The sequence below is a fragment of the Cuculus canorus genome, chromosome 32, assembly GCF_017976375.1.
Source record: "Cuculus canorus isolate bCucCan1 chromosome 32, bCucCan1.pri, whole genome shotgun sequence".
Taxonomy (NCBI): domain Eukaryota; kingdom Metazoa; phylum Chordata; class Aves; order Cuculiformes; family Cuculidae; genus Cuculus; species Cuculus canorus.
The window spans coordinates 1,022,039-1,141,484 of NC_071432.1; the positions used below are offsets into that span (position 1 = coordinate 1,022,039).

A 119,446-nucleotide genomic window follows, 5' to 3' on the forward strand; every position below is an offset into this window, starting at 1 on the left:
ACAAACCCATAGAAACCCATTGGTGCCAATAGGAGCCAATAGAAGCCAATAGGAACCAATAGGAACCAACAGGAACCAATAGGAACCAATAGAAGCCAATAGGAGACAATGGGAGCCAATAAGAGCCCATAGGAGCCCATAGGAACCCATAGGAGCCAATATAAACCAATAGGAGCCAATAGGAGCCAATAGAAACCAATAGGAACCCATAGGAACCAATAGGAACCCATAGGAACCAATAGGAACCCATAGGAACCAGTAGAACCCAATAGAATCCCATAGAACCCAGTGCCTCCCAATCCATCCCAGTAGAACCCAGTATAAACCATTAGAACCCAGTGTATCCCAGTCTAACCCAGCAGAACCCAGTCTAACCCAGGAGAAACCAGTCTAAACCAGTAGAACCCAGTACAGCCCAGTAGAAACCAATCCAGCCCAGTATAAACCAGTAGAACCCAGTGCATCCCAGCAGAACCCAGTGTGTCCCAGTAGATCCCAGTAGAACCCAGTAGAGCCCAGTCCACCCCAGTATAAACCAGTAGAACCCAGTCCACCCCAGTATAAACCAGTAGAGCCCAGTCCCTCCCAGTATAACCCCTTCCAGCTGATCGGGGCGCTGCTGTCCCTCTCCCAGTGCATCCCAGTCTCTCCCAGTCCCTCCCAGTATAACCCCCCCCTCATCTTTACCGCTCCGCGCGCTCCACCGCCATCGCCGCTTCCCGCGCTCCCGTCAGGCCACGCCCACCACCCGAATCAGCCAATCACAGGCCGTTCCCGCCGCTTAGGCCACGCCCCTCGAACGCATCACCCTCAGGCCACGCCCACAAACCCAACTGCCTCAGCCAATCAGCGGCCGTTCCCGCCGCTTAGGCCACGCCCCTCGAGTGCCTCACCCTAAAGCCACGCCCACCAACCAACCTCAGCCAATCAGAGGCCGCGCTTCACCCTCAGGCCACGCCCACAACTCCACCGCCTCACCATCAGGCCACGCCCGCAACCCGCCTCAGCCAATCACAGGGCGTTCCCGCTCCTTAAGCCACGCCCACTCGCCCCCCCCTTTTCCCGTGAGGGATTGGGGCGAGGGAGCACCGTTACTTGGTTAAACTGGGATAGACTGGGAAGGACTGGGTTATACTGGGAGCCCTCCAGGACGACTCTACAGCCTCCTGGGATCCCTCTGGACCCCTTTAGAGCCTCCGGGAAGCCTTTATATGGGGAAAGGCGGGAAGAGGCGTCCGCCATGTTGGGAAGGGCGGGAAAGTATATCCGCCATGTTGGGAAGGGCAGGAAGAGGCGTTCGCCATTTGAAAAGGGCGGGAAAAGGTGTCCGCCATGTTGAGAAGGGCGAGAAGACGTCCGCCATGTTGGGAAGGGAAGAGCCTGAGGACTATAGAAGAGGCGCTATGGGTCAGGGGGTTCTCTATGGGGCAGAGGGGGTCTCTGTGGGGCAGAGGGGTTCTCTATGGGGCAGAGGGGTTCCCTATGGGGCGGGAGAGGGTCTCTATGCACCCCCCAAGCAGACGACACCCCATTTTCCCATCGCCCCACACATTGGGGGAGGCCTTTATTACTGCCCCCCCCCCAGTCTGTGGGGCAGAAGAGGGAGTTGTGGGGCAGAGGGGCCACTTGTGGGTCCCCATGGGGGAATTTTATGTCCCCACCCCCCAGTCTGTGGGGCAGAAGAGGGCAGTTGTGGGGCAGAAGAGGAACTTGTGGGGCAGAGGAGCCACTTGTGGGGCTGAAGGGGCACTTGTGGGTCATGTGGGGCCACTTGTGGGTCCCAATGGGGGAGTTTTGTGTCCCCCCCCCCAGTCTGTGGGGCAGAAGAGGGCAGTTGTGGGGCAGAAGAGGGACTTGTGGGGCAGAAGAATGCGGTTGTGGGGCAGAGGGGCCACTTGTGGGGCTGGAGGAGCACTTGTGGGTCGTGTGGAGCCACTTGTGGGTCCCAATGGTGGAGTTTTGTGTCCCCCCCCTCAGTCTGTGGGGCAGAAGAGGGCAGTTGTGGGGCAGAGGGGCCACTTGTGGGGCAGAGGGGCCACTTGTGGGGCAGAGGGAGCACTTGTGGGGCAGAGGGGCCACTTGTGGGTCACCGTCGCCGCCGCACGAGGGTCCAACCGTCGCTGGGGGGCGGTGGGGGGTCCCCACACTCCATGGCCTGGGGGGGGGGACACACAATAATGACGTCATCACCCATTCGATGACGTCATCACCCCCTCGATGATGTCATCACCCCCTCGATGATGTCACCGCCCCCCGATGATGTCATTACCTCCTCCTCTTGCTCCGCCCCCTCCTGCGATGGCGGCAAAGAGGGGGTGACGGTGGGGGGGCTTTGGATTGGGGACCCCCAGAGTGACACCAGCGCCCGGCTGACCTGGAAAGGGTTAAACTGGGATGAACTGGGATGAACTGGGAGGGGTCAACAGGGAGAGTGGGTCCCGGCTGAGGTGGAAAGGGTTAAACTGGGATAAACTGGGATGAACTGGGAGAAACTGGGGGGGGCCAACAGGGAGAGAGGGTCCCGGCTGAGCTGGAAAGGGCTAAACTGGTTAAACTGGGATGAACTGGGAGAAACTGGGAGGGGCCAACAGGGATAGAGGGTCCTGGTTGAGCTGGAATGGGTTAAACTGGGATGAACTGGGATGAACTGGGAGGGGACAACAGGGAGAGTGGGTCCCAGCTGAGCTGGAATGGGATAAACTGGGATGAACTGGGAGGGGCCAACAGGGATAGAGGGTCCCGACTGAGCTGGAAAGGGTTAAACTGGGCCAAACTGGGATAAACTGGTTTATAGTCCATACTGGTTTATACTGGGAGGCGTTGGGAAGGGATCGGGGGGGTACTGGGAGGGGATAGGGATCACCAGAGGATGCTGAGAGCAGCCTGGGGGGCAACTGGTTATACTGGGAATGACTGGGGGGGGCACTGGGAGCATACTGGTCCATACTGGTTTATACTGGGAAGTGGTAGGAGAGGATCAGGGACTACTGGGAGGGGATAGGGATCACCAGAGGATGCTGAGAGCAGCCTGGGAGGCAACTGGTTATACTGGGAGTGCCTGTGGGGGCACTGGGAGGCTACTGGGAGCATACTGGTTTATACTGGTTTATACTGGTTTATACTGGGAAGTGTTAGGAGAGGATCAGGGAGTACTGGGAGGGGATAGGGATCACCAGAGGATGCTGAGAGCAGCCTGGGGGGCAACTGGGCTGTACTGGGAGTGCCTGGGGGGGGGGCAATGGGAGGCTACTGGTCCATACTGGTCCATACTGGTTTATACTGGTTTATACTGGGCGCACCTGCTGCAGGCTCCCATCCTCCACGGCCGTATCGAACTCGTTGTCCATCACTTCGGCCAAGAAGTCCTCCACCTCCTCCTCCTCCAGGTCAGCTGTGGGGGGGGGCACCCATGGGTGCTGATAAGGCGGTTTGGGGGTGCTATGGGTGCTGATAGGGGGGGTTTGGGGGTGCTGTGGGTGCTGATAGAGGGGGTTTGGGGGTGCTATGGGTGCTGATGGGGGGGGTTGGGGGTGCTAATGGGGGGTTTGGGGGTGCTATGGGTGCTGATAAGGCGGTTTGGGGGTGCTATGGGTGCCGATAGGGGGGGTTTGGGGGTGCTATGGGTGCTGATGGGGGGGTTTGGGGGTGCTATGAGTGCTGATAAGGCGGTTTGGGGGTGCTATGGGTGCTGACAGAGGGGTTTGGGGGTGCTGTGGGTGCTGATAGGGGGGTTTGGGGGTGCTATGGGTGCTGATAGAGGGGGTTTGAGGGTGCTATGGGTGCCGATAGAGGGGTTTGGGGGTGCTTTGGGTGCTGACAGAGGGGTTTGGGGGTGCTATGGGTGCTGACAGAGGGGTTTGGGGGTGCTGTGGGTGCTGATAGGGGGGTTTGGGGGTGCTATGGGTGCTGATAGAGGGGGTTTGAGGGTGCTATGGGTGCCGATAGAGGAGTTTGGGGGTGCTATGGGTGCTGATAGGGGGGGTTTGGGGGTGCTATGGGTGCCGATAGGGGGGTTTGAGGGTGCTATGGGTGCCGATAGAGGGGTTTTGGGGTGCTATGGGTGCCGATAGAGGGGGTTTGGGGGTGCTATGGGTGCCGATAAAGGGGGTTTGGGGGTGCTATGGGTGCTGATAAGGCGGTTTGGGGGTGCTATGGGTGCCGATAGAGGGGGTTTGGGGTGCTATGGGTGCTGACAGAGGGGTTTGGGGGTGCTATGGGTGCTGACAGAGGGGTTTGGGGTGCTATGGGTGCCAATAGGGGGGTTTGAGGGTGCTATGGGTGCTGATAGAGGGGTTTGGGGGTGCTATGGGTGCTGATGGGGGGGGTTTGGGGGTGCTATGGGTGCCGATAGAGGGGGTTTTGGGGTGCCGGGGGGGTCTCTGGGCGGTTTGGGGGTGCTATGGGTGCCGATAGGGGGGTTTTGGGGTGCCGGAGGGGTCTCTGGGCGGTTTGGGGGTGCTATGGGTGCTGATGGGGGGGGTTTTGGGGTGCTATGGGTGCTGATAGAGGGGATTTTGGGGTGCTTTGGGGGTGTCGGCGCTCCCCCTACCGTTCTGGCGGAAGAACTGCAGGATGGCTCGGGGCAGCCACGCCGCTTTCTCGGGGCTCTCGGGGCCCCCAAAGCCCTGCGCGACCGCCAACTGGGGGGGACCCCGTCACCCCCATATCCACCCCTGTACCCCCATATCCCCCCCTGTACCCCCATATCCCCCTCCTACACCCCCTGTACCCCCATATCCCCCCGTGTCCCCCCATATCCCCCTTATCCCCCCATGTCCCGCCCCGTGTGTCCCCCCCTCAGTGTCCCGACAGGTACAATGTCCCCATGTCCCCCAGTTCCGCCCCCCCCAGCAGGTCCCTCACACCCCTGGTGTCCCCTGTCCCTCCCTGTCGCCCCCTCCCCATGTCCACCCATGTACCCCCCTTTTCCCCATATTCCCCCATATGTCCCCCATATTCCTCATATCCCCCCCCTGTACCCCCATATCCTCCCAATATCCCCATATCCCCCCAATATCCCCCCCTGTACCCCCATTTCTCCCCATATCCCCCCATTTCTCCCCATATCCCCCACTGTATCCCTCCATGTCCCCCATATCCCCCCCTGTACCCCCATATCCCCCCATGTCCCCCATATCCCCCCATATCTCCCCATATCCCCCCTGTACCCCAGTATCTCCCATATCCCCCATATCCCCCTCCTGTACCCCCATATCCCCCTCCTGTACCTCCATATCCCCCCTGTACCCCCCCGTACCCCCTTATCCTCCTCTGTACCCCCATATCCCCCCTATAACCCATATCCCCCTATATCCCCCCTGTATCCCTATATCCCCCATATCCCCCCATATCCCTCCCTGTACCCCCATATCCCCCCGTGTTCCCCCCCGTACCCCCATATCCCCCCTTGTAACCCCATATCCCCCCATATCTCCCCATATCCCCCCCGTACCCCCATATCCCCCCATATTCCCCCCCTGTACCCCCATATCCCCCCCATATCCCCCCATATCTCCCCATATTCCCCCCTGTCCCCCCATATCCCCCCTGTACCCCCATATCACCCCCTGTAACCCCATATCTCCCCGTATCCCCCTCTGTACCCCCATATCCCCCCCATATCCCCCCATGTCCCCCATATCACCCCATATCCCCCCCCGTACCCCCATATCACCCCATATCCCCCCCCTGTACCGCCATATCCCCCCATATCCTCCCCCATATCCCCCCCGTACCCCCATATCCCCCTCCTGTACCCCCATATCCCCCCATATCCCCCTGTACCCCCATATCCCCCCATGTCCCCCTGTACCCCCATATCCCCCTGTACCCCCATATCCCCCCATACCCCCCTCTGTACCCCCATATCCCCCCATATCCCCCCGTACCCCGATATCCCCCCTGTACCTCCATATCTCCCCGTACCCCCATTTCCCCCCGATATCCCCCCCTGTACCCCGATATCCCCCCTCTGTACCCCGATATCCCCCCCCGTACCCCGATATCCCCCCGTGTCCCCCCACCTGCAGCGCTTCCCACCCCGCGAGGAGCTCCGTAACGCCGCGCGCGAACCGCTCCTCCTCCTCCTCAGGCGCCGCCATTGAAGGCCGCGCAGCCGCGCGCCGAGACGGAACCCCGAGAGCGAGCGCCGAGCGATCGATATATGCCCTCTCCGATAGGGCGGGAAAAAGAAACCCCCCCATCAAGGACTACAAATCCCGGCAGCCCCCGCGGCGGACATTGGTAATAGGGCGGAGCGGGAGGAAAAAGGACTACAACTCCCGGCAGCCCCCGCGGCGGACGTTGGTAACAGGGCGGAGCGGGAGGAAAAAGGACTACAACTCCCGGCAGCCCCCGCGGGGAGCACGTGACGCAGAGGGGGCGGAAGGGGGGGTCTCCGCCCCTCTTTTTGGTGTCTTTAAGCCTCCCCCAAAGCCTCAGGGGACCCCAAAAGCCCCACTTCAGCCCCCCCCAAACCCTCAGGGGACCCCAAAAGCCCCACTTCAGCCCCCCCAAAGCCTCAGGGGACCCCAAAAGCCCCACTTCAGACCCCCTAAAGCCTCAGGGGACCCCAAAAGCCCCACTTCAGCCCCCCCAAAACCCTCAGGGGACCCCAAAAGCTCCACTTCAGCCCCTCCCAAACCCTCAGGGGACCCCAAAAGCCCCACCTCAGCCCCCTCAAAGCCCCCCTCAAACCCTCAGGGGACCCCAAAAGCCCCACTTCAGCCCCCCCCAAACCCTCAGGGGACCCCAAAAGCTCCACTTCAGCCCCAACAAAGCCTCAGGGGACCCCAAAACCCACCTCAGCCCCCCCAAAGCCCCCCCCAAACCCTCAGGGGACCCCAAAAGCCCCGCCTCAGCCCCCCCCAAACTCTCAGGGGACCCCAAAAGCTCCACCTCAGCCCCCCCCAAACCCTCAGGGGACCCCAAAAACCCCACTTCAGCCCCCTCAAAACCCTCAGGGGACCCCAAAAGTCCCACTTCAGCCCCCGCAAAGCCCCCCTCAAACCCTCAAGGGACCCCAAAAGCCCCACTTCAGCCCCCCCAAACCCTCAGGGGACCCCAAAAACCCCACTTCAGCCCCCTCAAAACCCTCAGGGGACCCCAAAAGCCCCACCTCAGCCCCCTCAAAGCCCCCCTCAAACTCTCAGGGGACCCCAAAAGCCCCACTTCAGCCCCCCTCAAAACCCTCAGGGGACCCCAAAAGCCCCACCTCAGCCCCCCCAAAGCCCCCCTCAAACTCTCAGGGGACCCCAAAAGCCCCACTTCAGCCCCCCTCAAAACCCTCAGGGGACCCCAAAAGCCCCACCTCAGCCCCCTCAAAGCCCCCCTCAAACCCTCAGGGGACCCCAAAAGCTCCACTCCAGCCCCCCCTAAAGCTCCCAGGGACCCCCAAAACCACTCAAACCCTCAGGGGACCCCAAAAGCCCCACTTCAGCCCCCCCCAAACCCTCAGGGGACCCCAAAAGCTCCACTTCAGCCCCCCCAAAACCCTCAGGGGACCCCAAAAGCTCCACTTCAGCCCCCCAAAACCCTCAGAGGACCCCAAAAGTCCCACTTCAGCCCCCTCAAAGCCCCCCTCAAACTCTCAGGGGACCCCAAAAGCCCCACTTCAGCCCCCCTCAAAACCCTCAGGGGACCCCAAAAGCCCCACTTCAGCCCCCCCTAACCCTCAGGGGACCCCAAAAGGCCCACCTCAGCCCCCTCAAAGCCCCCCTCAAACCCTCAGGGGACCCCAAAAGCTCCACTCCAGCCCCCCCTAAAGCTCCCAGGGACCCCCAAAACCACTCAAACCCTCAGGGGACCCCAAAAGCCCCACTTCAGCCCCCCCCAAACCCTCAGGGGACCCCAAAAGCTCCACTTCAGCCCCCCCAAAACCCTCAGGGGACCCCAAAAGCTCCACTTCAGCCCCCCAAACCCCTCAGAGGACCCCAAAAGTCCCACTTCAGCCCCCCCTAACCCTCAGGGGACCCCAAAAGGCCCACCTCAGCCCCCTCAAAGCCCCCCTCAAACCCACAGGGGACCCCAAAAGCTCCACTTCAGCCCCCGCCAAAGCTTCCAGGGATCCCCAAAACCACTCAAACCCTCATGGGACCCCAAAACCCACCCCAGCACCCCCCAAAACCCTCAGGGGACCCCAAAAGCCCCACTTCAGCCCCCCCAAAGCCTCAGGGGACCCCAAAAGCTCCACTTCAGCCCCCCCAAAACCCTCAGGGGACCCCAAAAGCTCCACTTAAGCCCCACCAAACCCTCAGGGGACCCCAAAAGCTCCACCTCAGCCCCCCTCAAACCCTCAGGGGACCCCAAAAGCTCCACTTCAGCCCCCCAAAACCCTCAGAGGACCCCAAAAGTCCCACTTCAGCCCCCCGCAAACTCTCAGGGGACCCCAAAACCCACCTCAGCCCCCCCAAAGCCCCCCCTAAACCCACAGGGGACCCCAAAAGCTCCACTTAAGCCCCCCCCAAAGCTCCCAGGGACCCCCAAAACCACTCAAACCCTCAGGGGACCCCAAAAGCCCCACTTCAGCCCCCCCAAAGCCTCAGGGGACCCCAAAAGCTCCACTTCAGCCCCCCCAAAACCCTCAGGGGACCCCAAAAGCTCCACTTCAGCCCCCCCCAAACCCTCAGGGGACCCCAAAACCCACCTCAGTCCCCCCAAAGCCCCCCTCAAACCCTCAGGGGACCCCAAAAGCTCCACTTCAGCCTCCCCAAACCCTCAGGGGACCCCAAAAGCCCCACCTCAGCCCCCCCAAACCCTCAGGGGACCCCAAAAGCTCCACCTCAGCCCCCCTAAAACCCTCAGGGGACCCCAAAAGCTCCACTTCAGCCTCCCCAAACCCTCAGGGGACCCCAAAAGCCCCACCTCAGCCCCCCCAAACCCTCAGGGGACCCCAAAAGCTCCACTTCAGACCCCCCTAACCCTCAGGGGACCCCAAAAGCCCCACCTCAGCCCCCCCAAAGCCCCCCCCAAACCCACAGGGGACCCCAAAAGCTCCACTCCAGCCCCCCCTAAAGCTCCCAGGGACCCCCAAAACCACTCAAACCCTCATGGGACCCCAAAACCCAACCCCCCCGGTGTCCATAGAGTCACCAGGTTTCGGGGCTCCCCAAGATTTGTGGGGGGGGTACCCCCCAGGTGGGTTGAGAGGACCCCAAAACTTTGAATGGGGACTCACAATGGGAGAAACTCGATGGGAGTTCAAAGGATTTAATGGGGGTCCCCAGGGATTTTTTTTTTGGGGGGTGGGCGGGGGGGTCCTCAGGGGTTTTGGGGTCCCCCTTAGGGTTTTTGGGGGTGTCTCAGAAGTCGTCGTCGTCGCAGATGTCAAGGAAGACATGGAAGGCCTTGAGGTTGTAGTTCCCGTCGGGGCTGAACACGTACTTGTGGAAGGAGCCATCGCCGCACACGGCTGCGGGGCAAGATTTGGGGGTGCAGGGTCAGGTTTTGGGGTACAGGAGAGGAGTTTGGGGTGCAGGAGGATTTGGGGGTTCGGGAGGGGTGGAATTAGAAGTGCTGGACTGGGGTTTGGGGTGGGGTTTGGGGCGCAGGGGGTGGATTTGGGGGTCTGGGAGGTGGATTTTTAGGTCCAGGGTTGGGATTTGGGGGTTCCCGGGTGGATGCTGGGGCGCAGGGGGTGGATTTTGGGGGTTCAGGGGTGGATTTTGGGGTTCAGGGGTAGATTTGGGGGTTCCGGAGTGGATTTTGGGGCACAGGGAGTGGATTTTTGGGGTTCAGGGGATGGATTTTGGGGTTCAGGAGGTGGATTTTAGGGTTCTGGGGTGGATTTTGGGGCGCAGGAGGTGGATTTTGGGGGTTCCGGGTGGATTTTGGGGTTCAGGGGTGGATTTTGGGGTCTGGGAGGTGGATTTTCAGGTCCAGGGATGGGATTTTGGGGTGCAGAAAGGGGATTTTGGGGGTTCGGGGGAAGCTTTGGGGGTGCAGGGGAGGAGTTTGGGGTGCAGGAGGATTTGGGGGTTCGGGAGGGGTGGAATTAGAAGTGCTGGACTGGGGTTTGGGGTGGGTTTTGGGGCGCAGGGGGTGGATTTGGGGGTCTGGGGGTGGATTTTCAGGTCCAGGGATGGGATTTTGGGGTGCAGAGAGTGGATTTTGGGGTGCAGAGAGTGGATTTTGGGGCTTCAGGGTGGGTTTTGGGGTTCAGGGGGTGGATTTTGGGGTTCAGGGGATGGATTTTGGGGTCCAGGGTTGGGATTTTGGGGTTCAGAGAGTGGATTTTGGGGTTCAGGGGTGGATTTTCAGGTCCAGGGTTGGGATTTGGGGGTTCCCGGGTGGATTTGGGGGTTCAGAGGGTGGATTTTGGGGTCCAGGGTTGGGATTTGGGGGTTCCCGGGTGGGTTTTTGGGGTTCAGGGGGTGGATTTTGGGGTTCCCGGGTGGATTTGGGGGTTCAGGGGTGGATTTTGGGGTTCAGAGGTGGATTTGGGGGCTCGGGGGTGGTTTTTGTGGTTCAGGGGGTGGATTTGGGGGTTCAGGGTTGGGATTTTGGTGTTCAGGGGGTGGTTTTTGGGGCACAGGGGGTGGATTTTTGGGGCTCCTGGGTGGATTTTTGGGGTTCAGGGGGTGGTTTTGGGGGTTCCGGGGGTGGATTTTGGGGTTCAGGGGGTGGTTTTTGAGGCTCCCGGGTGGATTTTGGGGGTTCAGGGGGTGGTTTTTGGGGTTCAGGGGTGGATTTTGGGGTTCAGGGGGTGGTTTTGGTGTTCAGGGGTGGATTTTGGGGTCCAGGGTTGGATTTTGGGGTTCCGGGGTTGGATTTTGGGGTCCAGGGTTGGATTTTGGTGTTCAGGGGGTGGATTTTGGGGTTCAGGGGTGGATTTTGGGGTTCAGGGGTTGGATTTTTGGGGTTCAGGGGGTGGTTTTTGGGGGTTCAGGGAGTGGATTTTGGGGCTCAGGGGTGGATTTTGGGGTTCTGGGGTTGGATTTGGGGTCCAGGGTTGGATTTTGGGGTTCAGGGGTGGATTTTGGTGTTCAGGGGGTGGATTTTGGGGGTTCCGGGGGTGGTTTTTGGGGTCCAGGGTTGGATTTTGGTGTTCAGGGGTTGGATTTGGGGTTCAGGGGTTGGATTTTGGGGTTCAGGGGTTGGATTTTGGGGGTTCAGGGGGTGGATTTTGTGGTTCAGGGGGTGGATTTGGGGGTTCAGGGGGTGGTTTTGGGGGTTCAGGGGTGGTTTTTGGTGTTCAGGGGTGGATTTTGGGGTTCAGGGGGTGGGTTTTGGTGTTCAGGGGGTGGTTTTTGGGGTTCCCGGGTGGATTTTGGGGTTCAGGGGGTGGTTTTTGGGGTTCAGGGTTGGATTTTGGGGTTCAGGGGGTGGTTTTTGGGGTTCAGGGTTGGATTTTGGGGTTCAGGGGGTGGTTTTTGGGGTGTCCCTGACCCACGACGGCGCGGGGGCTGCGTCCGGCGGTGCCGAAGGCGCACGGCGCGGGGGACTCTCCGGGGAGGGCGAAGGTGGCGAGAGACCACTGCGACTCCACGTAGGGTTCCAGCACCGGTCCCACCGGGCCCACGCACACCAGCCTGAGGGACCAGTACGGACCAGTATGGACCAGTACGGACCAGTACGAACCAGTACGGAACAGTACGAACCAGTACGGACCAATACGGACCAGTACAGAGCGGCTACAGACCAGTACTGAGCAGTACAGACCAGTACGGATCACCATAGAGACCATTAGAGACCACTACAGACCACTATATAGAGTGGTACAGACCAGTATGGACCAGTATGGGCCAGTACGGACCAGTACAGACCAGTATGGACCAGTACGGACCAGTATGGACAAACAAAGAGCAGTTACAAACCAGTAAGGACCAGTAGGAACCAGTACAGACCAGTACAGATGACCATATAGACCATTAGAGACCACTACAGACCACCATATAGACCAGTATGGACCAGTACAGACCAGTACGGACCAGTATGAACCAGTATGGACCAGTACGGACCAGTATGGACCAGTACAGAGCGGCTACAGACCAGTACTGAGCAGTACAGACCAGTACGGATCACCACATAAACCATTAGAGACCACTACAGACCACTATATAGACCAGTATGGACCAGTATGGACCAGTACAGACCAGTACGGACCAGTATGGACCAGTACAGACCAGTACAGACCAGTACAGAGCGGCTACAGACCAGTACTGAGCAGTACTGACCAGTACGGATCACCATAGAGACCATTAGAGACCACTACGGACCACTATATAGAGTGGTACGGACCAGTACGGACCAGTATGGACCAGTATGGACCAGTACAGACCAGTATGGACCAGTACAGAGCGGCTACAGACCAGTACTGAGCAGTACAGACCAGTACGGATCACCATAGAAACCATTAGAGACCACTACAGACCACTATATAGAGTGGTACGGACCAGTACGGACCAGTACAGACCAGTAGAGACCAGTATGGACAAGCACAGAGCAGCTACAGACCAGTATGGACCAGTACTGAGCAGTACACACCAGTACAGACCAGTGCCCCTCCCAGTTTCCCTCCAGTCCCTCCCAGTCCCTCCCAGTTCCCCTCCAGTCTCTCCCAGTTCCCCTCCAGTCCCTCCCAGTTCCTCCCAGTCTCCCTCCAGTCCCTCCCAGTGCCCTTCCAGTCCTTCCCAGTTCCCCTCCAGTCCCTCCCAGTTCCCTCCCAGTCCCTCCCAGTCCCCCTCCAGCCCCTCCCAGTCCTTCCCAGTCCCCCTCCAGGCACTCCCAGTTCCTCCCAGTGCCCCTCCAGGCACTCCCAGTTCCTCCCAGTGCCCCTCCAGTCCCTCCCAGTTCCCCTCCAGTTCCTCCCAGTTCCCCTCCAGTCCCTCCCAGTTCCTCCCAGTCCCCCTCCAGTCCCCCCCAGTTCCCCTCCAGTCCCTCCCAGTCCCCCTCCAGTCCCCCCCAGTTCCCCTCCAGTCCCTCCCAGTCCCCCTCAGTCCCTCCCAGTGCCCCTCCAGTCCCCCTCCAGTCCCTCCCAGTCCCTCCCAGTGCCTTCCAGTCCCTCCCAGTGCCCCTCCAGTCCCTCCCAGTCTGTCCCAGTGCTCCCAGTTCTCACGCCGAGCGCCGGTTGAGGCGAGTGTCGCGCAGAGCGAAGATGTGCCCGGTGCCTTTGTCACTGGTGGCGCACAGAAAGGCCGAGTCCGGGCTGAACGCCAGGCTGGGGACCAGTATGGACCAGTATGGACCAGTACGGACCAGCATGGACCAGTATGGACCAGGATGGGCCAGGAGTCCACACCGCTCCATCCCAGTCCATCCCAGTCCCTTCCCAGTAACTCCCAATGCCCCTCACTCCATCCCACTTCATCCCAGTGCCCTCCCAGTCCATCCCAGTGCCCTCTCAGTCCATCCCAGTGCCTCCCAGTCCACCCCAGTCCCTTCCCAGTGCCTCCCAATGCCCCTCAGTCCCTCCCAGTCCCCTCCCAGTCCATCCCAGTCCCCTCCAGACCATCCCACTCCCCTCCCAGTGCCTCCCAGTCCACTCCATTCCCCTCCCAGTGCTTTCCAGTCCCCTCCCAGTCCATCCCAGTGCCTCCCAGACCATTCCACTCCCCTCCCAGTCCACTCCAGTCCTCTCCCAGTCCATCCCAGTCCACCCCAGTCCCTTCCCAGTGCCTCCCAATGCCCCTCAATCCACCCCATTTCCCTCCCAGTCCATCCCAGTGCCTCCCAGACCATCCCAGTCCCCTCCCAGTGCCTTCCAGTCCCCTCCCAGTCCACCCCATTTCCCTCCCAGTCCACCCCAGTCCCTTCCCAGTGCCTCCCAATGCCCCTCAGTCCCTCCCAGTCTCCTCCCATTCCCTCCCATTCCCCTCCCAGTGCCTTCCAGTCCCCTCCCAGTCCCTTCCCAGTGCCACCCAGTCCACCCCACTTCCCTCCCAGTCTATCACAGTGCCCTCCCAGTCCTTTCCCAGTGCCTCCCAATGCCCCTCAGTCCCCTCCCAGTCCCCTCCCGGTCCATCCCAGTGCCTCCCAGACCATCCCAATCCCCTCCCAGTCCACCCCATTTCCCTCCCAGTCCACCCCAGTCCCTTCCCAGTGCCTTCCAATCCCCTCCCAGTCCATCCCAGTCCACCCCACTCCCCTCCCAGTGCTTTCTGGTCCCCTCCCAGTGCTTTCCAGTCCCCTCCCAGTCCACCCCATTCCCCTCCCAGTCCACCCCATTTCCCTCCCAGTCCATCCCAGTCCATCCCATTTCCCTCCCAGCCCATCCCAGTCCCTTCCCAGTGCCTCCCAGTCCACTCCACTCCCCTCCCGGTGCCTTCCAGTCCCCTCCCAGTCCATCCCAGTGCACTGCAGTCCTCTCCCAGTGCTGTTCAATCCCTCCCAGTCCACCCCAGTTCCTTCCCAGTGCCTTCCAATCCCCTCCCAGTCCATCCCAGTCCACCCCACTCCCCTCCCAGTGCTTTCTGGTCCCCTCCCAGTGCTTTCCAGTCCCCTCCCAGTCCACCCCATTCCCCTCCCAGTCCACCCCATTCCCCTCCCAGTCCATCCCAGTCCATCCCATTTCCCTCCCAGCCCACCCCAGTCCATCCCAGTGCCTCCCAGTCCACTCCACTCCCCTCCCGGTGCCTTCCAGTCCCCTCCCAGTCCATCCCAGTGCACTGCAGTCCTCTCCCAGTGCTGTTCAATCCCTCCCAGTCCACCCCAGTCCCTTCCCAGTGCCTTCCAATCCCCTCCCAGTCCATCCCAGTCCACCCCACTCCCCTCCCAGTGCTTTCTGGTCCCCTCCCAGTGCCTTCCAGTCCCCTCCCAGTCCACCCCAGTCCCTTCCCAGTCCATCCCAGCGCACTGCAGTCCTCTCCCAGTGCTGTTCTATCCCTCCCAGTCCATCCCAGTCCATCCCATTTCCCTCCCAGCCCACCCCAGTCCATCCCAGTGCCTCCCAGTCCACTCCACTCCCCTCCCGGTGCCTTCCAGTCCCCTCCCAGTCCATCCCAGTCCCCTCCCAGTGCCTTCCAATCCCCTGCCAGTCCATCCCAGTGCACTGCAGTCCTCTCCCAGTGCTGTTCAATCCCTCCCAGTCCACCCCAGTCCCTTCCCAGTGCCTTCCAATCCCCTCCCAGTCCATCCCAGTCCACCCCACTCCCCTCCCAGTGCTTTCTGGTCCCCTCCCAGTGCCTTCCAGTCCCCTCCCAGTCCACCCCAGTCCATCCCAGTGCACTGCAGTCCTCTCCCAGTGCTGTTCTATCCCTCCCAGTCCATCCCAGTCCATCCCATTTCCCTCCCAGCCCACCCCAGTCCATCCCAGTGCCTGCCAGTCCACTCCACTCCCCTCCCGGTGCCTTCCAGTCCCCTCCCAGTCCACCCCAGTCCCTTCCCAGTCCATCCCAGTGCACTGCAGTCCTCTCCCAGTGCTGTTCAATCCCTCCCAGTCCACCCCAGTCCCTTCCCAGTGCCTTCCAATCCCCTCCCAGTCCATCCCAGTCCACCCCACTCCCCTCCCAGTGCTTTCTGGTCCCCTCCCAGTGCTTTCTGGTCCCCTCCCAGTGCTTTCCAGTCCCCTCCCAGTCCACCCTAGTCCCTTCCCAGTCCATCCCAGCGCACTGCAGTCCTCTCCCAGTGCTGTTCTATCCCTCCCAGCTCCCTCCCAGTTCCCTCCCAGTCCCCTCCCAGTGCCTCCCAGTGCCCCCCAGTGCGGGGTTACCAGTAGAGGGTGGCGGGGTCGGTGCCGCGGCGCAGCTCGAGCACCCGCGCGCGGCTGTGGGTGCAGAAGAGGCGGATGAGGGTCCCGCGGCGCGAAGCCGACGCCACGAGAGCGCCCGAGGGCGACAGCGCCACACAGCCGACCTCGCTCTGGTGAGCGGCCACCGTCACCGGGGCCACCGAGGAGCCCTCCCGGGCCGCACCCACGTCCTAAACCAGTAACCACCAGTAACCACCAGTAACACCAGTAACAGCCACCCAGGAGCCCAACTGCGCCGCACCCACGTCCTAAACCAGTAACCACCAGTGACCACCAGTAACACCAGTAACAGCCACCCAGGAGCCCTCCCGGGCCACACCCACGTCCTAAACCAGTAACCACCAGTGACCACCAGTAACCACCAGTAACAGCCACCCAGGAGCCCTCCCGGGCCGCACCCACGTCCTAAACCAGTAACCACCAGTGACCACCAGTAACCACCAGTAACACCAGTAACAGCCACCCAGGAGCCCTCCCGGGCCGCACCCACGTCCTAAACCAGTAACCACCAGTAACCACCAGTAACCACCAGTAACACCAGTAACAGCCACCCAGGAGCCCTCCCGGGCCGCACCCACGTCCTAAACCAGTAACCACCAGTAACCACCAGTAACACCAGTAACACCAGTAACAGCCACCCAGGAGCCCTCCCGGGCCGCACCCACGTCCTAAACCAGTAACCACCAGTGACCACCAGTAACACCAGTAACAGCCACCCAGGAGCCCACCCGGGCCGCACCCACGTCCTAAACCAGTAACCACCAGTGACCACCAGTAACACCAGTAACAGCCACCCAGGAGCCCTCCCGGGCCGCACCCACGTCCTAAACCAGTAACCACCAGTGACCACCAGTAACACCAGTAACAGCCACCCAGGAGCCCTCCCGGGCCGCACCCACGTCCTAAACCAGTAACCACCAGTAACCACCAGTAACACCAGTAACAGCCACCGAGGAGCCCTCCCGGGCCGCACCCACGTCCTAAACCAGTAACCACCAGTAACCACCAGTAACACCAGTAACAGCCACCCAGGAGCCCACCTGGGCCACACCCACGTCCTAAACCAGTAACCACCAGTGACCACCAGTAACACCAGTAACAGCCACCCAGGAGCCCTCCCGGGCCGCACCCACGTCCTAAACCAGTAACCACCAGTAACCACCAGTAACACCAGTAACAGCCACCCAGGAGCCCACCCGGGCCGCACCCACGTCCTAAACCAGTAACCACCAGTGACCACCAGTAACACCAGTAACAGCCACCCAGGAGTCCCCTCCCAGTCCCTCCCAGTCTGCCCCAATCCCCTCCCAGTCCCCTCCCAGTGCCTCCCAGTATGCCCCAGTCCCCTCCCAGTCCCTCCCAGTGCCTCCCAGTATGCCCCAATCCCCTCCCAGTCCCTCCCAGTATGCCCCAATCCCCTCCCAGTGCCTCCCACTGCCTCCCAGTATGTCCCAATCCCCTCTCAGCCCTCTCCCAGTCCCTCCCAGTGCCTCCCAGTATGCCCCCGTCCCCTCCCAGTGCCTCCCAGTGCCTCCCAGTATGCCCCAGTCCCCTCCCAGTCCCTCCCAGTGCCTCCCAGTATGCCCCAGTCCCCTCCCAGTATGCCCCAGTCCCCTCCCAGTGCCTCCCAGTATGTCCCAATCCCCTCCCAGTCCCCTCCCAGTCCCTCCCAGTGCCTCCCAGTATGCCCCAGTCCCCCTCACCACCAGCTGAAGGCTCCCACACTTGTGCCCCGGGAACACCAGTAAGGCCTTCTCCAAACTGGGACAGAGATCGCAGATCCCTGCGAACGGGGGAGGGAACAACTGGGACCCCGCCCACAGCCCCCCAGTTCATCCCAGTTCATCCCAGTTCATCCCAGTTCATCCCAGTTCCCCTTACGCCCCTCCCAGTTCCCCCCAGTTAGTCCAAATCCCCCCCAGTGCCACTTAACCCTCTCCCAGTCCCTCCCAGTCCCTCCCAGTGACACTCAACCCCCTCCCAGTCCCCCCCAGTTCCTCCCAGTCCCTCCCAGTGCCACTCAACCCCCTCCCAGTGCCTCCCAGTCCCTCCCAGTGCCACTCAACCCTCTCCCAGTCCCTCCCAGTCCCTCCCAGTACCACTTAACCCCCTCCCAGTTCCTCCCAGTCCCTCCCAGTGCCACTTAACCCCCTCCCAGTCCCTCCCAGTCCCTCCCAGTACCACTTAACCCCCTCCCAGTCCCTCCCAGTGCCTCCCAGTGCCACTCAACGCCCTCCCAGTCCCTCCCAGTCCTTCCCAGTGCCACTTAACCCCCTCCCAGTCCCTCCCAGTCCCTCCCAGTCCCTCCCAGTGCCACTTAACCCTCTCCCAGTCCCTCCCAGTCCTTCCCAGTCCCTCCCAGTGCCACTCAACCCCCTCCCAGCCCCTCCCAGTCCCTCCCAGTGCCACTTAACCCCCTCCCAGTCCCCCCTTAGTGCCACTCAACCCTCTCCCAGTCCCTCCCAGTGCCACTTAACCCTCTCCCAGTCCCTCCCAGTGCCACTTAACCCTCTCCCAGTCCCTCCCAGTCCTTCCCAGTCCCTCCCAGTGCCACTCAACCCTCTCCCAGTCCCTCCCAGTCCCTCCCAGTGCCACTTAACCCCCTCCCAGTCTCTCCCAGTTCCTCCCAGTCCCTCCCAGTGCCACTTAACCCCCTCCCAGTGCCTCCCAGTGCCCCCTTAGTGCCACTCAACGCCCTCCCAGTCCCTCCCAGTCCCTCCCAGTGCCACTCAACCCTTTCCCAGTCCCTCCCAGTGCCACTTAACCCCCTCCCAGCCCCTCCCAGTGCCACTCAATGCCCTCCCAGTCCCTCCCAGTGCCTCCCAGTACCACTTAACCCCCTCCCAGTCCCTCCCAGTCCCTCCTTAGTGCCACTCAACCCCCTCCCAGTCCCTCCCAGTCCATCCCAGTCCCTCCCAGTCCCTCCCAGTCCATCCCAGTCCCTCCCAGTGCCACTCAACCCTTTCCCAGTCCCTCCCAGTCCCTCCCAGTGCAACTCAACCCCCTCCCAGTCTCTCCCAGTCCCTCCCAGTGCCACTTAACCCCCTCCCAGTCCCCCCTCAGTGCAACTCAACCCTCTCCCAGCCCCTCCCAGTCCCTCCCAGTGCCACTCAACGCCCTCCCAGTCCCTCCCAGTGCCACTCAACGCCCTCCCAGTCCCTCCCAGTCCCTCCCAGTGCCACTTAACCCCCTCCCAGTCCCTCCCAGTCCTTCCCAGTCCCCCCTTAGTGCCACTCAACCCTCTCCCAGTCCCTCCCAGTCCCTCCCAGTGCCACTTAACCCCCTCCCAGTCTCTCCCAGTTCCTCCCAGTCCCTCCCAGTGCCACTTAACCCCCTCCCAGTGCCTCCCAGTCCCCCCTTAGTGCCACTCAACGCCCTCCCAGTCCCTCCCAGTCCCTCCCAGTGCCACTCAACCCTTTCCCAGTCCCTCCCAGTGCCACTTAACCCCCTCCCAGTCCCTCCCAGTGCCTCCCAGTGCCACTCAACCCCCTCCCAGTGCCCCCTCAGTGCCACTCAACCCCCTCCCAGTGCCTCCCAGTCCCTCCCAGTGCCACTCAACCCCCTCCCAGTGCCACTCAATCCCCTCCCAGTGCCTCCCAGTGCCTCCCAGTCCCTCCCAGTGCCTCCCAGTGCCCACCTTTGGGGTTGTCCCGGGTGTCGAACTCAAAGAGTTTGGTGGGGTTTTGGGGGAAGGAGAAGACGTAGAGGCGGCTCTGCAGCACCACCACCAACCTGGGGGGGAGAGGGGGGGGGACCCCAGCTGGGTTTTGGGGCGCCCCCTTCCCCATGACACCCCCACTTCTGGGGTGATTCCAGACCCTTTTGGGGGTGTCCCCACCCCTCACTTATCGGGGCGCATCCGGACCGCCAGGACGGGTTTGGGGAAGGTGAATTCCAGCACCAGTTTGTCTTTCCCTTCCCGTGCGTCGTCCCAAATCAACACTGGGGATGGAAAAAGGGGAAGAGGCTCAGAAGGAGCACCCCAAGATTTTTGGGGTGTCCCCCCATCCCCCCCATTGGTTTTGAAGCAAACCTGAGACGTCGGGGAATTTGGGGTGACTCCCACCGCCCACGATGGCCAAAAGGTTGGAGCAGTTCAGCATCTCCGCCAGCCCCACGCTGCCCACCTGCTCCGCGTCTAGGGGGGACCCCAATATTTCAAGGTGTCCCCCCAAAAAGTTTAGGGCCCCCTCAAGGTTTAGGGTGCTCCCCCCCAAGGTTTAGGGCCCCCCCAAACCTCTTAGGGTCCCCCCCAAACTCTAACCCCCCTCCAAATCCCTATTGCCCCATTAAGAAGGGTTTGGGGGGTCCTAAAGCTCCCACCCCAAAGCAGGGCCCCCCCCCAAAATCTTGGGGTCCCCCCAAAATTTAGCCCATCCCCCCAAGGTTTAGGGTCCCCCCAAACCTCTTAGGATCCCCCCAAACCTCTTAGGGTCCCCCCCAAACTCTAACCCCCCTCCAAATCCCTATTGCCCCATTAAGAGGGGTTTGGGGGGTCCTAAAGCTCCCACCCCCTCCCCAAAAGCAGGGCATCCCCCCAAATTCTTGGGGTCCCCCCAAAAGTTTAGACCACTCCCCCCAAGGTTTAGGGCCCCCCCAAAACTCTAGGGGCCCCACAAAATTCTAGGGAACACCCCAAACACCCCCCAGCCCCCCCAAACTGACCCCCCAGCCCAAGGGATCCCCCCTAAAACACCCCCAGACCCCCAAAACACCCCCCAGCCCCCCCAAACTGACCCCCCAGGCCAAGGGATCCCCCCTAAAACACCCTCAGCCCCCCCAAACTGACCCCCCACACCAAGGGATCCCCCCCTAAAACACCCCCAGACCCCCAAAACACCCCCCAGCCCCCCCAAACTGACCCCCCAGACCAAGGGATCCCCCCCCAAAACACCCTCAGCCCCCCCAAACTGACCCCCCACACCAAGGGATCCCCCTAAAAACACCCCCAGACCCCCAAAACACCCCCCCAGACCCCCCAAACTGACCCCCCAGACCAAGGGATCCCCCCCTAAAACACCCCCAGACCCCCAAAACACCCCCCAGCCCCCCCAAACTGACCCCCCAGACCAAGGGATCCCCCCCCAAAACACCCTCAGCCCCCCCAAACTGACCCCCCACACCAAGGGATCCCCCCAAAAACACCCCCAGACCCCCAAAACACCCCCCCAGACCCCCCAAACTGACCCCCCAGACCAAGGGATCCCCCCTAAAACACCCCCAGACCCCCCAAACACCCCCCAGCCCCCCCAAACTGACCCCCCAGGCCAAGGGATCCCCCCCAAAACACCCGCAGACCCCCAAAACAGCCCCCAGACCCCCCAAACTGACCCCCCAGACCAAGGGATCCCCCCCCAAAACACCCTCAGCCCCCCCAAACTGACCCCCCAGACCAAGGGATCCCCCCTAAAACACCCCCAGACCCCAAAACTGACCCCCCAGACCCCCCAAACTGACCCCCCCAGCCCAAGGGATCCCCCCTAAAACACCCCCAGACCCCCAAAACACCCCCCAGCCCCCCCAAACTGACCCCCCCAGACCAAGGGATCCCCCCTAAAACACCCTCAGCCCCCCCAAACTGACCCCCCAGCCCAAGGGATCCCCCCCAAAACACCCCCAGACCCCCAAAACACCCCCCAGCCCCCCCAAACTGACCCCCAAAACACCCCCCAGCCCCCCCAAACTGACCCCCCAGACCAAGGGATCCCCCCCAAAACACCCCCAGACCCCCAGAACACCCCCCAGACCCCCCAACTGACCCCCAAAACACCCCCCAGCCCCCCCAAACTGATCCCCCAGTCCAAGGCCCCCCCCCAAAACACCCCCAGACCCCCCCATAACAGCCCCCACTCCTCCCCAAATGCCCCCCCCCAGCGCAAGGGACCCCCAAAACTGCCCCCTCCCAAACCAAGGGACCCCCAAAACACCCCCCGACCCTCTTCCCCAGCATAGGGGGAAGACCCCCAAACCCCCTGAGCACCTCCCCAAATCGATGAGTTACACCCCAAAATACCCCCCCCCCAAAAGAGAAAAGGGGGTGAAACTGCCCCCCACCCCCTCACCCAAATGCCCTTTCTCCATCAGGGGTTCCACGTTGAAGATCCGCACCCCGGAATCCATCGCCACGCAGAAACAGCCTGGAAAGTTTTGGGGTGAACGAGAGGGATTTTGGGGTCCCCTTTGAGGCTCTTGGGGGGGATTAGAGGGATTTTGGGAGTCATTATGGGGGTTCTGGGGGGTCATTATGGGGGTTTTGGGGGTCATTATGAGGAATTTGGGAGCAATTGGGGTTCTGAGGTCAATTCTGAGGATTTCGGGGACCGCTATGGGGTTTCTGGGTCCCCTTTTTAGGGCTCTGCGATCAATTCTGAGCGTTTTGGGGTTCATTATGAGGCCTCTGGAGACGATTATGGGGGTTTTAGAGTGATTTATGGGGGTGCCGGGGGTTCCTTTGAGGATTTTGGGGTCCATTAGGAGGGCATTAAGATCCGTTATGGGCGATTTGGGAGTCACGATGAGGATTTCGGGGTGAATTAAGGGGATTCGGGGGTCCCCTTTGAGAGTTTTGGGGTCATTACGGGGTTTCGGGGGTTCCTTTGAGGATTGTGGGGTCCACGATGAGAGTGATGAGGGGATCTGGGAGGGGTTTGGGGTCCCCCCGGTGGGGTTTGAAGCCCCTTTTGGGGCTTGGGGACAATTATGGGGATTTTGGGGTCCCCCGAGAGGTTTTCAGGTCAATTATGAGGGTTTTAGAGTGCTTTAAAGGCAATTTGGGGGTCCCCTTTTGTGGGTTTTTGGGTCAATTCCGGTGCTTTTGGGGTCCCTTTTGAGGGTTTGAGGTCCATTCGGGGGGGTTTGGGGTCCCCTTTTGAGGGTTTGGGGTCAATTCTGGGGGTTTGGGGTCCCCTTTTGTGGGTTTTTGGGTCAATGCCGGGGCTTTTGGGGTCCCATTTGAGGGTTTGAGGTCAATTCTGGGGCTTTTGGGGCCCCTTTTGAGGGTTTGAGGTCCATTCGGGGGGTTTTGGGGTCCCCTTTTGTGGGTTTTTGGGTCAATTCCGGGGCTTTTGGGTCCCCTTTTGAAGGTTTTGGGTCAATTCTGGGGCTTTTGGGGTCCCCTTTTGAGGGTTTGAGGTCCATTCTGGGGCTTTTGGGGTCCCCTTTTGAAGGTTTGGGGTCAATTCTGGGGTTTTGGGGTCCCCTTTTGTGAGTTTTTGGGTCAATTCCGGTGCTTTTGGGGCCCCTTTTGAGGATTTGGGGTCAATTCGGGGGCTTTTGGGGTCCCCTTTTGAAGGTTTGGGGTCAATTCCAGCGCTTTTGGGGCCCCTTTTGAGGGTTTGGGGTCCATTCGGGGGGTTTTGGGTCCCCTTTTGGGGGTTTTTGGGTCAATTCCAGGGCTTTTGGGGTCCCATTTGAGGGTTTGAGGTCCATTCTGGGGGTTTGGGGTCCCCTTTTGAGTGTTTGGGGTCAATTCTGGGGCTTTTGGGGCCCCTTTTGAGGGTTTTTGGGTCAATTCCGGGGGTTTTGGGGTCCCCTTTGATTGTTTGGGGTCAATTCTGGGGATTTGGGGTCCCCTTTTTGTGGGTTTTTGGGTCAATTCCGGTGCTTTTGGGGCCCCTTTTGAGGGTTTGGGGTCCATTTGGGGGGTTTGGGGTCCCCTTTTGAGGGTTTGGGGTCAATTCTGGGGGTTTTGGGGTCCCCTTTTGTGAGGTTTTGGGTCAATTCCGGTGCTTTTGGGGCCCCTTTTGAGGGTTTGAGGTCCATTCTGGGGTTTTGGGGTCCCCTTTTAAAGGTTTTGGGTCAATTCCCGGGCTTTTGGGGCCCCTTTTGAGGGTTTCGGGTCCATTTGGGGGTTTTGAGATCCCCTTTTGTGGGTTTTTGGGTCAATTCCGGGGCTTTTGGGGTCCCATTTGTGGGTTTGGGGTCAATTCCGGGGCTTTGGGGTCCCCTTTGAGGGTTTGAGGTCCATTCTGGGGTTTTGGGGTCCCCTTTTGTGGGTTTTTGGGTCAATTCCGGGGCTTTTGGGGCCCCTTTTGAGAGTTTGAGGTCCATTCTGGGGGTTTTGGGGTCCCCTTTTGTGGGTTTTTGGGTCAATTCCAGTGCTTTTGAGGTTCCTTTTGAAGGTTTGGGGTCCATTCGGGGGGTTTGGGGTCCCCTTTTGGGGGTTTTTGGGTCAATTCTGGGGGTTTGGGGTCCCCTTTTGAGGGTTTTTGGGTCAATTCTGGGGGTTTTGTGGTCCCTTTGATGGCTTTTGGGTCAATTCTGGGGGTATTGGGGGGGATTTTGGGGTCCATTTGGGGCGGTTTTGGGGTTCCCCCCCCTCTCCCCCGCTCACTCTGGTCCTGGTTGAACCGGATGCTGTTGACACCCCGGGCCTGCGCCATGGTTCACCGGAGCCCCTGCGGGTGGAAAAGGGGGTGAAGGGGGAGTCCCCACAACCCCTAAAACCGCCGTTTTCTCCCCAAAACCCCTCCCCGGTACCGGTTCCAAACACCGCTCGGCGTTCAAAACCATGGAGTCCCGTGAGGAGCGGATGGATAGAGCGACGCTTCCTGTCACGTGACGGCATAAGGGGGGCGTGGGTGCCGCTCATGACGCCATCTTCGAAGCGGGCAGATAGACCGCCCACCCCATGCGCCGCCATTTTGGAAGTGGGCAATGAGAGGGAATTTGGCGCCCCCACACCCCCCCCGGCTTTTTACCTCACAGAAAAGGGGATTTTTACCTCGATTTTAACACACGGAAAAGGCCTTTTCCCTCAGGAAAAGGGTTTTTTTCACACCAGGGAGGTGATTTTACCTCAAATAAGGAGATTTTACTCCAAGAATGATCAATTTTGCCTCCCAGAAGAGATTTTTCCCCTAAGGAAAAGGGCTTTTCCACATCACAGAGATGATTTTACACCGCAGAGAGTTGATTTTATCTCAAAAAAAGGAGGTTTTACCTCAAGAACGGTCAATTTTATCTCAAGAACGATCAATTTTACCTCACAGAAAATATTTTTTACCTCATGAAAAGCGTTTTCCACATCACAGAAGTGGTTTTTCACCCCAGGGAGATGATTTTTCCTCAAAAAAAGGAGGATTTACCTCAATAACAAAAGATTTTACCTCACAGAAAAGATTTTTTTTCCCTCAGGAAAAGGTTTTTTTTCACACGGAGATGAGTTTTTACCTCAGGAAAGGGATTTTTCCTCAAAAAAAGGAGATTTTTACCTCAACGAGGACTTTTTTTTCCCTCAGGGACTGCGTTTTTCACATCATGGAACTGATTTTTCACCTTAGGGAGAGGATTTTACCTCAAAAAAAAAGATTTCACCTCAAGAATGGTCTATTTTACCTCAATAACGGTCAATTTTACCTCACAGAAAATATTTTTTCTCTCAGGAAAAGGGTTTTTGTCACATCACAGAGGTCATTTTTCACCTCAAGAAGGGGATTTTATCCCAAAAAAGGGAGATTTTACCTCATTAACAATTGATTTTATCTCCCAGAAATTATATTTTCTCTCAGGAAAAGAGTTTTTTTCACGTCAGGGAGGGGTTTTTTTTCACTCCAGGGAGCAGATTTTTAAGCCACAGAGATTTTTCCTCAGGAAAAGTAACTTTTTCCCTCAGGAAGGAGAAATTTTCTTCCCAGGAAAAGAGGTTTTACCTCCAGAAAGATCAATTTTACCTCACGGAAAAGATATTTTACTCTCAGGAAAAGGCACTTTTACCTCAAGAAAGAAAACCTTTAACCTCAGGGAGGAGATTTGACTTCAGAGAAGGGCGAATTCACCTCAGGAAAGACAAAATGTACCTCAAAAAAAGAGGGTTTTACCTGAAGAAAGTTGGATTTACCTCAAAAAAAGAGCGGTTTTACCTGAAGAAAGTTGGATTTACCTTAAAAAAAGAGGGTTTTACCTGAAGAAAGTTGGATTTACCTCAAAAAAAGAGGGTTTTACCTGAAGAACGTTGGATTTACCTCAAAAAAAGAGCGGTTTTACCTGAAGAAAGTTGGATTTCCCTCAAAAAAAGAGCGGTTTTACCTGAAGAAAGTTGGATTTACCTTGAAGAAAGTTGGATTTACCTCAAAAAAAGAGGGTTTTACCTGAAGAAAGTTGGATTTACCTCAAAAAAAGAGCGGTTTTACCTGAAGAACGTTGGATTTACCTCAAAAAAGAGCGGTTTTACCTGAAGAACGTTGGATTTACCTCAAGAAAAGAGCGGTTTTACCTGAAGAAAGTTGGATTTACCTCAAAAAAAGAGGGTTTTACCTGAAGAAAGTTGGATTTACCTCAAAAAAGAGCGGTTTTACCTGAAGAAAGTTGGATTTACCTCAGAAAAAGAGCGGTTTTACCTGAAGAAAGTTGGATTTACCTCAGAAAAAGAGCGGTTTTACCTGAAGAAAGTTGGATTTACCTCAAAAAAAGAGGGTTTCACCTGAAGAAAGTTGGATTTACCTCAAAAAAGAGCGGTTTTACCTGAAGAACGTTGGATTTACCTCAAAAAAAGAGGGTTTTACCTGAAGAAAGTTGGATTTACCTCAGAAAAAGAGCGGTTTTACCTGAAGAAAGTTGGATTTACCTCAAAAAAAGAGGGTTTCACCTGAAGAAAGTTGGATTTACCTCAAGAAAAGAGGGTTTTACCTGAAGAAAGTTGGATTTACCTCAAGAAAAGAGCGGTTTTACCTGAAGAAAGTTGGATTTACCTCAAAAAAAGAGTGGTTTTACCTGAAGAAAGTTGGATTTACCTCAAAAAAAGAGGGTTTTACCTGAAAAAAGTTGGATTTACCTCAAAAAAAATTAGATATTTACATCAGGGAAGGGGGTTTATCCTCCAAAAAACGACTTTTTACATGAAAAAAAGTGATTTTCACCTCACATGGAGCATTTGCTCGAGTAAAGACATTTTTTTTTACCTCAAAAAGGAGGATTTTACCTCAGAAAAGGTTTTTTTTTACGTCAAGAAATGTGGGTTTTACCCTCATGAAACATTTTTTTTACCTCAGGGAGGAGATTTTACTTCAGGAAAGAGATTTTTGCCTCAGGAAAGAGATTTTTGCCTCAGGAAAGAGTGGGTTTTTTATCTCAAGAAAGATCAATTTTACCTCATGGAACAGATTTATGTCAGGAAAGAGAATTTTTCACCTCAGAAGTGGATTTTTACCTCCGAAAAGGTAAAAATTACCTCACAGAGAAAGCATTACTTCCAAAAAAAGACGGTTCTACCCCCTAAAAAGCACCATATTGACATTCAGGAAACATTTTACCTCAGAAAAAGGGGTTTTTTACCTCAAAAAAAGGTGCATTTTATTTCCTGCTGAAAGATTTTTACCTCAAAAAAGATTTATTTTTGTTTACTTCCTGAAAAGCCATTTTTCAGCCCCACGTTTGGGCTCAATTAAGTTTCTGGGGGACATTTTGGGGTCGTTTCTTCCTTTCACCCCCAAAACCACCCCTTGAACCCCCAAAATCACCCTTTGAACCCCAAAACCACCCTCGAAACCCCCCAATTTGGGTCCATTTACGCTAATCCACTCCTCTCTAAGGAGTTTTAATGGCATAAATTCCCCCCCCATTGAATTTTGGGGGGGGGTTCCCTGAAGGCTTTGGACTCCCCCATGTTTTTGGGGACCGCTGGAGGTTCAGGGGGGGCTCCCATAAGGATTTTGGGGTGCTTCCCCCATCACTTGATGCACTCCATGACGTGGATCTGAAGGGTGTCCATATCCGGAGCCTTATATTGGCACTTGGGACAACAGAGCTCGGGTTCTTCCTCAGGGGGGGACGCGGCGCGGGGTCCCCCAAAACCTGCAAGGGGAGGAAAGGGTTAAACTCCTTTGCACCCCCCCCTAAAATCGGGGTTCGGGGGCTGATTGGGGTCCCCCCCAAACTCACTGGGTGCCGAGGCGGGGCGAGGTTCCGAGTGGCGATTGCGCATCTCGTCCAGACGGGCTCTGAGGGGGAGAATTGGGGTGAAAAGAGGGGGTTTGGGGGTGACAAGAGGGGGTTTGGGGGTGCAAAAGGGGGATTTGGGGGTGCAAAAGGGGGATTTGGGGGTGCAAAAGAGGGGGTTTGGGGGGGAAAAGAGGGGGTTTGGGGGTGAAAAGAGAGGATTTGGGGGTGAAAAGAAGGGGTTTGGGGGTAAAAAGAAGGGATTTGGGGGGGAAAGAGGGGGTTTGGGGGGGAAAAGAGGGGGTTTGGGGTGAAAAGAGGGGGTTTGGGGGGGAAAAGAGGGGATTTGGGGGGGGGAAAGAGGGGGTTTGGGGGGGAAAAGAGGGGGTTTGGGGTAAAAAGAGGGGATTTGGGGTGAAAAGAGGGGATTTGGGGGTGAAAAGAAGGGATTGGGGGTGAAAAGAAGGGATTTGGGGTGAAAAGAGGGGGTTTGGGGGTGAAAAGAGGGGAGTTGGGGGAAAAGAGGGGGTTTGGGGGTGAAAAGAGGGGGTTTGGGGTGAAAAGAGGGGATTTGGGTGTGAAAAGAGAGGATTTGGGGGTGAAAAGAAGGGGTTTGGGGGTAAAAAGAAGGGATTTGGGGGGGGGAAAGAGGGGGTTTGGGGGGGAAAAGAGGGGGTTTGGGGTGAAAAGAGGGGGTTTGGGGGTGAAGAGAGGGGGGTTGGGGGTGAAAAGAGGGGGTTTGGGGGTGAAGAGAGGGGGTTTGGGGGTGAAAAGAGTGGAGTTGGGGAGAAAAGAGGGGATTTGGGGGGAAAAGAGGGGGTTTGGGGGTGAAAAGAGGGGGTTTGGGGGTGCAAAAGGGGGATTTGGGGTGAAAAGAGGGGGTTTGGGGGTGAAAAGAGGGGGTTTGGGGGTGAAAAGAGGGGAGGTGGGGAGAAAAGAGGGGATTTGGGGGTGAAAAAAGGGGTTTGGGGGTGAAAAGAGGGGGTTTGAGGTGAAAAGAAGGGATTTGGGGGTGCAAAAGGGGGATTTGGGGTGAAAAGAGGGGATTTGGGGGTGAAAAGAAGGGATTGGGGGTGAAAAGAAGGGATTTGGGGTGAAAAGAGGGGGTTTGGGGGTGAAAAGAGGGGGTTTGGGGGCGTAAAAGAGGGGGTTTGGGGTGAAAAGAGGGGGTTTGGGGGGGAAAAGAGGGGGTTTGGGGGGGAAAAGAGGGGGTTTGGGGTGAAAAGAGGGGAGTTGGGGGGAAAAGAGGGGGTTTGGGAAACAGAAATGGATTTTGGGTTCTAAAGGTAAATTTTGGGTTAAAAAAGAGGGATTTGGGGTTAAAAATGGATTTTGGATTAAAAAAGATGGGTTTTGGGGTTGAAAAAGACAAATTTGAGGTTAAAAAAGACGGACTTTGGGTTAAAAAAGATGGATTTGGGGTTAAAAAAAGACAGATTTGGGGTTAAAAAAGATGGATTTGGGGTTAAAAATGGATTTTGGGTTAAAAAAGATAGATTTGGGGTTAAAAAAGACGGATTTGGGGTTAAAAGATGGATTTGGGGTTAAAAGATGGATTTGGGGTTAAAAAAGACGGATTTGGGGTTAAAAAAGACGGATTTGGGGTTAAAAAGGAGGGATTTTGGGTTAAAAATGGATTTTGGGTTAAAAAATATGGATTTTTGGGTTAAAAAAGACGGATTTGGGGTTAAAAAAGACGGACTTTGGGTTAAAAAAGATGGATTTGGGGTTAAAAAGGAGGAATTTGGGGTTAAAAAAGAGGGATTTTGGGTTAAAAAGACGGACTTTGGGTTAAAAAAGACGGATTTGGGGTTATAAAAGACAGATTTGGGAGTAAAAATGGATTTTGGGTTAGAAAAGACGGATTTGGGGTTAAAAAAGACGGATTTGGGGTTGAAAAAGACGGATTTGGGGTTAAAAAAGACGGATTTGGGGTTAAAAAAGACGGATTTGGGGTTAAAAAAGACAGATTTGGGGTTAAAAAAAGGATTTTGGGTTAAAAGAGACGGATTTTGGGTTAAAAGAGATGGATTTGGGGTTAAAAAAGATGGATTTTGGGAAACTAAAATGGATTTTGGGTTAAAAAAAGATGGTTTTGGGGAAACAGAAATGGATTTTGGGTTCTAAAGATAGATTTGGGGTTAAAAAAAGATGGGTTTTGGGAAACAAAGATGGATTTTGGGTTCTAAAGATGGATTTTGGGTTAAAAAAGATGGATTTTGGGTTCTAAAGATGGATTTTGGGTTAAAAAGAGAGGGATTTGGGGTTCACTGACCGTGCTGCGCCCTCGCTCTGCAGCCGCAGCCGCAGCTGCTCCAGCGCTGCCTGCAGTGCCTCTCTCTGCGCGTGCAGCTGCTCCCGCGCCGCCCGCTCCGCTGCAAAATCCGCCCGGAAGATCTCGGCCTGCGCGGTGAGAGTCCCCAAAGGTCCCCAAGGGGTCACCCAGGGCCACCAAAGGCCACCCCAGAGTCCCCAATGTGTCCCCAAGGAGTCATTCCAGTAGTGTTCCAGAGGGTCATTCCAGGGAAGCGGAGGGATCAGGAGACATCGCTGTCGCCATGTCCTGGTGGCCTTGGGGGCCGTGTCCCCGTGTCCCCACCTGTCCCCACAGCACGGGGACACTCTGGGGGTGTCCCCACAGCACAGGGACACTCTTGGGGTGTCCCCATCCCTGTCCCCACAGCACGGGGACACTTCTCGGGGGGTCCCCACAGCACAGGGACACTCTGGGGGTGTCCCCATCCCTGTCCCCACAGCACAGGGACACTCTTGGGGTGTCCCCATCCCTGTCCCCACAGCACAGGGACACTCTGGGGGTGTCCCCACAGCACGGGGACACTCTTGGGGTGTCCCCATCCCTGTCCCCACAGCACGGGGACACTCTCGGGGTGTCCCCACAGCACAGGGACACTCTGGGGGTGTCCCCACAGCACAGGGACACTCTTGGGGTGTCCCCATCCCTGTACCCACAGCACAGGGACACTTCTCGGGGGGTCCCCACAGCACAGGGACACTCTGGGGGTGTCCCCATCCCTGTCCCCACAGCACAGGGACACTCTGGGGGTGTCCCCACAGCACGGGGACACTCTGGGGGTGTCCCCATCCCTGTCCCCACAGCACAGGGACACTCTGGGGGTGTCCCCATCCCTGTCCCCACAGCACGGGGACACTCTTGGGGTGTCCCCACAGCACAGGGACACTCTGGGGGTGTCCCTGTCCCCCCCTGGGGACACTCCGGGGGTGTCCCTGTCCCCACCTGTGCCCGCAGCACGGGGACGCTCTGGGGGTGTCCCTGTCCCCCCCTGGGGACACTCTGGGGGTGTCCCTGTCCCCACCTGTGCCCGCAGCACGGGGACGCTCTGGGGGTGTCCCTGTCCCCACCTGTGCCCGCAGCACGGGGACGGTCTGGGGGTGTCCCTGTCCCCCCCTGGGGACGCTCTGGGGGTGTCCCTGTCCTCCCCTGGGGACGCTCCGGGGGTGTCCCTGTCCCCCGCTGGGGACACTCCGGGGGTGTCCCTGTCCCCACCTGTGCCCGCAGCACGGGGATGCTCTGGGGGTGTCCCTGTCCCCCCCTGGGGACACTCCGGGGGTGTCCCTGTCCCCACCTGTGCCCGCAGCACGGGGACGCTCTGGGGGTGTCCCTGTCCCCCCCTGGGGACACTCCGGGGGTGTCCCTGTCCCCACCTGTGCCCGCAGCACGGGGACACTCTGGGGGTGTCCCTGTCCCCCCCTGGGGACACTCCGGGGGTGTCCCTGTCCCCACCTGTGCCCGCAGCACGGGGACGCTCTCCAGGGCGCTGCGGTCGCGCTCCCGCTGCTCCTTGAGGCGGTCGATCAGCTCCTGTTTGGCCGCCAGCGCCTCCTCGGCCGCGCGCAGCTGCTCCCGCGCCTCCTGCAGCTCCCGCCACGCGCCCTGCGGGGACACCGCTGTCACCACGGGGGGGACACCCCCTCCTCCGGCCCCGCAGGACCCATCTGTGTCCCCCCCCGCAATGTTCCTGCCCCCCCGTTCCCTGTCCCCGTGTCCCCCTCCCCTGTGCCCCTCGTACCTATTCCTTTCTCCTCTCAATGTCCCCACCCCTGTCCTTCGCCCCATGTCACCCCGTCCTTTGTCACTCTGTCCCCACATGTCCCCATGTCCCCCCCATCCCTATCCCTGTCCCCATGTCCCCCCCCATCCCTGTCCCCATGTTCCCTCCATACCTGTCCCCTGTCCCTGTGTCCCCCCTGTCCCCATCCCTGTCTCCAGGTCCCCCCCGCCTGGTGTCCCCCCTGTCCCCTTACCTGTCCCTGTCCCCCCATCCCTGTCCCCATGTCCCCTCGTTCCCATATCTGTCCCTGTCCCCCGGACCCCATTCCTGTCCCCATGTCCCCCACGTACCTGTCCCTGTCCCCATGTCCCCCCATCCCTGTCCCTGTCCCCATGTCCCCTCGTTCCCATATCTGTCCCTGTCCCCATGTCCCCTCCTCCACCTGACCCTGTCCCCATGTCCCCCCCGTCCCTGTCCCCATGTCCCCTCGTTCCCATACCTGTCCCCATGTCCCCCCCTCCACCTGACCCTGTCCCCACGTCCCCCCATATCTCTTCCTGTCCCCATGTCCCCCCGTACTTGTCCCCAAGTCCCTCCATCCCTGTCCCTGTTCCCATGTCCCCTCCGTCCCCATCCCCATACCTGTCCCTGTCCCCATGTCCCCCATGTCCATACCTGTCCCTATGTCCCCCCCATATCCCTTCCTGTCCCCATGTCCCCCCGTCCCCATCCCTGTCCCCATGTCCCCCCCGCCCGTGTCCCCCCGTCCCCATCCCTGTCCCCATGTCCCTCCTGTCCCCATCCCTGTCCCCATTCCTGTCCCCATGTCCCCCCGCCCCGTGTCCCCCCGTCCCTGTCTCCATGTCCCCCTGTGTCCCCCCTGTCCCCGATCCTGTCCCCGTGTCCCCCCTGTCCCTGTCCCCATGTCCCCCCCGTGTCCCCACGTCCCTGTCTCCATGTCCCCCTGTGTCCCCCCTGTCCCCATCCCTGTCCCCATGTCCCCCCATCCCCGATCCTGTCCCCGTGTCCCCCCTGTCCCCATCCCTGTCCCCATGTCCCCCCGTCCCCCTTACCTGTCCCCATCCCTGTCCCCATGTCCCCCCGCCCCGTGTCCCCACGTCCCTGTCTCCATGTCCCCCTGTGTCCCCCCTGTCCCCATCCCTGTCCCCATGTCCCCCCCGTCCCCGATCCTGCCCCCGTGTCCCCCCTGTCCCCATCCCTGTCCCCATGTCCGCCCCGTGTCCCCGTCTCCATCCCCATCCCTGTCCTCTGTCCCCATGTCCCCCCCCGCCCCGTGTCCTCCCTGTCCCCCTGTCCCCATCCCTGCCCCCCCGTCCCCCCCCATCCCCATGTCCCCCCTGTCCCCGTACCTGTCCCTGTCCCCTGTCCCCATGTCCCCCCCGGATGTGTCCGTCGAACTCCTGGAAGAGGTGGTGATAGGCGACCTGCAGCTGCACCAACTTCCGCCTGCGGGGACACGGGGACACGGGGACATGGGGACACCCGCCAGGGCCCCACCCAGACACCCCCGTGTCCCCAATACGTCCCATGTCCCCCCGGTTCCCCTCCATGTCCCCTATGTCCCCCCCTGTCCCGCTCATGTCCCCCACGTCCTCCTGTGTCCCCCCCAGTGTCCCCTCATGTCCCCTCCATGTCAATCATGTTCCCCACGTCCCATGGTCCTCTTCATGTCCCCTCATGTCACACATGTCCCCTCCATGTCCCCTATGTCCCCCCCATGTCCCCCTGTCCTGCTTATACCCCCCCCATCCCCCAGTACCCCCATGTCCCTTCATGTTCCCCTGTGTCCCCTCATGTCCCTTCCATGTCCCCCATGTCCCACGGTCCTCTTCACGTCCCTTCAGAGCCTCATGTCCCCCCCCCGTGTCCCCTCCACGTGCCCCCACCCCACGTTACCCACGTCCCTTCAATGTCCCCCCCATGTCCCCTCATGTTCTCTCCATGTCCCCTCCTGTCCTCATGTTCCCCCCATGTCCTCATGTCTCCCCCCATGTCCTCATGTCCCCCCCATGTCCCCTCCTGTCCTCATGTCCCCTCCATGTCCTCATGTCCCCCCCATGTCTCCTCCTGTCCTCATGTCCCCCCATGTCCTCATGTCCCCATGTCCACTCCTGTCCTCATGTCCCCCCATGTCCCCTCATGTCCTCATGTCCCCCCATGTCCTCATGTCCCCCCCATGTCCCCCCGTCCTCATGTCCCATGTCCTCATGTCCCCCCCATGTCCTCCTGTCCCCCACATGTCCCCTCCTGTCCTCATGTCCCCCACATGTCCCCCATATCCTCCTGTCCTCATGTCCCCCACATGTCCCCTCCTGTCCTCATGTCCCCCCCATGTCCTCATGTCCCCCCATGTCCTCATGTCCCCATGTCCACTCCTGTCCTCATGTCCCCCCATGTCCTCATGTCCCCCCATGTCCCCTCATGTTCTCATGTCCCCTCATGTCCTCATGTCCCCCCATGTCCACTCCTGTCCTCATGTCCCCCCCATGTCCTCATGTCCCCCCCATGTCCCCTCCTGTCCTCATGTCCCCCCATGTCCCCTCCTGTTCTCATGTCCCCTCCTGTCCTCATGTCCCCTCCTGTCCCCTCCTGTCCTCATGTCCCCCCCATGTCCTCATGTCCCCATGTCCCCTCCTGTCCCCATGTCCCCCCATGTCTCCTCCTGTCCTCATGTTTCTCTCATGTCCCCCCATGTCCTCATGTCCCCATGACCCCATCTCCTCCTGTCCTCATGTCCCCCCATGTCCTCATGTCCCCCACATGTCCTCATGTAACCCCACGTCCCCTCCTGTCCCCATGTCCCCCCATGTCCCCTCCTGTCCTCATGTCCCCCCATGTCCTCATGTCCCCCACATGTCCTCATGTCCTCATGTCCCCCCATGTCCTCCTGTCCCCCACATGTCCCCTCCTGTCCTCATGTCCCCCCCATGTCCTCATGTCCCCCCCATGTCCTCCTGTCCCCCCCATGTCCCCTCCTGTCCTCATGTCCCCTCCTGTCCTCATATCCCCTCCTGTCCTCATGTCCCCCCATGTCCCCTCCTGTCCTCATGTCCCCCTCATGTCCCCCTCATGTCCTCATGTCCCCATGTCCCCTCCTGTCCCCATGTCCCCCCATGTCTCCTCCTGTCCTCATGTCCCCCCATGTCCTCCCATGTCCTCATGTCCCCCCCATGTCGTCATGTCCCCATGTCCCCTCCTGTCCCCATATCCCCCCATGTCTCCTCCTGTCCCCATGTCCCCCACATGTCCCCTCCTGTCCCCATGTCCCCCCATGTCTCCTCCTGTCCTCATGTCCCCCCATGTCCCCTCCTGTCCTCATGTCCCCCCATGTCCTCCTGTCCCCCACATGTCCCCTCCTGTCCTCATGTCCCCTCCTGTCCTCATGTCCCCCCCATGTCCCCTCCTGTCCTCATATCCCCTCCTGTCCTCATGTCCCCCCCATGTCCCCTCCTGTCCTCATATCCCCTCCTGTCCTCATGTCCCCCCATGTCCCCTCCTGTCCTCATGTCCCCCCATGTCCTCCTGTCCCCCACATGTCCCCTCCTGTCCTCATGTCCCCTCCTGTCCTCATGTCCCCCCCATGTCCCCTCCTGTCCTCATATCCCCTCCTGTCCTCATGTCCCCCCCATGTCCCCTCCTGTCCTCATATCCCCTCCTGTCCCCATGTCCCCCCATGTCCCCTCCTGTCCTCATGTCCCCCCATGTCCTCATGTCCCCCCATATCCTCATGTCCCCTCTATGACTCTATTGCCGCGGTGTCCCCTATGTCCCCCTCATGTCCCCCCCATGTCCTCATGTCCCCCCCATGTCCTCATGTCCCCCCCATGTCCCCTCCTGTCCTCATGTCCCCCCCATGTCCCCTCCTGTCCCCCCCATGTCCTCACGTCCCCTCTATGACTCTATTGCCGCGGTGTCCCCCCCGTGTCCCCCCCGGTCCCCACTTCTCGTCGCTGCCCGCCTGCCGCTCGGCCCTGAGGGCGCTCTCGAGGCTCTGTGTGTGCAGGCGCAGCTGATCGAGCTGCAGCCGCTGCGCCGACGCGTCCTCCTCCAGCGCCCGGCACCGCGCCTCGGCCGCCACCGCCCTGAGGGGACACCGCTGTCACCCACTGCCACCCACCGCCACCCACCGCCCCGAGGGGACAGCCCTGGCACCGCGCCTCGGCCGCCACCGCCCTAAGGGGACACCGCTGTCACCCACTGCCACCCACCGCCACCCACTGCCACCCACCGCCCCGAGGGGACAGCCCCGGCACCGCGCCTCGGCCGCCACCGCCCTAAGGGGACACCGCGGGCACCCACTGCCACCCGCTGCCACCCACCGCCCCGAGGGGACAGCCCCGGCACCGCGCCTCGGCCGCCACCGCCCTGAGGGGACACCGCGGTCACCCGCTGCCACCCACCGCCCTGAGGGGACAGCCCCAGCACCCGCTGCCACCGCCCTGAGGGGACACCGCGGGCACCCGCTGCCACCCGCTGCCACCCACTGCCACCCACTGCCACCCGCCACCACCCGCTGCCACCCACCGCCACCCGCTGCCACCCACCGCCACCCACTGCCCTGAGGGGACAGCCCCGGCACCGCGCCTCGGCCGCCACCGCCCTGAGGGGACACCGCGGTCACCCACCACCACCCACTGCCACCCGCTGCCACCCACCGCCACCCACCGCCCTGCGGGGACAGCCCCGGCACCCACCGCCACCCACCGCCCTGCGGGGACAGCCCCGGCACCCACCGCCCTGCGGGGACAGCCCCGGCACCCACCGCCACCCACCGCCCTGCGGGGACAGCCCCGGCACCCACCGCCCTGCGGGGACAGCCCCGGCACCCACCGCCACCCACCGCCCTGCGGGGACAGCCCCGGCACCCACCGCCCTGCGGGGACAGCCCCGGCACCCACTGCCACCCACCGCCCTGAGGGGACAGCCCTGGCACCCACTGCCACCCACCGCCCTGAGGGGACAGAGCTGTCACCCGCTGCCACCGCCCTGAGGGGACAGAGCTGTCACCCGCTGCCACCCACTGCCCTGAGGGGACAGCCCCGGCACCCGCTGCCACCCACTGCCCTGAGGGGACAGCCCCGGCACCCGCTGCCACCGCCCTGAGGGGACACCGCTGTCACCCGCTGCCACCCACTGCCACCCACCGCCACCCGCTGCCACCCACCGCCACCCGCTGCCACCCACCGCCCTGCGGGGACAGCCCCGGCACCCACTGCCACCCACCGCCCCCCGAGTCCCTCCCAGTGCCCCTCCAATCCCCCTCCAGTCCCTTCCAGTCCCCTCCAGTCCCCCTCTACTCCTTCCCAGTCCCTCCCAGTGCCCCTCCAGTCCCTCCCAGTGCCTCTCAATACCCCTCCAGTCCCTCCCAGTACCCCTCCATTCCTTCCCAGTTCCTCTCCAGTCCCTCCCAGTACTCCTCCAATACAGACCAGTCCCCCTCCAGTCCCCCTCCAGCCCCTCCCAATGCCTCCCAGTCCCCCCCCAGTCCCTCCCAGTCCCCCCCCACTCCCTCCCAGCTCCCCTCCAGTCCCTCCCAGACCCTTCCAGTCCCCCTCCAGTCCCTCCCAGTCCCCCTCCAGTCCCTCCCAGTCCCCCTCCAGTCCCTCCCAGTTCCCCTCCAGTCCCTCCCAGCTCCCCTCCCAGTCCCTCCCAGTCCCTCCCAGTCCCCCTCCAGTCCCTCCCAGTTCCCCTCCAGTCCCTCCCAGATCCCCTCCAGTCCCCTCCCAGTCCCCCCGAGTCCTCTCCAGTCCTCCTCCAGTCCCTCCCAGTCCCCTCCAGTCCCTCCCAGTTCCCCTCCGCTCCCTCTCAGTTCCCCTCCAGTCCCTCCCAGTCCACTCCAGTCCCTCCCAGTCCACTCCAGTCCCTCCCAGTCCCCCCCCAGTTCCCCCCCAGTGCCCCTCCAGTCCCTCCCAGTGCCCCTCCAGTCCCTCCCAGTGCCCATCCAGTCCCTCCCAGACCCTCCCAGTACCCCTCCAGTCCCTCCCAGTCCTTCCCAGTCCTCCTCCAGTCCCTCCCAGTCCCCCTCCAGTCCCTCCCAGTGCCTCCCAATACCCCTCCAGTCCCTCCCAGTGCCCCTCCACCCCCTCCCAATGCACCCCCAGTGCAACTCCAGCCCCTCCCAGTCCCCCTCCAATCCTTCCCAGTCCCCCTCCAGTCCCCTCCCAGTCCCTCCCAGTCCCTCCCAGTGCCACCTGCTCTCCAGGGCGAGGCTCTCCCTGCGGCCGCTCTCGAGCCTCTCCTGACTCTCGCGCAGCTCCGCCAACAGCGACGTCACCTGAGCCTTCACTGCAGCCTGAGCCTGCTGAGAGACCAGTGACACCAGTGACACCAGTATGGCCTCCCAGTGCCCCCCTGCTGAGAGACCAGTGACACCAGTGACACCAGTATGGCCTCCCAGTGCCCCCTGCTGAGAGACCAGTGACACCAGTGACACCAGTATGGCCTCCCAGTGCCCCCCTGCTGAGAGACCAGTGACACCAGTGACACCAGTATGGCCTCCCAGTGCCCCCCTGCTGAGAGACCAGTGACACCAGTGACACCAGTATGGCCTCCCAGTGCCCCCCTGCTGAGAGACCAGTGACACCAGTGACACCAGTATGGCCTCCCAGTGCCCCCTGCTGAGAGACCAGTGACACCAGTGATACCAGTATGGCCTCCCAGTGCCCCCCAGAGCCTGCTGAGAGACCAGTGACACCAGTGACACCAGTATGGCCTCCCAGTGCCCCCCTGCTGAGAGACCAGTGACACCAGTGACACCAGTATGGCCTCCCAGTGCCCCCTGCTGAGAGACCAGTGACACCAGTGACACCAGTATGGCCTCCCAGTGCCCCCCTGCTGAGAGACCAGTGACACCAGTGACACCAGTATGGCCTCCCAGTGCCCCCTGCTGAGAGACCAGTGACACCAGTGACACCAGTATGGCCTCCCAGTGCCCCCCTGCTGAGAGACCAGTGACACCAGTGACACCAGTATGGCCTCCCAGTGCCCCCTGCTGAGAGACCAGTGACACCAGTGACACCAGTATGGCCTCCCAGTGCCCCCCTGCTGAGAGACCAGTGACACCAGTGACACCAGTATGGCCTCCCAGTGCCCCCTGCTGAGAGACCAGTGACACCAGTGACACCAGTATGGCCTCCCAGTGCCCCCCTGCTGAGAGACCAGTGACACCAGTGACACCAGTATGGCCTCCCAGTGCCCCCTGCTGAGAGACCAGTGACACCAGTGACACCAGTATGGCCTCCCAGTGCCCCCCTGCTGAGAGACCAGTGACACCAGTGACACCAGTATGGCCTCCCAGTGCCCCCCTGCTGAGAGACCAGTGACACCAGTGACACCAGTATGGCCTCCCAGTGCCCCCCTGCTGAGAGACCAGTGACACCAGTGACACCAGTATGGCCTCCCAGTGCCCCCCTGCTGAGAGACCAGTGACACCAGTGACACCAGTATGGCCTCCCAGTGCCCCCCTGCTGAGAGACCAGTGACACCAGTGACACCAGTATGGCCTCCCAGTGCCCCCCTGCTGAGAGACCAGTGACACCAGTGACACCAGTATGGCCTCCCAGTGCCCCCTGCTGAGAGACCAGTGACACCAGTGACACCAGTATGGCCTCCCAGTGCCCCCCTGCTGAGAGACCAGTGACACCAGTGACACCAGTATGGCCTCCCAGTGCCCCCCTGCTGAGAGACCAGTGACACCAGTGACACCAGTATGGCCTCCCAGTGCCCCCCTGCTGAGAGACCAGTGACACCAGTGACACCAGTATGGCCTCCCAGTGCCCCCTGCTGAGAGACCAGTGACACCAGTGACACCAGTATGGCCTCCCAGTGCCCCCTGCTGAGAGACCAGTGACACCAGTGACACCAGTATGGCCTCCCAGTGCCCCCTGCTGAGAGACCAGTGACACCAGTGACACCAGTATGGCCTCCCAGTGCCCCCCTGCTGAGAGACCAGTGACACCAGTGACACCAGTATGGCCTCCCAGTGCCCCCTGCTGAGAGACCAGTGACACCAGTGACACCAGTATGGCCTCCCAGTGCCCCCCTGCTGAGAGACCAGTGACACCAGTGACACCAGTATGGCCTCCCAGTGCCCCCCTGCTGAGAGACCAGTGACACCAGTGACACCAGTATGGCCTCCCAGTGCCCCCTGCTGAGAGACCAGTGACACCAGTGACACCAGTATGGCCTCCCAGTGCCCCCCTGCTGAGAGACCAGTGACACCAGTGACACCAGTATGGCCTCCCAGTGCCCCCCTGCTGAGAGACCAGTGACACCAGTGACACCAGTATGGCCTCCCAGTGCCCCCTGCTGAGAGACCAGTGACACCAGTGACACCAGTATGGCCTCCCAGTGCCCCCCTGCTGAGAGACCAGTGACACCAGTGACACCAGTATGGCCTCCCAGTGCCCCCCTGCTGAGAGACCAGTGACACCAGTGACACCAGTATGGCCTCCCAGTGCCCCCCTGCTGAGAGACCAGTGACACCAGTGACACCAGTATGGCCTCCCAGTGCCCCCTGCTGAGAGACCAGTGACACCAGTGACACCAGTATGGCCTCCCAGTGCCCCCCTGCTGAGAGACCAGTGACACCAGTGACACCAGTATGGCCTCCCAGTGCCCCCTGCTGAGAGACCAGTGACACCAGTGACACCAGTATGGCCTCCCAGTGCCCCCCTGCTGAGAGACCAGTGACACCAGTGACACCAGTATGGCCTCCCAGTGCCCCCTGCTGAGAGACCAGTGACACCAGTGACACCAGTATGGCCTCCCAGTGCCCCCTGCTGAGAGACCAGTGACACCAGTGACACCAGTATGGCCTCCCAGTGCCCCCCTGCTGAGAGACCAGTGACACCAGTGACACCAGTATGGCCTCCCAGTGCCCCCCTGCTGAGAGACCAGTGACACCAGTGACACCAGTATGGCCTCCCAGTGCCCCCCTGCTGAGAGACCAGTGACACCAGTGACACCAGTATGGCCTCCCAGTGCCCCCCTGCTGAGAGACCAGTGACACCAGTGACACCAGTATGGCCTCCCAGTGCCCCCCTGCTGAGAGACCAGTGACACCAGTGACACCAGTATGGCCTCCCAGTGCCCCCCTGCTGAGAGACCAGTGACACCAGTGACACCAGTATGGCCTCCCAGTGCCCCCTGCTGAGAGACCAGTGACACCAGTGACACCAGTATGGCCTCCCAGTGCCCCCTGCTGAGAGACCAGTGACACCAGTGACACCAGTATGGCCTCCCAGTGCCCCCCTGCTGAGAGACCAGTGACACCAGTGACACCAGTATGGCCTCCCAGTGCCCCCCTGCTGAGAGACCAGTGACACCAGTGACACCAGTATGGCCTCCCAGTGCCCCCCTGCTGAGAGACCAGTGACACCAGTGACACCAGTATGGCCTCCCAGTGCCCCCTGCTGAGAGACCAGTGACACCAGTGACACCAGTATGGCCTCCCAGTGCCCCCCTGCTGAGAGACCAGTGACACCAGTGACACCAGTATGGCCTCCCAGTGCCCCCTGCTGAGAGACCAGTGACACCAGTGACACCAGTATGGCCTCCCAGTGCCCCCTGCTGAGAGACCAGTGACACCAGTGACACCAGTATGGCCTCCCAGTGCCCCCTGCTGAGAGACCAGTGACACCAGTGACACCAGTATGGCCTCCCAGTGCCCCCCAGAGCCTGCTGAGAGACCAGTGACACCAGTGACACCAGTATGGCCTCCCAGTGCCCCCTGCTGAGAGACCAGTGACACCAGTGACACCAGTATGGCCTCCCAGTGCCCCCTGCTGAGAGACCAGTGACACCAGTGACACCAGTATGGCCTCCCAGTGCCCCCTGCTGAGAGACCAGTGACACCAGTGACACCAGTATGGCCTCCCAGTGCCCCCCTGCTGAGAGACCAGTGACACCAGTATGGCCTCCCAGTGCCCCCCTGCTGAGAGACCAGTGACACCAGTGACACCAGTATGGCCTCCCAGTGCCCCCCTGCTGAGAGACCAGTGACACCAGTGACACCAGTATGGCCTCCCAGTGCCCCCCAGAGCCTGCTGAGAGACCAGTGACACCAGTGACACCAGTATGGCCTCCCCGTGCCCCCTGCTGAGAGACCAGTGACACCAGTGACACCAGTATGGCCTCCCAGTGCCCCCCTGCTGAGAGACCAGTGACACCAGTGACACCAGTATGGCCTCCCAGTGCCCCCCTGCTGAGAGACCAGTGACACCAGTGACACCAGTATGGCCTCCCAGTGCCCCCTGCTGAGAGACCAGTGACACCAGTATGGCCTCCCAGTGCCCCCCTGCTGAGAGACCAGTGACACCAGTGACACCAGTATGGCCTCCCAGTGCCCCCTGCTGAGAGACCAGTGACACCAGTGACACCAGTATGGCCTCCCAGTGCCCCCCAGAGCCTGCTGAGAGACCAGTGACACCAGTGACACCAGTATGGCCTCCCAGTGCCCCCTGCTGAGAGACCAGTGACACCAGTGACACCAGTATGGCCTCCCAGTGCCCCCCTGCTGAGAGACCAGTGACACCAGTGACACCAGTATGGCCTCCCAGTGCCCTCCTGCTGAGAGACCAGTGACACCAGTGACACCAGTATGGCCTCCCAGTGCCCCCTGCTGAGAGACCAGTGACACCAGTGACACCAGTATGGCCTCCCAGTGCCCCCCTGCTGAGAGACCAGTGACACCAGTGACACCAGTATGGCCTCCCAGTGCCCCCTGCTGAGAGACCAGTGACACCAGTGACACCAGTATGGCCTCCCAGTGCCCCCCTGCTGAGAGACCAGTGACACCAGTGACACCAGTATGGCCTCCCAGTGCCCCCTGCTGAGAGACCAGTGACACCAGTGACACCAGTATGGCCTCCCAGTGCCCCCCCAGAGCCTGCTGAGAGACCAGTGACACCAGTGACACCAGTATGGCCTCCCAGTGCCCCCCTGCTGAGAGACCAGTGACACCAGTGACACCAGTATGGCCTCCCAGTGCCCCCTGCTGAGAGACCAGTGACACCAGTGACACCAGTATGGCCTCCCAGTGCCCCCTGCTGAGAGACCAGTGACACCAGTGACACCAGTATGGCCTCCCAGTGCCCCCTGCTGAGAGACCAGTGACACCAGTGACACCAGTATGGCCTCCCAGTGCCCCCTGCTGAGAGACCAGTGACACCAGTGACACCAGTATGGCCTCCCAGTGCCCCCCAGAGCCTGCTGAGAGACCAGTGACACCAGTGACACCAGTATGGCCTCCCAGTGCCCCCTGCTGAGAGACCAGTGACACCAGTGACACCAGTATGGCCTCCCAGTGCCCCCCTGCTGAGAGACCAGTGACACCAGTGACACCAGTATGGCCTCCCAGTGCCCCCTGCTGAGAGACCAGTGACACCAGTGACACCAGTATGGCCTCCCAGTGCCCCCTGCTGAGAGACCAGTGACACCAGTGACACCAGTATGGCCTCCCAGTGCCCCCTGCTGAGAGACCAGTGACACCAGTGACACCAGTATGGCCTCCCAGTGCCCCCTGCTGAGAGACCAGTGACACCAGTGACACCAGTATGGCCTCCCAGTGCCCCCCTGCTGAGAGACCAGTGACACCAGTGACACCAGTATGGCCTCCCAGTCCCTCCCAGTCCCTCCCAGTTCCTCACCTCCAGTTCCTTCCTGAGCGCTTTCACCTTCTCCTCCGCCTCCTTCGCCGCCGCCTCCGCTCTCGCCTCGGCCTCCACCGCCGCCTCTCGCGCCGCCGCCAGCCTGGGGGTACGGGGGGGGTCACAGCACCCCAAAAATGGCCCCCAAAGCCCCCAACAGCGCCCCAAAAACTCACTGAGCCTCCGCGGCCGCCAAACGGCGCCTCAGCTGCTCCGGAGACCTGCGAGAAACGGGGCGAAAAGAGGCGGATTTGGGGTTCGGGGAGAAATGGGGTGAAAAGAGGGGATTTTGGGGTTCGGGAGAAAGGGGGTGAAAAGAGGCGGTTTGGGGGTTCGGGGAGAAAGGGGGTGAAAAGAGGGGATTTTGGGGTTCGGGGAGAAATGGGGTGAAAAGAGGGGATTTTGGGGTTCGGGGAGAAATGGGGTGAAAAGAGGGGATTTTGGGGTTCGGGGAGAAATGGGGTGAAAAGAGGGGATTTGGGGTTCGGGGAGAAATGGGGTGAAAAGAGGCGGTTTTGGGGTTCGGGGAGAAATGGGGTGAAAAGAGGCGGTTTTGGGGTTCGGGGAGAAATGGGGTGAAAAGAGGGGATTTTGGGGTTCGGGGAGAAATGGGGTGAAAAGAGGGGATTTTGGGGTTCGGGGAGAAATGGGGTAAAAAGAGGGGATTTTGGGGAGAAATGGGGTGAAAAGAGGGCATTTTGGGGAGAAATGGGGTAAAAAGAGGGGATTTTGGGGGAGAAATGGGGTGAAAAGAGGGGATTTTGGGGAGAAATGGGGTCAAAAGAGGGGATTTTGGGGAGAAATGGGGTAAAAAGAGGGGATTTTGGGGAAAAATGGGGTAAAAGAGGGGATTTTGGGGAGAAATGGGGTGAAAAGAGGGGATTTTGGGGAGAAATGGGGTGAAAAGAGGGGATTTTGGGGGGAAATGGGGTAAAAAGAGGGGATTTTGGGGAGAAATGGGGTAAAAAGAGGGGATTTAGGGGAGAAATGGGGCGAAAAGAGGGGATTTTGGGGAGGAATGGGGTGAAAAGAGGGGATTTTGGGGAGAAATGGGGTGAAAAGAGGGGATTTTGGGGAGAAATGGGGTGAAAAGAGGGGATTTTGGGGAGGAATGGGGTGAAAAGAGGGGATTTTGGGGAGAAATGGGGTGAAAAGAGGGGATTTCGGGGGAGAAATGGGGTGAAAAGAGGGGATTTTGGGGAGAAATGGGGTAAAAAGAGAGGATTTTGGGGAGAAATGGGGTGAAAAGAGGGGATTTTGGGGAGAAATGGGGTAAAAAGAGGGGATTTTGGGGAGAAATGGGATGAAAAGAGGGGATTTTGGGGAGAAATGGGGTGAAAAGAGGGGATTTGGGGGAGAAATGGGGTGAAAAGAGGGGATTTTGGGGAGAAATGGGGTAAAAAGAGGGGATTTTGGGGAGAAATGGGGTGAAAAGAGGGGATTTTGGGGGAGAAATGGGGTGAAAAGAGGGGATTTTGGGGAGAAATGGGGTAAAAAGAGGGGATTTTGGGGAGAAATGGGGTGAAAAGAGGGGATTTTGGGGAGAAATGGGGTAAAAAGAGGGGATTTTGGGGAGAAATGGGGTAAAAAGAGGGGATTTTGGGGAGAAATGGGGTGAAAAGAGGGGATTTTGGGGAGAAATGGGGTAAAAAGAGGGGATTTTGGGGAGAAATGGGGTGAAAAGAGGGGATTTTGGGGAGAAATGGGGTAAAAAGAGGGGATTTTGGGGAGAAATGGGGTAAAAAGAGGGGATTTTGGGGAGAAATGGGGCGAAAAGAGGGGATTTTGGGGGGAAATGGGGTGAAAAGAGGGGATTTTGGGGAGAAATGGGGTGAAAAGAGGGGATTTTGGGGAGAAATGGGGTAAAAAGAGGGGATTTTGGGGAGAAATGGGATGAAAAGAGGGGATTTTGGGGAGAAAAGGGGTAAAAAAAGGGGATTTTGGGGAGAAATGGGGTAAAAAGAGGGGATTTTGGGGGGAAATGGGGTAAAAAGAGGGGATTTTGGGGAGAAATTGGGTGAAAAGAGGGGATTTTGGGGAGAAATGGGATAAAAAGAGGGGATTTTGGGGAGAAATGGGGTAAAAAGAGGGGATTTTGGGAGAAATGGGGTGAAAAGAGGGGATTTTGGGGAGAAATGGGGTAAAAAGAGGGGATTTTGGGGAGAAATGGGGTGAAAAGAGGGGATTTTGGGGAGAAATGGGGTGAAAAGAGGGGATTTTGGGGAGAAATGGGGTAAAAAGAGGGGATTTTGGGGAGAAATGGGGTGAAAAGAGGGGATTTTGGGGAGAAATGGGGTGAAAAGGGGATTTTGGGGAGAAATGGGGTGAAAAGAGGGGATTTTGGAGAGAAATGGGGTGAAAAGAGGGGATTTTGGGGAGAAATGGGGTAAAAAGAGAGGATTTTGGGGAGAAATGGGGTAAAAAGAGGGGATTTTGGGGAGAAATGGGGTAAAAAGGGGATTTTGGAGAGAAATGGGGTGAAAAGAGGCAATTTTGGGGAGAAATGGGGTGAAAAGAGGGGATTTTGGGGGGAAATGAGGTAAAAAGAGGAGATTTTGGGGAGAAATGGGGTAAAAAGGGGATTTGGGGGAGAAATGGGGTGAAAAGAGGGGATTTTGGGGAGAAATGGGGTAAAAAGAGGGGATTTTGGGGAGAAATGGGGTGAAAAGGGGATTTTGGGGGAAATGGGGTAAAAAGAGGGGATTTTGGGGGGAAATGGGGTAAAAAGAGGGGATTTTGGGGAGAAATGGGGTGAAAAGAGGGGATTTTGGGGAGAATGGGATGAAAAGAGGGGATTTTGGGGAGAAATGGGGTGAAAAGAGGGGATTTTGGGGAGAAATGGGGTGAAAAGAGGGGATTTTGGGGAGAAATGGGGTAAAAAGAGGGGTTTTTGGGGAGAAATGGGGTAAAAAGAGGGGATTTTGGGGAGAAATGGGGTAAAAAGAGGGGATTTTGGGGGAGAAATGGGGTGAAAACAGCGGATTTTGGGGAGAAATGGGGTGAAAAGAGGGGATTTTGGGGAGAAATGGGGTGAAAAGAGGGGATTTTGGGGAGAAATGGGGTGAAAAGAGGGGATTTTGGGGGAGAAATGGGGTAAAAAGAGGGGATTTTGGGGAGAAATGGGGTAAAAAGAGGGGATTTTGGGGAGAAATGGGGTAAAAAGAGGGGATTTTGGGGAGAAATGGGGTGAAAAGAGGGGATTTTGGGGAGAAATGGGGTAAAAAAAGGGGATTTTGGGGAGAAATGGGGTGAAAAGAGGGGATTTTGGGGAGAAATGGGGTGAAAAGAGGGGATTTTGGGGAGAAATGGGGTAAAAAGAGGGGATTTTGGGGAGAAATGGGGTGAAAAGAGGGGATTTGGGGGAGAAATGGGGTGAAAAGAGGGGATTTGGGGGAGAAATGGGGTAAAAAGAGGGGATTTTGGGGAGAAATGGGGTGAAAAGAGGGGATTTTGGGGGAGAAATGGGGTAAAAAGAGGGGATTTTGGGGAGAAATGGGGTGAAAAGAGGGGATTTTGGGGAGAAATGGGGTGAAAAGAGGGGATTTCGGGGGAGAAATGTGGTGAAAAGAGGGGATTTTGGGGAGAAATGGGGTGAAAAGAGGGGATTTTGGAGAGAAATGGGGTGAAAAGAGGGGATTTTGGGGGGAAATGGGGTGAAAAGGGGATTTTGGGGAGAAATGGGGTGAAAAGAGGGGATTTTGGGGAGAAATGGGGCAAAAAGAGGGGATTTTGGGGAGAAATGGGGTAAAAAGAGGGGATTTTGGGGAGAAATGGGGCGAAAAGAGGGGATTTTGGGGGGAAATGGGGTGAAAAGAGGGGATTTTGGGGGGAAATGGGGTGAAAAGAGGGGATTTTGGGGGGAAATGGGGTGAAAAGAGGGGATTTTGGGGAGAAATGGGGTAAAAAGAGGGGATTTTGGGGAGAAATGGGGTGAAAAGAGGGGATTTTGGGGAGAAATGGGGTGAAAAGAGGGGATTTTGGGGAGAAATGGGGTAAAAAAAGGGGATTTTGGGGAGAAATGGGGTGAAAAGAGGGGATTTTGGGGAGAAATGGGGTGAAAAGAGGGGATTTTGGGGAGAAATGGGGTAAAAAGAGGGGATTTTGGGGAGAAATGGGGTGAAAAGAGGGGATTTGGGGGAGAAATGGGGTGAAAAGAGGGGATTTTGGGGAGAAATGGGGTGAAAAGAGGGGATTTGGGGGAGAAATGGGGTAAAAAGAGGGGATTTTGGGGAGAAATGGGGTGAAAAGAGGGGATTTTGGGGGAGAAATGGGGTAAAAAGAGGGGATTTTGGGGAGAAATGGGGTGAAAAGAGGGGATTTTGGGGAGAAATGGGGTGAAAAGAGGGGATTTTGGGGAGAAATGGGGTGAAAAGAGGGGATTTTGGGGAGAAATGGGTCAAAAAGAGGGGATTTCGGGGGAGAAATGGGGTGAAAAGAGGGGATTTTGGGGAGAAATGGGGTGAAAAGAGGGGATTTTGGGGAGAAATGGGGTGAAAAGAGGGGATTTTGGGGAGAAATGGGGTGAAAAGAGGGGATTTTGGGGGAGAAATGGGGTAGAAAGAGGGGATTTTGGGGAGAAATGGGGTGAAAAGAGGGGATTTTGGGGGAGAAATGGGGTAAAAAGAGGGGATTTTGGGGAGAAATGGGGTGAAAAGAGGGGATTTTGGGGAGAAATGGGGTGAAAAGAGGGGATTTTGGGGAGAAATGGGGTAAAAAGAGGGGATTTTGGGGAGAAATGGGGTGAAAAGAGGGGATTTTGGGGAGAAATGGGGTGAAAAGAGGGGATTTTGGGGTTTGGGGAGAAATGGGGTGAAAAGAGGGGATTTTGGGGTTCGGGGAGAAATGGGGCGAAAAGAGGGGATTTGGGGGTTCGGGGAGAAATGGGGTGAAAAGAGGGGATTTTGGGGTTCGGGGAGAAATGGGGTGAAAAGAGGGGATTTTGGGGAGAAATGGGGTGAAAAGAGGGGATTTTGGGGAGAATGGGATGAAAAGAGGGGATTTGGGGGAGAAATGGGGTGAAAAGAGGGGATTTTGGGGAGAAATGGGGTAAAAAGAAAGGATTTTGGGGAGAAATGGGGTGAAAAGAGGGGATTTTGGGGATGGGAGAAATGGGGTAAAAAGAGGGGATTTTGGGGATGGGAGAAATGGGGTGAAAAGAGGCGGTTTTGGGGTTCGGGGAGAAATGGGGCGAAAAGAGGGGAATTTGGGGAGAAATGGGGTGAAAAGAGGGGACTTTGGGGATGGGAGAAATGGGGTAAAAAGAGGGGATTTTGGGGAGAAATGGGGTGAAAAGAGGGGATTTTGGGGAGAAATGGGGTGAAAAGAGGGGATTTTGGGGAGAAATGGGGTAAAAAGAGGGGATTTTGGGGAGAAATGGGGTGAAAAGAGGGGATTTTGGGGAGAAATGGGGTGAAAAGAGGGGATTTTGGGGAGAAATGGGGTAAAAAGAGGGGATTTTGGGGGAGAAATGGGGTAAAAAGAGGGGATTTTGGGGGGAAATGGGGTGAAAAGAGGGGATTTTGGGGGAGAAATGGGGTGAAAAGAGGGGATTTGGGGAGAAATGGGGTGAAAAGAGGGGATTTGGGGGAGAAATGGGGTGAAAAGAGGGGATTTTGGGGAGAAATGGGGTGAAAAGAGGGGATTTTGGGGGAGAAATGGGGTAAAAAGAGGGGATTTTGGGGAGAAATGGGGTGAAAATAGGGGATTTTGGGGAGAAATGGGGTGAAAAGAGGGGATTTTGGGGAGAAATGGGGCGAAAAGAGGGGATTTTGGGGGAGAAATGGGGTGAAAAGAGGGGATTTTGGGGAGAAATGGGGTGAAAAGAGGGGATTTTGGGGGAGAAATGGGGTGAAAAGAGGGGATTTTGGGGAGAAATGGGGTGAAAAGAGGGGATTTTGGGGAGAAATGGGGTAAAAAGAGGGGATTTTGGGGAGAAATGGGGTAAAAAGAGGGGATTTTGGGGGAGAAATGGGGTGAAAAGAGGGGATTTTGGGGAGAAATGGGGTGAAAAGAGGGGATTTTGGGGGGAAATGGGGTGAAAAGAGGGGATTTTGGGGAGAAATGGGGTAAAAAGAGGGGATTTTGGGGAGAAATGGGGTGAAAAGAGGGGATTTTGGGGAGAAATGGGGTAAAAAGAGGGGATTTTGGGGAGAAATGGGGTGAAAAGAGGGGATTTTGGGGAGAAATGGGGTAAAAAAAGGGGATTTTGGGGAGAAATGGGGTGAAAAGAGGGGATTTTGGGGAGAAATGGGGTGAAAAGAGGGGATTTTGGGGAGAAATGGGGTGAAAAGAGGGGATTTTGGGGAGAAATGGGGTGAAAAGAGGGGATTTGGGGGAGAAATGGGGTGAAAAGAGGGGATTTGGGGGAGAAATGGGGTAAAAAGAGGGGATTTTGGGGAGAAATGGGGTGAAAAGAGGGGATTTTGGGGGAGAAATGGGGTAAAAAGAGGGGATTTTGGGGAGAAATGGGGTGAAAAGAGGGGATTTTGGGGAGAAATGGGGTGAAAAGAGGGGATTTCGGGGGAGAAATGTGGTGAAAAGAGGGGATTTTGGGGAGAAATGGGGTGAAAAGAGGGGATTTTGGAGAGAAATGGGGTGAAAAGAGGGGATTTTGGGGGGAAATGGGGTGAAAAGGGGATTTTGGGGAGAAATGGGGTGAAAAGAGGGGATTTTGGGGAGAAATGGGGCAAAAAGAGGGGATTTTGGGGAGAAATGGGGTAAAAAGAGGGGATTTTGGGGAGAAATGGGGCGAAAAGAGGGGATTTTGGGGGGAAATGGGGTGAAAAGAGGGGATTTTGGGGAGAAATGGGGTGAAAAGAGGGGATTTTGGGGGGAAATGGGGTGAAAAGAGGGGATTTTGGGGAGAAATGGGGTAAAAAGAGGGGATTTTGGGGAGAAATGGGGTGAAAAGAGGGGATTTTGGGGAGAAATGGGGTGAAAAGAGGGGATTTTGGGGAGAAATGGGGTAAAAAAAGGGGATTTTGGGGAGAAATGGGGTGAAAAGAGGGGATTTTGGGGAGAAATGGGGTGAAAAGAGGGGATTTTGGGGAGAAATGGGGTAAAAAGAGGGGATTTTGGGGAGAAATGGGGTGAAAAGAGGGGATTTGGGGGAGAAATGGGGTGAAAAGAGGGGATTTTGGGGAGAAATGGGGTGAAAAGAGGGGATTTGGGGGAGAAATGGGGTAAAAAGAGGGGATTTTGGGGAGAAATGGGGTGAAAAGAGGGGATTTTGGGGGAGAAATGGGGTAAAAAGAGGGGATTTTGGGGAGAAAGGGGGTGAAAAGAGGGGATTTTGGGGAGAAATGGGGTGAAAAGAGGGGATTTTGGGGAGAAATGGGGTGAAAAGAGGGGATTTTGGGGAGAAATGGGTCAAAAAGAGGGGATTTCGGGGGAGAAATGGGGTGAAAAGAGGGGATTTTGGGGAGAAATGGGGTGAAAAGAGGGGATTTTGGGGAGAAATGGGGTGAAAAGAGGGGATTTTGGGGGGAAATGGGGTGAAAAGAGGGGATTTTGGGGGAGAAATGGGGTAGAAAGAGGGGATTTTGGGGAGAAATGGGGTGAAAAGAGGGGATTTTGGGGGAGAAATGGGGTAAAAAGAGGGGATTTTGGGGAGAAATGGGGTGAAAAGAGGGGATTTTGGGGAGAAATGGGGTGAAAAGAGGGGATTTTGGGGAGAAATGGGGTAAAAAGAGGGGATTTTGGGGAGAAATGGGATGAAAAGAGGGGATTTTGGGGAGAAATGGGGTGAAAAGAGGGGATTTTGGGGTTTGGGGAGAAATGGGGTGAAAAGAGGGGATTTTGGGGTTCGGGGAGAAATGGGGCGAAAAGAGGGGATTTGGGGGTTCGGGGAGAAATGGGGTGAAAAGAGGGGATTTTGGGGTTCGGGGAGAAATGGGGTGAAAAGAGGGGATTTTGGGGAGAAATGGGGTGAAAAGAGGGGATTTTGGGGAGAATGGGATGAAAAGAGGGGATTTGGGGGAGAAATGGGGTGAAAAGAGGGGATTTTGGGGAGAAATGGGGTAAAAAGAAAGGATTTTGGGGAGAAATGGGGTGAAAAGAGGGGATTTTGGGGATGGGAGAAATGGGGTAAAAAGAGGGGATTTTGGGGATGGGAGAAATGGGGTGAAAAGAGGCGGTTTTGGGGTTCGGGGAGAAATGGGGCGAAAAGAGGGGAATTTGGGGAGAAATGGGGTGAAAAGAGGGGATTTTGGGGATGGGAGAAATGGGGTAAAAAGAGGGGATTTTGGGGAGAAATGGGGTAAAAAGAGGGGATTTTGGGGAGATATGGGGTGAAAAGAGGGGATTTTGGGGAGAAATGGGGTAAAAAGAGGGGATTTTGGGGGAGAAATGGGGTAAAAAGAGGGGATTTTGGGGGGAAATGGGGTGAAAAGAGGGGATTTTGGGGGAGAAAGGGGGTGAAAAGAGGGGATTTGGGGAGAAATGGGGTGAAAAGAGGGGATTTGGGGGAGAAATGGGGTGAAAAGAGGGGATTTTGGGGAGAAATGGGGTGAAAAGAGGGGATTTTGGGGGAGAAATGGGGTAAAAAGAGGGGATTTTGGGGAGAAATGGGGTGAAAAGAGGGGATTTTGGGGAGAAATGGGGCGAAAAGAGGGGATTTTGGGGGAGAAATGGGGTGAAAAGAGGGGATTTTGGGGAGAAATGGGGTGAAAAGAGGGGATTTTGGGGGAGAAATGGGGTGAAAAGAGGGGATTTTGGGGAGAAATGGGGTGAAAAGAGGGGATTTTGGGGAGAAAGGGGGTGAAAAGAGGGGATTTTGGGGAGAAATGGGGTAAAAAGAGGGGATTTTGGGGAGAAATGGGGTGAAAAGAGGGGATTTTGGGGGAGAAGTGGGGTGAAAAGAGGGGATTTTGGGGAGAAATGGGGTGAAAAGAGGGGATTTTGGGGGGAAATGGGGTGAAAAGAGGGGATTTTGGGGAGAAATGGGGTGAAAAGAGGGGATTTTGGGGAGAAATGGGGTGAAAAGAGGGGATTTTGGGGAGAAATGGGGTAAAAAGAGGGGATTTTGGGGAGAATGGGATGAAAAGAGGGGATTTTGGGGAGAAATGGGGTGAAAAGAGGGGATTTTGGGGAGAAATGGGGTGAAAAGGGGGGATTTTGGGGGAGAAATGGGGTGAAAAGAGGGGATTTTGGGGAGAAATGGGGTGAAAAGAGGGGATTTTGGGGAGAAATGGGGTGAAAAGAGGGGATTTTGGGGAGAAATGGGGTAAAAAGAGGGGATTTTGGGGAGAAATGGGGTGAAAAGAGGGGATTTTGGGGAGATATGGGGTGAAAAGAGGGGATTTTGGGGAGAAATGGGGTAAAAAGAGGGGATTTTGGGGGAGAAATGGGGTAAAAAGAGGGGATTTTGGGGGGAAATGGGGTGAAAAGAGGGGATTTTGGGGGAGAAATGGGGTGAAAAGAGGGGATTTGGGGAGAAATGGGGTGAAAAGAGGGGATTTGGGGGAGAAATGGGGTGAAAAGAGGGGATTTTGGGGAGAAATGGGGTGAAAAGAGGGGATTTTGGGGGAGAAATGGGGTAAAAAGAGGGGATTTTGGGGAGAAAGGGGGTGAAAAGAGGGGATTTTGGGGAGAAATGGGGTGAAAAGAGGGGATTTTGGGGAGAAATGGGGCGAAAAGAGGGGATTTTGGGGGAGAAATGGGGTGAAAAGAGGGGATTTTGGGGAGAAATGGGGTGAAAAGAGGGGATTTTGGGGGAGAAATGGGGTGAAAAGAGGGGATTTTGGGGAGAAATGGGGTGAAAAGAGGGGATTTTGGGGAGAAATGGGGTAAAAAGAAAGGATTTTGGGGAGAAATGGGGTGAAAAGAGGGGATTTTGGGGATGGGAGAAATGGGGTAAAAAGAGGGGATTTTGGGGATGGGAGAAATGGGGTGAAAAGAGGCGGTTTTGGGGTTCGGGGAGAAATGGGGCGAAAAGAGGGGAATTTGGGGAGAAATGGGGTGAAAAGAGGGGATTTTGGGGATGGGAGAAATGGGGTAAAAAGAGGGGATTTTGGGGAGAAATGGGGTAAAAAGAGGGGATTTTGGGGAGATATGGGGTGAAAAGAGGGGATTTTGGGGAGAAATGGGGTAAAAAGAGGGGATTTTGGGGGAGAATTGGGGTCAAAAGAGGGGATTTGGGGGGGAAATGGGGTGAAAAGAGGGGATTTTGGGGGAGAAATGGGGTGAAAAGAGGGGATTTGGGGAGAAATGGGGTGAAAAGAGGGGATTTTGGGGAGAAATGGGGTGAAAAGAGGGGATGTTGGGGAGAAATGGGGTGAAAAGAGGGGATTTTGGGGGAGAAATGGGGTAAAAAGAGGGGATTTTGGGGAGAAATGGGGTGAAAAGAGGGGATTTTGGGGAGAAATGGGGTGAAAAGAGGGGATTTTGGGGAGAAATGGGGCGAAAAGAGGGGATTTTGGGGGAGAAATGGGGTGAAAAGAGGGGATTTTGGGGAGAAATGGGGTGAAAAGAGGGGATTTTGGGGGAGAAATGGGGTGAAAAGAGGGGATTTTGGGGAGAAATGGGGTGAAAAGAGGGGATTTTGGGGAGAAATGGGGTAAAAAGAGGGGATTTTGGGGAGAAATGGGGTGAAAAGAGGGGATTTTGGGGGAGAAATGGGGTGAAAAGAGGGGATTTTGGGGAGAAATGGGGTGAAAAGAGGGGATTTTGGGGGGAAATGGGGTGAAAAGAGGGGATTTTGGGGAGAAATGGGGTAAAAAGAGGGGATTTTGGGAGAAATGGGGTAAAAAGAGGGGATTTTGGGGAGAAATGGGGTGAAAAGAGGGGATTTGGGGGAGAAATGGGGTAAAAAGAGGGGATTTTGGGGGAGAAATGGGGTAAAAAGAGGGGATTTTGGGGGGAAATGGGGTGAAAAGAGGGGATTTGGGGAGAAATGGGGTGAAAAGAGGGGATTTGGGGAGAAATGGGGTGAAAAGAGGGGATTTGGGGAGAAATGGGGTGAAAAGAGGGGATTTGGGGGAGAAATGGGGTGAAAAGAGGGGATTTTGGGGAGAAATGGGGTGAAAAGAGGGGATTTTGGGGGAGAAATGGGGTGAAAAGAGGGGATTTTGGGGGAGAAATGGGGTAAAAAGAGGGGATTTTGGGGAGAAATGGGGTGAAAAGAGGGGATTTTGGGGAGAAATGGGGTGAAAAGAGGGGATTTTGGGGAGAAATGGGGCGAAAAGTGGGGATTTTGGGGGAGAAATGGGGTGAAAAGAGGGGATTTTGGGGAGAAATGGGGTGAAAAGAGGGGATTTTGGGGGAGAAATGGGGTGAAAAGAGGGGATTTTGGGGAGAAATGGGGTGAAAAGAGGGGATTTTGGGGAGAAATGGGGTAAAAAGAGGGGATTTTGGGGAGAAATGGGGTGAAAAGAGGGGATTTTGGGGGAGAAATGGGGTGAAAAGAGGGGATTTTGGGGAGAAATGGGGTGAAAAGAGGGGATTTTGGGGGGAAATGGGGTGAAAAGAGGGGATTTTGGGGAGAAATGGGGTGAAAAGAGGGGATTTTGGGGAGAAATGGGGTGAAAAGAGGGGATTTTGGGGAGAAATGGGGTAAAAAGAGGGGATTTTGGGGAGAATGGGATGAAAAGAGGGGATTTTGGGGAGAAATGGGGTGAAAAGAGGGGATTTTGGGGAGAAATGGGGTGAAAAGAGGGGATTTTGGGGGAGAAATGGGGTGAAAAGAGGGGATTTTGGGGAGAAATGGGGTGAAAAGAGGGGATTTTGGGGAGAAATGGGGTGAAAAGAGGGGATTTTGGGGAGAAATGGGGTGAAAAGAGGGGATTTTGGTTGAGAAATGGGGTGAAAAGAGGGGATTTTGGGGAGAAATGGGGTGAAAAGAGGGGATTTTGGGGAGAAATGGGGTGAAAAGAGGGGATTTTGGGGAGAAATGGGGTGAAAAGGGGATTTTGGGGAGAAATGGGATAAAAAGAGGGGATTTTGGGGAGAAATGGGGTAAAAAGAGGGGATTTTGGGGTTCGGGGAGAAATGGGGTAAAAGAGGCGGTTTTGGGGTTCGGGGAGAAATGGGGTGAAAAGAGGGGATTTTGGGGAGAAATGGGGTGAAAAGAGGGGATTTTGGGGAGAAATGGGGTGAAAAGGGGGGATTTTGGGGAGAAATGGAGTAAAAACAGGGGATTTTGGGGAGAAATGGGGTGAAAAGAGGGGATTTTGGGGAGAAATGGGGTGAAAAGAGGGGATTTTGGGGAGAAATGGGGTGAAAAGAAGGGATTTTGGGGAGAAATGGGGTAAAAAGAGGGGATTTTGGGGGGAAATGGGGTGAAAAGAGGGGATTTTGGGGAGAAATGGGGTGAAAAGAGGGGATTTTGGGGAGAAATGGGGTGAAAAGAGGGGATTTTGGGGAGAAATGGGGTAAAAAGAGGGGATTTTGGGGAGAAATGGGGTAAAAAGAGGGGATTTTGGGGAGAAATGGGGTAAAAAGAGGGGATTTTGGGGAGAAATGGGGTGAAAAGAGGGGATTTTGGGGAGAAATGGGGTGAAAAGAGGGGATTTTGGGGAGAAATGGGGTGAAAAGAGGGGATTTTGGGGAGAAATGGGGTGAAAAGAGGGGATTTTGGGGAGAAATGGGGTAAAAAGAGGGGATTTTGGGGAGAAATGGGGTAAAAAGAGGGGATTTTGGGGAGAAATGGGGTGAAAAGAGGGGATTTGGGGGAGAAATGGGGTGAAAAGAGGGGATTTTGGGGAGAAATGGGGTGAAAAGAGGGGATTTTGGGGAGAAATGGGGTGAAAAGAGGGGATTTTGGGGAGAAATGGGGTAAAAAGAGGGGATTTTGGGGAGAAATGGGGTGAAAAGAGGGGATTTTGGGGAGAAATGGGGTGAAAAGAGGGGATTTTGGGGAGAAATGGGGTGAAAAGAGGGGATTTTGGGGAGAAATGGGGTGAAAAGAGGGGATTTTGGGGTGGGGGTCTCACCTCGGGGGGTCGGTGCGGTCCTGGGGGGCACACGGGGACTCGGGGGGCGGCGCTGGGACATCACTGAGCTGAGGGGACACAGAGGGGACATTGGGGACCCTGAGAGGATGTTGGGGTGTCTTTGGGGACACTGAGGGGATATTGGGGACCCTGAAAGGATATTGAGGTGTCTTTGGGGTCACTGAGGGGATATTGAGGTGTCTTTGGGGGTATTGAGGTGTCTTTGGGGACACTGAGGGGATATTCGGGTGTCTTTGAGGGATATTGGGGTGTCTTTGTGGGTATTGGGGTGTCTTTGGGGTCACTGAGGGGATATTGGGGTGTCTTTCGGGGTATTGGGGTGTCTTTGGGGTCACTGAGGGGACGTTGGGGTGTCTTTGGGGACACTGAGGGAATATTGGGGTGTCTTTGGGGATATTGGGGTGTCTTTGGGGTCACTGAGGGGATGTTGGGGTGTCTCTGGGGGTATTGGGGTGCCTTTGGGGACCCTGAGGGGATATTGGGGTGTCTTTGGGGTCACTGAGGGGATACTGGGGTGTCTTTGGGGGTATTGGGGTGTCTTTGGGGACCCTGAGGGGATATTGGGGACCCTGAGGGGATATTGGGGTGTCTTTGGGGACACTGAGAGGATATTGGGGACCCAGAAGGGATATTGGGGTGTCTTTGGGGTCACTGAGGGGATATTGGGGTGTCTTTGGGGGTATTGGGGTGTCTTTGGGGACCCTGAAGGGATATTGGGGTGTCTTTGGGGTCCCTGAGGGGATATTGGGGTGTCTTTGGGGGTATTGGGGTGTCTTTGGGGTCCCCGAGGGGATATTGGGGTGTCTTTGCGGATATTGGGGTGTCTTTGGGGGTCACTGAGGGGATATTGGGGTGTCTTTGGGGGTCACTGAGGGGATGTTGGGGTGTCTTTGGGGGTATTGGGGTGTCTTTGGGGACCCTGAAGGGATATTGGGGTGTCTTTGGGGTCACTGAGGGGATGTTGGGCTGTCTTTGGGGACACTGAGGGGGTATTGGGGTGTCTTTGTGGATATTGGGGTGTCTTTGGGGTCACTGAGGGGACATTGGGGACCCCGAAGGGATATTGGGGTGTCTTTGGGGACCCTGAGGGGACATTGGGGACCCTGAGGGGAGATTGGGGTGTCTTTGGGGTCACTGAGGGGATATTGGGGTGTCTTTGGGGACCCTGAGGGGACATTGGGGACCCTGAGGGGAGATTGGGGTGTCTTTGGGGTCACTGAGGGGATGTTGGGGTGTCTTTGGGGACCCTGAAGGGATGTTGGGGTGTCTTTGGGGGTATTGGGGTGCCTTTGGGGACACTGAAGGGGATATTGGGGTGTCTTTGGGGTCACTGAGGGGATATTGGGGTGTCTTTGGGGTCACTGAGGGGATGTTGGGGTGTCTTTGGGGACCCTGAAGGGATGTTGGGGTGTCTTTGGGGACACTGAGGGGATGTTGGGGTGTCTTTGGGGACCCTGAAGGGATGTTGGGGTGTCTTTGGGGACACTGAGGGGACATTGGGGACCCTGAAGGGATATTGGGGTGTCTTTGGGGACACTGAAGGGACGTTGGGGACCCTGAAGGGATATTGGGGTGTCTTTGGGGACACTGAGGGGACATTGGGGACCCCGAAGGGATATTGGGGTGTCTTTGGGGATCTTGGAGTGTCTTTGGGGACCCTGAGGGGAAATTGCGGTGTCTTTGGGGTCACTGAGGGGATATTGGGGTGTCTCTGGGGATATTGGGGTGTCTTTGGGAACCCTGAGGGGATATTGGGGTGTCTTTGGGGATATTGGGGTGTCTTTGGGGACCCTGAGGGGCTGATGGGGTGTTTGGTTTTGGGGGTGTTTTTGGGGGGGGGGGGGGGTTTTTTGGGGGGGGGGGGTTTTTTTGGGGGGGGGGGTGTTTTTGGGGTGCCCGTTTTTGGGGTGCGGGGGGGGGGGGCGTTACCGAGGCGCAGCGCGCGCGGAGGCTGCAGACGAGGGCGCGGGCCTGAGCCGCTCGGCTGCGCAGCGCTTCCCTCTCGGCGCGACGCAGCGCCTGCAGCCGCCGCAGCTCCTCACAGCGCAGCCGCACCGACTCCGTGCTGCGCCGCAGCGCCCCTGCGGCAACGGAGACACCCCAATATGGACCGGAGACCCCCAATATGGACTGGAGACCCCCAATACGGACCGGAGACCCCCAATATGGACCGGAGCCCCCCAATATGGACCGGAGAACCCCAATATAGACCGGAGCCCCCCAATATGGACCGGAGACCCCCAATATGGACCGGAGCCCCCCAATATGGACCGGAGAACCCCAATATGGACCGGAGACCCCCGATACGGACCGGAGACCCCCGATACGGACCGGAGACCCCCAATAGGGACCGGAGACCCCCAATACGGACCGGAGACCCCCAATACGGACCGGAGACCCCAATATGGACCGGAGACCCCCAATACGGACCGGAGACCCCCAATACGGACCGGAGCCGCCGCAGCTCCTCACAGCGCAGCCGCACCGACTCCGTGCTGCGCCGCAGCGCCCCTGCGGCAACGCAGACACCCCAATATGGACCGGAGACCCCCAATATGGACCGGAGACCCCCAATACGGACCAGAGACCCCCAATATGGACCGGAGCCGCTGCAGCTCCTCACAGCGCAGCCGCACCGACTCCGTGCTGCGCCGCAGCGCCCCTGAGCAACGGAGACACCCCAATATGGACCGGAGACCCCCAATATGGACCGGAGACCCCCAGTACGGACCGGAGACCCCCAGTACGGACCGGAGCCCCCCCAATACGGACCGGAGCTGCCGCAGCTCCTCACAGCGCAGCCGCACCGACTCCGTGCTGCGCCGCAGCGCCCCTGCGCAACACAGACACCCCAATATGGACCGGAGACCCCCAATATGGACCGGAGACCCCCAATACGGACCGGAGACCCCCAATATGGACCGGAGACCCCCAATACGGACCGGAGCCCCCCCAATACGGACCGGAGCCGCCGCAGCGCCTCACAGCGCAGCCACACCGACTCCGTGCTGCGCCGCAGCGCCCCTGCGCAACGCAGACACCCCGATATGGACCGGAGACCCCCAGTATGGACCGCAGACCCCCAATATGGACCGGAGACCCCCAATATGGACCGGAGACCCCCCCAATATGGACCGGAGACCACCAATATGGACCGGAGCCGCCGCAGCTCCTCACAGCGCAGCCGCACCGACTCCGTGCTGCGCCGCAGCGCCCCTGCGCAACAGAGACACCCCAATATGGACCGGAGACCCCCAATATGGACCAGAGACCCCCAATATGGACCGGAAACCCCCAGTACGGACCAGAGACCCCCAATACGGACCGGAGACCCCCAATATGGACTGGAGACCCCCAAATACGGACCGGAGACCCCAAATACGGACCAGAGACCCCCAATACGGACCGGAGACCCCCCAATACGGATCAGAGAGCCCCAATATGGACCGGAGACCCCCAATACGGACCAGAGACCCCCAATACGGACCGGAGCCGCCGCAGCTCCTCACAGCGCAGCCGCACCGACTCCGTGCTGCGCCGCAGTGCCCCTGAGCAACAGAGACACCCCAATATGGACCGGAGACCCCCAATACGGACCGGAGACCCCCAATACGGACCGGAGACCCCCAATACGGACCAGAGACCCCCAATACGGACTGGAGACCCCCGATATGGACTGGAGACCCCCAATACGGACCGGAGACCCCCAATACGGACCGGAGACCCCCAATATGGACCGGAGGACCCCCAATACGGACCGGAGACCCCCAATACGGACCGGAGACCCCCAATACGGACCAGAGACCCCCAATACGGACTGGAGACCCCCGATATGGACTGGAGACCCCCAATACGGACCGGAGACCCCCAATACGGACCGGAGACCCCCAATATGGACCGGAGGACCCCCAATACGGACCGGAGACCCCCAATAGGGACCGGAGAGCCCCAATACGGACCGGAGAGCCCCAATACGGACCGGAGAGCCCCAATACAGACCGGAGACCCCCAACACGGACCAACATCCTCCCAATATGGACCACAGCCCCCCAATATGGACCAACATCCTCCCAGTATGGACCAGAGCACCCCAATATGTACCGATGTCCCTCCAATACGGACCAGTGCCCCCCAGTACAGACCAGTGCCCCCCAGTACAGACCAGTGTCCCCCAGTACAGACCAGAGCCCCCCAATATGGACCAGACCCCCCCCAGTATGGATCAGAACCCCAAATACGGACCAGAGCACCCCAGTATGGACCAGAGCCCCCCCAATATGGACCAGTATCCCCCCCAATATGGACCGGAGCCCCCCAATATAGACCAGAGCCCCCCAGTACAGACCAGTCCCCCTCCAATACAGACCAGCACCCCCAATATGGACCAGCACCCCCCAATATGGACCAGTGCTGCCCAATATGGACCACAGCGCCCCCAATACGGACCAGCACCCCCCCCAGTACGGACCAGTGCTGCCCAGCAACCCTCCAATATGGACCAGTGCCCCCCAATACAGACCAAGTGCTGCCCACTACAGACCAGAGCCCCCCAGCAACGCCCCAGTATGGACCAGCGCCTCCCAGTACAGACCAGCAGCCCCCAGTACAGACCAGTGCCACCCAATACGGACCAGCGCCCCCCAATATGGACCACAGCACCCCCCAATATGGACCAGTGCCTCCCAGTACAGCCCAGAGCTGCCCAGCGCCCCCCAGTACGGACCAGCAACTGCCCAGTATGGACCAGTATGGACCAGTACACCCCCTCAGCTCCTCCCAGTGCGCTGCAGCGCCCGTGGGGACACGGGGGACAAGTGTCACCCTCCCAGTGCCTCCCAGTAAGGCCCAGTGCCTCCCAGTAAGGCCCAGTGCCTCCCAGTCCCACTCAGCACCCCAAAGGCTGTCTCCAGTTCCTCCCAGTCTCTCCCAGTCCCTCCCAGTTCCCCTCCCGTCGCTCCCAGTCCCCATCCATTCCCTCCCAGTTCCCCTCCAGTCCCTCCCAGTTCCCCTCCAGTCCCTCCCAGTCCTTCCCAGTCCCCCTCCAGTCCCTCCCAGTCCCCCTCCAGTCCCCCCCAGTCCTTCCCAGTCCCTGCCAGTCCCCCCAGTGCCCCTCCTCGTTGCTCCCAGTACCTTCCAGTCTGCCCCAGTTACTCCCAATGCCCCCCAATCCCCTCCCAGTGCCCTTCCACTTACTCCCAGTAACTCCCAGTCTCTCCCAGTCCTCTCCAGCCGCTCCCAGTCCCCCCAGTGGCTCATTGTTCCTCCCAGTCTGCCCCAGTTACTCCCAGTGCTTCCCAGTCCCCTCCCAGTGCTTCCCAGTCCCCTCCCAGTTACTCCCAGTTTAGCTCCAGTGCCTCCCAGTCTCTCCCAATGGCCTCCAGTCGCTCCCAGTCCCCCTCCCAGTCGCTCCCAGTGCCTCCCAGTTGCTCCCAGTGCCTCCCAGTTGCTCCCAGTGCCTCCCAGTTGCTCCCAGCCCATGTCCTACTCACTCCCTGTTACTCCCAATCCCTCCGAGTCTGTCCCAGTCCCTCCCAGTCCCCCTCCAGTCCCTCCCAGTTCCTCCCAGTCCCCCTCCAGTCCCTCCCAGTTCCTCCCAGTGCCTCCCCATCCCCTCCCAGTTCCTCCCAGTGCCTCCCCATCCCCTCCCAGTGCCTCCCCATTCCTTCCCAGTGCCTCCCAGTTCCTCCCCATCCCCTCCCCATCCCGTCCCAGTTCCCCCCTCACCCTTCAGCTCGCGGTTCTCCGCCACCAGTCTCTCCCAGCCCTCGCCGCTCCCGTTTTCCGCCGCTTCCGCCGTCGCTTCCGCCGCCGCTTCCACCGCCGCCTTCTCCTCCTCTTCCTCTTCCCCCCCCTCTTCCTCCTCCCCGGCACTCCCGGGATGAACCATCGCCCCCGGCGGCCGCCGCCACATCGGCCGCGGCGCCGCCACCACCTCCGCCTCCTCCGCGCCGCTTCCGGTTTCCGGCGGAAGTGCCCGGCGCGCGGGCAGGAGGGAGGGGGGGAGGAGGGAGCTGAGGCCACGCCCCCTCGCGCGGGCTCTCAGCGCTGATTGGTCAGCGAGATTCCCCGATGGGAGGGGGAGGAGAGCTGAGGCCACGCCCCCTCTCGCGGGCTCTCAGCGCTGATTGGTCAGCGAGATCCCCCCGATGGGAGGGGGAGGAGAGCTGAGGCCACGCCCCCTCGCGCGGGCTCTCAGCGCTGATTGGCCGAGCGGAACCCAAAAAGACACCAAATCCCCCCAATTCCCCCCAAAACGCCTCCTGAGGACCCCTAAATCCCCCTCCCACCCCCCGCCTCCCCCTAAATGACCCCAATTACCCCCTTTTGACCCCAAAACCCCCTCCCAACCCCCCAATTCCCCCCCTATATCTCCCCAAATGACCCCTATTGTTGCCCCCTTACGACCCCCATATCGGCCCTGACCCCGAGGACTCAGCGCTGATTGGTCGAGCCAAGACCCGGGGGGAGGACGAGGGAGTTGAGGCCACGCCCCCTCGCGCGGCTCTCAGCGCTGATTGGTCGGTCAGATCCCCGGAGGGGGGGAGGGAGTTGAGGCCACGCCCCCTGCGCGGCTCTCAGCGCTGATTGGACAGCGAGACCCCCGGTGGGAGGGGGAGGAGGCGGGAGCTGAGACCCCGCCCCTTCTCTTTCCCATTGGCTCCGCCTCGCGGAGCTCAGCGCTGATTGGCCGAGAGGAGCCCGAGGGGAAAGGGGGAGGAGGCTGAGGGGCCGAAGCCCCGCCCCCCGCGCTCTCCCATTGGCCTCTGCGCTTCTTCCCGCGCTCCCATTGGGCGCCACGGACCGGGGCGGGAGCGAAATGGGGAGCAGAGCGAGTGTCCGCGGAGCGGCGGTTCCGGGGGCCGAGACGGGAGGTGAGGGGGGAGAGGGGGGCCGGGGGGGGGCAGTTGGGGGGGGTTAGGGGGCAATTGGGGGGGTTAGGGGGTAATCGGCGGGGTTTAAGGGGCAATCGGCGGGGTTTAAGGGGCAATTGGGGGGGTTAAGGGGGCAATTGGGGGGTTAAGGGGCAATTGGGGGGTTTAGGGGGGCAATTGGGGGGGTTTAGGGGGCAATTGGGGGGTTAAGGGGCAATTGGGGGGGTTTAGGGAGCAATTGGGGGGGTTAGGGGGCAATTGGGGGGGTTTAGGGGGCAATTGGGGGCGTTTAGGGGCAATTGGGGGTTTAGGGGGCAATTGGGGGGGGTTAAGGGGCAATTGGGGGGTTTAAGGTGCAATTGGGGGGGTTTAGGGGGCAATTGGGGGGGTTAAGGGACAATTGGGGGGGTTTAGGGGCAATTGGAGGGGTTAAGGGGCAATTGGGGGGGTTTAGGGGGCAATTGGGGGGGTTTAAGGGGCAATTGGGGGGGTTTAGGGGCAATTGAGGGGTTTAAGGGGCAATTGGGGGGGTTTAGGGGGCAATTGGGGGGTTAAGGGGCAATTGGGGGGTTAAGGGGCAATTGGGGGGGTTTAGGGGGCAATTGGGGGGGTTTAGGGGCAATTTGGGGGGTTTAGGGGGCAATTGGGGGGGTTTAGGGGCAATTGAGGGGTTTAAGGGGCAATTGGGGGATTTAGGGGGCAATTGGGGGGGTTTAGGGGCAATTGGGGGGGTTTAGGGGGCAATGGGGGGGTTTAGGGGGCAATTGGGGGGGTTTAGGGGGCAATTGGGGGGGTTTAAGGGGCAATTGAGGGGTTTAAGGGGCAATTGGGGGATTTAGGGGGCAATTGGGGGGGTTTAGGGGCAATTGGGGGGGTTTAGGGGCAATTGGGGGGGTTTAGGGGGCAATTGGGGGGTTTAGGGGGCAATTGGGGGGGTTAAGGGGCAATTTGGGGGGTTAGGGGGCAATAGGGGGGGTTTAGGGGCAATTGAGGGTTTTAAGGGGGTAATTGGGGGGTTTAGGGGGCAATTGAGGGGTTTAGGGGGCAATTGGGGGGGTTAGGGGGCAATTGGGGGGTTAAGGGGGCAATAGGGGGGGTTAAGGGGCAATTGGGGGGTTTAGGGGCAATTGGGGGGGATTGGGGTCCCATTCCTGCCCCCCAAGTCCCCATTCCTGCCCCACTGCCACCCCCCACCCCCCATTTCCTGCCCCCCAACTGCAGGTCTTGCCCCATTTCCTGCCCCACACCCATTTCCTGCCCCACACGCCCCAGTCCCGCCCCACACGCGCCCCATTGCTGCCCCCAAACCCCCATTGCTGCCCCATTGCTGCCCCATTGCTGCCCCCCAAACCCCCATTGCTGCCCCCCAACCCCCATTGCTGCCCCATTGCTGCCCCCCAACCCCCATTGCTGCCCCCCAACCCCCATTGCTGCCCCATTGCTGCCCCCAAACCCCCATTGCTGCCCCCCAACCCCCATTGCTGCCCCATAGCTGCCCCCAAACCCCCATTCCTGCCCCATTGCTGCCCCCCAAACCCCCATTGCTGCCCCATTGCTGCCCCCCAAACCCCCATTGCTGCCCCCCAAACCCCATTGCTGCCCCCAAACCCCCATTGCTGCCCCATTGCTGCCCCCCAAACCCCATTGCTGCCCCCCAAACCCCATTGCTGCCCCCAAACCCCCATTGCTGCCCCCCAAACCCCATTGCTGCCCCCCAAACCCCATTGCTGCCCCCAAACCCCCATTGCTGCCCCATTGCTGCCCCCCAAACCCCCATTGCTGCCCCATTGCTGCCCCCAAACCCCCATTCCTGCCCCATTGCTGCCCCTTAAACCCCCATTGCTGCCCCCCAACCTCCATTCCTGCCCCATTGCTGCCCCCAAACCCCCATTGCTGCCCCCAAACCCCCATTGCTGCCCCCCAAACCCCCATTGCTGCCCCATTGCTGCCCCCAAACCCCCATTGCTGCCCCCAAACCCCCATTCCTGCCCCATTGCTGCCCCCAAACCCCCATTGCTGCCCCCAAACCCCCATTGCTGCCCCCCAAACCCCCATTGCTGCCCCATTGCTGCCCCCAAACCCCCATTGCTGCCCCCCAAACCCCCATTGCTGCCCCCAAACCCCCATTGCTGCCCCATTGCTGCCCCCAAACCCCCATTGCTGCCCCCAAACCCCCATTGCTGCCCCATTGCTGCCCCCAAACCCCCATCACTGCCCCCCAAACCCCCATTGCTGCCCCCCAACCCCCATTCCTGCCCCACTGCTGCCCCCAAACCCCCATTGCTGCCCCCCAAACCCCCATTGCTGCCCCCCAAACCCCCATTGCTGCCCCATTGCTGCCCCCCAAACCCCCATTGCTGCCCCCCAAACCCCCATTGCTGCCCCCCAAACCCCCATTCCTGCCCATTGCTGCCCCCCAAACCCCCATCACTGCCCCCCAAACCCCCATTGCTGCCCCATTGCTGCCCCCAAACCCCCATTGCTGCCCCATTGCTGCCCCCCAAGTCCCCAATCCCGCCCCACACACCCCAATCCCATCCCTACGCCCCATTCCTGCCCCACTGACGCCCCAATCCCGCCCCCCCGCCCCATTCCTGCCCCACTGACGCCCCAATCCCGCCCCCCACCCCATTCCTGCCCCACTGACGCCCCAATCCCGCCCCTACGCCCCATTCGTGCCCCACTGACGCCCCAGTTCCGCCCCCCAAGTGCCGCGGTGCCCCCCAGGCGCGATGGCGGGGCCGGAGCTGAGCCGATCCGAGGTGTGCGGAATGCTCCGGCAGGAGCTGAGCCGCGACGGAGCCTTCCTCCAGGGGCACCCCCACCTCTTCATCATCTTCGGCGCCTCCGTGAGCCCGGGGGGGGCGTTCTGGGGTGCCCTGGGGCCATATTTGGGGGGCTATGGGGTGACATTTGGGGCTATGGGGGGATTTTGGGGCGCTATGGGGGGATTTTGGGGCACTATGGGGTGATTTTGGGGTGCTATGGTGTGATTTTGGGGCGCTATGGGGCCATTTTGGGGCGCTGTGGGGGGATTTTGGGGCACTATGGGGTGGTTTTGGGGCACTATGGGGCGATTTTGGGGTGCTATGGGGCGATTTTGGGGTGCTATGGGGCCATTTTGGGGCACTATGGGTCGATTTTGGGGTGCTATGGGTCGATTTTGGGGTGCTATGGGGCGATTTTGGGGTGCTATGGGCCATTTTGGGGCGTCATGGATCAATTCTGGGGTGCTATGGGGTGATTTTGGGGCGCTATGAGGGGATTTTGGGGCGCTATGTGTCAATTTTGTGGCACTATGGGGTGATTTTGGGGCGCTATGGGGGGATTTTGGGGCGCTATGGGGTGATTTTGGGGTGCTCTGGGGTGATTTTGGGGTGCTATGGGCTGATTTTGGGGTGCTATGAGGCCATTTTGGGGCGCTATGGGGTGATTTTGAGGTGCTATGGTGTGATTTTGGGGTGCTATGGATCAATTTTGGGGTGCTATGGGTCGATTTTGGGGTGCTATGGGGGGATTTTGGGGCGCTATGGGGTGATTTTGGGGCGCTATGTGTCAATTTTGGGGCGCTATGGGTGATTTTGGGGCACTATGGGGCGATTTTGGGGTGCTATGGGGCCATTTTGGGGCACTATGGGGGGATTTTGGGGCGCTATGGGGTGATTTTGGGGCGCTATGGGGGGATTTTGGGGCGCTATGGGTGATTTTGGGGCGCTATGGGGTGATTTTGGGGTGCTATGGGGGGATTTTGGGGCACTATGTGTCAATTTTGGGGCGCTGTGGGGGGATTTTGGGGCGCTATGGGGCCATTTTGGATGCTGGGGGCGGATTTTGGGGCGCTCTGGGGCGATTTTGGGGCGCTCTGGGGCGATTTTGGGGCGCTATGGGTCGATTTTGGGGCGCTATGGGCCATTTTGGGGCGCTATGGGTCGATTTTGGGGCGCTATGGGGTGATTTTGGGGTGCTATGGGTCAATATTGGGGCGCTATGGGGTCATTTTGGGGCGCTATGGGGCCATTTCGGATGCTATGGGGGTAATTTGGGGCGCTATGGGGGGATTTTGGGGCGCTATGGGGCAGTATTGGGGCGCTATGGGGCGATTCTGGATGCTGTGGGGCAGCATGGGGTGGATTTTGGGGCGCTATGGGGCACAGAATGGGTCACTGAGGGGCAGCGTGAGGTCAATGTGGGTCGCTGTGGGTCACTGGGAGGGCAATGAGGGTTCGCTGTGGGGCAGTGGGAGGGCAGTGGGGGGGTCGCTATGGGGCAGTGGGGGTCACTATGGGTCCCTATGGGGCACTGGGGGGGTCGCTATGGGTCGCTGTGGGGCACTGAGGGGTCACTATGGGGCAATGGGGGGCTGCTATGGGTCGCTGGGGGGCACTGGGGGGTCGCAATGGGGCACTGGAGGGTCCCTATGGGTCGCTATGGGGCAGTGAGGGGTCACTATGGGGTACTGGGGGGCCGCTATGGGTCGCTGTGGGGTCGCTATGGGTCACTACGGGGCACTAGGGGGTCACTGTGGGGCAGTGTGGGGTCGCTATGGGGCACTGGGGGGCCGCTATGGGTCGCTATGGGGTAATGAGGGGTCGCTATGGGGCACTATGGGGCACTGGGGGGCCGCTATGGGTCGCTATGGGGTACTGGGGGGCCGCTATGGGTCGCTATGGGGCAATGAGGGGTCGCTATGGGGCACTATGGGTCGCTGTGGGGTCGCTATGGGGCACTGGGGGGTCGCTATGGGGTACTGGGGGGCCGCTATGGGTCGCTATGGGGCACTGGTGGGTCGCTATGGGGTCGCTATGGGTCGCTATGGGGCAGTGTGTGAGAGCAGCTGTGGCGCCGCAGGGGTTAACTCTGGCGCCACCGCCCCTCCCCTCCCCTCCCCCCCCACGCTAATTACCGCCCCTCCCCCCCCCCCCCCCGGGGCGCTAATTAATTACCGCGCTTCCCCCCACACCCCCGTGACTCAGCGCGAGGGTTAATGGGGGCGGAGCCACGCGAGGGGCGGGGCCAACGTCACCGGCGTGCGAGAAGGGGGGGTGGTCTAAGGGGGCGGGGCGGGGCCAACGTCAACGGCGTGCGTGAAGGGGGTGTGGCCTAAGAGGGGGCGGAGCCACGCGGCTGGACTCTGGTGGGGGCGTGGTTTATAGAGGGGAGGGGGGAGGAAGCGAGCGATGCGGAGGTCATGTGATTGGGGGTGTCACATGACTTGCGGCTAGGAGGGGGCGGGGCCAAGTGTGTGGGTATTGTCCATTGGGGTGAATGGCGCTGCTAAAGGAAAGGGGGCGTGGTTAGAGGAAAGGGGGCGGGGCTAAAGGGAGGGGGCGTGTCTCACCTGTCTCCGCCCACAGGGGGATTTGGCCCGGAAGAAGATCTACCCCACAGTCTGGTACGTGCGGCACAGGGCCAGCGGGGGACCCCCGGGGCCACCAACGGCCCCCCCGGGGCCACCAACAATGTCCCTGTGGCCACCAAGGTCCCCAGGGTCCCTGTGGCCACCAACATCATTCCCATGGCCACCAACAGTGTCCCCATGGCCACCAAGGGCCCCAGGGCCACCAACAGCCTCCCCGTGGCCACCAACAGCCTCCCCGTGGCCACCAACAGCCTCCCCGGGACCACCAACAGCCTCCCCGGGGCCACCAAGGGCCCCAGGGTCCCCGTGGCCACCAACAATGTCCCTGTGGCCACCAGGGTCCCCATAGCCACCAACAGTGTCCCCATGGCCACCAAGGTCCCCAGGGTCCCCATGGCCACCAACATCATTCCCATGGCCACCAACATCCCCAGGGTCCCCGTGGCCACCAACAGCCTCCCCAGGGCCACCAATGATGTCCCTGTGGCCACCAATGATGTCCCTATGGCCACTGCTGATGTCCCTATGGCCACCACTAAGGTCCCCATGGCCACCAATGATGTCCCCAAGGTCCCCGTGACCACTGCTGATGTCCCTGTGGCCACCACTAAGGTCCCCGTGACCACTGCTGATGTCCCCATGGCCACCACTAAGGTCCCCATGGCCACCACTAAGGTCCCTGTGACCACCAATGATGTCCCTATGGCCACTCATGATGTCCCCGTGGCCACCAATGATGTCCCCAAGGTCCCCATGACCACTGCTGATGTCCCTGTGGCCACCACTAAGGTCCCCATGGCCACCACTAAGGTCCCTGTGGCCACCAATGATGTCCCCAAGGTCCCCATGGCCACCACTAAGGTCCCCGTGGCCACTGCTGATGTCCCTATGGCCACCACTAAGGTCCCCATGGCCACCAATGGTGTCCCCATGGCCATCTCCAAGGTCCCCGTGACCACCAATGATGTCCCCAAGGTCCCCATGGCCACCACCAAGGTCCCCATGGCCACTGTTGATGTCCCCATGGCCACTGCTGATGTCCCTGTGGCCACCACTAAGGTCCCCATGGCCACTGCTGATGTCCCCATGGCCACCACTAAGGTCCCCATGGCCACCAATGATGTCCCCAAGGTCCCCATGGCCACCACCAAGGTCCTCATGACCACTGATGATGTCCCCATGGCCACTGCTGCTGTCCCCATGGCCACCACCGTTGTCCCCATGACCACTGATGATGTCCCCATGGCCACCAATGATGTCCCCAAGGTCCCCATGGCCACCACTGAGGTCCTCGTGACCACTGCTGTTGTCCCCATGGCCACTGCTGATGTCCCCATGGCCACCAGTGATGTCCCCAAGGTCCCCGTGGCCACCACCGCTGTCCCCGCGGCACAGGTGGCTCTTCCGCGATGGACTCCTCCCGGACGTCACCCGCGTCGTCGGCTTCGCTCGCTCCGAGCTCTCCGTGGAGCTCCTGCGCCAGCGGACGCTGCCCTACCTCAAGGTGGGTCCCCAACGTCCTCGTGTCCTCCAGGGAGAACCTCCACCGCCCCCTCGGTGGCTCCGTCTTCTCCTGCCCGCGCCCCATTGTCCTCCCTCGATGGTCCTCCCCCATCGGTGATGTCCTCCACCTCCTCGGCTCTCCTCACGCCCCATCTCGGCGTCGTCACCTTCTCTTGATGTTCTCCAACGTCTCTTTGGAGGTTCTGCTGTCCCCTTTGGTGCTCTCGGGGCTCCTCCACGTGGTCTTGGGGTTCAACTCCGTGTTGTCCACCTTCTCCGTGTCCTCGTGTCCCTCATCCTCTCAACGGTGTCTCTCTACATCTCCATGTCCTCCATCTCCTTGATGTTCTCCATCTCTACGTTCTCTATCCCCTCAATGTCCTTCTGTCCTCCATCTTCTCAATGTTCTCCATCTTCTCAATGTCCTCCATCTTCTCAATGTCCTTCTGTCCTCCATCTCCTCAATGTCCTTCTGTCCTCCATCTTCTCAGTGTCCTCCATCTCCTCAATGTCCTTCTGTCCTCCATCTTCTCAGTGTCCTTCTGTCCTCCATCTTCTCAATGTCCTTCTGTCCTCCATCCTCTCAATGTCCTCCATCTTCTCACTGTCCTCCATCCCCTCAATGTCCTTCTGTCCTCCATCTTCTCAATGTCCTCCATCTCCTCAATGTCCTCCATCTCCTCAATGTCCTCCATCTCCTCAATGTCCTCCATCTTCTCAATGTCCTTCTGTCCTCCATCTTCTCAATGTCCTCCATCTTCTCAATGTCCTCCATCTCCTCAATGTCCTTTTGTCCTCCATCTTCTCACTGTCCTCCATCTTCTCAGTGTCCTTCTGTCCTCCATCTTCTCACTGTCCTCCATCTTCTCAACGTCCTTCTGTCCTCCATCTTCTCAATGTCCTCCATCTTCTCAACGTTTTCCATCTTCTCACTGTCCTCCATCTTCTCACTGTCCTCCATCTCCTCAATGTCCTCCATCTTCTCAACGTCCTCCATCTTCTCAATGTCCTCCATCTTCTCAACGTCCTTCTGTCCTCCATCTTCTCAACGTTCTCCATCTTCTCAATGTCCTCCATCTTCTCAGTGTCCTTCTGTCCTCCATCTTCTCAATGTCCTCCATCTCCTCAATGTCCTCCATCTTCTCACTGTCCTTCTGTCCTCCATCTTCTCACTGTCCTTCTGTCCTCCATCTTCTCAATGTCCTTCTGTCCTCCATCTTCTCACTGTCCTTCTGTCCTCCGTCTTCTCAATGTCCTCCATCTTCTCAATGTCCTCCATCTCCTCAATGTCCTCCATCTCCTCAATGTCCTTCTGTCCTCCATCTCCTCAATGTCCTCCATCTTCTCAATGTCCTTCTGTCCTCCATCTTCTCACTGTCCTCCATCTTCTCACTGTCCTTCTGTCCTCCATCTTCTCACTGTCCTCCATCTTCTCACTGTCCTTCTGTCCTCCATCTTCTCAATGTCCTCCATCTTCTCAATGTCCTCCATCTTCTCAATGTCCTTCTGTCCTCCATCTTCTCAATGTCCTCCATCTTCTCAATGTCCTTCTGTCCTCCATCTCCTCAATGTCCTCCATCTTCTCAATGTCCTTCTGTCCTCCATCTTCTCAATGTCCTCCATCTTCTCAATGTCCTCCATCTTCTCAATGTCCTTCTGTCCTCCATCTCCTCAATGTCCTCCATCTTCTCAATGTCCTTCTGTCCTCCATCTCCTCAATGTCCTCCATCTTCTCAATGTCCTTCTGTCCTCCATCTTCTCACTGTCCTCCATCTTCTCACTGTCCTCCATCTTCTCAACGTCCTCCATCTTCTCAATGTCCTCCATCTTCTCAACGTCCTTCTGTCCTCCATCTTCTCAATGTCCTCCATTTTCTCACTGTCCTCCATCTTCTCAGTGTCCTCCATCTTCTCAATGTCCTCCATCTTCTCAATGTCCTCCATCTTCTCAATGTCTTTCTGTCCTCCATCTTCTCAATGTCCTTCATCTTCTCAATGTCCTTCTGTCCTCCATCTTCTCAATGTCCTCCATCTTCTCACCGTTCTCTGCCCTTCATCTCCTCCATCTCCACCTCCTCCACCCCTGCATGTCCTCCACCTTCTCCTCCACCTCCTCCTCCACCTCCTCTCTGTTCCCCCCAGGCCTCCGCAGAGGACCACGACCGCCTCTCCACCTTCTTTGAGCTCCAGAGCTTCGTCCGCGGTCACTACGATGAAGCGGAGGCCTTTCGGCTCCTGGAGGAGCACCTCCGGTCCCTCCCCGGTGGTCACCGCGCCCATCGGCTCTTCTACCTCGCGCTGCCGCCGGGGCTCTACGCGCCCGTCACGCGCCTCATCCGCCAGGAGTGCATGGGAGGAGGGTACGGGGGACCACCACCACCACCTGGAGGTCACCGACACCTCCTGGAGGTCACCGAGACCTCATGGTGGTCACCAAGACCTCGTGGTGGTCACCACGTCCACCAGGAAGGGGTGGATGGAGGGTGTGGAGAGGAGGAACGTTGGGGTTGAGGGCATTGAGGGTGTGGAGGACCTCCAGGAGGATCTCAGGGACATGGAGGAGGTCACCAAGACCTCGTGGAGGTCACCACGTCCACCAGGAAGGGGTGGATGGAGGGTTTGGAGAGGAGGAACGTTGAGGTTGAGGGCATTGAGGGTGTGGAGGACCTCCAGGAGGATCTCAGGGACCTCAAGGAGGATCTCAGAGGCATTGAGGAGGACCTCAGGGACATGGAGGAGGTCACCAAGACTTCGTGGTGGTCATCAAGACCTCGCGGTGGTCACCACGTCCACCAGGAAGGGGTGGATGGAGGGTTTGGAGAGGAGGAACGTTGAGTTTGGGGGCTTTGAGGATCTCAAGGAGGACCTCGGGGACATTGAGGAGGACCTCAGGGACATGGAGGAGGTCACCAAGACCTCATGGTGGTCACCACGTCCACCAGGAAGGGGTGGATGGAGGGTTTGGAGAGGAGGAACGTTGAGGTTGAGGGCATTGAGGGTGTGGAGGACCTCAAGGAGGATCTCAGAGGCATCGAGGAGGACCTCAGGGACATGGAGGAGGTCACCAAGACTTCATGGTGGTCATCAACACCTCGTGGTGGTCACCACGTCCACCAGGAAGGGGTGGATGGAGGGTTTGGAGAGGAGGAACGTTGGGGTTGAGGGCTTTGAGGATCTCAAGGAGGACCTCAGGGACATTGAGGAGGTCACCAAGACCTCGTGGTGGTCACCACATCCACCAGGAAGGGGTGGTTGGAGGGTGTGGAGAGGAGGAACGTTGAGGTTGAGGGCATTGAGGGTGTGGAGGACCTCCAGGAGGACCTCAGGGACCTCCAGGAGGACCTCAGGGACCTCAAGGAGGACGTGAGGAGATAGAGGAGGTCACCAAGACCTCGTGGAGGTCACCACGTCCACCAGGGAGGGGTGGATGGAGGGTTTGGAGAGGAGGAACGTTGAGTTTGAGGGCATTGAGGGTGTGGAGGACCTCCAGGAGGACCTCAGGGACATCGAGGAGGACCTCAGGGACATGGAGGAGGTCACCAAGACCTCGTGGTGGTCACCACGTCCACCAGGAAGGGGTGGATGGAGGGTTTGGAGAGGAGGAACGTTGAGGTTGAGGGCATTGAGGGTGTGGAGGACCTCAAGGAGGATCTCAGAGGCATCGAGGAGGACCTCAGGGACATGGAGGAGGTCACCAAGACTTCATGGTGGTCATCAACACCTCGTGGTGGTCACCACGTCCACCAGGAAGGGGTGGATGGAGGGTTTGGAGAGGAGGAACGTTGGGGTTGAGGGCTTTGAGGACCTCAAGGAAGACCTCAGGGACATTGAGGAGGACCTCGGGGACCTCAAGGAGGACCTCAGGGACATGGAGGAGGTCACCAAGACCTCGTGGTGGTCACCATGTCCACCAGGGATGGGTGGATGGAGGGTTTGGAGAGGAGGAACGTTGAGGTTGAGGGCATTGAGGGTGTGGAGGACTTCCAGAAGGACCTCAGGGACATTGAGGAGGTGACCAAGACCTCGTGGTGGTCACCACGTCCACCAGGAAGGGGTGGATGGAGGGTGTGGAGAGGAGGAACGTTGGGGTTGAGGGCATTGAGGGTGTGGAGGACCTCAAGGAGGATCTCAGGGACATCGAGGAGGACCTTGGGGACCTCCAGGAGGATCTCAGAGGCATTGAGGAGGACCTCAGGGACATGGAGGAGGTCACCAAGACCTCGTGGTGGTCACCAACACCTCGTGGTGGTCACCACGTCCGCCAGGAAGGGGTGGTTGGAGGGTGTGGAGAGGAGGAACGTTGAGGTTGAGGGCATTGAGGGTGTGGAGGACCTCCAGGAGGACCTCAGGGACCTCGAGGAGGTCCTCAGTGGTGACGTTCTGTGGGTTCTTGGTGGCAGGTGGAATCGGATCATCGTGGAGAAGCCCTTTGGGAGGGATTTGGCCACATCGGACGCTCTTTCCCACCACCTCAGTCAACTCTTCCGAGAAGATCAAATCTACCGCATCGACCACTATTTGGGCAAAGAGATGGTCCAGAACCTCATGGTCCTCAGGTGAGAGAACACCCAGAGGAGCTCCAGAAGCTCCGGAGATGCCACCACCATCTCCTCGTGTCCATTGTGGTGTACCCAGAAGCTCTGGAGATGCCACCACCATCTCCTCGTGTCCATTGTGGAGCTCCAGAAGCTCTGGAGATGCCACCACCATCTCCTCGTGTCCATTCTGGAGCTCCAGAAGCTCTGGAGATGCCACCACCATCTCCTCGTGTCCATTCTGGAGCTCCAGAAGCTCTGGAGATGCCACCACCATCTCCTCGTGTCCATTGTGGTGTACCCAGAAGCTCCGGAGATGCCACCACCATCTCCTCGTGTCCATTGTGGTGTACCCAGAAGCTCTGGAGATGCCACCACCATCTCCTGGTGTCCATTGTGGTGTATCCAGAAGCTCTGGAGATGCCACCACCATCTCCTCGTGTCCATTGTGGTGTACCCAGAAGCTCTGGAGATGCCACCACCATCTCCTCGTGTCCATTGTGGAGCTCCAGAAGCTCTGGAGATGCCACCACCATCTCCTCGTGTCCATTCTGGAGCTCCAGAAGCTCTGGAGATGCCACCACCATCTCCTCGTGTCCATTCTGGAGCTCCAGAAGCTCTGGAGATGCCACCACCATCTCCTGGTGTCCATTCTGGAGCTCCAGAAGCTCTGGAGATGCCACCACCATCTCCTCGTATCCATTGTGGAGCTCCAGAAGCTCTGGAGATGCCACCACCATCTCCTCGTGTCCATAATGGAGTATCCAGAAGCTCTGGAGATGCCACCACCATCTCCTCGTGTCCATTGTGGAGCTCCAGAAGCTCTGGAGATGCCACCACCATCTCCTCGTGTCCATAATGGAGTATCCAGAAGCTCTGGAGATGCCACCACCATCTCCTCGTGTCCATTCTGGTGTACCCAGAAGCTCTGGAGATGCCACCACCATCTCCTGGTGTCCATTCTGGAGCTCCAGAAGCTCTGGAGATGCCACCACCATCTCCTCATGTCCATTGTGGTGTACCCAGAAGCTCTGGAGATGCCACCACCATCTCCTCGTGTCCATTCTGGAGCTCCAGAAGCTCCGGAGATGCCACCACCATCTCCTCGTGTCCATTGTGGTGTACCCAGAAGCTCTGGAGATGCCACCACCATCTCCTCGTGTCCATTGTGGAGCTCCAGAAGCTCTGGAGATGCCACCACCATCTCCTGGTGTCCATTCTGGAGCTCCAGAAGCTCCGGAGATGCCACCACCATCTCCTCGTGTCCATTCTGGAGCTCCAGAAGCTCTGGAGATGCCACCACCATCTCCTGGTGTCCATTGTGGAGCTCCAGAAGCTCTGGAGATGCCACCACCATCTCCTGGTGTCCATTGTGGTGTATCCAGAAGCTCTGGAGATGCCACCACCATCTCCTCATGTCCATTGTGGTGTACCCAGAAGCTCTGGAGATGCCACCACCATCTCCTGGTGTCCATTGTGGAGCTCCAGAAGCTCTGGAGATGCCACCACCATCTCCTCGTGTCCATTGTGGAGCTCCAGAAGCTCTGGAGATGCCACCACCATCTCCTCGTGTCCATTGTGGTGTATCCAGAAGCTCTGGAGATGCCACCACCATCTCCTGGTGTCCATTGTGGAGCTCCAGAAGCTCTGGAGATGCCACCACCATCTCCTCGTGTCCATTCTGGAGCTCCAGAAGCTCTGGAGATGCCACCACCATCTCCTCGTGTCCATTCTGGAGCTCCAGAAGCTCTGGAGATGCCACCACCATCTCCTCGTGTCCATTGTGGAGCTCCAGAAGCTCTGGAGATGCCACCACCATCTCCTGGTGTCCATTGTGGAGCTCCAGAAGCTCTGGAGATGCCACCACCATCTCCTCGTGTCCATTGTGGAGCTCCAGAAGCTCTGGAGATGCCACCACCATCTCCTCGTGTCCATTCTGGTGTACCCAGAAGCTCCGGAGATGCCACCACCATCTCCTCGTGTCCATTGTGGAGCTCCAGAAGCTCTGGAGATGCCACCACCATCTCCTCGTGTCCATTGTGGAGCTCCAGAAGCTCTGGAGATGCCACCACCATCTCCTCGTGTCCATTGTGGAGCTCCAGAAGCTCTGGAGATGCCACCACCATCTCCTCGTGTCCATTGTGGTGTACCCAAAAGCTCTGGAGATGCCACCACCATCTCCTCGTGTCCATTGTGGAGCTCCAGAAGCTCTGGAGATGCCACCACCATCTCCTCGTGTCCATTGTGGAGCTCCAGAAGCTCTGGAGATGCCACCACCATCTCCTCGTGTCCATTCTGGAGCTCCAGAAGCTCCGGAGATGCCACCACCATCTCCTGGTGTCCATTCTGGAGCTCCAGAAGCTCTGGAGATGCCACCACCATCTCCTCGTGTCCATTGTGGTGTACCCAGAAGCTCTGGAGATGCCACCACCATCTCCTGGTGTCCATTCTGGAGCTCCAGAAGCTCTGGAGATGCCACCACCATCTCCTCGTGTCCATTCTGGAGCTCCAGAAGCTCTGGAGATGCCACCACCATCTCCTCGTGTCCATTCTGGAGCTCCAGAAGCTCTGGAGATGCCACCACCATCTCCTCGTGTCCTTTGTGGAGCTCCAGAAGCTCCGGAGATGCCACCACCATCTCCTCGTGTCCATTGTGGTGTACCCAGAAGCTCTGGAGATGCCACCACCATCTCCTCGTGTCCATTCTGGTGTACCCAGAAGCTCTGGAGATGCCACCACCATCTCCTCGTGTCCATTCTGGAGCTCCAGAAGCTCTGGAGATGCCACCACCATCTCCTCGTGTCCATTCTGGAGCTCCAGAAGCTCTGGAGATGCCACCACCATCTCCTCGTGTCCATTGTGGTGTCTCCAGAAGCTCTGGAGATGCCACCACCATCTCCTCGTGTCCATTGTGGAGCTCCAGAAGCTCTGGAGATGCCACCACCATCTCCTCGTGTCCATTGTGGTGTATCCAGAAGCTGTGGAGATGCCACCACCATCTCCTCGTGTCCATTCTGGAGCTCCAGAAGCTCTGGAGATGCCACCACCATCTCCTCGTGTCCATTCTGGAGCTCCAGAAGCTCTGGAGATGCCACCACCATCTCCTCGTGTCCATTCTGGAGCTCCAGAAGCTCTGGAGATGCCACCACCATCTCCTCGTGTCCATTGTGGAGCTCCAGAAGCTCTGGAGATGCCACCACCATCTCCTCGTGTCCATTCTGGTGTACCCAGAAGCTCCGGAGATGCCACCACCATCTCCTCGTGTCCATTGTGGAGCTCCAGAAGCTCTGGAGATGCCACCACCATCTCCTCGTGTCCATTGTGGAGCTCCAGAAGCTCTGGAGATGCCACCACCATCTCCTGGTGTCCATTCTGGAGCTCCAGAAGCTCTGGAGATGCCACCACCATCTCCTCGTGTCCATTCTGGAGCTCCAGAAGCTCTGGAGATGCCACCACCATCTCCTGGTGTCCATTGTGGAGCTCCAGAAGCTCTGGAGATGCCACCACCATCTCCTCGTGTCCATTCTGGAGCTCCAGAAGCTCTGGAGATGCCACCACCATCTCCTCGTGTCCATTGTGGAGCTCCAGAAGCTCTGGAGATGCCACCACCATCTCCTCGTGTCCTTTGTGGAGCTCCAGAAGCTCCGGAGATGCCACCACCATCTCCTCGTGTCCATTCTGGAGCTCCAGAAGCTCTGGAGATGCCACCACCATCTCCTCATGTCCATTGTGGAGCTCCAGAAGCTCTGGAGATGCCACCACCATCTCCTGGTGTCCATTCTGGAGCTCCAGAAGCTCTGGAGATGCCACCACCATCTCCTGGTGTCCATTGTGGAGCTCCAGAAGCTCTGGAGATGCCACCACCATCTCCTCGTGTCCATTGTGGAGTTCCAGAAGCTCTGGAGATGCCACCACCATCTCCTGGTGTCCATTGTGGTGTATCCAGAAGCTCTGGAGATGCCACCACCATCTCCTGGTGTCCATTGTGGTGTACCCAGAAGCTCTGGAGATGCCACCACCATCTCCTCGTGTCCATTCTGGTGTACCCAGAAGCTCTGGAGATGCCACCACCATCTCCTCGTGTCCATTCTGGAGCTCCAGAAGCTCTGGAGATGCCACCACCATCTCCTCGTGTCCATTGTGGAGCTCCAGAAGCTCTGGAGATGCCACCACCATCTCCTGGTGTCCATTGTGGAGCTCCAGAAGCTCTGGAGATGCCACCACCATCTCCTGGTGTCCATTCTGGAGCTCCAGAAGCTCTGGAGATGCCACCACCATCTCCTCGTGTCCATTCTGGAGCTCCAGAAGCTCTGGAGATGCCACCACCATCTCCTGGTGTCCATTGTGGAGCTCCAGAAGCTCTGGAGATGCCACCACGGCGGTGTCCTCCCCCGGCCCAGGTTTGGCAATCGGATCTTTGGGCCCATCTGGAACCGCGACAACGTCGCCTGTGTGGTGGTGACCTTCAAGGAACCCTTCGGCACCGAAGGTCGTGGCGGATACTTCGATGACTTTGGGATCATCAGGTGAGGACAACCTGGAGGGGACCTCCAAGAGGTCCTCTCCGCGAGCGGCCGAGGAGGTCCTCGATCCCACCGGGCGCCCCCTTTGCTCCTCAGGGATGTGATGCAGAACCATCTCCTGCAGATGCTCTGTTTGGTGGCCATGGAGAAGCCGGCGTCCACCGACCCCGACGACGTCAGGGATGAGAAGGTCAGGGGGGGGTTGGGCCTCGCGGGGGGGCGGCCACGGCCACCACCATCTTCTCCGTGGTGGTCTCCATAACCATCTCCACCTTCTCCATGGTGGTCCCCCATAACCATCTCCACCTTCTCCATGGTGGTCCCCCATAACCACGTCCCCATCATCTCCACCTTCTCCGTGGTGGTCCCCCATAACCACATCCCCATCAGCTCCACCTTCTCCATGGTGGTCCCCCATAACCACATCCCCATCAGCTCCACCTTCTCCATGGTGGTCCCCCATAACCACGTCCCCATCATCTCCACCTTCTCTGTGGTGGTCCTCCATAACCACATCCCTATCATCTCCTCCACCCTCTCCGTGGTGGTCCCCCATCATCTCCACCCTCTCCATGGTGGTCCCCCACCATCTCCACCCTCTCCCTGGTGGTCCCCCATCATCTCCACCTTCTCCGTGGTGGTCCCCCATCATCTCCACTTTCTCCATAGTGGTCCCCCATCACCTCCACCCTCTCCCTGGTGGTCCCCCACCATCTCCACCCTCTCCCTGGTGGTTCCCCACCATCTCCACCCTCTCGGTGGTGGTCCCCCATCATCTCCACCCTCTCCCTGGTGGTCCCCCATCATCTCCACCTTCTCCATGGTGGTCCCCCATCATCTCCACCCTCTCCATGGTGGTTCCCCATCATCTCCACCCTCTCCGTGGTGGTCCCCCATCATCTCCACCCTCTCGGTGGTGGTCCCCCATCATCTCCACCCTCTCGGTGGTGGTCCCCCATCATCTCCACCCTCTCCGTGGAGGTCCCCCATCATCTCCACCTTCTCCATGGTGGTCCCCCATCATCTCCACGCTCTCGGTGGTGGTCCCCCATCATCTCCACCTTCTCCATGGTGGTTCCCCATCATCTCCACCCTCTCCCTGGTGGTCCCCCATCATCTCCACCCTCTCCATGGTGGTCCCCCACCATCTCCACCCTCTCGGTGGTGGTCCCCCATCATCTCCACCTTCTCCATGGTGGTCCCCCATCATCTCCACCCTCTCCGTGGTGGTCCCCCATCATCTCCACCTTCTCCGTGGTGGTCCCCCATCATCTCCACCCTCTCGGTGGTGGTCCCCCATCATCTCCACCCTCTCCGTGGTGGTCCCCCATCATCTCCACCCTCTCCGTGGTGGTCCCCCATCATCTCCACCCTCTCCATGGTGGTCCCCCATCATCTCCACCTTCTCCGTGGTGGTCCCCCATCATCTCCACCCTCTCCATGGTGGTCCCCCATCATCTCCACCTTCTCCGTGGTGGTCCCCCATCATCTCCACCCTCTCCGTGGTGGTCCCCCATCATCTCCACCCTCTCGGTGGTGGTCCCCCATCATCTCCACCCTCTCCGTGGTGGTCCCCCACCATCTCCACCCTCTCGGTGGTGGTCCCCCATCATCTCCACCCTCTCCGTGGTGGTCCCCCACCATCTCCACCCTCTCCGTGGTGGTCCCCCATCATCTCCACCCTCTCCGTGGTGGTCCCCCATAACCATCTCCACCCTCTCGGTGGTGGTCCCCCGTAGCCACGTCCGCGCTGATCTCCGCAGGTGAAGGTCCTGAAGTGCATCAGTCCGGTGGAGATGGAGGATGTGGTCCTGGGGCAGTACGAGGGGGACCCCGCGGGTCCCCCCGAGGCCCAGAAGGGTTATTTGGATGACCCAACGGTGCCCTCCGGCTCCACCACCGCCACCTTCGCCGCCGCCATCTTGAGAGTGGCCAACGAGCGCTGGGACGGTGAGTGGGGGGGGAGGGGGAGGGGGACACGGGTGACCACCGCTGAGGAGGTGGTGGTGGGGACCATGAAAATGGTGATGGGGACCATGAAGTGGTGGTGGTGACCATGAAAGTGATGGTGGTCACCATAAAGATGAAGATGTTGATCATGAAGATGACGATGGTGACCATGAAGATGATGATCATGGTGATGGTGACCATGAAGGAGATGATGGTGACCATGAAGATGGTGATGGTGACCACAAAGATGGTGATCATGGTGATGGTGGTCATGAAGGTGGTGATGGTGACCACGAAGGAGATGATGGTGACCATGAAGATGGTGATGATGGTGATGGTGACCATGAAGATGGTGAAGGTGACCATGAAGATGGTGATGGTGACCACAAAGATGGTGATTATGGAGATGGTGACCATGAAGATGGTGATGGTGACCATGAAGGAGATGATGGTGACCATGAAGATGGTGATTATGGAGATGGTGACCATGAAGATGGTGATGGTGACCATGAAGATGGTGATGGTGACCATGAAGATGGTGGTGGTGGCCCAGAAGATGGTGATCATGATGATGGGGACCATGAAGATGATGGTGGTGACCATGAAGATGGTGATTATGGAGATGGTGACCATGAAGATGGTGATGGTGACCATGAAGGAGATGATGGTGACCATGAAGATGGTGATCATGATGATGGGGACCATGAAGATGGTGATCATGATGATGGGGACCATGAAGGTGATGATGGTGGCCATGAAGATGGTGATGATGGTGATGGTGACCATGAAGGTGATGATGGTGACCACGAAGATGATGGTGTTGACCATGAAGATGGTGATGGTGACCATGAAGATGGTGATCATGATGATGGGGACCATGAAGATGATGGGGGTGACCATGAAGATGGTGGTGGAGATCATGAAGATGATGATCATGATGGTGGTGACCATTAAGATGATGATGGTGACCACGAAGATGGTGATGGTGACCATGAAGGTGATGATGGTGACCATGAAGATGGTGATCATGGTGATGGTGAACATGAAAATGGTGGTGGTGACCATGAAGGAGATGATGGTGACCATGAAGATGGTGGTGACCATGAAGATGGTGGTGATGGTGACCATGAAGGTGGTGATGATGGCCCAGAAGATGGTGATCATGATGATGGGGACCATGAAGATGATGGTGGTGACCACAAAGATGGTGGTCATGGAGATGGGGACCATGAAAATGGTGATGGTGACCATGAAGGTGACAATGGTGGCCATGAAGGTGGTGGTGGTGACCATGAAGGTGGTGATGATGGTGATGGGGACCACGAAGATGATGATGGTGACCATGAAGATGGTGGTGGTGACCATGAAGGTGGTGATGATGGTGATGGGGACCATGAAGATGGTGATGGTGACCATGAAGGAGATGATGGTGGTCACGAAGATGGTGATCGTGGTGATGGTGACCATGAAGGTGATGATGGTGACCATGAAGATGATGGTAGTGACCATTAAGATGGTGGTGGTGACCATGAAGATGATGATCATGGAGATGGTGACCACGAAGATGGTGATGGTGACCATGAAAATGGTGATGGTGACCATGAAGGTGACAATGGTGACCATGAAGATGGTGGTGGTGACCATGAAGGTGGTGATGATGGTGATGGTGACCATGAAGATTGTGATGGTGACCATGAAGATGGTGGTGGAGATCATGAAGATGATGGTGTTGACCATGAAGATGGTGATGGTGACCATGAAGGTGATGGTGGTGACCATGAAGATGGTGATCATGATGATGGTGACCATGAAAATGGTGATGGTGACCGTGAAGGTGACAATGGTGACCATGAAGGTGGTGGTGGTGACCATGAAGGTGGTGATGATGGTGATGGTGACCATGAAGATGGTGGTGGTGACCACGAAGATGATGGTGTTGACCATGAAGATGGTGATGGTGACCATGAAGATGGTGATCGTGATGGTGGAGACGATGAAGGTGATGATGGTGACCATGAAAATGGTGGTGGTGACCATGAAGATGATGATCATGGAGATGGTGACCATGAAGATGGTGATGGGGACCATGAAGGAGATGATGGTGGTCATAAAGATGGTGATGGTGACCATGAAGGTGATGATGGTGACCCAGAAGATGGTGATCATGATGATGGGGACCATGAAGATGATGGTGGTGACCATGAACATGATGATCATGGAGATGGTGACCATGAAAGTGGTGATGGTGACCATGTAGGTGACAATGGTGACCATGAAGATGGTGGTGGTGACCATGAAGGTGGTGATGATGGTGATGGGAACCATGAAGGTGGTGATGGTGACCATGAAGATGATGATGGGGACCATGAAGATGGTGGTGGAGATCATGAAGATGATGATGATGGTGATGGTGACCATGAAGGTGACGATGGTGGCCATGAAGATGGTGATCGTGATGATGGTGACCATGAAGATGGTGATAGTGACCATGAAGGAGATGATGGTGACCATGAAGATGGTGATGATGGTGATGGGGACCATGAAGGTCACATGAAGGACGACCACCCCAACGCCGACAACGATGACGTTGATGATAATGATGACGATGGTGGTTTTGATGACATTGATGATAACGATGACTTTGATAACACTGATAACGATGACTTTGATAACGATGACGATGGTGCTTTCGATGATGATAATGATGACTTTGATAACGATGACTTTGATGACTTTGATGGTGACGACAATGGTGGTGGTTTTGATGACATTGGTGATAACGATGACTTTGATAATGCTGATAACGATGACTTTGATAACGACGATGGTGGTTTTGATGATGATGATAACGATGACTTTGATGACTTTGATAACAATGGTGGTTTTGATGACATTGATGATAACGATGACTTTGATAACGCTGATAACGATGACTTTGATGATGACGGTGGTTTTCATGATGTTGGTGATAACGACTTTGATAACGATGATAACGATGACTCTGATGATGACGATGGTGGTTTTGATGACGATGATGATAACGATGACTTTGATGACTTTGATGGTGACGACGATGGTGGTTTTGATGACGTTGGTGATAACGATGACTTTGATAACGCTGATAACGATGACTTTGATGATGACAATGGTGGTGGTTTTGATGACGATGATGACAACGATGACTTTGATGACTTTGGTGACGACGATGGTGGTTTTGATGACGTTGGTGATAACGATGACTTTGATAACGATGATAATGATGACTTTGATGATGACGATGGTGGTTTTGATGACAATGGTGATAACAATGATTTTGATAACGATGACTTTGATGACTTTGATGATGACGACGATGGTGGTTTTGATGACGTTGGTGATAACGACTTTGATGACACTGATAACGATGACGATGGTGGTTTTGATGACAATAACGATGACTTTGATGACTTTGATGATGATGGTGGTGGTTTTGATGACAATGGTGGTGGTTTTGATGACATTGCTGATAACGATGACTTTGATAACGATGACGATGGTGGTTTTGATGATGATGATAACAATGACTTTGATGACTTTGATAACGATGGTGGTTTTGATGACATTGATGATAACAATGACTTTGATAACGCTGATAACGATGACTTTGATGACTTTGATAATGATGACGATGGTGGTTTTGATGATGATGATAACGATGACTTTGATAACGATGACTTTGATGACGATGACGATGGTGGTTTTGATGACGTTGATGATAACGATGACTTTGATAACGCTGATAACGATGACTTTGATGACTTTGATGACGATGACGATGGTGGTTTTGATGATGATAACGATGACTTTGGTGACTTTGATAACGATGACGGTGGTTTTGATGACGTTGATGATAACGATGACTTTGATGACTTTGATAACGATGGTGGTTTTGATGACATTGATGACAACGATGACTTTGATAACGACGATGGTGGTTTTGATGATGTTGGTGATAACGATGACTTTGATAACAACGACGATGGTGGTTTTGATGATGATAACAATGACTTTGATGACTTTGATAACGATGGTGGTTTTGATGACATTGATGATAACAATGACTTTGATAACGCTGATAACGATGACTTTGATGACTTTGATAATGATGATAACGATGACTTTGATAACGATGACTTTGATGACGATGACGGTTTTGATGACAATGGTGGTGGTTTTGATGACATTGATGATAACGATGACTTTGATAACGATGACGATGGTGGTTTTGATGATGATAATGATGATTTTGATGATGACGATGGTGGTTTTGATGACGCTGATGGTGGCGGTGGTGGTGGTGGTGGTGGTTCCAGGTGTGCCCTTCGTTCTGCGTTGTGGGAAGGCCCTTAACGAGCGCAAAGCGGAGGTGCGGCTGCAGTTCCGGGAGGTCCCGGGGGACATCTTTGACCGTCAGTGCAAACGCAATGAGTTGGTGGTGCGCGTCCAACCCGACGAGGCCGTCTACACCAAACTGATGACCAAGAAACCCGGAATGTTCTTCAACCCCGAAGAGTCCGAGCTCGACCTCACCTACGGCAACCGCTACAAGGTGGGGGGGGACCCCAAAAATGGAGTGGGGACCCCAGAAATGGGGGGGGGGGAGAGCAGAAATGGGGTGAGGAACCCAAGAAATGGAGGTGGAGGCACCAAAAATGGTGGTGGAGAGCCAAGAAATGGGGGTGGGGACACCAGAAATGGGGTGAGGAACCCAAAAACGGGGGTGGAGGCACCAAAAATGGTGGTGGAGAGCCAAGAAATGGGGGTGAGGACACCAGAAATGGGGTGAGGAACCCAAGAAATGGAGGTGGAGGCACCAAAAATGGTGGTGGAGAGCCAAGAAATGGGGGTGAGGACACCAGAAATGGGGTGAGGAACCCAAAAAAATGGAGGTGGAGACACCAAAAGTGAGGAAAGGACCCCAAAAATGGGAGTGGGGACCCAAAAAACGGGGGTGGAGACCCCAAAAATGGTGGTGGAGAGCCAAGAAATGGGGGTGGGGACACCAAAAATGGGGGGGGAACCCCAAAAAATGGGGGTGGGGACACCAGAAATGGGAGTGAGGAACCCAAGAAATGGAGGTGGAGGCACCAAAAATGGTGGTGGAGAGCCAAGAAATGGGTGTGGGGACCCCAAAAATGGGGTGAGGAACCCAAAAATGGGTGTGGGGACCCCAAAAATGGGGATGGGGACACCAGAAATGGGGTGAGGAACCCAAAAAATGGGGGTGGAGACACCAAAAATGGTGGTGGAGATCCAAGAAATGGGGGTGGGGACCCCAAAATGGGGTGAGGAACCCCAAAAAATGGGGGTGGAGACACCAAAAATGGTGGTGGAGAGCCAAGAAATGGGGGTGGGGACACCAAAATGGGGTGAGGAACCCCATAAAATGGGGGTGGAGACACCAAAATTGAGGAAAGGACCCCAAAAATGGGAGTGGGGAACCCCAAAAATGGGGGTGGAGACACCAAAACTGTGGAAAGGACCTCAAAAATGGGAGTGGGGACCCCAAAAAATGGAGGTGGAGACACCAAAAATGGTGATGAAGAGCCAAGAAATGGGGGTGGGGACCCCAAAATGGGGTGAGGAACCCCATAAAATGGGGGTGGAGACCCCAAAAATGGTGGTGGAGAGCCAAGAAATGGGGGTGGGGACACCAAAAATGGGGGGGGAACCCCAAAAAATGGGGGTGGGGACACCAGAAATGGGAGTGAGGAACCCAAGAAATGGAGGTGGAGGCACCAAAAATGGTGGTGGAGAGCCAAGAAATGGGTGTGGGGACCCCAAAAATGGGGTGAGGAACCCAAAAATGGGTGTGGGGACCCCAAAAATGGGGATGGGGACACCAGAAATGGGGTGAGGAACCCAAAAAATGGGGGTGGAGACACCAAAAATGGTGGTGGAGATCCAAGAAATGGGGGTGGGGACCCCAAAATGGGGTGAGGAACCCCAAAAAATGGGGGTGGAGACACCAAAAATGGTGGTGGAGAGCCAAGAAATGGGGGTGGGGACACCAAAATGGGGTGAGGAACCCCATAAAATGGGGGTGGAGACACCAAAATTGAGGAAAGGACCCCAAAAATGGGAGTGGGGAACCCCAAAAATGGGGGTGGAGACACCAAAACTGTGGAAAGGACCTCAAAAATGGGAGTGGGGACCCCAAAAAATGGAGGTGGAGACACCAAAAATGGTGATGAAGAGCCAAGAAATGGGGGTGGGGACCCCAAAATGGGGTGAGGAACCCCATAAAATGGGGGTGGAGACACCAAAAGTGAGGAAAGGACCCCAAAAATGGTGATGGAGACACCAGAAATGGGGTGAGGAACCCAAGAAATGGAGATGAAGACACCAAAAATGGTGGTGGAGATCCAAGAAATGGGTGTGGGGACCCCAAAAATGGGGTGAGGAACCCAAAAATGGGTGTGGGGACCCCAAAAATGGGGATGGGGACCTCAAAAATGGGGTGAGGAACCCCAAAAATGGAGGTGAAGGCACCAAAAATGGTGGTGGAGGCCAAGAAATGGGGGTGGGGGGACCCCAAAAATGGGGTGAGGAACCCCAAAAATGGAGGTGAAGGCACCAAAAATGGTGGTGGAGGCCAAGAAATGGGGGTGGGGGGACCCCAAAACTGAAGAAGGGCCCCTAAAAATGGGTGAGGACCCCCCAAAATTGGGGTGGAGACACCAAATATGGAACGCTCGAACCCCCCCAGGCCCCCAACCGTCCCCCCAAGCCCTATGTACAGGGGGGTCCCCAAAACCTTTGGACCCCCCCCCAAGCCCCGGGGCCCCCCAAATCCGTGTCCCCCCCCAGGACGTGAAGCTGCCGGACGCCTACGAGCGCCTCATCCTCGACGTCTTCTGCGGGAACCAAATGCACTTTGTGCGAAGGTTGGGGGGATTTGGGGGTTCAAGGAGGGGATTTTGGGGTTCGAGGGGGGAGTTTGGGTGATCAATGTGGGGATTTGGGGGTTCAGGGAGGGGATTTTGGGGTTCTGGGGGTGATTTTGAGGTTCAAAGGGGATTTTGGGGGGGTTCAAGGGGGAGATTTTGGGTTTAAAGGAGGAGATTTGGGGGTTCAGGGAGGGGATTTGGGGTTCAAGGTGGTGATTTTGGGGTTCAAAGGGGGATTTGGGGGTTCAAAGGGGGATTTTGGGGGGGTTCAAGGGGGGATTTGGGGGTTCAGAGAGGAGATTTGGGGGTTCAAGGGAGGATTTGGGGGTTCAAAGGGGGATTTGGGGGTTCAAAAGGGGATTTTGGGGGGTTCAAGGGGTGGATTTGGGGGTTCAAAGGGGGGATTTTGGGGTTCAAGGGGGGATTTGGGGATTTAAAGGAGGAGATTTGGGGGTTCAAGGGGGGATTTTGGTGTTCCCGGGGGGGTTTTGGGGTTCCTGGGAGGATTTTGGTGTTCCCGGGGGGGTTTTGGGGTTCCTGGGAGGATTTTGGGGTTCCCGGGGGGGTTTGGGGTTCCCAGGGAGGATTTTGGGGTTCCCGGGGGTGTTTTGGGGTTCCCGGGGGGGGTTGGGGTTCACAGGGAGGATTTTGGAGTTCAAAGGGTGGATTTTGAGGTTCAAGGGGTGGATTTTGGGGTTCCCGGGTTTTTTTTGGGGGTTCATGGGGGGTTTGGGGGGTTCAAGGGGGGGATTTTGGGTTTAAAGGAGGAGATTTGGGGGTTCAGGGGGGGATTTTGGTGTTCCCGGGGGGGTTTTGGGGTTCCCGGGAGGATTTGGGGGTTCAAGAGGGGGATTTTGGGTTTAAAGGAGGAGATTTGGGGGCTCAGGGGTGGATTTTGGGGCTCCTGGGGGGGTTTTGGGGTTCCTGGGGGGGTTTTGGGGTTCCCGGGGGTGTTTTGGGGTTCCCTGGGTGGATGTTGGGGTTCCCGGGGGGTGTTTTGGGGTTCACAGGGAGGTTTTGGGGTTCCCGGGTGGATTTTGGGGTTCAAGGGGTGGATTTTGGGGTTCCCGGGAAGATTTTGGGGTTCCTGGGTGGATTTTGGGGTTCAAGGGGTGGATTTTGGGGTTCCCGGGGGGGGTTTGGGGTTCCCGGGGGGGGTTTTGGGGTTCCCGGGGGGTTTTGGTGTTCCTGGGAGGATTTTGGGGTTCCCGGGGGTGTTTTGGGGTTCCCAGGGGGGTTTTGGGGTTCCCAGGGGTGGCTGTTGGTGTTCCCGGGTGGTTTTGGGGTTCAGGGGTGGATGTTGGGGTTCAGGGGTGGATTTTGGTGTTCCCGGGGTGGATTTTGGGGGTTCCCAGGGGGCTTTGGGGGTTCCTGGGGGTGTTTTGGGGTTCAGGGGTGGCTGTTGGGGTTCCCTGGGTGGCTGTTGGGGTTCAGGGGTGGTTTTGGGGTTCAGGGGTGACTGTTGGGGTTCAGGGGTGGCTGTTGGGGTTCCCGGGGGGGTTTTGGGGTTCCGGGGTGGCTGTTGGGGTTCCCGGGTGGCTGTTGGGGTTCCCAGTGGTGTTTTGGTGTTCCCGGGGGGGTTTTGGGGTTCCCGGGGGGGTTTTGGGGTTCCGGGGTGGCTGTTGGGGTTCCCGGGGTGGATTTTAGGGTTCAAGGGGTGGTTTGGGGGTTCCCGGGGTGGATGTTGGGGTTCCCGGGGGGGTTTGGGGTTCCCGGGGGGGTTTTGGGGTGACCGTTGGGGTCGGTTTTTGGGGCGCAGCGATGAGCTCCGCGAGGCGTGGCGCATCTTCACCCCTCTCCTGCACCGCATCGAGGAGCGGCGCCACCGCCCCATCCCCTACCGGCACGGCAGGTGGGGGCGGCTGTGGGGCAGATGTGGGGCAGATGTGGGGCAGAGTGTGGGGCAGAGTGTGGGGCAGAGTGTGGGGCAGAGTGTGGGGCAGGTGGGGGGCGGCTATGGGGCAGATGTGGGGCAGATGTGGGGCAGAGTGTGGGGCAGAGTGTGGGGCAGGTGGGGGGCGGCTATGGGGCAGATGTGGGGCAGATGTGGGGCAGAGTGTGGGGCAGCCATGGGGCAGGTGGGGGGCGGCTGGGGGGCAGATGTGGGGCAGAGTGTGGGGCAGAGTGTGGGGCAGAGTGTGGGGCAGGTGGGGGCGGCTATGGGGCAGATGTGGGGCAGATGTGGGGCAGAGTGTGGGGCAGAGTGTGGGGCAGAGTGTGGGGCAGAGTGTGGGGCAGGTGGGGGGCGGCTATGGGGCAGATGTGGGGCAGATGTGGGGCAGAGTGTGGGGCAGAGTGTGGGGCAGGTGGGGGGCGGCTATGGGGCAGATGTGGGGCAGATGTGGGGCAGAGTGTGGGGCAGAGTGTGGGGCAGGTGGGGGGCGGCTATGGGGCAGCTATGGGGCAGCTATGGGGCAGAGTGTGGGGCAGAGTGTGGGGCAGGTGGGGGGCGGCTATGGGGCAGATGTGGGGCAGAGTGTGGGGCAGAGTGTGGGGCAGCCATGGGGCAGGTGGGGGGCAGCTATGGGGCAGATGTGGGGCAGAGTGTGGGGCAGAGTGTGGGGCAGGTGGGGGGCGGCTGTGGGGCAGATGTGGGGCAGAGTGTGGGGCAGAGTGTGGGGCAGGTGGGGGGCGGCTGTGGGGCAGATGTGGGGCAGATGTGGGGCAGAGTGTGGGGCAGAGTGTGGGGCAGGTGGGGGGCGGCTATGGGGCAGCTATGGGGCGGCTATGGGGCAGAGTGTGGGGCAGAGTGTGGGGCAGGTGGGGGGCGGCTATGGGGCAGATGTGGGGCAGAGTGTGGGGCAGAGTGTGGGGCAGCCATGGGGCAGGTGGGGGGCGGCTATGGGGCAGATGTGGGGCAGATGTGGGGCAGAGTGTGGGGCAGAGTGTGGGGCAGGTGGGGGCGGCTATGGGGCAGATGTGGGGCAGAGTGTGGGGCAGAGTGTGGGGCAGGTGGGGGGCGGCTATGGGGCAGATGTGGGGCAGAGTGTGGGGCAGAGTGTGGGGCAGGTGGGGGGCGGCTGTGGGGCAGATGTGGGGCAGAGTGTGGGGCAGAGTGTGGGGCAGCCATGGGGCAGGTGGGGGGCGGCTATGGGGCAGATGTGGGGCAGATGTGGGGCAGAGTGTGGGGCAGAGTGTGGGGCAGGTGGGGGGCGGCTATGGGGCAGATGTGGGGCAGATGTGGGGCAGAGTGTGGGGCAGGTGGGGGCGGCTATGGGGCAGATGTGGGGCAGATGTGGGGCAGAGTGTGGGGCAGAGTGTGGGGCAGGTGGGGGCGGCTATGGGGCAGATGTGGGGCAGATGTGGGGCAGAGTGTGGGGCAGAGTGTGGGGCAGGTGGGGGGCGGCTGTGGGGCAGATGTGGGGCAGATGTGGGGCAGAGTGTGGGGCAGGTGGGGGGCGGCTATGGGGCAGATGTGGGGCAGATGTGGGGCAGAGTGTGGGGCAGGTGGGGGGCGGCTATGGGGCAGATGTGGGGCAGATGTGGGGCAGAGTGTGGGGCAGAGTGTGGGGCAGGTGGGGGGCGGCTGTGGGGCAGATGTGGGGCAGATGTGGGGCAGAGTGTGGGGCAGAGTGTGGGGCAGGTGGGGGGCGGCTGTGGGGCAGATGTGGGGCAGATGTGGGGCAGAGTGTGGGGCAGGTGGGGGGCGGCTATGGGGCAGATGTGGGGCAGATGTGGGGCAGAGTGTGGGGCAGGTGGGGGGCGGCTATGGGGCAGATGTGGGGCAGATGTGGGGCAGATGTGGGGCAGAGTGTGGGGCAGAGTGTGGGGCAGGTGGGGGCGGCTATGGGGCAGATGTGGGGCAGATGTGGGGCAGAGTGTGGGGCAGAGTGTGGGGCAGGTGGGGGGCGGCTGTGGGGCAGATGTGGGGCAGATGTGGGGCAGAGTGTGGGGCAGAGTGGGGGGCAGCTGTGGGGCAGATGTGGGGCAGATGTGGGGCAGAGTGTGGGGCAGAGTGTGGGGCAGGTGGGGGGCGGCTGTGGGGCAGATGTGGGGCAGATGTGGGGCAGAGTGTGGGGCAGAGTGTGGGGCAGGTGGGGGGCGGCTGTGGGGCAGATGTGGGGCAGATGTGGGGCAGAGTGTGGGGCAGGTGGGGGGCAGGTGGGGGGCGGCTATGGGGCAGATGTGGGGCAGATGTGGGGCAGAGTGTGGGGCAGAGTGTGGGGCAGGTGGGGGCGGCTATGGGGCAGATGTGGGGCAGATGTGGGGCAGAGTGTGGGGCAGAGTGTGGGGCAGGTGGGGGCGGCTATGGGGCAGATGTGGGGCAGATGTGGGGCAGAGTGTGGGGCAGAGTGTGGGGCAGCCATGGGGCAGGTGGGGGGCGGCTATGGGGCAGATGTGGGGCAGATGTGGGGCAGAGTGTGGGGCAGGTGGGGGGCGGCTATGGGGCAGATGTGGGGCAGATGTGGGGCAGAGTGTGGGGCAGAGTGTGGGGCAGGTGGGGGGCGGCTATGGGGCAGATGTGGGGCAGATGTGGGGCAGAGTGTGGGGCAGGTGGGGGCGGCTATGGGGCAGATGTGGGGCAGATGTGGGGCAGAGTGTGGGGCAGAGTGTGGGGCAGGTGGGGGGCGGCTGTGGGGCAGATGTGGGGCAGATGTGGGGCAGAGTGTGGGGCAGGTGGGGGGCGGCTGTGGGGCAGATGTGGGGCAGATGTGGGGCAGAGTGTGGGGCAGGTGGGGGGCGGCTGTGGGGCAGATGTGGGGCAGATGTGGGGCAGAGTGTGGGGCAGAGTGTGGGGCAGGTGGGGGGCGGCTGTGGGGCAGATGTGGGGCAGATGTGGGGCAGAGTGTGGGGCAGGTGGGGGGCGGCTATGGGGCAGATGTGGGGCAGATGTGGGGCAGAGTGTGGGGCAGGTGGGGGGCGGCTATGGGGCAGATGTGGGGCAGATGTGGGGCAGAGTGTGGGGCAGAGTGTGGGGCAGGTGGGGGCGGCTATGGGGCAGATGTGGGGCAGATGTGGGGCAGAGTGTGGGGCAGAGTGTGGGGCAGGTGGGGGCGGCTATGGGGCAGATGTGGGGCAGATGTGGGGCAGAGTGTGGGGCAGAGTGTGGGGCAGGTGGGGGGCGGCTATGGGGCAGATGTGGGGCAGAGTGTGGGGCAGAGTGTGGGGCAGGTGGGGGGCGGCTATGGGGCAGATGTGGGGCAGAGTGTGGGGCAGAGTGTGGGGCAGAGTGTGGGGCAGGTGGGGGGCGGCTGTGGGGCAGATGTGGGGCAGAGTGTGGGGCAGAGTGTGGGGCAGCCATGGGGCAGGTGGGGGGCGGCTATGGGGCAGATGTGGGGCAGATGTGGGGCAGAGTGTGGGGCAGAGTGTGGGGCAGGTGGGGGCGGCTATGGGGCAGATGTGGGGCAGATGTGGGGCAGAGTGTGGGGCAGAGTGTGGGGCAGCCATGGGGCAGGTGGGGGGCGGCTATGGGGCAGATGTGGGGCAGAGTGTGGGGCAGAGTGTGGGGCAGGTGGGGGGCGGCTGTGGGGCAGATGTGGGGCAGAGTGTGGGGCAGAGTGTGGGGCAGCCATGGGGCAGGTGGGGGGCGGCTATGGGGCAGATGTGGGGCAGATGTGGGGCAGAGTGTGGGGCAGAGTGTGGGGCAGGTGGGGGGCGGCTATGGGGCAGATGTGGGGCAGATGTGGGGCAGAGTGTGGGGCAGGTGGGGGCGGCTATGGGGCAGATGTGGGGCAGATGTGGGGCAGAGTGTGGGGCAGAGTGTGGGGCAGGTGGGGGGCGGCTGTGGGGCAGATGTGGGGCAGATGTGGGGCAGAGTGTGGGGCAGGTGGGGGGCGGCTATGGGGCAGATGTGGGGCAGATGTGGGGCAGAGTGTGGGGCAGGTGGGGGGCGGCTATGGGGCAGATGTGGGGCAGATGTGGGGCAGAGTGTGGGGCAGAGTGTGGGGCAGGTGGGGGCGGCTATGGGGCAGATGTGGGGCAGATGTGGGGCAGAGTGTGGGGCAGAGTGTGGGGCAGCCATGGGGCAGGTGGGGGGCGGCTATGGGGCAGATGTGGGGCAGATGTGGGGCAGAGTGTGGGGCAGAGTGTGGGGCAGGTGGGGGCGGCTATGGGGCAGATGTGGGGCAGAGTGTGGGGCAGAGTGTGGGGCAGGTGGGGGGCGGCTATGGGGCAGATGTGGGGCAGAGTGTGGGGCAGAGTGTGGGGCAGGTGGGGGCGGCTATGGGGCAGATGTGGGGCAGATGTGGGGCAGAGTGTGGGGCAGCCATGGGGCAGGTGGGGGGCGGCTATGGGGCAGATGTGGGGCAGATGTGGGGCAGAGTGTGGGGCAGAGTGTGGGGCAGGTGGGGGGCGGCTATGGGGCAGATGTGGGGCAGATGTGGGGCAGAGTGTGGGGCAGGTGGGGGCGGCTATGGGGCAGATGTGGGGCAGATGTGGGGCAGAGTGTGGGGCAGAGTGTGGGGCAGGTGGGGGCGGCTATGGGGCAGATGTGGGGCAGAGTGTGGGGCAGAGTGTGGGGCAGGTGGGGGGCGGCTGTGGGGCAGATGTGGGGCAGATGTGGGGCAGAGTGTGGGGCAGGTGGGGGGCGGCTATGGGGCAGATGTGGGGCAGATGTGGGGCAGAGTGTGGGGCAGGTGGGGGGGCGGCTATGGGGCAGATGTGGGGCAGATGTGGGGCAGAGTGTGGGGCAGAGTGTGGGGCAGGTGGGGGGCGGCTGTGGGGCAGATGTGGGGCAGATGTGGGGCAGAGTGTGGGGCAGAGTGTGGGGCAGGTGGGGGGCAGCTGTGGGGCAGATGTGGGGCAGATGTGGGGCAGAGTGTGGGGCAGGTGGGGGGCAGGTGGGGGGCGGCTATGGGGCAGATGTGGGGCAGATGTGGGGCAGAGTGTGGGGCAGAGTGTGGGGCAGGTGGGGGCGGCTATGGGGCAGATGTGGGGCAGATGTGGGGCAGAGTGTGGGGCAGAGTGTGGGGCAGGTGGGGGCGGCTATGGGGCAGATGTGGGGCAGATGTGGGGCAGAGTGTGGGGCAGAGTGTGGGGCAGCCATGGGGCAGGTGGGGGGCGGCTATGGGGCAGATGTGGGGCAGATGTGGGGCAGAGTGTGGGGCAGAGTGTGGGGCAGGTGGGGGCGGCTATGGGGCAGATGTGGGGCAGATGTGGGGCAGAGTGTGGGGCAGGTGGGGGGCGGCTATGGGGCAGATGTGGGGCAGATGTGGGGCAGAGTGTGGGGCAGAGTGTGGGGCAGGTGGGGGGCGGCTATGGGGCAGATGTGGGGCAGAGTGTGGGGCAGAGTGTGGGGCAGAGTGTGGGGCAGGTGGGGGGCGGCTGTGGGGCAGATGTGGGGCAGAGTGTGGGGCAGAGTGTGGGGCAGCCATGGGGCAGGTGGGGGGCGGCTATGGGGCAGATGTGGGGCAGATGTGGGGCAGAGTGTGGGGCAGAGTGTGGGGCAGGTGGGGGGCGGCTATGGGGCAGATGTGGGGCAGATGTGGGGCAGAGTGTGGGGCAGGTGGGGGCGGCTATGGGGCAGATGTGGGGCAGATGTGGGGCAGAGTGTGGGGCAGAGTGTGGGGCAGGTGGGGGGCGGCTGTGGGGCAGATGTGGGGCAGATGTGGGGCAGAGTGTGGGGCAGGTGGGGGGCGGCTATGGGGCAGATGTGGGGCAGATGTGGGGCAGAGTGTGGGGCAGGTGGGGGGCGGCTATGGGGCAGATGTGGGGCAGATGTGGGGCAGAGTGTGGGGCAGAGTGTGGGGCAGGTGGGGGCGGCTATGGGGCAGATGTGGGGCAGATGTGGGGCAGAGTGTGGGGCAGAGTGTGGGGCAGGTGGGGGGCGGCTATGGGGCAGATGTGGGGCAGATGTGGGGCAGAGTGTGGGGCAGAGTGTGGGGCAGGTGGGGGGCGGCTATGGGGCAGATGTGGGGCAGATGTGGGGCAGAGTGTGGGGCAGAGTGTGGGGCAGGTGGGGGGCGGCTATGGGGCAGATGTGGGGCAGAGTGTGGGGCAGAGTGTGGGGCAGGTGGGGGCGGCTATGGGGCAGATGTGGGGCAGATGTGGGGCAGATGTGGGGCAGAGTGTGGGGCAGAGTGTGGGGCAGGTGGGGGGCGGCTGTGGGGCAGATGTGGGGCAGAGTGTGGGGCAGGTGGGGGGCGGCCATGGGGCAGCTGTGGGGCAGGTGTGGGGCAGTGTGGGGCAGAGTGTGGGATGGCCGTGGGGCAGATGTGGGGCGGTTGTGGGGCAGATGTGGGGCTGCTGTGGGGCAGCCATGGGGCAGTTGTGGGGCAGCTATGGGGTGGCTGTGGGGCGGCTGTGGGGCAGCCATGGGGGGCAGATAGGGGGTGGCCGTGGGGCAGCCATGGGGCAGTTGTGGGTCAACTGTGGGGCAGTTGTGGGGCAGCAGTGAGGCAGATGTGGGGCAGCCATGGGGCAGATGTGGGGTGGCCGTGGGGCAGCTGTGGGGCAGTGTGGGGTGGCTGTGGGGCAGATGTGGGGCAGATGTGGGGCAGAGTGTGGGGCAGGTGTGGGGCAGATGTGGGGCAGCCGTGGGGCGGGTGTGGGGCAGCCACGGGGGGCAGATGGGGGGTGGCCGTGGGGCAGATGTGGGGCGGCCATGGGGCAGTTGTGGGGCAGCTATGGGGTGGCTGTGGGGCGGCTGTGGGGCAGCCATGGGGGGCAGATAGGGGGTGGCCGTGGGGCAGCCATGGGGCAGTTGTGGGTCAACTGTGGGGCAGTTGTGGGGCAGCAGTGAGGCAGATGTGGGGCAGCCATGGGGCAGATGTGGGGTGGCCGTGGGGCAGCTGTGGGGCAGTGTGGGGCAGCTGTGGGGTGGCTGTGGGGCAGATGTGGGGTAGTGTGGGGCAGCAGTGGGGCAGCTGTGGGGCAGGTGGGGGGCAGCTATGGGGCGGCTATGGGGCAGCCGTGGGGCAGATGTGGGGCAGCTGTGAGGCAGAGTGTGGGGTGGCCATGGGGCAGATGTGGGGCAGCTGTGGGGCAGCCGTGAGGCATCCGTGGGGTGGCTGTGGGGCTCTCAGGGGCTCTGGGGGGATTTGGGGGCGCCGTGGGGCAGATGTGGGGCAGGACGGGGGGGTTTGGGGGCGCTATGGGGCAGGAATTGAGGCCTGAGGGGCACTCGAGGGGTGGTTATGGGGCAGAGGCTGCACCGTGGGTCACACTATGGGGCAGGGGCTGCACTGTGGGTCGCGCTATGGGTCGGTGGGTGGCGCTATGGGGCAGGGGCTGTGCCGTGGGTCTCACTATGGGTCGGGGGGTGGCGCTATGGGTCCGTGTGTGGCGCTATGGGTCGGGGTGTGGCGCTATGGGTCTGTGTGTGGCGCTATGGGTCGGGGGGTGGCGCTATGGGTCAGGGTGTGTCGCTATGGGTCGGGGGGTGGCGCTATGGGTCAGGGTGTGTCGCTATGGGTCGGGGGGTGGCGCTATGGGTCGGGGGGGGCGCTATGGGTCGGGGTGTGGCGCTATGGGTCGGGGTGTGGCGCTATGGGTCCGTGTGTGGCGCTATGGGTCAGGGTGTGTCGCTATGGGTCGGGGTGTGGCGCTATGGGTCTGTGTGTGGCGCTATGGGTCGGGGGGTGGCGCTATGGGTCAGGGTGTGTCGCTATGGGTCGGGGGGTGGCGCTATGGGTCGGGGGGTGGCGCTATGGGTCAGGGTGTGTCGCTATGGGTCGGGGGGTGGCGCTATGGGTCAGGGTGTGGCGCTATGGGTCCGTGTGTGGCGCTATGGGTCCGTGTGTGCCGCTATGGGTCGGGTGTGTCACTATGGGTCAGGGTGTGGCGCTATGGGTTGGGGTGTGGCGCTATGGGTCCCGCTATGGGTCAGGGTGTGTCACTATGGGTGGCGCTATGGGTCGGGGTGTGGCGCTATGGGTCCGAGTGTGGCGCTATGGGTCGGGGTGTGGCGCTATGGGTCCGTGTGTGGCGCTATGGGTCGGGAGGTGTCGCTATGGGTCCCGCTATGGGTCAGGGTGTGTCGCTGTGGGTCCGTGTGTGGCACTATGGGTCCGTGTGTGGCGCTATGGGTCCGAGTGTGGCGCTATGGGTCGGGGGGTGGCGCTATGGGTCTGTGTGTGGCGCTATGGGTCGGTGTGTGGCGCTATGGGTCCGTGTGTGGCGCTATGGGTCAGGGTGTGTCGCTATGGGTCGGGGTGTGGCGCTATGGGTCCTGCTATGGGTCCCGCTATGGGTCGGTGGGTGGCGCTATGGGTCGGGGGGTGTCGCTATGGGTGGTGCTATGGGTGGGGTGTGGCGCTATGGGTCCGTGTGTGGCGCTATGGGTCGGGTGTGGCGCTATGGGTCGGGGTGTGGCGCTATGGGTCCGTGTGTGGCGCTATGGGTCGGGATGTGGCGCTATGGGTCCGTGTGTGGCGCTATGGGTCGGGGGGTGGCGCTATGGGTCCGTGTGTGGCGCTATGGGTCAGTGTGTGGCGCTATGGGTCGGTGTGTGCCGCTATGGGTCAGGGGGTGTCGCTATGGGTCGGGGGGCGGCGCTATGGGTCCCGCTATGGGTCGGTGGGTCCCGCTATGGGTCCCGCTATGGGTCGGTGGGTCCCGCTATGGGTCCGGGTGTGGCGCTATGGGTTGCGCTATGGGTCGGGGTGTGGCGCTATGGGTCGCGCTATGGGTCGGGGTGTGGCGCTATGGGTCTGTGTGTGGCGCTATGGGTCGGGGTGTGGCGCTATGGGTCTGTGTGTGGCGCTATGGGTCGGGGGTGGCGCTATGGGTCGGTGGGTGGCGCTATGGGTGGCGCTATGGGTCTGGGTGTGGCGCTATGGGTCAGGGTGTGTCACTATGGGTGGCGCTATGGGTCGGGGGGTGGCGCTATTGGTCCGTGTGTGGCGCTGTGGGTCCGGGTGTGGCGCTATGGGTCGCGCTATGGGTCAGTGGGTGGCGCTATGGGTCCGTGTGTGGCGCTGTGGGTCGGGTGTGGCGCTATGGGTCAGTGGGTGGCGCTATGGGTCCCGCTATGGGTCGGGGGGTCCCGCTATGGGTCCCGCTATGGGTCGGTGGGTCCCGCTATGGGTCGGGGGGTGGCGCTATGGGTCGAGGGGTGGTGCTATGGGAGGCGCTATGGGTCGGGGGGTGGTGCTATGGGTCTGTGGGTGGCGCTATGGGTCTGTGAGTCCCGCTATGGGTCCGTGTGTGGCACTATGGGTCCGGGTGTGGCACTATGGGTCCGGGTGTGGCGCTATGGGTCAGTGGGTGTCGCTATGGGTCGGGCTGTGGCGCTATGGGTCAGTGTGTGGCGCTATGGGTCCGGGTGTGGCGCTATGGGTCGGGGTGTGGCGCTATGGGTCTGTCAGTCCCGCTATGGGTCCGTGTGTGGCGCTATGGGTCAGTGGGTGTCGCTATGGGTCAGGCTGTGGCGCTATGGGTCAGTGTGTGGCGCTATGGGTCTGTGTGTGGCGCTATGGGTCAGTGTGTGGCGCTATGGGTCCCGCTATGGGTCGGGGGGTGTCGCTATGGGTCGGGGTGTGGCGCTATGGGTCTGTGTGTGGCGCTATGGGTCTGTGTGTGGCGCTATGGGTCCCGCTATGGGTCTGTGTGTGGCGCTATGGGTCCTGCTATGGGTCGGGGGGTGTCGCTATGGGTCGGGGTGTGGCGCTATGGGTCTGTGTGTGGCGCTATGGGTCGGTGGGTCCCGCTATGGGTCCCGCTATGGGTCTGTGTGTGGCGCTATGGGTCCTGCTATGGGTCGGGGGGTGTCGCTATGGGTCGGGGTGTGGCGCTATGGGTCTGTGTGTGGCGCTATGGGTCGGGGGGTGGCGCTATGGGTCCGGGTGTGGCGCTATGGGTCTGTGTGTGGCGCTATGGGTCGGGGTGTGGCGCTATGGGTCAGTGTGTGGCGCTATGGGTCCGTGTGTGGCGCTATGGGTCGGGGGGTGGCGCTATGGGTCGGGGGTGGCGCTATGGGTCGGTGTGTGGCGCTATGGGTCGGGGTGTGGCGCTATGGGTCGGTGTGTGGCACTATGGGTCGGGGGTGGCGCTATGGGTCGGGGTGTGGCGCTATGGGTCGGGGGTGGCGCTATGGGTCCGGGTGTGGCGCTATGGGTCGGGGTGTGGCGCTATGGGTCGGGTGTGGCGCTATGGGTCGGGGGTGGCGCTATGGGTCTGTGTGTGGCGCTATGGGTCCCGCTATGGGTCGGGGTGTGGCGCTATGGGTCAGTGGGTGGCGCTATGGGTCCGTGTGTGGCGCTGTGGGTCGGGTGTGGCGCTATGGGTCAGTGGGTGGCGCTATGGGTCCCGCTATGGGTCGGGGGGTCCCGCTATGGGTCCCGCTATGGGTCGGTGGGTCCCGCTATGGGTCGGTGGGTCCCGCTATGGGTCCGTGTGTGGCGCTATGGGTCCCCCTATGGGTTGGGGGTTGGCGCTGTGGGTCAGCGGGTGGCGCTATGGGTCGGTGGGTGGCGCTATGGGTCGGGGGGTGGCGCTATGGGTCCCGCTATGGGTCGGTGGGTGGCGCTATGGGTCGGGTGGTGTTGCTATGGGTCGGTGGGTCCCGCTATGGGTCCGTGTGTGGCGCTATGGGTCCCACTATGGGTCGGGGGGTGGCGCTATGGGTGGCGCTATGGGTCGGGGGGTGGCGCTATGGGTCCCACTATGGGTCGGGGGGTGGCGCTATGGGTCTGTGTGTGGCGCTATGGGTCGGGGGGTGGCGCTATGGGTCCCGCTATGGGTCGGGGGTGTGGCGCTATGGGTCGGTGGGTGGCGCTATGGGTCCGGGTGTGGCGCTATGGGTCCGGGTGTGGCGCTATGGGTCGGGGGTGTGGCGCTATGGGTCGGTGGGTGGCGCTATGGGTCCGGGTGTGGCGCTATGGGTCGGGGGTGTGGCGCTATGGGTCGGGGGTGGTGCTATGGGTCGGGGTGTGGCGCTATGGGTCTGTGGGTGTCGCTATGGGTCTGTGGGTCCCGCTATGGGTCTGTGTGTGGCGCTATGGGTCGGGGGGTGGCGCTATGGGTCTGTGTGTGGCGCTATGGGTCCGTGTGTGGCGCTATGGGTCGGGGGGTGGCGCTATGGGTCCGTGGGTGGCGCTATGGGTCTGTGTGTGTTGCTATGGGTCAGTGTGTGGCGCTATGGGTCAGTGTGTGGCGCTATGGGTCTGTGTGTGGCGCTATGGGTCGGGGGGTGGCGCTATGGGTGCCGCTATGGGTCCGTGTGTGGCGCTATGGGTCGGTGGGTGCCGCTATGGGTCCCACTATGGGTCCGTGTGTGGCGCTATGGGTCGGGGTGTGGCGCTATGGGTCCCGCTATGGGTCTGTGGGTGGCGCTATGGGTCTGTGGGTCCCGCTATGGGTCCGTGTGTGGCGCTATGGGTCCGTGTGTGTCGCTATGGGTCGGGGTGTGGCGCTATGGGTCCCGCTATGGGTCTGTGGGTGGCGCTATGGGTCTGTGGGTCCCGCTATGGGTCCGTGTGTGGCGCTATGGGTCCGTGTGTGGCACTATGGGTCCGGGTGTGGCGCTATGGGTCGGGGGGTGGCGCTATGGGTCGGTGGGTCCCGCTATGGGTCCCGCTATGGGTCGGGTGTGGCGCTATGGGTCCCGCTATGGGTCGGGGTGTGGCGCTATGGGTCCGTGTGTGTCGCTATGGGTCGGGGGGTGTCGCTATGGGTGGCGCTATGGGTCGGGGGGTGTCTGCTATGGGTCGGGTGTGTCGCTATGGGTCGGGGTGTGGCGCTATGGGTCCCGCTATGGGTCGGGTGTGGCGCTATGGGTCGGGGTGTGCCGCTATGGGTCAGTGTGTGGGTGCCCCACAGCCGCGGCCCCCCCGAGGCGGATGAGCTGCTGAAGCGCGCCGGGTTCCTCTACGAGGGCACCTACCGATGGGTCAACCCCCACAAGCCCTGACCCACGGCGACCCACGGCGACCCACGGCGACCCACAGCGACCCACGGAGCCGCGCACACTGGGACCTCAGCCTGCCCCACACATCCTCCACGCTCCAGCCTGACCCATAGATACGCATAGGGACCTCGGCCTGCCCCATAGATCTGCCCCACAGATCCTCTACGCTCCAGCCTGCCCCATAGATCTGCCCCACACATCCTCCACGCTCCAGCCTGACCCATAGATACGCACAGGGACCTCGGCCTGCCCCATAGATCTGCCCCACAGATCCTCTACACTCCAGCCTGCCCCATAGATCTGCCCCACACATCCTCCACGCTCCAGCCTGACCCATAGATACGCACAGGGACCTCGGCCTGCCCCATAGATCTGCCCCACAGATCCTCAACGCTCCAGCCTGCCCCATAGATCCCCTATGCTCCAGTCCGCCCCATAGATCTGCCCCATAGATCCGCCCTGCCCTGCCCCACAGATCTTCTACACTCCAGCCTGCCCCATAGATATGCACAGGGACCTCAGCCTGCCCCATAGATCTGCCCCACAGATCCTCTATGCTCCAGCCTGCCCCATAGATCTGCCCCACACATCCTCCACGCTCCAGCCTGCCCCATAGATACGCACAGGGACCTCAGCCTGCCCCATAGATCTGCCCCACAGATCCTCTATGCTCCAGCCTGCCCCATAGATCTGCCCCACAGATCCTCTACACTCCAGACTGCCCCATAGATCTGCCCAGTCGATCCCCTATGCTCCAGTCCGCCCCATAGATCTGCCCCATAGATACTGTACAGTCCTGTCTGCCCCATAGATCCACCCTGCCCTGCCCCACAGATCCTCTACACTCCAGCCTGACCCATAGATACACACAGGGACCCTGGCCTGCCCCATAGATCTGCCCCACAGATCTGTTACACTCCATCCTGCCCCATAGATCCACCTCAGTGTGCCCCATAGATCCGCCCAGCCCTGCCCCACAGATCCTCTACGCTCCAGCCTGCCCCATAGATACGCACAGGGACCCTGGCCTGCCCCATAGATCTGCCCCACAGCTCTGCCCCACAGATCTGTTACACTCCAGCCTGCCCCATAGATATGCACAGGGACCTCGGCCTGCCCCATAGATCTGCCCCATAGCTCTGCCCCACAGATCTGTTACACTCCAGCCTGCCCCATAGATCCACCTCAGTCTGCCCCATAGATCTGCCCCATAGATCCCCTATGCTCCACTCTGCCCCAGAGATCTGCCCCACAGATACGCACAGGGACATTGGCCTGCCCCATAGATCCCCCTCATCCTGCCCCATAGATCCCCCCACCCCACAGATACCCCCATCCTGCCCTATAGATCCCCCCCTGCCCCATAGATCCCCCCTGCCCCATAGATCCCCCCCATCCTGCCCCATAGATCCCCCATCCTGCCCCACAGATCCCCCTCTGCCCCATAGATCCCTCTGCCGCACAGATCCCCCTCTGCCCCATAGATCCCCCATCCTGCCCCACAGATCCCCCTCTGCCCCATAGATCCCTCTGCCGCACAGATCCCCCTCTGCCCCATAGATCCCCCCATCCTGCCCCATAGATACCCCTCTGCCGCACAGATCCCCCTCTGCCCCATAGATCCCCCATCCTGCCCCACAGATCCCCCACGCCCCATAGATCCCCCCATCCCGCCCCACAGATCCCCATCCTGCCCCATAGATCCCCTCCATCCTGCCCCATAGATCCCCCATCCCGCCCCATAGATCCCCCCTGCCCCATAGATCCCCCCATCCTGCCCCACAGATCCCATCCTGCCCCACAGATCCCCCCTGCCCCATAGATCCTCCTCTGCCCCACAGATCCCCCTCTGCCCCATAGATCCCCTCTCTGCCCCACAGATCCTCCTCTGCCCTATAGATCCCCAGTCCTGCCCCATAGATCCCCCTCTGACCCATAGATCCCCCCCTGCCCCCATCCCCTTTCTGCCCCATAGATCCCCTCTGCCCCATAGATCCCCCCCTGCCCCCATCCCCTTTCTGCCCCACAGATCCCCCCCTGCCCCATAGATCCCCCCCTGCCCCCCATCCCCTTTCTGCCCCACAGATCCCCCTCTGCCCCACAGATCCCCCCCTGCCCCCCATCCCCTTTCTGCCCCACAGATCCCCCTCTGCCCCACAGATCCCCCCCTGCCCCACAGATCCCCCCCTGCCCCCCATCCCCTTTCTGCCCCACAGATCCCCCTCTGCCCCATAGATCCCCCCCTGCCCCACAGATCCCCCCCTGCCCCCCATCCCCTCAGCTGGGACCAAAGCTCCCCTTAATTAAAAACCCCCTTAATTACCCCCAAATTAAGGGGTTCTTTTATGTCCCCCCCCAAATCCTCCCCCCTCCCCCTACTTGTGGGGCAGCCCCACAACAAGGGGACCCCAAAACCCCCTCCAGCCCCCCAAAATGGGACCAAAACCCCCCCAAATCCCTTCTGCCCCCAAAATGGGACCCCAAAATCCCTTCTGCCCCCAAAATGGGACCCCAAAATCCCTTCTGTCCCCCAAAATGGGACCCCAAAACCACTCAAAATGGGAACAAAACGCCCAAATCCCTTCTGTCCCCCAAAATGGGACCCCAAAACCACTCAAAATGGGACCAAAATCCCCCAAATCCTTTCTGCCCCCCAAAATGGGACCCCAAAACCACTCAAAATGGGACCAAAATCCCCCAAATCCTTTCTGCCCCCCAAAATGGGACCCCAAAACCACTGAAAATGGGACCAAAACCCCCCAAATCCCTTCTGCCCCCCAAAATGGGACCCCAAAACCACTCAAAATGGGACCAAAACCCCCAAAATCCCTTCTGCCCCCCAAAATGGGACCCCAAAATCACTCAAAATGGGAACAAAATCCCTACTGCCCCCCAAAATGGGACCCCAAAACCACTCAAAATGAGAACAAAACCCCCCAAATCCCTTCTGCCCCCCAAAATATGACCCCAAAACCACTCAAAATGAGAACAAAACCCCCCAAATCCCTTCTGCCCCCCAAAATGGGACCCCAGAATCACTAAAAATGGGACCAAACACCCCCAAATCCTTTCTGCTCCCCCAAAATGGGACCCCAAAATCCCTTCTGGCCCCCAAAATGGAACCCCAAAACCACTCAAAATGGGACCAAAACCCCCCAAATCCCTTCTGCCCCCCAAAATGGGACCCCAAAACCACTCAAAATGGGACCAAAATCCCCCAAATCCCTTCTGCCCCCCAAAATGGGACCCCAAAATCACTCAAAATGGGAACAAAATCCCTACTGCCCCCCAAAATGGGACCCCAAAACCACTCAAAATGAGAACAAAACCCCCCAAATCCCTTCTGCCCCCCAAAATGGGACCCCAGAATCACTCAAAATGGGACCAAACCCCCCCAAATCCCTTCTGCCCCCCAAAATGGGACCCAACCCCCCACATTTCCACAAAGGGGACCCCAAAATCGCCCCTCACCCCCCCCGTCCCCCACAAAAATGGGACCCCAGGACGCACCACTCGTCACCGTTTCCCCATTTATTCCGGGGGGGGTCCCCATCGCCCCCCCGTTCCCGGGGTCCCCCTCAGGAGGGCTGTGGGGCGCGGCGGGGGACGCAGCCCCCCATCTCCAGCGCCTCCGGCCACCCCTCGTATTTGTTGGAGCTGCGGCTGTTCCGGACGTGCTGAGGGGAGAAGAAACTTTTGGGGGTCCCCCTCCTCAATTTAGGGCTTTTCTCCCCATTTTGGGGCTCTTCCCGCCATTTTGGAGAGGGTCTTCCTGCCATTTTTGGGGTTCCACCCTTCATTCTTGGGGGTCTCCCCCTCGTTTTAGGGCTTTTCTCACCATTTTGGGGCTCTTCCCATCATTTTAGGGGTCCCCCCCTCATTTTAGGGATTTTCTCCCCATTTTTAGGGCTCTTCCCGCCATTTTGGGGAGGTCTTCCTGCCATTTTTGGGGTTCCCCCCCTTCATTCTTGGGGGTCTCCCCCTCCTTTTAGGGCTTTTCTCCCCATTTTAGGGCTCTTCCCACCATTTTAGGGGTTCTCCCTCTTCATTCTTGGGGTCCCATCCTCGTTTTAAGGCTTTTCTCCCCATTTTGGGGCTCTTCCCGCCATTTTAGGGGTTCCCCCCTTCATTCTTGGGGGTTTCCCCCTCCTTTTAGGGCTTTTCTCCCCATTTTAGGGCTCTTCCCGCCATCTTAGGGGTTCCCCCCTTCATTCTTGGGGTCCCTCCCCTCATTTTAGGGCTCTTCCCGCCATTTGGGGGCTCTTCCCGCCATTTTGGAGAGGGTCTTCCTACCATTTTTGGGGTTCCATCCTTCATTCTTTGGGGTCTCCCCCTCGTTTTAAGGCTTTTCTCCCCATTTTAGGGCTCTTCCCGCCATTTTAGGGGTTCCCCTCCTTCATTCTTGGGGTCCCTCCTCCTCATTTTAAGGCTTTTCTCCCCATTTTGGGGCTCTTCCCGCCATTTTGGAGAGGGTCTTCCTACCATTTTTGGGGTTCCATCCTTCATTCTTTGGGGTCTCCCCCTCGTTTTAAGGCTTTTCTCCCCATTTTAGGGCTCTTCCCGCCATTTTAGGGGTTCCCCTCCTTCATTCTTGGGGTCCCTCCTCCTCATTTTAAGGCTTTTCTCCCCATTTTGGGGCTCTTCCCGCCATTTTGGGGGGGTCTTCCTGCCATTTTAGGGGTTCCCTTCTTCATTCTTGGGGGGTCTCCCCCTCGTTTTAAGGCTTTTCTCCCCATTTTTGGGCTCTTCCCGCCATCTTAGGGGTTTCCCCCTTCATTCTTGGGGTCCCTCCCCTCATTTTAGGGCTCTTCCCGCCATTTTGGGGCTCTTCCCGCCATTTTGGGGGGGGTCTTCCTGCCATTTTAGGGGTTCCACCCTTCATTCTTGGGGTTCCCCCCTCAATTTAGGGCTTTTCTCGACATTTTGGGGCTCTTCCCGCCATTTTAGGGGTCTCCCCCTTCACTCTTGGGGTGTCCCCCCCTCGTTTTAAGGCTTTTCTCTCCATTTTTGGGCTCTTCCCGCCATTTTAGGGGTTACCCCCCTTCATTCTTGGGGTCCCTCCCCTCATTTTAGGACTTTTCTTCTCATTTTTGGGCTCTTCCTGCCATTTTTGGGGTTCCACCCTCCATTCTTGGGGTCTCCCCCTCATTTCAGGGCTTTTCTCCCCATTTTTGGGCTCTTCCCGCCATTTTGGGGGGGGTCTTCATGCCATTTTTGGGGTTCCACCCTTCATTCTTTGGGGTCTCCCCCTCGTTTTAGGGCTTTTTCTCCCCATTTTTGGGCTCTTCCCGCCATTTTGGGGGTACTCTTCTTCATTCTTGGGGGTCTCCCCCTCATTTTTAGGTTCCCCCCCTCGTTTTTAGGCTTTTCTCCCCATTTTGGGGCTCTTCCCGCCATTTTTGGGGTCCCCCCACCCCCATTTTTGCCATCTCCAGCCCCATTCTTCAGGTCCAAATCCCCATTTTTGGGGTCCCCATCCTCAGTTTTAGGTGTCCCCACACCATTTTTGGGGTCCAAATCCCTATTTTCAGGTCCCATTTTCTCTCTACTCCCCGTTTTTGGGGTTCCCCCCTCCCATCTTTGGGGCGACCACCCAATTTTGGGGCCCGTACCCCAATTTTTGCCATCTCTTACCCCATTTTTGGGGGCCCGAATCCCCATTTTTGGGGCCAAATCCTCCTTTTTAAGGTCCCCACCCCTATTTTTGGGTCCAAATTCCCCATTTTGGGGTCCCCACCCCTATTTTTGGGGTCCAAATCCCCATTTTGGGTCCCATTTTTTGTCTGGACCCCTTTTTTGCGTCCCCACCCTCACTTTTAGGTGTCCTCCAGTTTTGGGGTCCCCCCATTTTTACCACCTCCACCATCATTTGTTGCCACCCCATTTTCGGGGTCCCCACACCCCTTTTCAGGTCCCGTTTCTGCGGTTCCCCCCCTCCCACTTCCCAAGTGTGAATCCCCCATTTTTGGGGGGGTCGAATCCCCGCTTTTATGGTCCGCACCCCCTTTTTTTTGGGGGGGGTCCAAATCCTTGAGTTTTGGGGCCTCCACCCCCATTTTTGCCACCTTTACCCTCCATTTTTGGGGCCCCCCACCCCCAGTTTTGCCACCTCTACCTCCATTTTTGGGGCCCCCACCCCAAGCTTTGGCACCTCAACCTCCCTTTTTGGGGTCCCCACTTCCCAGCTCCCCATTTTTTGGGGTCCCCCCCTTTACCTGCTCGAAGGGGCTCCTGTCCTGCACCCCTTTGGCCCCCACGAACACCCAGCTGTCGCGGAACCCCAACTCCTTGGCGGCCGCGCTCCCCAACTCCCCAAAGAGCCGCCTCGTCTCATCCGTTAACCTTTGGGGGGGCCATAGGGGGGGGTTGGGGGGGGCTGCACCCCAAAAAACCCCCCTGAACACCCCAAAATTTGGGGGTCCCCCCCCCTTCTTTACTTGGTGGCGGGGTCGTCGTACGAAGCCACCAACACCAACGTCCCCTCGTGAAGCGGACGGAGGAATTTGAGGAGCTCCTCATTGTCTGGAAAGGGGAGTTGAAATAAAAGGGGGGGGGTTAAAAAAAGGGGGGACCCCCCCCGAAATGATTGAGGGGTTCGGAGGGAAATTGGGGTGCGGGGAGGTGGGAAAAGGGGGGTTTAATGGGGTGCCCCCACCCCATATGCGCCTCAAAGCAATGTGGAAGGATGAAGTTGGGGGGCAATAAAATGGGGGGGAAATAAAGGGGGGGGAAATAAAGGGGGGGGAAATAAAGGGGGGGGAAATAAAGGGGACCCCCCCCAAAATGATTGAGGGGTTCAGGGAGAAATTGGGGTGCGGGGGGGTGGGAAAAGGGGGTTTAATGGGGTGCCCCCACTCCATATGCGCCTCAAAGCAATGTGGAAGGATGAATTTGGGGGGGCGATAAAATGGGGGGGAAAAAAGGGGGGGGTAAGTAAAGGGGGGGGGAAATAAAGGGGAGCCCCCCCAAAATGATTGAGGGGTTCGGAGGGAAATTGGGGTGCGGGGGGGTGGGAAAAGGGGGGTTTAATGGGGTGCCCCCACTCCATATGCGCCTCAAAGCAATGTGGAAGGATGAAGTTGGGGGGCGATAAAATGGGGGGGAAATAAGGGGGGGGGAAATAAAGGGGGGGGGAATTAAAGGGGAGCCCCCCCGAAATGACTGAGGGGTTCAGGGAGAAATTGGGGTGCGGGGGGGGGTGGGAAAAGGGGGGTTTAATGGGGTGCCCCCACTCCATATGCGCCTCAAAGCAACGTGGAAGGATGAAGTTGGGGGGCAATAAAATGGGGGGGAAATAAAATGGGGGGGAAATAAAGGGGGGGGAAATAAAGGGGAGCCCCCCCAAAATGATTGAGGGGTTCGGAGGGAAATTGGGGTGCGGGGGGGGGGGAAAAAGGGGGGTGTAATGGGTACAGACTCACCTCCAGCCCACATATCGAAAGCCTGAGCGGCGATGAGAGCCCCACTCACCCCTGGGGGGGCAAAAAGGGGGGGGCAAAAAAGGGGGGGGTGGGGGGAAAATGGGGGGCAGGGGGTAAAAATGGGGTTCGGGGGGGGCAGAAAGCAGTAAAATGGGAGAGAAGGGGTAAAAAGGGGGGGGGGGGGCAAGAGGGTGCCCCAAAACTACCCCAGGGGGGCAATAACCCCACCCCCCTTTTTGCCCCCCCAGCACCCCAAAATTGACCCCCATTTACCCCCTCACCCCCTTTTTGCCCCCCCGAGCACCCCCAAACTGACCCCCATTTACCCCCTCACCCCCTTTTTGCCCCCCCGAGCACCCCCAAACTGACCCCCATTTACCCCTTCACCCCCTTTTTGCCCCCCCGAGCACCCCCAAACTGACCCCCATTTACCCCCTCACCCCCTTTTTGCCCCCCGAGCACCCCAAAATTGACCCCCATTTACCCCCTCACCCCCTTTTTGCCCCCCCGAGCACCCCCAAACTGACCCCCATTCACCCCCTCACCCCCTTTTTGCTCCCCCCGAGCACCCCCAAACTGACCCCCATTTACCCCCTCACCCCCTTTTTGCCCCCCCGAGCACCCCCAAACTGACCCCCATTTACCCCCTCACCCCCTTTTTGCCCCCCCGAGCACCCCCAAACTGACCCCCATTTACCCCTCACCCCCTTTTTGCCCCCCCGAGCACCCCCAAACTGACCCCCATTTACCCCCTCACCCCCCTTTTTGCCCCCCCTGAACCCCCAAATTGCCCCCCCACCGTTAACCAGGGCGATGTTGAGCCCCCGCCCCACATTGTTCTTCCCGGAGCTCATTAACCTGTAATTAATTAACGAAGCACTAATTAGTGACGGTCCATGGGGGGGTAATTAAGGGGGTTGAGGGTAATTAAGGGGGGTAATTAAGGGGGTGGGGGGTAATTAAGGGGGGGGTAATTAAGGGGGGTGGGGGGTAATTAAGGGAGTGGGGGTAATTAAGGGGGTTGGGGGTAATTAAGGGGATTGGGGGTAATTAAGGGGGGTGGGGGGTAATTAAGGGGATTGGGGGTAATTAAGGGGGTTGGGGGGTAATTAAGGGGGTTGGGGGTAATTAAGGGGGTGTGGGGGGTAATTAAGGGGTTGGAGGGGTAATTAAGGGGATTGAGGGGTAATTAAGGGGATTGGGGGGTAATTAAGGGGGTGTGTGGGGTAATTAAGGGGTTGGGGTAATTAAGGGGGTTGGGGGTAATTAAGGGGGGTAATTAAGGGGGTTGGGGGGTAATTAAGGGGGGTAATTAAGGGGGTTGGGGGTAATTAAGGGGGGTAATTAAGGGGGTTGGGGGTAATTAAGGGGGTAATTAAGGGGGTTGAGGGTAATTAAGGGGGGTAATTAAGGAGGTGGGGGTAATTAAGGGGGTTGGGGGTAATTAAGGGGGGTGGGGGTAATTAAGGGGGGTGGGGGATAATTAAGGGGGTGGGGGGTAATTGAGAGGTGGGGGTAATTAAGGGGGGTGGGGGGTAATTAAGGGGTTGGGGGTAATTAAGGGGGTGGGGGTAATTAAGGGGGTTGGGGGGTAATTAAGGGGGTGTGGGGGGTAATTAAGGGGGTTGGGGGGTAATTAAGGGGGTTGGGGGGGTAATTAAGGGGGGTAATTAAGGGGTTGGGGGGTAATTAAGGGGTTGGGGGTAATTAAGGAGGTGGGGGTAATTAAGGGGATTGGGGGTAATTAAGGGGATTGGGGATAATTAAGGGGGGTGGGGGGTAATTAAGGGGATTAGGGGTAATTAAGTGGGGTGGGGGTAATTAAGGGGGTGGGGGGGTAATTAAGGGGGTTGGGGGTAATTAAGGGGTTGGGGTAATTAAGGGGGTTGGGGGGTAATTAAGGGGGGTGGGGGTAATTAAGGGGGTGTGGGGGTAATTAAGGGGGTTGAGGGTAATTAAGGGGGGTAATTAAGGGGGTGGGGGGTAATTAAGGGTGTTGGGGGGGTAATTAAGGGGGGTGGGGGGTAATTAAGGGGGTTGGGGGTAATTAAGGGGGTAATTAAGGGGGTTGGGGGGGTAATTAAGGGGGTTGGGGGGGTAATTAAGGGGGTGGGGGTAATTAACAGGGGTTTAGGAAGTGATTAAGAGGGTGGGGGAGCGATTAATAGGGGTAATTGGGGGCACGGCGTTAATTAACGAAGGTAATTAAGCAGCGTGGGGAGTAATTAGGAGATGGTTAAAGCTTAATGTGGGTTAATAAAGAGTAATTATCATAATTACGAGTAATTAACGGCGAGTAATCAAGGATTTATTACTAGATAACGAGTTGTTATTAGGGCAATTAAGGATAATTAGTGGGTTTAAAGACTAATTAGGGATAATCAGGGTGTGATTACGCATAATTATCGGTTACGAGACACTAATGAGTCCCTAATCAGGAATTAATTAGTCCTAAGGAAGAGTAATTAGTGATAATAAGGGCATAACGAGGGGCCGCTGGTGGTAATTAGGGTAATTGCGCTAACGAGGGGTAATTGGTGGTGATGTAAAGGCAATTAGAAGGTAATTAACCCTAAAGGAAAAGGTAATTAGGAGTAATTAAGAGGAATAAGCAGATAAGAGATAATTAAGAAGATAATTAAGAGATAAACAAGAGAGATAAGAGATAATTAAGAAGGAAATTAGAAGATAATTAGAGATAATTATGGGTAATTATGTGGTAATGAGGTGCAATTAGGGCCAAGGGGGGTTAATTAGCGCTGATGAGCACTTATTAGTGGGTAATTAGCGGCAATAAGGGAAAAATTAGCAGCAATTCATTAAAGATATCAGTAATTAGCAATAATTAGGGTTAAGTACCGTTAATTACCACTCAATTTTGCATGATGTTGAGTTATTATGCGATATAATTACCGATAATTAGTGTTAATTACCAGTAATTACTGTTAATTACCAGTAATAAGTGTCATTTAGCAGCGAGTAGTGTTAATTAGCACTTAGTTAATTACCATTAACTCCTGTTCTTCCAGCCAAGACATTGGGAATGATAGATAATGAGTGGGTAGGGAGGTGTAATTAAAGGTGATTATATGTTATGAAGGGTCATTAGCATTAATTAGGCTTAATTAGGGCTCGTTAGCGTTAATTAGGGCTAATTGGCAATCAATCACGCTCTCCCCAAGCAGACGCAGGGTCTGCTAACGTTAAGAATTGTGGTTAATGAACGGGTAGAGAAGTATAATTAGGGGTGATGAAACGCTATGAGTGCTAATTATGGCTAATTAGTATTAATTCACACTAATTAGCATTAATTAGGGCTAATTGGCACTCAATCGCTCCCCTCCAAGTTGACGTGGGGTCTGCTAAGGTTTGGGAATCGTGGTTGGGAGTAGCGATAAGATGGCATGAGAAGCTGTGAGGGCTAATGAACGTTAATTAGTGCTAATTAGGGTTAATTAGGGTTAATTACACTCACTCGCGCCCTTCCAGGCAGATGCGGGGACCGATGACGTTGGCGGCGCCGCTGAGGAGGCGGAAAGCGAAGTGTCCGGGGGGGCAGGAACGGGAAAGCCCGCAGGGATGGCGGGGAGGGCGTGGGGGGGCTGCAACCGAGACAGGGGGGGTCAGAGGGGTCCCCTCAACCCTCCTGTACCCCAAAATCCCCCCTGCACCCCCAAAAACCCCCCTGTACACCCCAAAAAATCACTGACCCCCCCCCAACCCCACTGCCCCTCGAGCCCCCAGCACAACCCACAAGGGGGGTGAAACAAAGGGAGGGGGGGTCAAAAACGAAGAGGGGGGGTCATGGGGTCCCCCCAAACCCCCTCGCACCCCAAAATCCCCCCTGCACCCCCAAAAACCCCCCTGTACACCCCAAAAAATCACTGCCCCCCCAATCCCACTGCCCCTCAAGCCCCTGAAACAGCCCACAAGGGGGGGTGAAACAAAGAGAGGGGGAGTCAAAAACGAAGAGAGGGGGTCATGGGGTCCCCCCAAACCCCCTCGCACCCCAAAATCCCCCCTGCACCCCCAAAAACCCCCCTGTACACCCCAAAAAATCACTGACCCCCCAACCCCACTGCCCCTCGAGCCCCCAGCACAACCCACAAGGGGGGTGAAACAAAGGGAGGGGGGGTCAAAAACGAAGAGGGGGGGGTCATGGGGTCCCCCTAATCCTCCTGCACCCCAAAATCCCCCCCTGCACCCCCAAAAACCCCCCTGTACACCCCAAAAAATCACTGCCCCCCCCAACCTCACTGGCCCTCAAGCCCCCAACACAGTCCAGACAAGGGGTGGGAGGGGGGTGAAATGAAAGGAGGGGGGGTCAAAAACGAAGAGGGGGGGTTCATGGGGTCCCCCTAATCCTCCTGCGCCCCAACACCCCCCCTGCACCCCCAAAAACCCCCCTGTACACCCCAAAAAATCACTGCCCCCCCCCACCCTCACTGCCCCTCGAGCCCACAACACAGCCCACAATAGGGGTGGGAGGGGCAACACCTGTGATTTAGGGGTTCAAGGAGGGGACTTTGGGGGTTCAGGGAAGAGATTTGGGGTTCAAGGTGGGATTTGGGGGTTCACTGTAGGGATTTTTGGGTTGAGGGAGGGGATTTGGGGATTCAAGGGGGAGATTTTGGGGTTCAGGGAGGGGATTTGGGGGTCCAAGGGGGGTTTTGGGGGGGATTTGGGGGTTCAAGGAGGAGATTTTGGGGTTCAGGGAGGAGATTTTGGGGTTCAAGGGGAGAGTTGGGGGACAGAAAGGAGGATTTGAGGGTCACAGGGGATTTGGGGTTCAGGAAGATTTGGGTTTCAAGGTGGGTTTGAAGGTTAGAAGGGGGATTTTGGGGGTTCAAGGAGAAGATTTGGGGTTCAAGGGGGGATTTGGGGGTTCACTGTAGGGATTTTGGGGTTCAGAGAGGAGATTTGGGGATTCAAGGGAGGATTTTGAGGTTCAAGGGGTGGATTTGGGGGTTCAAGGGGTGGATTTGGGGTTCTAAGGGGGATTAGGAGAGGTTCAAGGAAGGATTCTGGGTTTAAAGGAGGAGATTTGGGGGTTCAGGGAGGGGATTTGGGGGTGAATTTTGGGGTTCGGGGAGGGGTCATTTTTGGGTCAAAACCCCCCCTCTGCACCCCCCAAAAATCCCCCCTGTACACCCCCAAAAATCACTGCCCCCCCCAACTTCACTTCAGGGAGGTGGGAGGGGGCTGAAAAAAAGGGAGGGGGGGTCAAAAAGGAAGAGGGGGGGTCATGGGGTCCCCCCCAAACCCTCCTGCACCCCAAAACCCCCCTGTACACCCCAAAACCCCCCCTGTACACCCCCAAAAAACGCTGGCCCCCCCCTTACCGGTGCCGCTGCTCTCAGGACCTGAAAAGGGGTGGGGGGGGGGGTAGCATTAGAGACCCCTCCCCCATCTCAGGGCCCCCCCAAAATAAGGGGGGGGGTTGGGGGTTCAGGGGGAGTTGGGGGGGTCAGAAGGATTTTGGGGGTGGGGGTTAAAAGGGGGTCAAAGGGAGGGGTCAAAGGGGGGGATGGGGGGTCAGAAGGGGGGTTTTGGGGGTCAAAGGGGGGGTTTGGGGGTGAAAGGGGGGTTTTGGGGGTCAAAGGGGGGGTTTTGGGGGTCAGAGTGTGGGGTTTGGGGGTGTCGGGGGGGGTCACTCACGGGTCAGGAGGCGCTGCAGCACAAGGGGGGCGCGGGGGGGGCCCAGCAGCAGCGCGGCCACCAACCAGGGCAGAGCGGCCACCGCGGCCACCAGGGCCACCCGGAGCGCTCCTGGGGGGGAGGGAGCACTGTGACCCACAGAGACCCACAGAGACCCATAGAGACCCATAGAGACCCACAGAGACCCACGGAGACCCACAGAGACCCCATAGAGACCCACAGAGACCCCATAGAGACCCATAGAGACCCCACAGAGACTCACAGAGACCCCATAGAGACCCACAGAGACCCCATAGAGACCCACAGAGACCCCATAGAGACCCATAGAGACCCCATAGAGACCCACAGAGACCCATAGAGACCCACAGAGATCCCACAGAGACCCCACAGAGACCCCACAGAGACCCATAGAGACCCCATAGAGACCCATAGAGACCCCATAGAGACCCATAGACACCCATAGGGACCCATAGGGACCCCATAGGGACCCATAGAGACCCATAGAGACACATAGAGACCCATAGAGACCCACAGGAACCCATACAGACCCCATAGAGACCCATAGAGACCCATAGAGACCCACAGAGACCCCATAGAGACCCCATAGAGACCCATAGAGACCCCATAGAGACCCATAGAGACCCCATAGAGACACTATAGAGACCCATAGAGACCCACAGAGACCCCACAGCGACCCTTGTGGCTACCAACCAGGAGAGGGTGGCTACCACAGCCACCGTAGAGACCCACAGCTGCCCCCCTGCCCCATAGCAGCCCCACAGCCGCCCCACAGCCACTCCACAAAGCCCCCCTGCCCCACAGCTGCCCCACATCCACCCCATGTAACCCTCTCCTGCCCCACAGCCACCCCATAGCCCCCCCTACAGAGCCCCCCTGCCCCACGGCTGCCCCATAGAGCCCTGCTCTGCCCCACAGCCCCCCCCCCCCATACCCGCGAGCCGCATGGCGCTGCTGGGCCCGAGCTGTGGGGGCTCTGTGGGGCTGCAGAAGAAATGGGGGGCGAGGGGGGATCAGAGGGGCCCCAACACCCCCCCCCAGGGCCCCCCCAAACCCTTCAGGACCCCCCCGAACTCCCCCAAATCCCCCCTTAAGGCTCACAGACCCCCCCCCAAACCCCCTTGGATACCCCCAAATCCTTCAAGACCCCCTCAAATCCCTCCCACAAGGCCCCCAGCTCCCCCCCCCCAACAGGGCCCCCCGAACCCTTTGGAGCCCCCCAAATCCCTCAGCCCCCCCTCACAAACTCCTTGGGTACCCCCAAATCCTTCAGGACCCCCCACCAAAACCCCTCCAAAACCACCAGGGATCCCCCAAAACCCCTGGGGGTGCCCTAAATCCACCTCCCAGGCCCCCACAAAAACACAGACCCCCCCCCAAACCCCTTGGGTACCCCCAAATCCTTCAAGACCCCCTCAAAACCCTTCCAAAACCACCAGGGACCCCCTTATGGGCACCGGGGACACCCCAAAACCCCTTGGGGTTCCCCAAATCCCCCTCCCAGCCCCACCCCAAAGAAACAGACCCCCCCCAAACCCCTTGGGTACCCCCAAATCCTTCAAGACCCCCTCAAAACCCTTCCAAAACCACCAGGGACCCCCTTATGGGCACCGGGGACACCCCAAAACCCCTTGGGGGTCCCCCAAATCCTCCTCCCAGGCTCCCCGCAAAGACACAGACCCCCTTGGGTACCCCCAAATCCTTCAGGACCCCCCCCCCCCAAAACCCCTCCAAAACCACCAGGGACCCCCCAAAACCCCTTGGGGGTCCCCTAAATCCCCCTCTCAGGCCCCCCCCAAAGACACAGACCCCCTCAAACCCCTTGGGGTCCCCCAAATCCCTCAGCCTCCCCCTCAATTTCCGCCCCAGCCCCCCCCTCACCGCCCCCCGTTGCCCCCGACGCTGCCGCTCACGGCGCCGCCACTTCCGGGTTCGCCCCCGAGAGCGGCCAATCAGGACGCGGGGAGCGCGTTGGCCACGCCCCCTCGGCGTCATAGCGGCCAATCGGCGCGCGGTTCAGAGATGGCCACGCCCCCTTCAGGCTTTGCGTTTAATCAGCGCGCGGCTCGGGGATGGCCACGCCCCCCTCGGCCCCTCAGCGATTAATCAGCGCGCGGCTCTGAGATGGTCACGCCCCCTCCGCCCCCAGCGGCCAATCAGCGCGCGGCTCGGACACGGCCACGCCCCCTCCGCCTTTCCCGCGCGCGCCTTTCCCGCCCTCCCACCTCCCTTCGACCCAAAGCGCCCCCAAAACCACTCAAAACCGCCCCAAAACGACTCAAAACTGCCCCAAAACCACTCAAAAACTCCCCCAATCGCCTCATAATCCCCCGAATCGCAGCGAAATACTCGAATTTCCCCCAAATCGCCTCAGATTTTGCCCCAAAATCGCCTCAAAATCCCCTCAAAGCATCGCAAAACCGTTCTCGCCCCCAAATCCCCTCAGATCATCCCAAAATACTCATAATTGACCCGAAATCACTGCAAATCATCCCAAAATCCCCTCGAATTGCCCTCAAATCCCATCAAATCACCCCCAAATCCCCTCAGAATATACCAAAATACTCCGATTGCCCATAAATCGCCTCAAATCGCCCCAAATCACCTCAAAATCCCCTCAAGGCGTCCAAAAATCGCCTCAAATCACAGCAAATCGCCCCCAAAACCTCCTCGGATTATCTCAAAATACTCAAATCGCCCCAAAATCATGACAATTTCCACCAAAATCACCCCCCAATCGCCTCAAATCACATCAAAACACCCCAAAATCCCCTCAGGTCATCCCAAAATACTCAAATTGACCCCCAAAAATACTGAAATTGACCCAAAATTACTGCAAATCACCACAGAATCCCCTCAAATTGCCCCCAAATCCTCTCAAAGCGTCACAGTTGCCTCAAATCACCCCAAAATTCCTTCAAATCCCCCTCAAATCCCCACAAGTGCCTCAAATCACCCCCAAAATGCTCTGATGACCCCCAAAACCACATCAAATCCCCCAAATTGCCTCAAAATCACCTCAAATAATGCCAAATCGCTCCAAATTCCCTCAAGTTGCGCCCAAATCGCCTCAAATCACCCCAAAATCCCTTCAAATCCCCCTCAAATCCCCCACAAGTGCCTCAAATCACCCCAAAATGCTCTGATGACCCCAAAACCACCTCAAATCCCCCCAAATTGCCTCAAAATCACCTCAAATAATGCCAAATCGCTCCAAATTCCCTTAAATTGCCCCCGAATCCCCTCAAATCACCCCAAAATTCCCTCAAATCCCCCTCAAATCCCCCACAATTGCCTCAAATCACCCCCAAAATGCTCTGATGACCCTCAAAACCACCTCAAATCCCCCCAAATTGCCTCAAAATCACCTCAAATAATGCCAAATCGCTCCAAATTCCCTTAAATTGCCCCCGAATCCCCTCAAATCACCCCAAAATTCCTTCAAATCACCCTCAAATCCCTCACAATTGCCTCAAATCACCCCCAAAATGCTCTGATGACCCCAAAACCACCTCAAATCCCCCCAAATTGCCTCAAAATCACCTCAAATAATGCCAAATCGCTCCAAATTCCCTTAAATTGTCCCCAAATCCCCTCAAATCACCCCAAAATCCCCTCAAATCACCCCAAAATTCCTTCAAATCCCCTCAAATCCCCCACAAGTGCCTCAAATCACCCCCAAAATGCTCTGATGACCCCAAAACCACCTCAAATCCCCCCAAATTGCCTCAAAATCACCTCAAATAATGCCAAATCGCTCCAAATTCCCTTAAATTGCCCCCAAATCCCCTCAAATCACCCCAAAATTCCTTCAAATCCCCCTCAAATCCACACAAGTGCTTCAAATCACCCCCAAAATGCTCTGATGACCCTCAAAACCACCTCAAATCCCCCAAATTGCCTCAAAATCACCTCAAATAATGCCAAATTGCTCCAAATTCGCTTAAATTGCCCCCGAATCCCCTCAAATCACCCCAAAATTCCCTCAAATCCCCCTCAAATCCCCCACAATTGCCTCAAATCACCCCAAAATGCTCTGATGACCCCAAAACCACCTCAAATCCCCCCAAATTGCCTCAAAATCACCTCAAATAATGCCAAATTGCTCCAAATTCCCTCAAGTTGCCCCCGAATCCCCTCAAATCACCCCAAAATCCCCTCAAATCCCCCCAAAATCCCTTCAAATCACCCTCAAATCCCCCACAAGTGCCTCAAATCACCCCCAAAATGCTCTGATGACCCCCAAAACCACCTCAAATCCCCCCAAATTGCCTCAAAATCACCTCAAATAATGCCAAATCGCTCCAAATTCCCTTAAATTGCCCCCAAATCCCCTCAAATCACCCCAAAATTCCTTCAAATCCCCCGCAAATCCCCCACAAGTGCCTCAAATCACCCCCAAAATGCTCTGATGACCCCAAAACCACCTCAAATCCCCCCAAATTGCCTCAAAATCACCTCAAATAATGCCAAATCGCTCCAAATTCCCTTAAATTGTCCCCAAATCCCCTCAAATCACCCCAAAATCCCCTCAAGTCCCCCCAAAATTCCTTCAAATCCCCCTCAAATCCCTCACAATTGCCTCAAATCACCCCCAAAATGCTCTGATGACCCTCAAAACCACCTCAAATCCCCCCAAATTGCCTCAAAATCACCTCAAATAATGCCAAATCGCTCCAAATTC

The 119,446-nt window shown here is 58.5% G+C and overlaps 5 protein-coding genes across 6 annotated transcripts; 1 reads left to right on the top strand and 4 right to left on the bottom strand.

Moving 5' to 3' along the window:
- Positions 1 to 2,071: 2,071 nt before the first annotated feature.
- TSR2 (TSR2 ribosome maturation factor) lies at positions 2,072 to 6,177 on the bottom strand. The gene is made up of 5 exons (XM_054052185.1): positions 6,024 to 6,177; positions 4,550 to 4,640; positions 3,300 to 3,391; positions 2,270 to 2,374; positions 2,072 to 2,155 (listed from the first exon to the last, which is right to left on the bottom strand). Exons 1-5 carry the CDS (start codon positions 6,099 to 6,101, stop codon positions 2,087 to 2,089), a joined length of 435 nt encoding a protein of 144 aa, XP_053908160.1. The 5' UTR covers positions 6,102 to 6,177; the 3' UTR covers positions 2,072 to 2,086.
- A 3,122-nt stretch (positions 6,178 to 9,299) lies between these two features.
- On the bottom strand, positions 9,300 to 25,543 carry WDR45 (WD repeat domain 45). The gene is made up of 11 exons (XM_054052160.1): positions 24,164 to 25,543; positions 24,018 to 24,081; positions 21,748 to 21,822; positions 19,719 to 19,823; positions 19,531 to 19,627; positions 19,323 to 19,417; positions 17,389 to 17,468; positions 15,647 to 15,855; positions 13,055 to 13,156; positions 11,368 to 11,528; positions 9,300 to 9,409 (listed from the first exon to the last, which is right to left on the bottom strand). Exons 2-11 carry the CDS (start codon positions 24,064 to 24,066, stop codon positions 9,300 to 9,302), a joined length of 1,083 nt encoding a protein of 360 aa, XP_053908135.1. The 5' UTR covers positions 24,067 to 24,081; positions 24,164 to 25,543.
- A 920-nt stretch (positions 25,544 to 26,463) lies between these two features.
- On the bottom strand, positions 26,464 to 62,111 carry IKBKG (inhibitor of nuclear factor kappa B kinase regulatory subunit gamma). The gene is made up of 12 exons (XM_054052250.1): positions 61,934 to 62,111; positions 58,139 to 58,290; positions 56,189 to 56,256; positions 43,436 to 43,480; positions 43,260 to 43,362; positions 37,803 to 37,909; positions 35,553 to 35,693; positions 32,961 to 33,057; positions 31,323 to 31,472; positions 29,835 to 29,962; positions 27,563 to 27,621; positions 26,464 to 27,475 (listed from the first exon to the last, which is right to left on the bottom strand). The coding sequence occupies exons 1-12, from the start codon at positions 62,094 to 62,096 to the stop codon at positions 27,351 to 27,353; spliced, it is 1,338 nt and encodes a 445-aa protein (XP_053908225.1). The 5' UTR covers positions 62,097 to 62,111; the 3' UTR covers positions 26,464 to 27,350.
- Positions 62,112 to 62,969: 858 nt separating this feature from the next.
- G6PD (glucose-6-phosphate dehydrogenase) lies at positions 62,970 to 102,980 on the top strand. Of its 2 annotated transcripts, none has more exons than XM_054052266.1 (13): positions 62,970 to 63,081; positions 65,791 to 65,930; positions 68,436 to 68,473; positions 69,836 to 69,944; positions 72,085 to 72,302; positions 74,343 to 74,498; positions 78,878 to 79,003; positions 79,097 to 79,190; positions 80,764 to 80,950; positions 85,303 to 85,538; positions 87,800 to 87,876; positions 89,639 to 89,731; positions 101,578 to 102,980. In XM_054052266.1, exons 1-13 carry the CDS (start codon positions 63,027 to 63,029, stop codon positions 101,666 to 101,668), a joined length of 1,620 nt encoding a protein of 539 aa, XP_053908241.1. In that variant the 5' UTR covers positions 62,970 to 63,026; the 3' UTR covers positions 101,669 to 102,980. The 2 variants fall into 2 exon arrangements, with proteins under 2 accessions (XP_053908241.1, XP_053908242.1); XM_054052267.1 differs by having other exon boundaries at positions 62,985 to 63,081; positions 65,809 to 65,930.
- A 2,183-nt stretch (positions 102,981 to 105,163) lies between these two features.
- Positions 105,164 to 116,706, bottom strand: FAM3A (FAM3 metabolism regulating signaling molecule A). Its single transcript, XM_054052178.1, has 10 exons — positions 116,644 to 116,706; positions 115,697 to 115,746; positions 114,745 to 114,855; positions 114,429 to 114,449; positions 112,562 to 112,688; positions 109,886 to 109,944; positions 109,087 to 109,137; positions 108,103 to 108,187; positions 107,881 to 108,007; positions 105,164 to 105,342 (listed from the first exon to the last, which is right to left on the bottom strand). The coding sequence occupies exons 2-10, from the start codon at positions 115,707 to 115,709 to the stop codon at positions 105,244 to 105,246; spliced, it is 693 nt and encodes a 230-aa protein (XP_053908153.1). The 5' UTR covers positions 115,710 to 115,746; positions 116,644 to 116,706; the 3' UTR covers positions 105,164 to 105,243.
- Positions 116,707 to 119,446: the final 2,740 nt, after the last annotated feature.

Excerpts from the sequence above, each read along its gene's own strand:
- TSR2 (XM_054052185.1), bottom strand. The coding sequence starts at position 6,101 with ATGGCGGCGCCTGAGGAGGAGGAGGAGCGGTTCGCGCGCGGCGTTACG. Across the intron at positions 3,392-4,549 it reads GCAGTTCTTCCGCCAGAACG|CTGACCTGGAGGAGGAGGAG; the intron begins GTAGGGGGAGCG and ends CCCCCCCCACAG. Across the intron at positions 2,375-3,299 it reads AGGATGGGAGCCTGCAGCAG|GTCAGCCGGGCGCTGGTGTC; the intron begins GTGCGCCCAGTA and ends AACCCTTTCCAG.
- WDR45 (XM_054052160.1), bottom strand. The coding sequence starts at position 24,066 with ATGGCGCAGGCCCGGGGTGTCAACAGCATCCGGTTCAACCAGGACCAG. Across the intron at positions 11,529-13,054 it reads CGCCTCAACCGGCGCTCGGC|GCTGGTGTGCGTGGGCCCGG; the intron begins GTGAGAACTGGG and ends CTGGTCCCTCAG. Across the intron at positions 9,410-11,367 it reads GGGTCAGGGACACCCCAAAA|CCGTGTGCGGCGATGGCTCC; the intron begins ACCACCCCCTGA and ends CTTGCCCCGCAG.
- IKBKG (XM_054052250.1), bottom strand. The coding sequence starts at position 62,096 with ATGGTTCATCCCGGGAGTGCCGGGGAGGAGGAAGAGGGGGGGGAAGAG. Across the intron at positions 56,257-58,138 it reads TCCGCGCGCGCTGCGCCTCG|CTCAGTGATGTCCCAGCGCC; the intron begins GTAACGCCCCCC and ends GTGTCCCCTCAG. Across the intron at positions 43,481-56,188 it reads GACCGCACCGACCCCCCGAG|GTCTCCGGAGCAGCTGAGGC; the intron begins GTGAGACCCCCA and ends CGTTTCTCGCAG.
- G6PD (XM_054052266.1), top strand. The coding sequence starts at position 63,027 with ATGGGGAGCAGAGCGAGTGTCCGCGGAGCGGCGGTTCCGGGGGCCGAG. Across the intron at positions 63,082-65,790 it reads TCCGGGGGCCGAGACGGGAG|TGCCGCGGTGCCCCCCAGGC; the intron begins GTGAGGGGGGAG and ends CCGCCCCCCAAG. Across the intron at positions 68,474-69,835 it reads AAGATCTACCCCACAGTCTG|GTGGCTCTTCCGCGATGGAC; the intron begins GTACGTGCGGCA and ends CCCGCGGCACAG.
- FAM3A (XM_054052178.1), bottom strand. Across the intron at positions 108,008-108,102 it reads TACGACGACCCCGCCACCAA|GTTAACGGATGAGACGAGGC; the intron begins GTAAAGAAGGGG and ends GCCCCCCCAAAG. Across the intron at positions 105,343-107,880 it reads ACAGGAGCCCCTTCGAGCAG|CACGTCCGGAACAGCCGCAG; the intron begins GTAAAGGGGGGG and ends TTCTCCCCTCAG.